Consider the following 121,896-nt stretch of genomic DNA (forward strand, 5'->3'; position numbering starts at 1 on the left):
CCCAGTCCCATTTTGCCTTCATGGCCATCAACCATGGCCTTCCCAAAATTAGTGGATAGCCATCCCCCTTAGTAGGCATTAAAAAAACATCTACCTCTACCTCAGAGTTGAAAGCTTTGATTTTCACGGCACTTACCACACCCACACACTTTATTTTTGCGTTGTTTGCCATCTTTGCCTTGCATGGAGAAGGTCTGTCAACCTCGAGCCCTAATCGAAGCATCATAGCTTCGCTCATTACACAGATTTGTGCACCTCCATCAATGTAGGTGTTTCCAACCCTCTTTCCTTTTATGTTTACGTCGACAATTGGAAGGATGTCATCCATGTTGCATCCCGAAATTGCTCCGGCTACCTTTGTTTTGGAGCGTCTTGTACTTACCATTTTAGACCATTGTCGCCTTACTTTAGGTACAAGATGTAGCAGCTGTGGCCATGTAATCTTCGGTCCTTGCTCTGCCACATCCAATGTTAGATCATAGGGCTTAGAACTTTCCCCTAGCTGGAAGTCGGTGATGCCCAATTTCGATCGTGGCCTGGATGGCCTCTTGCTAGTTTCTCCTCTCATGCTTCTCTCATCATCTGATTGTGTAGCCTTCTCCCTCCTAGCTCTTTTCACAGTCATGGCCTCAAGTGGTTCTAAAAAGGTTACCTTCTCCTTACCCTTGTCCCTCTCCTTTGCTCTGGGTGGATCCACTACTACGGCTTTTCCTTTCTCTTCTAGCCTTATGATGTTTACAGGGCGATCAGGTGGTGGGGCTAGTGGAAGAGGTGGGATGGATGCTTGTAGTGGTGTCTGGGGTGGACGTAGAATTTGTGTTGGTGGGGGTGGTGCTCGGGGTGGGGGTGTTCTTTCTCTAGGGGGTGACAATTGGTTCCTCCTACCTCCTCTATTATAGTTTTGTCGTGGTTTGGGACAGTAGTACATACTGTGACCGTCTTCTCCGTAGTTGTAGCAATGATACTCCCTGTTTTGTCGTTGTGCTCTTCCAGGGTCTTGATCTCTTTCTTGACTCCTCCCTTGCTGTATTAAGTGGACAGACAAATTCTGCAGTTGGTCAGTAATATGGGCCAACATATCTTGTTGGTCATCTCTTACCCCAAGAGCCAGTGGTGGTGGTGGAATGGTGGTTGTCGTAGTTGCTGGTCGACGTGATGTTGCTGTTTCTGTTGACTCGGTTTCTTTGGATTTCATTCGCAGCTTCTTGTCCTTAAGGTGAGCAATCTCAACGGCTAACTCGTACGTAGCCGGGAATCTACCTTTCACCTTCTCCTTGAGAAGCGGCCATAAGCCATGCGTGAACCGATCTTTTTTTAAGAAATCGGGTGCAGCTTCCTCCCTTGCCAGTGACTCAACCCACCATTCCCACAAATCCACAAATTTGGACTCATAGGTGGCATATTCTAAAAGACCCTCCTGCTTCAAGTCTCTCAACTTGTCCCACAACTTTTCTGAAGTGATACCTCCCCCAAAGCGCCTCTTAAAAGCGGTTTTTAAGGGTTCCCAGTCATCCTTGGTTGCTTGTGGAAGTGCATTGTACCATGATCTAGCTTCTAGCTTCATGAGATGCTTAAAGATTCTAACCCGGGATTCATCAGTATCTTTGTTGCTCACTACACATGCTACTTCAAAGTCATCTAGGAAGTCTGTTACCAAATCCTCCCCCTTCTTTCCTTTAAATGTTGGAAATGCTACACTTGCCATGATTACTGAGAGAGAGCTAGAAAGACACACTGCTTAACTTGCAAAAGTTTTTTTCTTCTTTACAAGGAGACGTGTATACCCTCTTATACTAGGACATAGATTAAAACTTCAAACGGTACATTGCCTTGTACCAAAGGTAGGACAAATGGTTGATCTGATGCTAGAACCTCAAAAAATCGCTCCCCACCCAGCATGGTGTCAATGACATGCTGGTAGTGAGCCTTCAAATCCAGTATTACCTTGATTAAGCGTACACGTGTTGGTATGTGTGATCTGTCTTGAGGTAGGTTGTATTGATTCATGTGAAGCTTAGAGGTGCTTAGTCACTGTCCAAGCTTGTGGGAGAGGGTGGTGTTCTTTCCTGAAACAAACTCAGTAGATCCCTAGTTTCTCTAGTGAGAGTGTGAGCCAATGATTCCGTTATCTGTGCTGCAGCATCAGGTGCGACTTGAAAACTGACTGTGATAATTACCTCGGTGACTTGAGTTACCCGATTCTCAAAGTAGAGTAGTGTTGATTCTCTATTGTGTAGAGCTCCTTCCATTTTGTTGTTGTGGGTTGGTTGTAGGTTGCGGACATGGTTTCGACCTCTCCTTCTTCTTCTTGGCACTTGGCCTATGTATATCCATTGGGTTTGGCGTGTTGGTTGACTCTCCCGCTGCAAATCGATTACCGTTACACCTGGCACTCGAGCTTCGATGGAGATGCGGAGTTCATCTAGTTGTGCTTGGAGCTCTTCTTCTTCTGTCGTCCAATTAGCAAATCTTGTTAGCCATTCATCCATTCACAATAGTTTAGGGGTTTCAGTCTTGTAAACTGAAGGGTTTCATGAAAAGATCCTCAGTGGGGGCACCAAATGACGGCAGCAAAGCGAACCCCGAACCCCGACGGCCTCTAAAACACCGGGGACCGAATGGCGCGCCTCGAGCCTGTCATGGTAAAGCAAACAGGGGGCACCACCTAGCTTCAGCGGCTAGGACGCAAACAACACACCACCATAACAAAGTTTTCATCCAAGAGAGATGGATGCTTGGGAGTAATGATGAAGAGGAAAGGGAATGAGATCAAGTGAGAGAGAGAGAGAGAGAGAGAGAGAGAGAGAGAGAGAGTGTGAGTGAGGGAGGGGGTATAGCGTCTTAGTACTTAGGCACCACAAAAGGATGGCAAATCCGCACAGCCTTCACACATACACAAGCTCACTCCAAACACAAGACTAGGTGGCGATTCCGCACACCTCACATGGGCAAAACATTGCAAGAAAACATACTCACAAAACCTCAAGATTTATTTAGAGAATAAGGCGATGAAATGGGGATCATAGGGTAGGGGAATGAGAAGGGAGAGCGTGGTAGAGCACATGGCGGATAGGTGGGAGTTGATGGCGAAGACTCGCACGAGGGTTATGTCCATCATCCTTCATTTAGTTTCCCTTCATCTTCCATAGCCCAAGGGTGTAGAGGTCATGCTCAAGATGAGCATGGTGATTGTGGTGATGGTGATGGTGATGGTGTGGGTGTGTGTGTGTGCACTAGGCACACACAGTGCATAGTGTACTCTTTGGTGATGGTGTGTGTCCTTAGTGTGATGGTGACCCCTCTTTATATAGGGGAGGAGGGGGGAGAAATTCTAGAATTTAGAAATGAAGAAATCATTATCTACATAGGCCATGTGACTGTGGGCCCCACTTGTCTGGTTGTGTGTATATGTGCCAGAACAGCAGTCTCATGAGAGAGAGACTAAGAGAGAGAGATGGGTTGATGAAAAAAAGTGAGAGGTGACATGGAGAATAAATTAATTACAAGAGGGGAGAGAGGGGAGTGTGTTCAGAGGTGAATCTGTGTGCAGATATGTGTGAACACAAGAAAAATCAGGTAACCATCGGGTGGGGATGGGTCTGTGGGCACCTTTTTCAGTGAAACTGAGTGTGTGTGAGTATGGGGGAGGTTATTTAGCTACAAGACAAGAGACATGGCGCCCTTTAGAGAGAGGGGGGGGGTATTTGGGTCATGGGATATGATAGGAGAGAGAAAGAGGGGGTGGGGTATACTATTTTGGAAGATAGGGTAAGTTGCATGTGAGTTAGGGTGCATTATTGGTGAGTTATAATGCATTATTGGTGAGAGGTGGGGTAGCTTGAGGGGAGAGAGAAAGGAGAAAGGACAAGGGGAAGAGAGAGGGGGTTGACCTTTTGAGTGGAGGAGAGGAAAAGGGACACCCGGCGGGGCAACAGTGAAGAAAAAGGAGGCAAGGTGGGGATGGGCTACCCCACAGGCATGAGGTGGCCTATTTTACCTTTCTTATATATTTACATAATCATACTTTATTTTTTTCTTACTTTTTCCAATGCCTTTTATCACTCCCTCCCTAAGAGGGGGTTTTCATGGGGTGTGGACGAGAGAAGAGGGGTATGGGAGCTTGGCTTGTGAAAAGCCCCCATCAGCGGGAATTCTCCAAATTGAGAATGGAGGAGGAAGAAATTGAAGAATCACTAAGCGCCTTTATCAAAGTGCTGCTGTCAGAATACACCTTCATCAACATCCAGGAAGTAAGTTCTCCATCTCACATCTCTCATTCTAATCCTGAATCAAGACCCACTAGAGGGAGGGCAGCAGGCTGCTCTCATTGCCGTCACCCACCGCACTCTATCAATGAGTGCCATCAATGGATGTAAAGGAGAAGTTGCAATCCTCTACATCAACATCCACCGTGAAGAAATCATCCATATTAAGGAAGGAAAGAGGTTAGTAAAGCCTCTCTTCCCCAAGAAATCTGAAAATAAAAGTATAGCCTTGGCTCGTAGGTGGCCCAAAGGGGTTGCTCGTGCCAAGGGAAAAGGAGGGCTAGGCCAATCCTAAATCACATGACCCCCAAGGAAGAAGAAACACCTGGCCACGCGAACGCTTCAAGTTCGGCTCTGGAAAACAGAATCATGCTAGGTTGCCAAAAAGAAAGTCATCCTAAGAAAAGCGGCGGAAGATCGCCTATTGATTTTTGCAGCACTCATGGGAGTGTTGCCAGTTCACTTCGACAACCCCGAAGCGGAGGTGATAAGGAGGTTCCCATGCCCTAGAGAGAAGTGGTTTGGCTATTTTTCTCGTTGTTTTGGAAGGCGGGTAGAGAGCCTTCCTCCTCTCCCCGTACAAATCATCCTATACTCATCTTGAAAAAACTGTCTATCATGGGTGAAACCCAGTGGGCCGAAGATGAGCTACAATTAAATGGTGTGGAATTCATGCAACGAACCAATTATGGTAACTACTGGCAACTACTGCTAGCTAAAAATCTAGGAGTGGTCAAACACATCGCCATCACTCCATACATGCTGAGCAATGAAGGGAAGGTGGAGCCTATAAAGGGCGATGACCTCCTGTGGATGTGCCGACTTGTCAACACCATCATGGTAAGTGTATAAGTGAGTGCTTTACACTCTGTGCATCATGGATAACAGACCAACTGCTTTTTCGTTTATATTTTTGCAGCACATGCACATACATATATATGTATACATGCACATACATATATATGTAGATAGGAATATCTTCTATCAGCAGAAGATTGTGTTTTTGTTTGGTGCTATGGTGCTAGGAGAGATCCTTAGCTCCCCAAATCCCATTATCCTCCCCGTGTTGGATTACCATCACTCGTTTAATGTTTCAATTTTCATATTGTTTTGATCTATCCACCCAACCTTGTAACAAGCCGCTATAAGCCGCTAAGCTACTTCTGTGTAAGAATAAGAAAAAAGTTTGAAAATCGTGTTTTGCGATGGCAAACGTTTCCTTCCCAACCTTCACGGTGGAAAGGGGGAAATGGGAAAACCACCAGCACATAAACTCGATGCCTCTATATAGCTCAGTGATCTCACAACACCCCTATCCCCTAACAATCACACATCCAAATACACAATCTGCAAACAACTAATGTCCAAGCCCGTACCCGACCAACCCTGACAAGGAATCCTCTCACAATCACAAGTAGAGATAAGAAAAAAATGACATGGATCCGAGACTAGAGCGAGCAAAAATATCTTGACAAATCCTTTTACAATTGTGTATAATATGAGCACGTATCTCCTAGGTCGATGCAATCTTGATGCCTTTGATGTCCCTCTCAGACAAGCCGTTTTTGACGGCCACCAATTGCAACCTGTAGTCCCCTCTTCATGCACCCGATCCCGGCTCTTGGCCTCCTTGCCCTGGCGGCCTCAACACACAACGTCTCCTCCATAAGGCAACCTGTTGCGCCCTTTTTTCCTCCTTGCCCCTGGCGGCCTCCCTCTATGCCACCTCAACTGGTGACCCCTTCAAGCCTCGTCTTCCCCTGTAGTAGCTCTCCACGCCATAGCTGGCAGCTCCCTTCAGCCTGCAAGTGATGGCCTTCAACCCCTCACACACCTTGCAGCCGACAGTACCCGCATCCTCTACTTGTTCACGCCATCACTGGCGGCCTACCTCAAGCTGCTAGGCCAATAGCGACCTCGCTATTGGTCGCTCTCCCCCCTGCAAAACTAGCCCGACCCCTTTGTATCCCTCTCGTCCTCATGCACAGCCAAGTGGTGGCTTCTCCTCATTCTGTTCATTGGCCTTCCAAAACTGGCCCGCCACGCTCCTCATGGCGCCAACACCTGGCCTTCCTTTCCCTATGCACTCCTCGTCGACTACAGCAACTGCAACACGTTTTTTAAAAATATATATTAATAGCTTTAAAAAGTTTACTTCGGGCTTAGCCCCCTTGCACACGCCATACATAACCACCTTCGAATACCTCCTTCAACCTTTCCGCCTGCACACCCTTCGAAGCTCGAACTCCACCCCTCATAAAAAATGCGACTAGCTTCCCGTCGCGTTGCCAATGACCAGAAGCAAGCCCAAGGATCACTTTTCATGCCGCCGGCCTCATGATCATAAGTTGTTACCCATTCATCTTCAAGCATCACCAAAACTCGGACCTTGTCCAAGCAGTGCTAGCATTCAACATATCACAAATCATGGTACTAGCCCGTGCAAGAGCCTTTAAGAGACCCGAGCGGCTGAGCTTGAAAACCCCCGTTGGTCTGCTAAAATCCACATTTGACATACACATCAGGATAGTGCCGGCCATATCTTGCATCAAATAGCCACTGCAACACTTTGCCATCTGCCTGCAAACTGCCATGCCTCGACTTCTTGCACTTCCATAGATCGACACAGTTTGGCTGTACCATAATTGCCCACCCCCTCGTTGAGCATTTATGCTCAACCACAGTATTATTTAGGTAAAATAAGTATGTATAGAGAGAATGATATAACATAGAGCTATAGACTGCATAAGAAAAATGATAGTGGCTATATAGATAGGATATATATAGAGAGAAAAGCATCTGCTATTGCATCACCCCGCCAGGGTCAAATGGAAAGCTCGAAGCTTCCCCAAGCATGACATAGAGTCCACCTGGATCAAATATAAAACATTGGCCGTGGCCATCCACCTGTAAAGCATGTATCTTCACTTCTTCCTTTGCACTTGTAGGCCGACAGACACGCCATGGCCCTTCCAGCTCTTCATAGCATGGAGCTTTGTCACCCTGCATCCATAAGTCTCTCTGCCAACCATAAGCATACCTTTGGTCACTTGAAGTACTTGTACCATAAACCGCAATCATGCCATCTGCTATAGAACCCTCAATAGCATAGTCTTCTTCAAAAAAGCCTCGCCACTGATGCAAAGATACTTGTAAAGCAACCTCCCATAACACATGTATCCATAGCATAGCATGAAGCAACAATACCCTGCCATTTGCTCTATCTACTGCATAGCCAAGCAAACCTGATTCCTTTGCAAACATGTATCCCAACCCTCAGTAAACGGCTCCACAACCATCACTTTATCCTGAAGGACATGACCTGCTAGAGCTTCAACCTGTTCTTCAAACACCTCATCACCTGCAAGGTTGGTGGCACTTCCTCTCTGCATGGATCCTTACGCTCATAGGCTACACCTGTATCAGTTTCCATAGAGTCATCTGTCGGAGCTAACTCTCCACGACGACACACAAACTCCGAAACTTCACAGCACACCTCGATATGCTCACCAAGGCAAGGTTGCCCCACCCCCTGCATAGACAAATCACTTCGACATACCTCCGCTTCTACTTCCAGCTCCTGCAAGTCATCCTCGAAAACCTGCTCTTCAACCAAACTGGATGCACAATCCAACCATACCTCATCCTCCAATAGGGACTCACCATCACATGACACAAGAGATGGCTGCTCAACTGGCAGATTCACACAAGGTGTAACACTGTACTGCTCTTCGATCGTTAGCTGGCTGGCAGGCAACTCGCATACATTGTTCTCCACTTCATTCACATAAAAAACATCATAGGTTTCATACCTAGAAGACCGGGATTCTGTCTCCCACATGCTATCTGTGTCCAAACTGTTGCTAGATCTTTGAGAGCTGTCAAACTCCTCTTCTGCACTTGTCAATTCTTGCACCTTGGCTGTCAGCCTCGTTTGCTGGCTCTAGAACTGGCACCTCTTCTTGAAAAACTTTTACGACCTCACTCTCTTGAGGAAGCAAACTGGGTGGCACCCTGAATATGCCTCGCTGCACCTTTTGAGCCCTGGTTGGCCCTTTGTCTACCTCTTCTGACCTGGCATCAGCTTCATGTGCTTTGATCAAATGCATATCAAGAAAATGAGTTTTTACCTTTTGATGATCCTCAATCTGTTTGGGCCTAGGTCTATTGGCTACCGTGATTGCCGACTGTAGCAAACCTGCCTCCATCTTCTTCTTCATCTTTCGACTCTTTGCTTTGGCAATTCTGATGGCTTCATCATAAGTGCTTGGATCTTCATAATCGACTCTCTCACGAACATAGGGATGCAAGCATGATAGAAACCTTTCGAGTTTCAAATATCCCGCATTGGTTGCTTGGGTAGCAGCCGCCAAATCCCCCCAATAAGCTTCAAATTTATCAACAAAAGCATCAAAATTTGCACTTACGTCCTGCTGCAAACCTTTAATCTTTGCATCTGCTTCCGAAGCAAACACCACCTTTCGATATCTTTGTAAGAATTGATCGCGAAATCCAATCCAAGTCTGCTTGTATGCATCTTCCAAGACATCGAACCAAACTTTTGCTTTACCTCGCAGCACCAAAGGTAGAGTTTCGAGCTTTGCTTCGTCACCTGGCATCCGCAGTACTGTCAGCATGAATAGATCAAAATCGGATATCCAATCGTCAGCATCTCCATCTCCTTTGAACACTGGACCAAACTCCTGGTTCATTTTGAATCACGAGCACCTTATTAGGCAGCAATCAGTGGGTCCTCAGTGGGGGCACCACAAGATGGAAAGGGGGAAAGGGGAAAACCACCAGCACATAAACTCGATGCCTCTATATAGCTCAGTGATCTCACAGCACCCCTATCCCCTAGCAATCACACATCCAGATACACAATCTGCAAGCAACTAATGTCCAAGCCCGTACCCGACCAACCCTGACAAGGAATCCTCTCACAATCACAAGTAGAGATAAGAAAAAAATGACATGGATCCGAGACTAGAGCGAGCAAAAATATCTTGACAAATCCTTTTACAATTGTGTATAATATGAGCACGTATCTCCTAGGTCGATGCAATCTTGATGCCTTTGATGTCCCTCTCAGACAAGCCGTTTTTGACGGCCACCAATTGCAACCTGTAGTCCCCTCTTCATGCACCCGATCCCGGATCTTGGCCTCCTTGCCCTGGCAGCCTCAACACACAACGCCTCCTCCATAAGGCAACCTGTTGCGCCCTTTTTTCCTCCTTGCCCCTGGCAGCCTCCCTCTATGCCACCTCAACTGGTGACCCCTTCAGGCCTCGTCTTTCCCTGTAGCAGCTCTCCACGCCATAGCTAGCAGCTCCCTTCAGCCTGCAAGTGACGGCCTTCAACCCCTCACACACCTTGCAGCCGACAGTACCCGCATCCTCTACTTGTTCATGCCATCATTGGTGGCCTACCTCAAGCTGCTAGGCCAATAGCGACCTCGCTATTGGTTGCTCTCCCCCCTGCAAAACTGGCCCGACCCCTTTGTATCCCTCTCGTCCTCATGCACAGCCAAGTGATGGCTTCTCCTCATTCTGTTCACTGGCCTTCCAAAACTGGCCCGCCACCCTCCTCATGGCGCCAACACCTGGCCTTCCTTTCCCTATGCACTCCTCGTCGACTACAGCAACTGCAACACGTTTTTAAAAAATATATATTAATAGCTTTAAAAAGTTTACTTCGGGCTTAGCCCCCTTGCACACGCCATACATAACCACCTTCGAATACCTCCTTCAACCTTTCCGCCTGCACACCCTTCGAAGCTTGAACTCCACCCCTCATAAAAAATGCGACTAGCTTCCCGTCACGTTGCCAATGACCAGAAGCAAGCCCAAGGATCACTTTTCATGCCGCCGGCCTCATGATCATAAGCTGTTACCCATTCATCTTCAAGCATCACCAAAACTCGGACCTTGTCCAAGCAGTGCAAGCATTCAACATATCACAAATCATGGTACTAGCCCGTGCAAGAGCCTTTAAGAGACCCGAGCGACTGAGCTTGAAAACCCCCGTTGGTCTACTAAAATCCACATTTGACATACACATCACGATAGTGCCGGCCATATCTTGCATCAAATAGCCACTGCAACACTTTGCCATCTGCCTGCAAACTGCCATGCCTCGACTTCTTGCACTTCCATAGATCGACAGAGTTTGGCTGTACCAACGGGTAAGGTGGGGGAAGATGCTTCGAATTTCTTGGATTATTTTGAGATAGCATGTGTCGTCTCTGGAAGGGATGATGATGCTTCACGTGTGCGTATTTTGAAAGTGGAAGCAAGATCATGGTACAACGCCTTGGTACAAGCCACCAAGGAGAGGTCGGACATGCTGAGAGTAGCATTTTGAAGGCGCTTTGGAGAAGGCACCACATCTGAACAATTGTGGCAATTGCTGATGGAGTTGAAGCAAGGAAGTATGGCTAAATATGCAGCATATAGATCAAAGTTCATGGATCTATAGGGACGATGGGTTGCATCACTGAGGGAGGGCGAAGGGGCACCCAATTTCCTAAAGAAAGACCGGTTTGGGGCTGGTTTATGGCCAATTCTTAAAGAGAAGGTGAAGGGAAAGTTTCCTGCTAAGTATGAGGTAGCAGTTGAAGTGGCCGCCTTAAAGATAAAAAATTGCATCTACAAGCCAGGACTACCAAGGAAGAGGAATCGGGTAGGGCCCAACCACACCTAGCCACACCTGTAGCAGCCATCCAGAGGAATCAGCCATAGGAACTGGCTAGAGATCAACAAGACGTGCTCAACCAAATCACCAACCAGTTAGAGAATCTTTCAATACATCTGGCGCAACAAGGGCATAGACCTGTCAGAAATCCAGAGCAAGGAAGAGGGCAGCAAAGACAGATCAGGACTACCATTCTTACAACTGTGGAGAGGACAGCCATGGCATGCACTACTGTCCTCATCCAAGAAGGCAGAACTTCAATAAAGGTGTAAGGCAGAATTAGATTTCTCCACCAAGGGCGAGGCCACCACCGCCCAAGGAACCAGAGCCTATTCCACAGGTCCAAATCCTTCAACCGCCCGTCTAACCACCACCACCACCGCAACCTCTCATTCCACCGCTACCTCCACCACCTGCTGGAAACCAAGCAATGAGTGTCATCAGTCTTGAAGCTAACAGAAAGGCAAAGGTAGAAGAGCATGTCAAAGAGAAGGACAAAGGAAAAGAAAAAGTAGAAGAAGTGGATGCCATGGGAGTGAAGCGTGCTAGGAGAGTCTAGCAAGCATGCATCTAAGCCTCGACGGAAGATCGACATCATGGATTTTTTGCTGGATGACTATGCTAACCATATGATCTAGTTCAAGATGTTTTGATGCAGGGTCCGAAAATAACCTGGCCCCAATTACTCCATCTTGAACCAAGGATGAGGAGACAATAGAAGAAGATGGTAAGTACTAGAAAGTCAAGACCAACAATAGCTAGGGCTATCTCTGGGAGGAATCTAGACAACATCCTACCTATCATGGATGCCCACATAAATGGGCAACACATCTCAAACATCTATATAGATGGTGGCGCACAAATATGCATCATGAGTGAGAAAATGATGCACCATCTAGGCCTAGAGGTAAGTAGGCCGGCACCCTGCCGAGCTAAAATGGCAAATAACGTCAAAGTGAAATGCATAGACATTGTGAATGCAGTCAAGGTGAAGGCATTCAACACAAAAGTGGAGGTACACATTTTTGTCATGCCACACAAAGGGGAGGGCTACCCTATCATTCTCAGAAGACCATGGCTCATGGCTATGGAGGCTAAGCAGGACTAGAGTACCGGAATGATCTAGATGAACGATGCTAAGGGGAAGCCCATATTCTCTGACATGAAGACTAGGAAGCAACGCAACATGATCTTGGAGGCATCGAAAGATGAATTCACCAGTGACTCTTTGACCACCTCGGGAGAAGAGACGACAACAACTGAGGAGAGCGATAGTAGCATCGAAGTGATGGGAGTCATCCTCAGAGATCCAAAGAGATTGACACAATCTGAAGCACCATCGGAGAACCAAGAGGGACCATCAGGTACGAAACCCTTGGTGGATACAAGTTACATCGGATGCTCTCCAGTGAGTTAGCTAGTGAAGAGAGAGAAGAATACATCTCTATGCTGGGTAACTTCACCATACTTTTCATTGATGGTTATGAAAAGATCACATGCATCACAATGGTGCAACACCGCATAAGACTCAAGGAAGGAAGTAGGCTTGTAGTCCAAATGCTCAAAAGGCTTGGGGTAGTTTAGCAAGAGGCATTGCTCAAAGAGGTAAGGAATTTGCTACAGGTAGGTTTCATGTACCCCATCGAAGACTCGGAGTGGGTCTCTCAAGTGGTGGTCATGCCAAAGAAGAACGGTAAGTGGAGAGTTTGTGTAGACTACAAACCTAACAATGCAGGAACAAAGAGGGATCATTTTGGCTAAGTCACTAGTGGCCATAAGGCTCTCTCCTCTGTTAAGGGAACATATTCATATGAATCATAGTGGGTTTTCCCCTCCCATTCCAAGACGAGATTCTCAACAAGGTAGCAGGTCGTGAGTGCTACACAGTATGTGATGGCTACTCTGGCTACTTCCAGATTAGCATTGCAGAAGAAGACCAGAAAAATACAGCCTTCATAACACCATGGGGATGTTTTGCTTACAGAGTGATGCAACTATAGCTCTCGCTCCCTCCACTTGAGAAAGGTCTATGATGGCCTGGCTAGGCTGCAAACCTTGGGTGGCCAGCTTAATGTAGATAAGTGTCACATTGGTGAAAGCGAGGTCACTCTTCTCGGCCATGTAATTTCAGCCAAAGGAATTGAGGTTGACCCAAGCAAGGTTCAAGCTCTAGTATCTTTGTCATCACCCACAACAGCTAAGCAATTGGTCTCTTCCCTTCAGAAGGTAAGGTACTTGAGCATGTTCATTCGCTTTCTCTCTCAAGTGGTTTTCCCTTTACAACAAATCACCCATAGAGATGTCTTCCTATGGAGTGAAGAAAATGAGCAACAATTCAACCAAGTTAAAGAGATCCTGGCTTCACTTCCCACCATTGCAACCCCTAAATGGGACGAGCCACTTTATGTTAACCCCAGTGTAGGAAGTGATACACTTGGGTCCGTACTAATGTAGAAGGACCCCCAAACCTCTTTCATGAGTCCTATCTACTTCTCTAGTCATGTCATGACCCCATCAGAAAAAGGATTCACCAGGGTAGAGCACATGGTGCTTGCATGGATGTTTGCCACTACAAAGTTCGGCTCTTATCTATTACCTAGACCCTTTGTAATTCTAACAATGGAAGAAGTCTTTCCGTATGTAAATCAACACATGGATGTCTCACCTAGAATCTCTAAGTGGCTTGTTAGATTACAAGAGTTTGATTACACTATGCAAGTGGAGAACTCCACCAGAGCTAGTCTAGCAGGTATTCTTACTCATCGCCACTATGAGAATAAGCTAAAGATCAACACAGAAGGCAAAGGAGTGACACCAATGGTGGAAGTTCCTAAGCTAGAAGGAGCTCACTCTCTTTTCTTTGATGGAGCTTACAAAAGGACATCGGACCAAGATGCAGCTGGCATCATCATCTTCAATGAGCAAAGGGAAAAGGTCTTCTCTATTGGCAGTTACTACACTCCCACTCCAACAACGAAGCAGAGTACGTGGCCCTAATTCTTGGATTAGAACAATGTGTTTTGCAAGGGGTTCAATGCCTAAATGTATTTGGTGATGCCATGCTCTTGATAAAGCAGATAAATGGCACTTGGATTTGTAAAAATCATGTTTTGCTTGGCCAATTATACCAAGTTAAGAATCTTCTGAGAAGGTTTGAAGCGGTGCGGTTATTTCATGTCCCTAGGGCAAAAAATCAAGAATCAGATGCTCTAGCCAAGGAAAGAATACAAGATGTTCCCATAGGAGCAATCAAACTGAAGCTGCCTCTCTTTCAGGCTAGCGATGCTATGCCGGATATCATCAACTTCTTAGATACAAGAGAATGTCATGAAGGGTATACCAGGGGCCAGAAACAATGGCTTGTCCGAAAGGCAACAAGATACCGCCTTATAAACAACACCTTGTACTGCAAGGGCAAAGACCAGATCCTCAGGCGAGTGCCAATCTCCAGTGAAATCACGGAGGTGATCTCAAGTTGCCATGATGGTGTTTGCGGCAACCACTTTGCTCTAGATATTGCTAGTAGGAAGATTCTATAGGCAGGATTCTCTTAGCCTAGTCTGAACAGGGATGTGCATCATTGGTGTAAACATGTAGAGCTTGTCAAGTATCTAGTGATCGAACACTAACCTATAAGCCACAAACTCCTATGATCTCATATGGCCCGTTTGAGAAGTGGGGAATAGATGCAATTGGGCCTTTACCAAGGGCCCAGTCGGGTAAACTGTACATTCTAGTTGGTGTAGACTACATGACCCAATGGGCGAAAGCAGCAGCCAACACACGCATTACAGCCCAAGAAGTGGCGAAGTTTATATTTGAGCACATCTGTTGCCGTTTTGGCACACCTCTAGAGATAATATCTGATAGAGGGCCAAGTTTCAGAGGAGACTTGGTGGGAGAACTGATGAAAAAGCTAGGCATCACACGCCGAGAGTGCTATCATTTAATGAGCGATGAAAAGCGAGTGAGAGATAAAAAGAGAGCAAAGAAATACAAATGAGAAATGATATGGAGGTTTAAAATGTTAATGAAGAAGGAAATGTACAACATCCTTAGATATAGTCTGCTTGCAAAAATGTGCAGCATCCACATAATTTTTCATGGAAAATTTTGCGTACATTACATTAGGTGTTTGTCCTCACTATTTCACAATTTAAAAGTAACCTAAAGTTGCATAATCTTTTTTTTTTTTTTTCAAAAGTAAAGAGGGGGGGAGAGAGAGAGAGAGAGAGAGGGAGAGCTTAATAATGTTCAAATGGAAAGTAAGCAAAGTGAGTCTTAAGCACAACACTCTTTGGTTTAGAGCGATTGTTCTATTTCAAACACACTACACAAAGGGGGGGGGGGAGAGAGAGAGAGAGAGAGAGAGAGAGAGAGAGTGTGTGCTTAATAATGTTCAAATGGAAAGTAAGCAAAGTGAGTCTTAAGTTGCCCTTATTGCTGGAGAGTTCAAGTTGGAACATTGAGTTGAGGGATACAATTTGGAAGGCTCCATGTATACTGAGAAAGAGTTACGTCATGTGATCTCTTGTGATCCTTCCTCTTGAAAAGGAAACTAAAAGTTTACCTCTTCTTCCTGAAGCTTTTGGATTCTTAGAAATCCACGATGACTCATCCCTCCTACTATACCATTGTCTTGACATTTAAATACTCTTATGTGCAAAGATTTCTTTCTATCATTATCTTCAAGGTTTTCACTTTCGTTAGTAAGTTTGTTCTTTCAAAACTCCATCCCGCATTGGTCCCCTTGGTTGTTTAAAGCTGCTGGTGTAATTTTGAACCCTTATTGGAGAGAGGTTGCAAGAAGGATGAACGTAAAGGACTCCAATGCTTGACCCACTTTTGGGTTGTCACTTGGAGAGAGGTTGCAAGAAGGATGAACAATAAAGGACTCCAACGCTTGACCCAATTTGGGGATGGTGACAACAAGTGCTGGAAATCCTCTGACCAGTTGCTTGCTCAGTTTCAACTCAATGGCATTGAGAAGCTTCTTATCAACAGAGTTGTTGAAGGCTTGGACAACATTCTGACACCAATTTGGGAATTCACTTTTGAGTGGAAAGCTTGGAAATGGCCTATGAGTAGCCACTTTTTGAAACCCCATACCAAGGGCATCTACCGAGCATTGGTGCACAGGATGGATTGGGTCGCCCCTTTGAACAAACAACGAAAGAAGCAATGCTTGAAAGCGTGATGGGTCGAGGTCACGAAGAACATTTGGAATCCACAGTGGCCTCATTTTATGAATGTATTTCTATGGAAGATATTCTGAGGGGATTTGCCGACAGACATCAAGATTCAGGCACGTGGTATCGGGTTCGTCAGGGTGCAGATTGACTAGCAAAGACCTTACCCACCTCTTCATGGAATGACTAGCTATTAGAGGCTTGACAAGGAAGGTGTGCAAATAAATACAAAGAATGTGGAAGATAGGGTTTTTCAAAGAGGATTTGTGCCTTGGAAGGAAACAGTTCAGAAGCCCTCTACTACTAATCTCTACTCAAATTGTCACATTTTGTTTCTTCAGTAAGATATGGAAGGCTAGGAATTGTCGGGTCTTTGATAACGACCTATGTGTGGCTAGATTTTCATAGATTGTGCAAGAAAGTAAAGAGTTAATATTGGTGGTAGGTAAAAGGCAAAACTCAAAGGATTGAATTGGGGGGCCTCTCGTCATACGATCGAGCCTTGCTAGGTAAAGGATTGTGTTTTTGGTTCTAGATATTTCTAGGGTCTTATGTAACCACTTGCCCCTCAAAGCTCAACATGAGCTTGAGACTATTTGTATATTTCTTGGTGTCATGTTAATACAATCACTCATAATTGTGGGTTTTGCAAAAATAAAAAATAAAAAAATTTAGGGTCTATGTAACCACTTGCCCCTCAAGGCTATGCACGAGCTTGAGGCTATTTGTATATTTCTTGGTCTCATGCTAATACAAACACTCACAATTGTGAGTTTTACCCAAAAAAAAAAAAAAAAAAGTTTGTTCTTATAGTAAAAAATACAAAGCTACTTCTAAGTTAGTCTTGTAGCTTCTCACCACCCTCTACGCACTTGCGTTTCCAAACGCAAATTGGAGATGCTTGGTGAAGGAAACCAAATGAGGTTACATATATATTGGGTCTATTTTGCAAAAACTCAATTAATTAGCGATGAAGATTTCGCCTGGGTTATGTAAATTTAAAAGGAAAAGGTCTTGGGAGCCGGTTCACGCATGTAAACCCTTCGAGACCATGGTGCTCAACGGCCCTTGCTTTTGCTCGTCATCCTCAGCGAAGACATGAACATTGTTTTGTTTGTAGCTATAAAAGCAGCAAAGAGAACGCTAGATTTCACAAAGCATTCCCAACTTTCCTCTCTTTGTAGCATTTTTGAGCCCGCAGGGAGTGCCACAACTCATCAAGAAGACCTCACAAGGTTAAGTGAGCATGTCACAAGGCTGAATGACGCCACATACGCAGTCTATAAGGGGGCTGTATGGAGCCACATACACAAGCTTACGAAGGGCGAGGGAGCACTCATCACAACATTAGCACGACAAGTCCTCGTGGTCTGAATGACGCCACATACGCAGTCTATAAGGGGGCTGTATGGAGCCACATACACAAGCTTACGAAGGGCGAGGGAGCACTCATCACAACATTAGCACAACAAGTCCTTGTGGTCTGTGTGTGCAACGGTTCTATCTAGCGTAAGAAGCTCCACATTAAGCTCGCGAACGGCCAGTCTTTGCCTGAAGCAGTTTCAGTGGCCATACCCGCTTAAGAATTATTTGCTGCATGGGTGCAATTTCCCATAGGATGGAACAGAATGGTAGTGAGAGTATTGCAAACAATCCATCTCTCTCTCTCTCTCTCTCTTCGCCTTCACCTGGACAACATCCTCCGCCTCTATCACACTCTTTGTCACTCTTTCCCTTGAAAGGCTGGAGCACCTCAAATTACAGAGTCGCCAAGGTACAACTGAGGGGTCAGGAGTGTTGCCTTCCTAAGTGCTTTGCGGGGAGAGAGAGAGAGAGAGAGAGAGAGAGAGAGAGAGCGAGCTTGCATACCACGCTCTTTTGCCTTCGCTCTAGATCACTCCACAACCTCTGCATAGAATTTGAAATATTTCCACGTCACACAAATACGAGAGTGTGTTTTCCTAATTAACTTTCTCAATCCACCTCAACCTCCACGTGCCCCCTTCCCCCTTTTTCCTTTTTTGACTTCGTTTCCTTTCTCAACTGATTCTCACTAAACAAATAGGTTCAAAATTGAACCGACATACATTGAGTTGGCCTTAGGAATGTATATGCGCATAGCCAATGATAATTATGTAATGCCGTTTCTTAACAGGTAATATAGGCATACAAATATAAAGTAAATGTCGTGTTTTCTTGACTTGAAGCCTCTCACCAACCACAACCACCAAACAATTGCGTTTCCAAACGCAACCTCAAAGGGGACGGTGGGGGAACTTATTCAAAAATAGTAAGCATTGGTTTTTCACTAGATGAGATTACACTTTTTTTTTTTTATGAGGTATTATATACAATCCTCATAGTATTCATTATACAATGCTTCTAAGAATGCAACCCACTAATAGCTTACCATGTTGTGTACATCTTACCAGAGCTTCCAAGCAAACTCGTGCACTTTAACCCAAATGCATGGATTGTTAGTTCAGAAGTATGATAATGATGCATGCCCGGAGGTGCATGGTAACAGAGGCACCAAAGAAACTCTATCAGTTCTAGCCACTTTGCTAGCTAAGAAATCTCCATTGCGTCTCAAGTTTGCTACGTCATTGCTTATGAACCATAGGCAACCAAGAGCTTGCTCCAACTATGTGGTCTATCATAGAGACTCATGATAAACATTGGCATATCAATAGTCAAATGAATTTAAGCAAGCTAAAACATCATCGATCGTGATCAGCACCCCGCCCGCCCCCCCCTCCCCCCCCCTCTCTCTCTCTCTCTCTCTCTCTCTCTTTGTTCTTATGATCTAAGTAGGTAGTTGATAAACATACGCTTTAAGACATTGCTAATGAAAAAAAAATTGTTACTATGATACATATGTTCGTGTGGTTTGGTATACGTAGTTTTGGCTTTATTGTTCCTGCTTAATGAGCCTCAACCTAAATCATCATTAAATTTTAGAACACCTTAATGGAAATGTGCAATAAAACTCAGGAAGAGCATGAGCAAAGATCGAGTACCAAAACTCGAGCGCGGGAAAAAATTCAAGCGAAATCACAATTTGGTTAGCCTTAACTCTCACTCTCACTCTCTCCCTCTCTCTCTCCCCCCCCCCCCCCTTTTAACAAAACAAAAAAAAAAGATTATGCAACTTTAGGTTACTTTTAGATAGTGAAGACAAACACCTAGTGTAATGCATGCAAACTTTTCCATGGAAAATTATGAGGATGCCACACATTTTTGTAAGTAGACTATGTCTAAGGATGTTGAACATTTCCTTCTTCATTAACATTTAAACCTCCATATCATTTCTCATTTGTATTTCTTTGCTCGCTTTTTATCTCTCGCTCGCTTTTCATCGCTCGTTAAATGATAGTACTCACACGCCAACACTCCACTCCATACTATCCACAATGCAATGGTATAGTGGAAAGGTAAACGGCATGATCTGTAAAATCATCACAAAGCAGGTGAATAACCACACAAGTGATTGGGATAAGCATCTCATGGCCGCTCTTTGGACCTATCGCACGACATTCCGAACATCACTAGGTTTCACCCCTTTCCATTTGGTATATGGAAAAGAGGCCATTCTAGCTATCGAGGTATAGATAGCCAGTTTGTGAGTCATGGCTAGTCAGTTACAGCGCCCAATTGCCCATCTTTGCAACCACATCTTGGACCTAGAAAGGCTTCAGTTAGACAGGAAAGATGCAATCAACTACTATGCAATGCGATCAACTACTATGCAACGAAAGTACAATGACACCGACTCACATTCAATCAAGGGCTTAAGGAAAAGGGTCTGAAGAAAGGCATGTTAGTATTGAGATACGACAACAGATTTGACTCTAAGAAAGATAAGAAGTTTTAGCCTAGATGGGAAGGGCCATTCATCATCAAAAGGCGATACGCTAATGGTAGCTACAAATTGATGGAGGCAGATGGTCGAATTCACAAGACCAGAGTCAATGGATGGAGGCTAAAAAGGTACTTCTTAATGTTTGATCCGGAGTTCATGGTAGATATTCGAGAGGAGAGAGAATCTCCTACTCCGCTGCTAGAGAATCAGAAGCAGAGCTAGAGACATGAATGCCTCTAGCCAGAAGGGGGGGGCTAATGATGGCCGGTCTTCAAAGACCTTGGACGTGGGTACTAACCCCAAGAGAAAAGGAGTTTTATAATACAAATAAATAAAAAAACGTTTCTTTTGTTGCAGCTTGCCGCCACCACCCTCCCTCCTTGACCTTGCACTCATAGAGGGGCCACCACCCTTGGCTCCCCCTCTCTCTCTCTCTCCCCCCAGCTTGGCACCACCCTCCCTCTCTCTCTCTCCTCCATTATTCGTAAAGCCAACTCTCTCTCTCTCTCATCCATTATCGTTCCTCTGTGTGTGTGTGTGTGTGTGTGTGTGTGTGTGTGTGTGTGTGTGTGTGTGTCGCCATCCAATAGGAAAGAAGCTCTCTCTCTCTCTCTCTCTCTCTCTCTCTCTCTCTCTCTCTCTCTCTCTCTCTCTCTCTCTCTCTCTCTCTCTCTCCACACACACACACACACACACACCCCGTAATGTGGGTCTTCATGCCCTCCGAAGCCCTCTATGCTAGCCCGTGCCTGGCTTTGCGAACGTAGCTATGGGAGAACCCTTTCGAATACTTCACTACAAGTCTTGATAATGGTGGTCCATAATCGGAAGTCATGCTGGTTCATGTTCTTCTCACCACTTCTTGCATCTCTCACCATTGGGTAGGAAACACACACACACACACACACACAAAATTGCCAGGCTTCACTGTGAGCTTGCACAGACAGATCTACTCAACACACACACACAAACACACATACACCAACACACACATATGGTAGAATTCTTTTAGAACACACTTACACATTGTTGAATACTAGTAAAGAGAATACAATCTATGGCGATTGCTCATATTTTGTGACGTAAACATACACTTGATTGACTTAGACAAAGCAATATATGATGTGCTCATTCCTTTTTCTTCAACCCTTGATGCAAGTAGAGAAGTCTTGTCGGCTCAGTAAACAAAGTAGGAACGCATCTGGAAGCAAATGGAAACACAAACTGAACCTGATCTATAACAAAATTTGATTTTCAAAATAGAAAATTTATCAGGTAACAGTTGGATCCTTCTCCATGTAGATGTAGTGGAAGCTCATCTCAAAGGGTGGACACACGGAGATACAACATTAAGATATCAAATTGTAATAATCAAGATCAAATTTTTGATCTAAATGGCTGTATTATCCATTAGATACAAAATGTTGTATTGGTGTATATGAAATGATAATTGAATTTTATGACATCTTGTTTTAATATTGTTATTTAATATATTATTTAATACAATTGTCTAACTATAGCTCAATTATGAGGGGATTTTCATACTTAAACACACACACTCACCCTCACGCCTCTCTCTCCATCTCTCTCTCTCTCTCTCTCTCTCTCTCTCTCTCTCTCTGTGAAAAAAATTCAGCTCTCTCTCTCTCTTTCCATACACACACAGGCACATACATGTACACACACACACACACATACACTACACGCATAAGTTCATGCACACAATCACATAGCACCAACAACGCACACACACGACACGCACAGGAAGCAAAAAAAGCAAAGAAAATGGATATCGACACGTCGACAAAACGACACCAAAAACACGTGATGGTGACAACAAATCAAAGATAACGTCGAAGGCATGCCCCGGTCGGTACCAAAATTGACGAGTGCGCTACACCAACGCACCAATAAAGCCTACGATTCGTCGGCATCTTATCCACGACGCACTTTCTCAGTAAATATCCATAGGGTAATTCATTTTCCGTTTTCCAAGACAAACTTCGTAAAAAACCCATTTGTATATTCCACCTCTCTCTAGGTGATGGTCACAAAGGCCCACCTAGGAGAATATCATTTTCTTATTTCTTCCAAAACAAAGCACCAGTCAACCATCCAGGACCCGACTGCCTGTTTTGTCTCTCCACCTTAGGACCCTAAACCTAATCAGTTTATACTAAACTAAGCAGCCTGCACCTATAAAAGAGCACTGAGAGGTCACTATCGGGGGGTTAGCACTTGAAAGAGAAGTCATGCACACACACTGACTCCAAGGGTCACTTTGCAAAGGAGTAGGATCTCCACACACATTGTGACGTGTTTTGGCGAAATGGTGCGGACCACCCCAAAGTCTTTGAGATATGTTTTTTAATGCTTTTGGGGGCCTAAGATGTAAATAAAGCATGCTTGTACAAAGTGTACAAAGGCGGTGTGTGCCAGCTGTCTCTACGCATGCGGGCCAGTTGTGCGGGGTACATAGTTTTGTTGTTTTTGTACATAGAAGTGTCGAGACTTCAAAGTGTGAGTAAATGCTTTAAAAACATGAAGAAAAACTGAGTTTTTATCAGCTTGGGGTCGTGAGTGAGGAGGGATATTCAGCTGTGAAGAAGAAACTATGTGTTGCTGCAGTCTGCGGTGAAGGGTGGGGGTTTTGGTGTAGAGGTGCCCCTCTTGCCTTGCGAGAGCCTGGTGTGGTGAGTTGAGAGTGTCTCTCCTCAATGGGCTGATGAAAGTGGGTGCTTAGCTCTGCATATTGACCTCTCTTCATCTTGGTTTGAGGTATGGCAGCCATGTTGTTTGTGGTTCCCTTTGGTGCAGCTAGTCGAGGGTAGACTATGCGCTGCAATTCCTTGCTTGTACATACGCAAAAGGGCAAGGTTTTCCATCACTTTTTTTGAGTTTTTTTGCTGAACTTTGTGGGTTTTCAAAGTGATCTTGATTTGGATGGGTTTTGGTCAAGCTATGTGTATGTATGGGAGCGCCTATGGAGTCTCTACTAGCACATGGAAGGGCGTTTGAAAAGAAGTGAAGCTCTTGGTTTTATGAGGAAAAGTGCAGAGATTTCCATTGTTTTTATTTACTTTTTTACTTTGGTTTTCTTGGTTCCCTTGCTTCCTTTGGTGCATCCAAGTATAGTGGGAGTTGTAGCGGTGTAGAGGGAAGCTAGTCGAAGCTAGTCGAGGCTGCGTGTGAGTGAGGCTGTCAAAATTCGTGAGAGAAGATCAGCCCATATTATCTTGAGAGAGCTATACTCTTCATCCTCTTTTCTTGGTGTTGGCTTGAGGTGTTGTAGAGGCCAGCCCCCCAATCCTTCACATAAACTGGTGCCCCCACGGAGGAGGGGAGAGTAGTGTTTTGCTGCTTGATTGTCAGGTTGGAGTCCACTTGGGAATCAACTCAAGGCCTTGTGTAATCTTGGTTTGGAGATGATTTTGCAGGATTTTCATCACTTGAAGAGGTACTTGGAAGCTTGTGATAATGTATTTGATACTTGTGGACAGAAGGATGACTATAAGCAGGGTTTGCTCTTCTTGTTGGCTTGCCAATATAGGTACTTTGAGTTCTTGAAGGTACTTCAAAAGTTTCTTATGTATGACATATGTGGTAGTTGGGAAAAGACAAAGGATTCTCTCTTGGAGTTTAACCAAGATCTTGCAAGTGGAGAAGCAGGTTATGTTAATGAATATGCATCTCTATGGGATAAGGAAGGCATTGTCTTCGATAGCACATGCAAAAGGGATGAGGTCATGAAAATTTTGAATGTGAACTTCCAATATGAAGAAGCTCATTTGAGTAAGCCTATGGCAGAGTATGCATTGTGGAAACTTGTGGTAGGTCTTTGTGACCAAGAAGTCAAGTGTGATAATGAAGCATCATGTGATTGTGTGGACGATGAAATTGTAGATGAGATGGATACTTGCCATGTGGATTTGGATGATACATATGCTCTCATGGAGACTTCTCATGGTGATGAAAGTACTGATTTTGATGACTTGAATGCTGATTTGGAGTCCTTTTCTATGAATGATGTTAAGGTGAATGAAGACTATGTTTCTACATATGGGTTATTTGATGAGCTCCCCATGGTTATAGATAGTGATGAAAGTACTCATGCTACAAATGATGATTTGGTGTCTCATGCCTCTTTTGATAATGCAAAAATTGAGATCTTTGATGATTATCAATATCCCATTGGTACGTATGAGATGGTGCCACATGAAGATTATGTGTCTACGTTTGGCTTGTTTGATGAGATTGCGGACATTTCTAATAATGCCAAGCATAGAGAGGAAGAGCATGCATCCCTTGTGAATTTTGATATGGTGGATGGTACTATGCCTCTTATGATTGGTTTTGAGATGCAAACAAATGAGGAAGTTTCTATGGGAGATGATACTATTGTGGATGGTGAGAGACAAGACTTTGATGATAGTTTGTCTCTAGTTATGCCAAGAAAGGATAATTTGTATCGTGTCATGAGTGAGAGATGCTTTGATGTTTATGTGAAGAGGATATTGAGCACCTTTGAGAAATATTGTGATGCATCCTTACCATGTGTTTATGATTGTCAAAACAATAGCTTGTGGGAGATGAACTGCTTTGACTGGCATCGTTATGAACATTATAGCCAACTCATTGTATGTTCTTTCTTTTATGATGAGGTATATGGTAGATATGTTGGGAGGTACCGTGTTAATATCATTAATTTTGAGAATGTTCATTTTTCAAATGATGGCATGCAATGTTTTGTGTTTGATAGAGGTAAGTGGGATATACTTGATTTCACAAGTTCATGGGCTTTTGCTTCAAGCGAGGTAGCTCTTGGTATATCATGTGTATGGTTGTTACATGAAGAATGGAGGTGATTAGTGAGAGTAGTCACCCTTTTTGGTGTTTATCATGAGAATTGGTGCCTTCTTGGGATGCAAGCTACATAAAGTGACTACTTGATGATAGAATGTGTACATGAAACACTTGAAAGTGTTCCATGCTTGTTGGGGGGGCAATATGTGACGTGTTTTGGCGAAATGGTGCGGACCACCCCAAAGTCTTTGAGATATGTTTTTCAATGCTTTTGGGGGCCTAAGATGTAAATAAAGCATGCTTGTACAAAGTGTACAAAGGCGGTGTGTGCCAGCTGTCTCTACGCATGCGGGCCAGTTGTGCGGGGTACATAGTTTTGCTGTTTTTGTACATAGAAGTCTCGAGACTTCAAAGTGTGAGTAAATGCTTTAAAAATATGAAGAAAAAATGAGTTTTTATCAGCTTGGGGTCGTGAGTGAGGAGGGATATTCAGCTGTGAAGAAGAAACTATGTGTTGCTGTAGCCTGCGGTGAAGGGTGGGGGTTTTGGTGTAGAGGTGCCCCTCTTGCCTTGCGAGAGCCTGGTGTGGTGAGTTGAGAGTGTGTCTCTCCTCAATGGGCTGATGAAAGTGGGTGCTTAGCTCTGAATATTGACCTCTCTTCATCTTGGTTTGAGGTATGGCAGCCATGTTGTTTGTGGTTCCCTTTGGTGCAGCTAGTCGAGGGTAGACTATGCGCTGCAATTCCTTGCTTGTACATACGCAAAAGGGCAAGGTTTTCCATCACTTTTTCTGAGTTTTTTTGCTGAACTTTGTGGGTTTTCAAAGTGAGCTTGATTTGGATGGGTTTTGGTCAAGCTATGTGTATGTATGGGAGCGCCTATGGAGTCTCTACTAGCACATGGAAGGGCGTTTGAAAAGAAGTGAAGCTCTTGGTTTTATGAGGAAAAGTGCAGAGATTTCCATTGTTTTTATTTACTTTTTTACTTTGGTTTTCTTGGTTCCCTTGCTTCCTTTGGTGCATCCAAGTATAGTAGGAGTTGTAGCGGTGTAGAGGGAAGCTAGTCGAAGCTAGTCGAGGCTGCGTGTGAGTGAGGCTGTCAAAATTCGTGAGAGAAGATCAGCCCATATTATCTTGAGAGAGATATACTCTTCATCCTCTTTTCTTGGTGTTGGCTTGAGGTGTTGTAGAGGCCAGCCCCCCAATCCTTCACAACGTGAAAATTCCCTAGAGAACACACTATAGTCTCTCTCTCTCTCTCTCTCTCTCTCTCTCTCTCTCTCTCTCTCTCTCTCTCTCTCTCTCTCTCTCTCTCTTCGCGGTCTTCATCTCTCCGAAATAAGGGGTTTTTTAAATACCATCTTGAATCAAGTTTTCCCTCACATTTTGAAGGATTTTCATCCCTCTCTCTCTCTCTCTCTCTCTCTCTCTCTCTCTCTCTCTCTCTCTCTCTCTCTCTCTCTCTCTCTGCGTGTGTGTGTGCGGTATGTTGTTAGTGTTATTTGAATCGCTGTTGTTTGCGTCCTAGCCACTCAAAGCTAGGTGGTGCCCCCTGTTAACTCCCCGTGATGAGTTCTGCATGCACGGGCCTAGCGTAGAGGATGTTGGGCTCCGTTTTGCACTTGCGCTTGTCAGCGGGACAGGGATCTATTATCTTGGTTGAGAAGGACTTAGTTCCAGGTGCACCGTTGGGAACTATAGTCTTAATAATGGAGCCTCTCGGGGCTTGCCTTTGGCTTTACCATTATTGAGCTACAAGCAAGCTCAACAGGAACCATAATCAGCCAAGCAATGTTAGACCCTCTCCACTAGTCTTTGCAATCAACAGCGTCTAAACCACGGGTGTGACTGCTTGAGGATTGATTTTCAAGGTAAAGAAGAGTAGCGACTTAGGTTTTTGAGGGTACCAAAGAAGAAATTATTCTATACATAAGTATAATTACAATGGCTGACGATAACCAAGAGAGTAGAATGAACATTGATAACTTTGATTTTGCACATGAAGGTCCTAATGATGATGCCCCCATGTTTATCAATTATCTTGTTACTAGGTTGTAGCAAGCTATGGGCAACCTTGCTTTGCAAGCCAAAGTTACTCAACAACTTCGCGCTTATGGGATTTCCCTTCCTCCCCAAGAGTAGAGAGAGCTTAGGACGGCTCTTGATGAGACCCCCAAAAGAAGATTCTCTCCCATATGAGAGGAGGAATCCAAAGAAAAATAAAGTAATGAATCCCTAAGTTCCTCTGAAGATGTGGCTCCACGAAGACGACGGTCTAGACGGTCGCCAACTCCTCCCACGAGGAAACAGTCAACCCACAGTCCTCCTCGTCACTCTGAAAGGGAAGAGAGGAAACAAAGGAAAAAAAGGACAAGAAAGAGGTCACTGTCTTCTCCTCCTTCTTCACCTTCCCCCTCTTCCAATGAAAGCTATGGCTATTCTCCTAGAGAATACAAGAGGGAAGGACATCGCAAATCTTACCCTGCATGGAGAAGGTCACAAAAGCTCACGAAGTTCAAGGAGGGAGGAAAGAGTATCTCTTTTCTCACATATGATGGCACCTTTGGTGCTACCGACAAAGTATTGGCCTTCATCCAGCAATTTGATGTGGCCTTTGGAGATGAGGGCTTCACTGTCCTCCAAGCTACGCCATGTAGCTATGCACTTCCAAAAAACCGCTCATCAATGGTGGGCTAGCCTTCGTGGCAACGACGAAGTCCCAAAGACATGGAAAACTCTAAGAGTCTCCATCATGAAGTAATTCCTTGCAAGTGAGGCAAAGGACAAAGTGCTTACCGAAAGGCGGAGTTTGAAGCTTCTCTCCCATGAGTCTATTCACAAATATGTGGACAAGTTTTGGGATTTACATCTCAAGGTTACTGTCTTTCAAAAGATAGACTTCTCTGAGAAAAAGCAACAATTTTGTGCAAGATAACCTGAAGAGATGGCTGAGTACATCAACTCCCAATGGCCTGGTTTTATCACCAAAGTAATCCACCACACTATGGTTGCTTCGCGCATCAATTTCCAACAAGGGGCTAGAAGGAATTTCAAGCCCATGGAAAGCAAAGAAAAAAGTGATACAAAGGGGAAAACCAATGCCCAAAATTCTTCCCAAGGCAATTCCGACAACAACAACAATCGATCCAAGGAGAAGGGAGTTTACAAAGGTAAAAACAAACTCTCTCTTGAAGAGCTTGAAGCTTTTTGCAAGCACCATAAATGTTTTAAGTGTGGGGAGCTATCATTCTTGCCCCAAGAGAAATGCCCGCAATGAGACTCCTAGAGCTTCCACCATCGAAGCTCCAAAAGAGGATGCTCATTGCAAAGGATCACCTTTCTCCTACGCTTGGGGAAAGGTAAGGGAGCATGATGTCTTCATCTTGTTTGACCCTGGCTCCAGTCACAACTTCATATCAATGGAGTTGGCCACCAAGTTGGGCATTCAAGCTTCCAAGATGGGAGATACTGTAAGGCTGACACAGCTTTCAAGGGACAGCAAGCCTTTGTTACTCCCTTAATTGGAAAATTGAGGCTTCATGTTCAAAGCTACGTCAACAAAGAAGACTTTTTCATCTCTCCTCTCCATTATGAGGATGCTATCCTAGGGTCACCGAGGTTCAACCGCATGGCTGCCAACATGAAGTTCCCTAAAAGGAGAATCTACTTCACCTACAGGAAAAAGAGCATGTATATAGATGCTAGTGAGTCTAGCCGTACTATACCACTTGTAAATCCTCTTGCTTTTGATAAATCAATGAAGAGCTCAGTTTTTGCGTACATGATTTTGTCAAAGAGTCCCTAAAAGATCCTAATGTTTCATCAAATGTAAATGGTAGGAATCAAGAAGAGTTAGACTTGTCTAATTTTCTAAAAAGGTTCCAAGATGTGTTCATCGATGATATCCCTATGGAATTACCTCCAAAACAAGGGGATGACACTACAACAAAAAAAAGGTGTCATCGACGCAGATATCGACGCACTGCATCGCTATGTGCGTCGATATCCGTGTCCCTGTGAACCTGTTACTATTTGCGATGCAGATATAGACGCACATAGCGACGCAGATAGCTACGACCATAACAGAAAAAAAAATTCTTGGGCAGAGGGCAGGTAGCCTGGCCTGTGCCCAGTTAAAAGATGGACACAGCCACAGCCAGACTTCCCTGCCCTCTGCCCAAGAAAGCGAGCAGCACCAAAATCAACCATGCTCCCGCGGGCAAAAATTTCGGCAGAGTTCTCTTTGTTTTTACATAAAATTTTCAAAAAAAACCATATCATGTATACGCCTCCTACATGCTATCCATGTAGAATCTCACATGAGATTTATGGCCAATGAAAGACAAGTACCGTACCAACTGAAAAGCATAACCATAACGAACCATAACCATAACGAACCATAACCATAAACAAAATTAACAATAACCATAAGCATAACCAAAAAGTTAAACATAACCATTAACAAAACCTGAACCATAACTATGTCTATACAAGAATAGGAGAAATAACCATGTCTATACAATGACAATGACAATAATCATAACCATAAGGGAAACAATAACTGTTTGAACAATAACTGTCTGTACAAAAAAGAGACACAGAAGCGTGTATGTGTCTCACAAAGCATATATATGAAATCCGGTCCACTAATGACTAGGCGTCGCAACCTGCACATAGGACAACTCACAAAATTAGTATGGATATTACTTCACATATACTTACTTAATTAAATCAACTCACACATATTAACGTCTCACCTCAAGCGATCAGCGAGACTGTAAGGCCTCCCAATCTACAGGCTCTCCTGAAGCTTCAAGATCATTCAGTACTTCATAGATACCTCTGCGATATCCATCTGACTCCTCCTGGCGTGACGGAGCTCGATGCATCACAAGATTCTGCGTTTATACAAAAATCAAAGTAATAAGAATACATGATTCATCGCGTTTTAAAAAACGCCATAGTTAAGATTGGATTAGAAACTCACAAACTCATAGGGAAAGGTGTCGAAGCCTCCGCTGCCAAGATGAGATGTCCCCCTGGTCATCTGTCGTACATGCGCGGACTCACGCTGCTGTCTGAACCGCGTGTCCGTTGTCCACTCATCCTCCTTGATCTGCAGCCACGTCTCGTGTGGGATGCCCGAAGGCTTCGGCGAGCCGGTCTTGAAAGCCTTTCGAGCTGCATCTCGTCGATGTTTCACATTGTCCCGTGCAACACCCTTGATCCACCTCCTCAGAACAACGGAAGAACCCGGAGCAGGCTAGTACTCTCTCAGGATGGTCTCCACTATGTAATTGACTTTGTCCCCATCCTGATCACCCCAAGACGTTGTTGGGAAACAAGCAAACTGAAACACCTCTATAGCGATGTCACCCAAGAGCGTTGAAAGAGAACTACAATACACCAAAAGCTTTGCAAAATCCCTTTGAAACACCACAAGCCCAATAGGAGTAGACCCTTGGGAATTTACTAGCCGTCGCCCATCCAAGAGACTATGTCACAAAGGAGCAAAACCCTGCCAAAGCATGGATTTACAGCACACGCCGACCAATGCATATGAAGACAAGAGCCTCTCCTTTCACAATTGAACATCACAAATCCACAACTTCAACATCAATTCCACAATTCATAGATACATGCCCTCCGAATCTGTCTACACACAATTTGCCACTAGGCTGCCATAGCCATAACCCTGCAAAGAACTAGTCGTAACCTGAAGAGCACAACTCCAATTGGGGCACTTTAAATCTTGAAAAAAATATTGAAAAATGAATGGAGAGAAAGCTGAAGATGACCAAAATTGATTCCGTATGCCTCCATGAGCAAAATTGACGCGAACAAAAGGCTGTCCCAACACGACTACACGTAGAGAAGGCTAGTCGGGGCAAAAAACTGCATCCAAAAGCACCAAGGAGGCACAACGAGATAAAACCTGAAATTTTTTTATCTTTGGCTGAACTTTTTTTTAGTTTGTACATGAGTTTTAGTTATATACAAGGCTCACACAAAAAAACTCACTCACGGGCACTTATAGTAGCCTAGCAGCTGTCACTAGACTAGCGACTTGCAGTGCATGTACATGTGCTTGCTAAAGGAAGCTAAAAAGCCCACAAAAATAAATCCCACATACACTTTTGACATCAGGCTTCATGTCCGTATGTACAAATTTACAAAAAATAGGGTGTCAAAAATGCGCCCAACATAGTTTGCCAACCCCCCAGTCTGCTAGAGCATTCATGCTCAGCAGTAGCATAAGCATATTGTCCACCCGGATCAAAGGGCCATACAACATAAGCAAAAAATGCATAAAGAAACACCAGCCATATCAATTATCTCACTCCCAATATCAAAGCATAAACCATATGTAGAATCCAAATCCTCGTTAAGCATAAAGTATTCTCAATAGATACCACATAGATACGCCCTTTCATTACTATTGCATGCAAGGAAGCCTTTAACATATCATCCAAAAAGTCTTCAACTTTTATCTCAGCCATTTTTATATCCTCATGCATATCCATTTCATTCTCCCCACTCTTCATTAAGCCTCTATCCAATTCAACCATATCATGCTTGATAGGTAAGCCATCTTCAGTATATGCCTTAGGCTCCTTAACAAGAGGATCAAACAAGGTAGCATCAACCATATTCACATGAAGCATGACAAGAGAGCCTCCATCATTTTCCATATCTTCTAAAACCTCAATATTCTCTTCATCAATTAAGGCAGGATCACCCACACCATCATGCACGCCATGAAGCTTCTCGTTGATAGGGTTCTCATCAACAACACAAGTAGTATACTTAGTTGATTCATCACCCTTTTGCATATAACCACCCAAAGCATATACTTGAAAACCCTCATCATACACATCACCATCTTTCCCATTGCTAACTTCTTTGACTTCCATCATGTGATCTTTGACTACTTCATCTACACAAAGAGAACTCGCAAGAGTTACATTTGTATCACAAACATACTCCTCTTCATTAGAATGTACATTACAAGCATCAGCCATGTGACTTGGATATTCAAAATTCTCATTCTCTTGCATTTGAGACTCATTCATGACCATGGTAGACTTCTTGCTTACATCCATCTTACTGGCATCATCATCTTTGACAGGAAGGTTGAAATCAAAGCGCTTAAACAACAAAGATGGCATACATTAAGTATTCTTCTTGATCTCATTATGCATATGACATTCTTCTTTCACATGCTCAAGAGAATGAGAAACATGGAAGCCTTCATTGCATACGTTGTCCATATTTATGTCTAAAACATAAGATACATTTGGCTTCACATCTTCTTGCAATCCAAGCTGCTTCACTCTCTCTAGCTTTCATTCCTTATGCTTTGCAACCTTTACTGCATCATCAAATGTAAGTGGCCTTTTAAGCTCAACCTTTAACTTCAAATCAGGCCTCAAACTTTGCATAAACATACACTTTTTAAGCATACGAGGAGGAGCATCACTTCCCAAAGAAACACACCATCTTCTCCACAAAGAATTGAACTCCTTGACAAAGGCATCTACATTTTGACCATCACATTGCACAAGTCCTTCAATGAAGTGCCATACATCCGTTGGGTCCTCTACCTTACTAAACCTCTCAAGGAAGACCTTCTTGACCTCATGGTAAGTCATCACTTGCAAAGGTTGAGACGATTTTAACCAAGACTCATACTCATCATACCATATCCATGCATCCTCTTTCAAGCAAAAGAACAAAATCTTGAGCATAATCAATTGGATCTTCCTTATTTGCAATCAAACAAGAAAACTCCATCTTCTCAATGAATGCATCAGCATCCTCACCTACTTGACCATAGAACTTTGGAAACTCTGTCACCATAGCCATCAATGCTGTCAATTGAAGGTCACTTGAAGAAGATCCTCGGTGGCGGGCACCAAAACACTGTTGGGAAACAAGCAAACTGAAACACCTCTATAGCAATGTCACCCAAGAGCGTTGAAAGAGAACTACAATACACCAAAAGCTTTGCAAAATCCCTTTGAAACACCACAAGCCCAATAGGAGTAGACCCTTGGGAATTTACTAGCCGTCGCCCACCCAAGAGACTATGTCACATAGGAGTAAAACCCTGCCAAAGCATGGATTTACAGCACACGCCGACCAATGCATATGAAGACAAGAGCCTCTCCTTTCACAATTGAACATCACAAACCCACAACTTCAACATCAATTCCACAATTCATAGATACATGCCCTCCGAATCTGTCTACACACAATTTGCCACTAGGCTGCCATAGCCATAACCCTGCAGAGAACTAGTCGTAACGTGAAGAGCACAACTCCAATTGGGGCACTTTAAATCTTGAAAAAAAATATTGAAAAATGACTGGCAAGAAAGCTGAAGATGACCAAAATTGATTCCATATTCCGCCATGAGCAAAATTGACGCGAACAAAAGGCTGTCCCAACACGACTACACGTAGAGAAGGCTAGTCGGGGCAAAAAACTGCATCCAAAAGCACCAAGGAGGCACAACGAGCTAAAACCTGCAAGTTTCTGATCTTTGGTTGAACTTTGTTTTAGTTTGTACATGAGTTTTAGTTATATACAAGGCTCACACAAAAAAACTCACTCACGGGCACTTATAGTAGCCCAACAGCTGTCACTAGACTAGCGACTTGCAGTGCATGTACATGTGCTTGCTAAAGGAAGCTAAAAACCCCACAAAAAGAAATCCCACACACACTTTTGACATCAGGCGTCATGTCCATATGTACAAATTTAAAAAAAACAGGGTGTCAAAAATACGCCCAACAACGTCAGAAGGCTGGTCGAAAACTGCAGCTCCGCGAGCTGGCGAATCCGCTGTCGCATCTCAGTCCCAACTCTATCCATGTCAACAGAACCATCTGCCTGTACAGTATAGAGCTTGGAGGCACTAGGATCGTGTGCCCCCCAAGGTGTCCGAGGTGTGCCAAGAGGTGTGTCGAGAGGTGTGCCTGGGTAGGACGGGGGTCGTGAGCGAGGAGGGGTCGAAGCATCTGTGGACCCTCCTCCACAGCAACCACCACCTCCACCTGACGATCACCGAGATCAGCGAGTGCACCTGTGCTGCAGAGATGAGGACATACCCGCCTCTGTCCCACCCCTAGGTGTCGAAGCGGCCGTGATGGGAGAAGCAGGCGTCGTACCCATAGGCGTCCTCCCCCCTGTAGGCGTCCCTCCCCTAGGCGTTGGACCCTCCGGTGTACTGAAGCCCGGAGGCATAGTACCCGTGCCACTGGCTACCCAGTACTGAGAAGCCTCTGCCATCTGAGCAGGCGTCATCCGTGTAACGAAGCCCATGAATGCATCTGCACTTATGGAAGCGGGATCTGGAATCTGGTCTGCCATACTAAAGTCCTGCACAAAGAAAGTAAAATAAAGCGTCAGAACACAATTGTTTAAATTAACTTTAAGCTTAATTTTAAATCAACGTCTTCACACAAACACTTACAGGCCTAGGCCTCGACGAGTGAGGCATCATCGATAATGTAAGGTCTCTACTTTCAAATTGCACACAAGTTCTATTACGCATTTTTTTTTTTTTTGAACCATCACTCCTCATTTAAGATATTCGAGTTCAAATTATGAATCGTAGGTTGAGAAAACCTAGAAATTAAAATTTATGCTACAAAATTCTGACATGTTTAGCTATATGAATCACTAACTAACTTATTGCAAGACTTATTTACTGATTGTAGAATTTTCTTTTACTACTGTAAAGTTAATATAAGACTGTAAAGTTTAACTTAAAAATGTAAAGTAAATTATCATTAAATAAATAAATAAAATAATTATAAAGACAAAAGAATACACAGGGATGACAAATGAAGGCACATGGACTCACATAGGAGGGGACAAAGTGGGACACACTGTCACATGAAAAAGGAGAGGCTACTCTTGACTAATCTTAATGAGGGGGGGCTTGTGTAGCCTTATCTTTTGATGATAATGACAAAGTGGTCAAGCTCATGGATACCACAAGGGTACCAAAAACGCGGGTATGATTTTTGGGGAGAAAAATTTTTTTAAAAAAATTTTGGAAAAAAAAAGTTGGACGTTTTCTTTTCTGCTATAAATAGAGCATCCATGCTCACACTTTAGACATAGAGATTGCCTCTATAGCGCTCACGAAGTGCTGTCACTTCTCTTAGAGAGAAGGCGTCCACAAACCACTAAGAGAGAAAAAACTCTAGTGAATTAATAAGGTGCGTATTAATTGAGCATTCAATTAGTTTTAAGAAGGATATACTCTAATCTCTCTAATAGATTAGTAAGATTCAATTAGTTATGTGTGTGTGTGCTATCTATTACTCTAATCTCTAATAGATTAGTAAGATTCAATTAGCTTTAAGAAGGTTATGTGTGTGTGTGTGCTATCTCTTACTCTAATCTCTTTAATAGATTAGTAAGATTCAATTAGTTTTAAGAAGGATATGTGTGTATGTGTGTTATCTCTTACTCTAATCTCTCTAATAGATTAGTAAGATTCAATTAGTTATGTGTGTGTGTGCTATCTATTACTCTAATCTTCTAATAGATTAGTAAGATTCAATTAGCTTTAAGAAGGATATGTGTGTGTGTGTGTGTGTGTGTGTTATCTTTTACTTTAATCTCTCTAATAGATTGGTGAGATTCAATTAGCTTTAGAAAAGTATGTGTGTGTGTTCTCTTTTACTCTAATCTTTCTAATGGATAGTAAGATTCAATTAACTTTAGAAAAGATGTGTGTGTATGTTTTCTCTTACTCTAATCTCTCTAAGTATACCTACTCTCTCTAGTTAGTACATCTTCACTATTAACTTATATATTGTTAATTGAAAGTTAATACATAAGAGAACTCATCATATCTTTATTATACATTATGAAATTCTCATTCACCAATGTTATTGTCAATTAGGTTAAATAGAATTTTGAATAATACTAAAAATTGATTTAGTTGAAGTATAGAATTGAAGTTAGAATTGGATTAGAAATGTCATGCATAAAAGTAATGCATTCCTAAACTTTCACTCGTAATTTACACACTTAATTTTTGATTAATTAAGATTAGCAAATATTTGATGTATAGAAATTAGATGTAGAACAACAACACTAAGTGTAAATCCGAGTTGGCGAGGGTTCAAATTACAGACTCTCTTTGAAAACAAGGAGACTACTAGGGAAATTGACCAATTTAAAGTTCTAAGTGTATAACATAAGTGTAGTACAAAAACAAAATGGCTCCAAAGCATGCTCGAATCCAAGGCGCTAATGATCATGAAGCTGGTACAAGTAACGGTGGAATCCCTGCGGAAAATGCTATGTCTCCACCAATCGGAGCTATGGTACAGATTAGTATTACAGTTTCAAGTTATGCATCATTGCATATGCGAGACCATAGGAATATATTATTTACCTTATGAAAAGAAAACACGGACCGAAACCACGGGGCTTAACCCCAAGACACTCGTCATATGTTTGACAAGTAGGAAAGATTGTCTGGTTAAACTGGTTGCTATAGGAAAGAATATTTGTCCAAAACCTTCGGTATGGTTTCTCTCAAGTCTCTCTACTTATTAGCGTTGGTATTATGTGGCAGTTGCCGAGGCGTGAGATGACGCCCAGGATGGCACCGCTGATGCTGTGGTGGGAGTACACCCAGATTAGCCCAGCTGGATACTGCGGTTTTGTTTTGCCGTGGCGTGAGGATGACGCCCAGATTGGCACCGTTGTTACTGTGACGGGAGTACGTCCAGATTAGCACAACGAATACTTGTCGAGCGGTATGGGATGCTCATGAGGACAAGGGTTTTTATAAATAATATATATACCGATCGGACATAATAGCGTCAGTAGGGATTCTTGAGTGAACTTAATCCAAGGGTTGTTGATTTAAAATTGGACGACTTCTTGTTTGACTATTGTTTGTAATACTGTTTGAAGGGCTATTTTAACGAACCAGTACATAAATAAAATAAAGGAACATGTATGTTTTAACAGTGTGGTAGTAATTAGATAACAAAAGAAGGGTGAGTGGGGTGTGGAAAGTGGGAGAATGATATCCCGATGGTATCATTCTATGGACGGGTGGACCCGATGAGTCGGGTAACTTTCCAACGCTAGAATTTTTTTTAGTCATAAATCTTAAAAGAGACAAACCTTGGCGGCTGTGCTTCTGAAACATGGAGAAAAAAGCGCACAGGTTGGTCACTCTAAGATTTATACTTTTAGGTATAATTGATTATAGATAGGTTTTAGATAGGGTTATGGTGGTCACGCTCCGCCATAGCGAGATAGGACCAATCCTTCACTAACGGTTCATGCCCGTGGCTACATAGTAGCTAAGGCAATGTCCGTTGGTTTTTCCTTATCAGGATTGGAGACCTATCAAAGGTACTCCGCTCCTCTCGACAAGGGGCAAGGACCTCACAGATAAGATCTTGCACCGTATCATCGTCTATCTCTAATTGCAAACATAACTTTGCCCCAACTCGTTCTGGCAGATTGTCTTCATCCATTGCATCTTCATCTACAAGTGTCAATTCTGGCTCGTCTGCGTTATTCCTCGTATATCTGTCAGCTTCCTCTGCCATACCTTCGTCCATCTCATCTAATGTCACAGTAGTATGGACGTCGTCTGATTGACTTTCCTCCACGAGATCTTGCCCTTCAAATACTTGTTTATTTCTTGGAGCAACCTGAACCACAAACCACCATTGTCGCTCTCGAGGGTCCGGTACAAAGACCACTTGCTCGCAATGTTCGGGGAGAGCAAATGTGTCGCTCGCATTTGTCCAAATCTTTGTAGAATCTATTTGCACAAGTTTGTTTCCATCTCTGCGTACCATTGCATTGCGACCAAAAGTAATCACCTTGAACCACTTCACCTTGAACGTTGACATGCATCCACCGACATTCGACGCGACCAAGCTGACCTTCACGCAAGTGATGGCCATTTGGAAGATAACGATGGTGGCCTTGATAAATTGTCTTTCGAAGAGAGGCAGAATAGCACACATCCAAAGACTGCCCGCAAATTGGACATGCATTGTATCCCGAAGTTGTTAGCCCTGCATATATTAAAGCATGAATCAGGCCAAGGCAAAGGGCTTGCGAATAGGGAGAATTTTGTAAATCAATAACCATTACCAGAAGCTTCTCCGTATCTTGGCCAATCATGCATAGTCCACATGAGAAGTCCATGGATCCTTGCATGTTGTTGTCCTACTGGTTCAACCGCATCTGCTATGTCGATCCCATGCCATAACTCCTGGAGCTCGTCAACTAGTGGAGCTAGATAAACATCCATGTTTTTTGCCTTGAACTTACCAGGTACAATCAAGCTTAATATCAAATGACCCTTCTTGATGGCAAGCCACGGCGGGAGGTTGTAATTGATAAGGCACACAGGCCAAGTGCTCCATGACGAGCTTCTCAAGCCAAATGGATTGACTCCATCCATTGCCATGCCCAAACGCAAATTGCGTGGTTCACTCTTAAAATGTGGCTAGGTATCTTCAATGTGCCTCCAAGCCTTTGAATCAGCGGGCAGCCTAAATGTTGCGTCAGTGGATGTATTCGTAGAATGCCACCGTATCAACTCTTGCAATGGAACCACAACGAAACATGCTTTTTATCCTAGGAATAATAGGGAAATGCCGCAACACTTTAGCTGGCACTGTCTTGCCAACTGCATCTTGTTTGTAGCGCATTGCTCCGCACTTAGGACACGATAGACAATCTGCGAATTCATTACAAAAAAGAATGCAATCATTTGGACATGCATGAATCTTGTTGTAGTCCAAGCCAACTGAGGTCAAAAGTTGCTTTGCGTCTGGCCTGGAGGGGGGCATTTCATTGCCAGCCGGGAGAAGTTGCTCCCGCAATAACCTGTTTAAGCCACATTAAATTAAAAAGCTCTCCGAGCACATCACCGTTGCAATCGGAAAATCTCTTTTGTAAATTACGTAACTAAACAAAGCAGTGACGCTTGCATCTGACCACCCGTACACTGACTAAAGATTCAAAAACGCTAGACAAGTACGAAGCACAGATATTTTGGCGCCTTCATAGATTGGTTGACGTGCCAACTTCCTCAACATGTCTTCAGGGCGCACGGCTTCTGGTGCTGCTTCGTTCGCATTCTCCTCGCTTGTCTGGAAGAAGGCATCCAGCATCTCCTCCATGACATCGTCTTCTATCTGTAAGCCCTTTTCTGCTTCCATTCGTGGCTCTATATTGGTCAGACCTTTACGCATAATCTTTTTTCTCTCTCTCTCAGATGTAGGTGCTATGTCACAGAAATCAATGCCCGTGAGTCGTATCGCAGATTCTATACGGTTTCTCTAGCAAACTCTCCGTACTTGTGCACCTGCTCATTACATATCCTACGCTTGCGCAGGATTTGATACTTGCAGAGCGTACACGAGCATGCAATCTTTTCCTCCATGTTAGTTGATGACGTTGCCATCTACAATGATTATGAATGTTGTTTTAATATATATATATATATATATATATACTCCTCACAATGTAAACTACCTCGCATTCTCTAGTCTTGCCCAATCTCCGTACACCTCGGTCCAGAGGTGTACGTAGATCAGGACCACTGGGTCAAAATCTCGTCTTTATTGGTCAAATGCTATATGGGTAGACATATACATGCACTCCCAGGTGTACATGGCAATGCATGTAGCAGGCAAAACCCCTTTGCCTCTTTTAGTTCCATAGTTTCTTCTCTATCTACGTACCCTATCTCTCGTTCTTTCTCCCTCGATCTCGCTCTCGCTATCTCTCTTTCTCTCTCTCTCTCTCTCGATCTCGCTCTCGCTAGCTATCTCTCTTTCTCTCTCTCTCTCGATCTCGCTCTCGCTAGCTATCTCTCTTTCTCTCTCTATTTCCCTATTTTCCTATCTCTCTCTCTGTCTCGCTCTCCACTTCCCTATCTTTCTCTCTCTCTCTATTTCCTATCTCTCTCTCTCTCTCTCTCTCTCTCTCTCTCTCTCTCTCTCTCTCTCTCTCTCTCTCTCTCTCTCTCTCTGTCTCAGTGCAGCCGTTTTTTGACCTAGTAGACAGCAGTCCACTCTTTTGATCATAACTTTTTCATCCGAACTCCGATTTGGGTGATCTATAGCCTCAATCGAAGAGCACGAAGTCCTCTACGCATTGATGTAAAGATAGAAATTTTCAAAGTTATGGAAGGCGTTTCTGTAGCAGCATTTCTGAAGTGAACAGGTTCAACAAAATTGATTCTCATCTCCTATTTTACATACAATGTCTTCCGGCACTCGCAAGGGTTCTTCTTCTTCAACAAGGTCCACAACCATTGTGGAAAATGATCCAAAATCTCCTAAGTGTGGAGATAGCAACACAACCACCCAACCAACGACATCGGAAACCATGATCATGGCGTACTTGGTATCATTGCAAGAGACCGTAAACAAACAAGGCGAAGACTTACGAGCACTTGCAATGGAGAATGGCACACTAAGGGTACTTGTGGTTGAGAATGAGAATCTCAAGAGGACACTTGAGATGCAAACAACACGTTTGATGCAACTTGAAGAGGAAGTCAAGGAATGTAAACGCTCTCTTGTGGACTTGAATGCTTTGAAGGAGCGGATGAGTAAAGTAGAGCATGACCATGTATTGAAAGAGGAGAAATTTGACACTATGAGCCGGGATGTATGCGACATGAAAAATGTATGCACAAACAAGTCTTGGGCTGATGTATGTGGTAGCAATGTGGTTTCTAATTCCTCACTCATGCAAGCTATGGTTCAAACAAAGAATGTTGAGAATGTAGATGTGGAGGAGTTGAAGGAACGGGAGCGACGCTCCAAGAACATTGTTATTCGTGGAATTCCCGAAGAGAAGTTAGAGACACCTCCTTCTCTTGCCATTGTTATTGAAGATTTCTTCAAAACCCACTTTGGCATGTCCGGAGTTATGGTCTATGGAGCACATAGAGTGGGGAAGCAAGGAGCTCCTCGCTCGGGAGAACGGCCAATTGTATGCACCATGCCGGATGAGACCAAGCGAAAGATTATCCTTGATAATAGTCGGATCTATTTGAGGAATACAAAATGTTTTGTATGTGAAGATCGCACTATTAAGCAACAAAATATGCGTCGCAAGGCATATGAGGAAAAGAATAATAAAAACAAGGAAATCTCTCATGAAGAAAATGTGCCCAAGGAGGAGGCAAGTCTCTCAAGCAAATAGGGATGCGTGACCTATGAGATTGAGTTACAATTGAAAATATGCTTTTGGAATTGTAATGGATACCCATGGAATGCGGGGGTTGGCATTGATGAACTAACAAGCAAAGCCGATGTTGTACTTCTTGTTGAAACTTGGGAGCATGATACACAAAGGATTAAAGGCTTGGAGGATTACAATGTACATTCATTGATGTGGTCAAAGAATCTCAAGCAACGAAGAGGACAAGGAGGGTTAGCATGTATGGTTAAGAAAGGATTGGAAGATTTTGTATCAATTGTGAAAGATGACAAGTACAAACGTTATGTATGGCTGAAAATTATGACACCAAAAAGAGCACCCATTTTTGTAGCCGGTTGCTACATTCCTCATCATGATTCTCCCTTTTATGCTTGCATAGATAGAGATCAACCATTTTCTAATTTGGAAGAGGAGATTGATTATTTCAAAGGTGAAGGTGATGTTATTGTATTTGGGGATATGAATGCTCGCACAAAAACATTGCAACATGATACTCAACAATTTGATATGCCATACATTTCAAGGGAGTTGGAGGAAGTTCACTTGTATGATCGTACTTCAATGGATGAGAAAGACCCGGATCACTATGGAAAGTTACTTTTACACATGTGTAATAGCACGGGTATGCTCATTGCCAATGGTGTATCTTTGTGGAGTGGAACCAATGGATTTACATGTAGAAGACATAATGGGGATAGTGTGATTGACTATATGCTACTCTCTGAAGCCATCATGTATCGCATAAAGAGTTTTATGTTTGGTCAATGGACCCCAGAATCCGACCATCGCACCTTATGTATTGACCTTTCATGTGGAGAAGCAACTAAGCATGATAATCTCAGCCAAAGGAAAGAGAAGTTATCACTATGTATGGATTTCAAACGGGCACCAATGTACATTGAAATGGTTGAGCAAAAATTATGGATGACAAAGCTTCAATGTGATGCACCATTGGAAACTAAATGGGAAGCTTTCAAGAAAGCTATTTGTTCTTGTGCGGAAGAATGCTTTGCCATAAAGCATCTCCATGGTATCAACAAAGATAGATCACGCAAAAGGTGGTTTGATAAAGAATGTCAAGATGCTCGAAAGTCCTTGATAAAGCTTGATGCAACTATGGACAAAGACAACTATCAAAGTCATTTGCATACATACAAGGGATTGATTCAAAAGAAGAGAAGAAGATGGGAAGTAAAGCAACAAGAATTTCAAGTCCAAGAAAAGCCACATGCATGTGGAAGATTTTGGAGAAACTTGAGAGGCAAGCGGGTTGAGAATTTTGGTGACTTGTGTCTAGTGGATATGTACACACATTGTAGGCAATTATATGAGCAAGAAAATACTGAAAAAATGCCATTTTATGGTTCACTCCCATGTATGCCGTCTTTTTTTACTATTGAGGATGTATGCGGTGGGCTTGAAAAGTTGGCCACTCGCAAAGCGGGAGATCTTCAAGGTATCAAGCCGGAGATGATCAAATGGACGGGAGATTTTACCCATGAGTGGATGTGTGATATGTTCAACCTTGCACTTCAACATGGTATGCCTTATGATTGGAGTACTAATTGGGTTAAGCCTTTGCATAAAGGAGGGGATGTAAAGAATGTAAGCAACTACCGGACTATAATGATTGGGTCTCTTATGGCAAAGTTATTTGGGTGCATAATGGAGATGAAATTGAGTGATTGGGCTGAAGAGAATGACAAGCGTGCAAAGGGACAAGCGGGTTTTCATCGATGCCATAGCACCATTGATCATCTTGTCACTCTTCGTGTTCTCATGGAGGAAAGTCGGTTGAAAGGCAAGCGATTGTATTGTTGTTTTGTGGACTTTAAGAAAGCCTTTGATATGATTCCACGTAACAATTTGTGGAGAAGGATGGAAGAACTCCAAGTACAAAGTGAGTTTATGCTTGCGGTTTCTCGAATCTATGAGAAGGTGATTTGTCAATTGCGCATGGGAAGAGAAATTTCACAAATTTTTGTAAGCACTATTGGGGTTAAACAAGGATGTCCATTGTCACCAACTCTCTTTGGTCTATGCATCGATCAATTGGAACAAATGGTACTTGACTTTATGCAAGAAGAAGGCATTGAAGAGGTCACTATTTGCAATGCGGTAATCATGCTTTTGTTGTATGCGGATGATGTAGTGCTTCTAGCACACACTTTAGAAGATGCACAAAAGCTTATGGTTGTCCTTGAGAACTTTTTCTTGCATAGTGGGATGATTGTAAATGAATCCAAAACAAAGGTTATGCTTGTGAAAACCAACCATAAGGAGAAGCCATGCATTGTGTACAACAACGAGACACTTGAAGTTGTTGAGAGCTTTAAGTACCTTGGCCTTGAGGTTCCATCCAATCACAAGTGGCATGAATGTGCTATGCGTCGTTTGGAAGCGGGAAAGAGAGCATATTATGCATTTGAGAACATGTGTAATGCGGGAAACATCAAGTGTTGGGTTCTCAAGAAGTATCTTTTTGATGCATTGGTGACACCGGTTCTTCTTTATGGAGTTGAAGTGTGGGGTGGGAGCATCTCAAAGTCTACTTGGAAAGAGTTTGAGAATGTCCAAAAGCGTTTTCTTACAAACTTTCTCCAAGTTAAGACACAAACACCATATATGCTCCTACTTCTTGAGTCGGGATCTCTTCCAATTGAGGTTATGGGCATGGAAAGGGTTGTGCAGTACATGATAAAGATGCGTCAAAACCCCTCACATCGACTTCCTACAATTGCATGGGAAGCAAGCAAAAAAGTTCAAAAGACGCATAAAAGCAAGATCTTGAGCACGGGATGGATGCAAGACATAAAGAAGTGGTTTGGGAGATGGGATGCATTACACTTGCTACATGATGCTTCAATTGACTCTCAAGTGAATGAAGCTTTTCTGCAACGCCAATGTATTACGGCTTGGGAGAAATCCGGTGGGTCACGCTTCATACATTACACCACCTATATTGCCCCCAACTACAAAACCATGTTCTTCGCTGAGAGAGGAAACCGTACTCACACTTACATGCTTGAGCCTATTCCCTTGTCCGCGATACGCACTATCGCAGCAATTCGGCTTAGCTCCCATTTCCTTCGATGCGAGATAGGGCGTTGGGGCAATGGAGAAGAGTCAAATCGATTGTGCACATTATGCTCACTGCAAGTTCGAGAGTCTGAGTACCACACACCACTAGAGTGCTCAGCTTTTGATCACATCCGAACTTGCTTCTCTCACATTTTCAGCCATAACTTAGACCTACACACTTTCCTCTCCCAGCCAAAGTGTGGGCTCTCCATTGCGACTCTCATCACTACAATTTTGGAGCATCGAGAGTCACTCATCAGCCGTACACATACTACATCACATGTAACTTTGGTCCCATAGGTCATATTTGACCTCCGAGGACAATAATAAAATCTATCTCTCTCTCTCTCTCTCTCTCTCTCTCTCTCTCTCTCTCTCTCTCTCTCTCTCTCTCTCTCTCTACTTCCCTATCTCTCTACTGATCGAACGAGCGACTGAGCTAGGGAGATCTAGACGCCCAGGACTGCGGAGGACTACACAACATCGACAGAGGCTGCATCAGAGGATCTAGCTAGGTCAGTTAGGCTCGACATGCACAACGCCCAGTCAGACTACTGACCATGGAGGAGATTGATGAGATCCGGATTCCATAATATTTTATTTTGTCATCTTCTTACTCTGACTTTGTATCAGATCCATTGGCTAGCATAGCCTCTTTGTAACAAGAAGGCTCACCGATATCTGTCAGCAAAACAAAATCCACTCCTGGAACAAATTGTTATGGCGGATGTGAGACTCTTTGAGATCTCCGCGGCTTATCAGAACTCGTACTAGCCCGTGTAGTAAGTGGCTTGGGAGTTGTCTGGACAGGAGGCGATACGTCAAAAAATGTCACTTTTCGGAATTCAACTTCTTTCACTAGCTGTCTATGCATCTTAGTCTCATTAAAGACAACATCACTGCTATGGATCACTGATCGAATTTCTGGATCCCATAAACGATAGCCAAATTGACCATCTACACCACATCCAATAAAGATGCATTTCTTGGACTTAGGATCTAGCTTAGCACGCAACTGCTTGGGTACATGTGCATAAGCTTCACAACCAAATATGCGGATTTTTTCATAAGACAATTTGTGTCCTGACCATAACTCCAAAGGTACACGAAAATGTAAGCATGTGGTGATCTATTGATCAAGTACACGGCTGTGTATAATGCTTCAGGCCAAAACGCTTGCGATAAATTAGCATGTGATAGCATAGACATAATCCTCTCTTGGATGGTCCTATTCATTCGTTCCACAACACCATTTTGTACAGGGGTATAAGGAGTTGTAAACTCATGCTTAATTCCCCTACTTGAAGAGAAGTCTATAAACTCTTTGGAGACATATTCTCCACCATTGTCTGAGCGCAAAGCTTTGAACTTGTGTTTAGACTGAGTTTCAACACTAGATAAGAACTTCTTGAAGCAAGAAAAGGTCTCATATTTAGACTTCATGGTGTAAACCCAAACATGTCATGTTGCATCGTCAATGAATGTAACATGATAGGACGCACCACCATGGGATTTAGAAGGCATAGACCCACATAAATCATTGTGCACAAGCTCTAAGGATTTTCTTTCTTTGTCAAAAGAATGTGTACAATGTGTCCGTGTCTCCTTTCCATATTAACAGTACTCACAAAAGGGAAAATTAAAAAAATGACAAAAACGGTAAGTAGCCCAAACGAGAGGGTGTCTCCATTCCCTTCTTTGACATATGTCCTAACTGGCTATGCCACAAAGCAATGGTTGGAAGCTCGGTTACAGAAAGAAAGTTGTTTTTACCATATACATAAAGAGGATAAAGTGAACCAACTTTATAACCATGGGCTATAATAAGATGACCCTTTGCAACATGCCATGACTGCTGATGAAGAGTGACTTTGTAACCTAAGTCATCAAGACGTCCAACCAAAATCAGATTGTGTGTCAAAGTTGGAACATGACCCACATTATGGATAATAAACTTCACCCCATTTGCCATAACCATGGCAATATCACCTACGCCAACAATGTCACAAGAGTAACTGTCACCAAGTGTAACATAGCCAAAGGTTTCCTCGTATGTAGTAAACCAATGCCTAGGAGGTGTGACATGCAGCGAAGCACCTGAATCAAGAATCCATGTATGGGATACTTCACCACTAACAAGGAGTTCAGCTGGCATAGAACTTTGCAAAGATAGAGTTTCCTGCGCATCATAAAAGACATTATTATTTTCAGTGAACATATTAATGTCTTGCACATCATTGTCATCCTGAACTATGTTCACTTATTCAATCTTAACCGAACTCTTTGGTTTCTCCTCTTTATCATCATGATCTTTGCCTTTACCTTTGCCCTTCTCTTTGTCACACTTCCAAGCATAACAATCCTTCTTTATGTGACCAAACTTATCACAATAATGGAACTGAACATTGTGGCGACCACGAGACTTTGACCTACCCTTTGATGCATCTCTATTGCCCTCTTTTTTGGACTCAAGTTGCAAAGAACGGCCCTTATGTTGCTTATCATCCCTTTGCACATAATGAGCTTCGCCATAATGCGAGCTAGTCATGGTCTTCCGATGCATCTCCTCTAACAAAAGTGCACTAGTAACATCATCGTCCTTTAGCCTACCATTAAGAGCAGAGTTACTAACAGTTGTGCAAAAGATATCCCAAGAGGGTGGCAACGAACAAAGCAAAAATATTGCTTTCATCTCATCATCAATGGTCATGCGCTGTGCACAAATCTGGGCAAAAAGAGAATCAAAATCATTGATATGGCTGGCAACACTAGCTGACTCCTTCATACGAAGGTTGAAAAGTTTTCGCATCAGGAAAACCTTATTGCTAGCCGTATCCTTTTCGTAAGTGTCGCATAATTTCTGCCATAAAGCATGAGCAGTCTCGCATTCTAACACTGAAAAGTACACCAACTCACCAAGGTGCAGTCTAATCGTAGACCTGCATAGCTCATCAAGCTCCTCCCACTTAAACTGAGTCATGTGCATATCTTTAGTTCTAGCCGCATAGGCAATAGGCAACTTTTGCTTCTTTTGGACAAGCACATCATGCATTTGGTTCTTCCAAAGCTGAAAATTAGTGCCATCAAACTTCTTTATGTCATAAATGTCACGGTCTTTACTAATAGACATGGTGAAAAAACTACCAAAAGATTCTGGGAAAATTTCGGCAGAGTCTCCTTTGTATTTGGGACTATGTCAACCAAAATACGAGACAAAATGACCAAGTATGTCACTCACAAAGCATAAAAGAGGGCAATGCCTCTCAAAAGCACACTGTATAGAGACCAATTGAGGCGCATAAACTATCAAACTGACCATAGACCGCCAACTCGGTGTCAAAAGCAGCTATACCACTCTATACATGTCCTATGGCTAGGCCTCGTAAGCGATGCTCCAGCTACCTGTACCACCGAAGGTATCTCCACATTTGAGAATACCCCAGCTCAATGAAAACCTCACACTATCGACCCTCGACAACGTAGGTTATGCAACAAAACGTATAGCCAAGTCTCAAAAATGGCTATCATTCAGACCAAGTCTCAGAAATGGCCGGGATTGCCGTACTAGCCAAAAGATGGCTCCCCAAAAGCGTACAATGGCAGTATCCACAAAGACGTACAAGTCTATCACCACGCTCAAACAGGCACCAAAAGCATGTGCATGCAAAGAGATATCCCTGCGGGGAGTCAAACCGCTCTCAAAAGAGTTCAAACACTATCAAAAGTGCCAACATATGCATGTACGCATAAAAAACTGCTCCCACTGGAACCGGAATATCGCAAGCGCCAGTGAGTCGATTCAATGCCGTAGTCAAAGCCAAGATAAAGGCCAAGAAGCACCGAGAAATCTAACCAAGCCGCTCTATGTACATGTACCTGTACCTGTATCTGTACCTATAGTCGAAGAAGACAATGTTGTCAAACTCCCACTCTATGTGTGTGTATGAGGCCACTCTGAAAGAGGCGACACACTCCCGAATGAGCCGTGGGCTCTCATACATGGAAGAGACTGCAACAATGGTACTTGTAATGGCTATGGAAGCTCTACAACACAAACTACCAAAAGAGGGCTGAAAAATTCAGCTCCTAAACCGTAGCTCGAATGAGGTTTCTGATGGCACGAATGGCTCCGAACGGGGGGTAAAACCACAGACACCTATTGGAAACGCTCTCTGAATGCTGAATTTGCCGATGCCAAAATCGGAACCCTGTTTGCACTCTTGAAAGTGCGTGCATACGGAAGCGATTTTGGGAATGAAACCGCTCGGATACCAGATGAAGGAGAGGGGTTGGGAGCACAGTGGAAGCGGAAGATGAATCGCATACACACACTCACACACACACCACCATACCCTCACACACAGGTTGGAGGGGGAGAGCCGTCACACACTGTGTGCCCCCTTTCTTTCTTCTCTATCTTATGCACTAAGGCACAATACACATTGTACTTAGAGGTTCACACAAGTGTATAGCTGTACACTTAGGGTTAGTAGTAGTTAGTGATGGGCGGTCGGCCACATGGCCATTAAACCTAACAAGAGTATTTGTAATCCAACAACTTTGAATTACCATCAATCTATATGGATAAGGACAAACTCATCAGCCTTCTTTAACTAGGGATGATGAGCTACTTGCCAATTAAACATGCTCGACAAAATTATTTTGTAAGGTATTCCTAATGGCTCCCAAAAGAAAAATCACTACCTACATACTGCAAGTACATAGTTGAAGAACACTTTAAAGAGAAGAAAACGCTACATGAAAAGTAAAAGAGAAGAAAAACACAAATGCACCAATGTGAAGTCGACCACCTCTTTATATGGACACAAGTTTTTTGACTTTCTACCTTCATAGGTCTTTCATTTCCTAAAGTCACCCTCCTCTTACGCACTTAAGATGTTTTCAAAGGCTTTTTATTTTTGGGATTGGGGAGACCTAATGTTGAGAGAGAAATATTATTGCCATATGCAGTAGCACTTTAAATGGAATACTACCACTTTCATTTTATGTAGACCTCCATGATCTTGGCCCGTATTTGGCATAACTCTTAGTTAAACAATGTGGATGTCTGCAATGAACAAGTTTGCCGACAATGTTCCTTGCAAATCTAAGGGTCTAAATAAGAGACCAATTATTAATATTCTATCTAAGCTCATGTAGCCCCTATTTATGCTACAACCACTTGTTGTGCATTTTTCTCTTCTTTTTTGGGCATGATACACTTCTTGCTTCCTTGGTTATGACCTCTATAAAAAATTTGACTGACTTTTGAGCTTGCCTTATGAAACTAGCAAAACCTCACAAGTTTTAGCACAAACACTGATGAAACTTCTTCTTTTTTTGTTTACCAAAAGGTGCACTCTCTTTTACCATGATAATCAAGGTCCACTAAAGTTACAACCGGGGTTTTCATGGTCCATCAAAAAATTTACACTAAAAATTGGGACTAGCAAGCATTGTCCGAGAGAGAATTCCCTCTCTCTCTCTCTCTCTCTCATGTTATTAATGCACCTTCTTCTTGGACTCTTTAAAGAATTTACTTGCCACTATTCGCCTTCCTTCTCTCATTAAAGAGGTTGCAAGTGAGAATAGTGACAATTAACAAAAAGAATGGAGGAGGTCGAGCAGGTTTTGAGCAATTTTGAGAGGAAGCACATGATGATGCGATGGCTATGGAAATCTCTCTCTCTCTCTCTCTCTCTCTCTCTCTCTCTCCCCGCCTTGCTTGGCCCTTGGCTTGCTTCTCCTCATGCTCTGCGCCTCTGCCCCTAGTTTCCTACTGAGAATGGAGACACCCTTTGTGTGTACTAAAGATGCCCACTCCTTGTACCTCACCTTCTTGAAGGAGGCCTTTGTGTAGGACCTTTACCCTCACCATGTGTGTTTCCACGACATATGCAGTGCATGCTAATCATATTGGTACTGTTGCAAAGAGTCCCTCTTCTCCTCTGCCCCAAATTTCCTCCATGGTGGGGCCATTACTCTTGGAACAAAGGAGAGGAAACCCACACCATTATACTGTATGTGAGGAGCCAACCTCCTCTTTTGAGAGCTACTGACACATGTTGCAAACCAACCTTGTACTTGAAGTTTAATTGTGCATGAGTAAAACGTTAATCAAAATGCTAGTTTCTTTTCTCTTTCTTTTGTCAAACTCACAATTGTGAGTGGAAGTATGTATTAAAATTTCCAAACAAAAATGTACAAAGTACCCTCAAGTTACCGAGCCTTAAGGTATCTCAAGATCTCTCCAAATGCTTCCAAGCCAACCAAAGGCTAGCCTATACGATCACTTACCCACCGTAAGAGGTCAAGATTGCACGACTTGCCCGATTTCACTCGTCCAAAATTTCAAGGAATAATATTCATGCAACTCGATCATTCTCATGAAATCTTAATCTCTAAAAGTAAGAAGAAACCATTAAAATTTGCAATAGCAAAGAAATATCACCTTTTTCTTTTGCTCACACACATAGACAAGCAATAGAGAGACATTACTTGGGTGCACGAATGTAGATTTCTACTCACAAGCTAGTAACAACGGCTTTGATACTAAATGTGAGAAGTATTTGTCTTACGAAAACAATGAAACCGCAAACTTCCCAAGCTCCAAGCGAAAGTAACAGAGACAAAGTGAAAAATGAGCATAGTGTGTATAACTTCTATCGAACTTGAGCTTATGTAGGAAAAGCACTTGCCCTTCTAAAACATTCCATGAGACCTTGCCCTTGGAGGCTTCATTAGAGCTCCCCCCATTATCCCTTGGCATTTCTGTTCCACATTTTCCATTCTTCCTTCTTGTAAGCTCCCTCCAGCGTAGGACAGATTCCTAACTTCCACAATCCATGGTTAATCTTGGCGCCTTTGTCCCTGTGTGCTATGCGTGTCAAGTGAATTGCAATCACATTCGACATGCTTAGCCATGCAACCTACTTACACACTTGCACTTGGTCTATCTTGAGGACCTTGCATGTCTAACTAGACATTTTACGTAAGCCAATTAGGTGTTTTTACTCTACCATGGTGTGTCGTGGGTTCTAGGCTATTCACACAAGTGGTGGCGTAATGCACCACTTGTGTGTGAAAATTATCTCGGGTTATAGGCGGGTATGCACACACATACCCACTTATCAATTTTTCTAGAACCTAGCTAGTTACACCCCTACAACTCTTATAGTGAATGACCAAATTTCCATAGGTTTCCTTTTTTTATAACTTGGTGATTAATTTGAATTGATGCCAAAATTGCAGGGCTTATTTGTGAAGTATGATTTTGAACTATCGCTATGCATAACCTTGGATGCCTAAAGACTCCAAAGAAATGGATATAAAGTTGAGACCGTTAATATCTTGTAATCTAAACTCAACCCTGGGCAAAAATGATGTGGTCAAGAAGGTTGTTGTAAAATAATCCTTGCCTTCTGCTGATAGATAACTCTGAACAAGAGATCGTGCAGATTGAAAAAGAGCTGGCAGATATTCTAAGCACACTAACTCTGAATAAGAGGTCATGAGAGGAATCCATGGCATCATCCAACAAAATGGAACTACCAAGGGCAATAGAGCTTTTCAAGCTCTCAGAAATACGCTCCCGCAAAGAGTAGAAGTTGAAGATTCTCTCGTTGTGGTTGTCCCTCTGGCATTGATCAAGAAGCAGCTAGCAGAAATACCCAGCTATACACTAGTTTTTGGTTTCATAAGCAAGGTGCCTGCTAAAGCCGAATTGATCAATTGTCTGTATAGCTTGAATATCTTGAATCAAAGTGGCTCCATGGTGTTCACACAATACCTTGCAAAAGGTTTCTTTTTATTCCAATTCAATGAGCAACAGTGGTGGCCAAAATCCTAGCTAAAAGGCCACTTTTCTTCAACCGCTCGCCAGTGTGCGTACTTCCCTCGGATCCCTTCTTTGAATATACTAATGCTTTCAAGGAAATGTGCCCAATATGGGTAGAATTTTTCAACCTTCCAATGTGGCTCATGAATAATCTAAAAGACTTGGTAGCCTGACTCAATACCCCATTGTTTGTGCCATCTTGCAGGGCAACAGAAACTGCAGGCAGTAAGGTCTACATCTAGTGGGACCTTAGAAAGCCCCAACCCAAGAATCTTGTTTTTGTGAATGTGGGGGATGGCTTGAAGGTTATCCCACTCAAATTTGGAACCTTCTTTGGTGAACGTGTTAAGTGCAACAAGTTTGGACACTTTGGAAGGTTCTACCTTGTCACTACGGCAAGAGGTCATTCAGATAGGAAAAGAGTTGGGTAAGCAGCACCCCAAACAGCCACAGCTAACTAGATTTCACCACTAAACAACTTGGAAAGGATGAACAACCCAAAGATAGCCCAAAAGCCTACGAGAAATTAGAGAAGCCCTCACAAGCGTAGCACAATAGTGGAAAAACCACCCCCAATTACTACTTCTCATCTGTTGCTCAACAAAAAATAGTAACCCTAGTGGTTTAAAAAATCGTGCTCTCACCTATATGTAGGAAAAAAGATGAAGGATGGCAGCATGTTTCCAATATCTCTTGCAAGCGTTTCAAATCTCAAGCAAGGGCAATGGGGCAACAGAGAGAAGGCCCACAGAATAAACCCAACATCCCCTTCCTGTACGATAATTTGTTTAATGTGTTGCAAGATACCAAATTTGAGAACCTCTGGACAACTGAGTTGGTGAGCTCCTAGATAGAGGCTAGGGAAAAACCAATGGAGGAGGACAATAGGAAAGAGCCTACGAAGGAAGATTCCCTAGAGGTGGAGGAGTTTCTACCCCTATCTCAATGATGGAGAAAATTCTATCCAATCATGGAATGTGAAGGGTTTGAAAAGCAGGAAGAAGAACACCCTATTCTAAGAGAAAGTAAAAAAAGATAAAGAAGTTAGTTGTTGGGCTATCCAAGAGCATCACCTTGATGTCTCCAGAAAAAGAAAACAAGCATCAAGGAAGAAGCTGGTTTTCTATGGAGAGGGAGTTGATGGGTACAATGACATCCTCCCTATTATGGATAGGGACCTTGAGACTAAGGTGGTCTTAAATCACCCCTCCAGGAGAGCTCTTGGAGTGAGGGTTAAGTGGGCAAAATCAACCAATCACCATTATTAACATTTCTGGTCCATGCACTGCCAAGGAAAGAACAAAGTTGTGGGTGTACCTCAAGGATGCTCCGATTGAAGGGGAATGGCTCCTTGTAGGAGACTTTAGTATGGTGGAGAAGAGTAAGGATAGGACATGCTCCTCAAGCCTGCTAACAAAAACAAAATGGTTGAGCCTCTGTGAGAAATGGGCCCTAACAGACTTTTGGGAGGCTAGGCCATGGAATAGCATGCCTGGCTTTACATACACAGTCTGCAATAAGCCCGCACGGCTTCTCAAATCGACATGCTTGTGCGAATAGAGGGGTAATTCTGGAGTTAAAATTCTAATTGGAAGCATCCCAAGAGGATGCGCCTCTCTTTCTTTCTGTATTTGGTTTGTGGTTACTCGGCTATCTTAAACTCACTCATATCATCTACCCTTGCACCTCCTTTATATCTTTGAGTGGCATATTTTCTGAAGGCTCGTGAAATTAAATGAGTGTAAAAGAGAGATTTTGATGAGCTATAATAATGTGGGCTGCTAGGGATCATTTTTGAAGGTCTCTCTTCAAGGCCACTTTTGACCTTCAAGAGAAGTGGAAATTTTTTGAGGATTTGCTTATGAGGGGCTATTTTAATTTTTTTCCCTTCTCGGACCAAAGATAATGTTGCCCTTGAAAGTCACTTTTTTTGAATTTTTTTTGCTACATATACATCTATCTATACTAATAGATAAAGGGGGAGGAGATTCCGGCTCACCCCCCGACACGCGTCAAATGGAGATCCATTCGGCAGTGTCGCCTGCAGGCCCGGGCAACACAGTGACGGAGAGAGAGAGAGAGAGAGAGAGAGAGAGAGAGAGGCGGCAAAGCCGCCGGCTACACTAGTACTGTATATAATTGAGCTTAAAATTTTCAAGGAAGGAGAGGGCATCCATGTGTCACTGTCTCCTTCATTTCACGCACCTTAAGAAACATTTGGTTTGAAATGTAAAAGTGAAGGGTAAGTAGCAAGTACTGTGATGGTAGAAAATGAAATTGACTTTTTGACTTCTTTGTTCTATCAAAAAGTCACAATACTTAGTACTATATATATATTTATAGTATGCAAACTTTCTAGCAAGCCAGCCTTCAATTTTGAAGAATCATTACTTTTGTTTTTATAAAGGGTGACTCTACTTTGCAGCTTGAAAAAATAATGAGCAGCGAGCTGTGTCACGCGTCCATAAGTTGGTCTGTCTCAAACATGCATGTGTGTGTGTGTGTGTGTGTGTGAGAGAGAGAGAGAGAGAGAGATCATGTTTCATTTCTATGGAATTGTCATGTGGGTCGCAAGTCTTAGAGAGAGAGAAAGACGTCTTCGTTATTTGCTGCAGTTGTGTGTGTGTGTGTCACAAAGAGAGAGAGAGAGAGAGAGAGAGAGAGAGAGAGAGAGAGAGAGAGAGAGAGAGAGAGGGCCAATCCCATTTAGTCATGCTGAGGAGTGTGTGTGTCTTTTTTTTTTCAAAAGAGAGAGAGGGTGCCATTGATTGGCCTTAGCGCTTGATAGAGAATGCCCTCCCCCCCCCTTCCCCAAACTCGATCATGAACACAACCCACCACTTACTTCATGTACAACTTCTCAAATGTTGCTTCAACAAGCCTCATGTAGTCTCCTTTATCAACACCCCCTGGCTGCCAACAGTTGATCCGCCACAAGCCCCACACCCTTATACAACCTCAATCCTCTGCTGGCCAAGACGCCAAGAGTTTGGATCCAATACATGTCCCACTCGCCACAAGCACTTACTGAGCCACCTACTCCTCTACCACTGCCTGTCCACCACCCTTGATCCCGACGAACTCCATTTTTGCATAGTTGCGGGCCTCCACACCACGAGAGAGAGAGAGAGAGAGAGAGAGAGAGAGAGAGAGGCCCACATCCGTCTCCACACTTTCTTCATCTTTTTTGGCGAGTCAACGGATGCTACAATGTTGAGAGCTCCAACGTGAACATCCAAGCTTTTTAGCTTTCCCAAGTTTTTACATCTCAAACTACTGACATAGGCAAGGAAAAAGGGGACTTGCAAGGGGACAGGTGGCATTGCATGTTGCTACAGTGCTCACGGCAACGGTCGTGCAAGGCGGGTCTTCAATTCGGTGTATGGGAAAAATGTGTCTCAGCTTAATATCATGTTGTTTTTAATTTCAAAAATACCGGTTGAGGACAAGGGGAAAAGGAGAAATTCTGCCCCAAAATAGAGAAAAATAGTGTTAAAACCTGTAAAATAAACCTAATTTTCAAAATTTCCTCTTGGAAAATTAAAGGAAAGCAAATTTGTATGTTTGAAAAATTATTTTTCCAAAACAATGATGTGATTGCATTGGAGGATAATCATTGCCAGTCGAGGGTATTGGCCTTGGTCTTGGAGTTAGCAATCCTTTACTCATTTGAATCCTCCTTGGTGTTGCATATAATGTGAGCCGTTTGCCTCCCCCTAGAAATGATGTGCCTCCATTGTAGGATTGTCTCCATGTCATTTTGCTTTCATTTAGATCCTGGTCACTTTGGAACGGCTAAATAGCCTTCCAGCTTTGTTTGCAAGTCAAGAAAATCGGTGGCTTCAAAGAGAAATGCTTGATTTGACAGAGTGATGAGATAGATCTTGAGCAGGTTCCTGCTAGCCGAGAGGGCCTCAAAAGTCAACCAAGTCAACCATGTGAAAGGCTATGCCCCTTTCGAGGCTCTTAACTACCACAATTAGATAGAGAGAGAGAGAGAAGATCCGGCTCCTGCCTGGGCAGAAAGCAGGCTTGCTGGTACACGCGACTAGGCTCTTAGCCTCTCACATGCTTTATTTTAATACTACAAACTAGACATGCAGCCTGAGAGAGAGAGAGAGAGAGAGAGAGAGAGAGAGAGAGAGAGAGAGAGAGAGAGAGAGAGAGAGAGAGAGGCCCACATCCGTCTCCACACTTTCTTCATCTTTTTTGGCGAGTCAGGGGATGCTACAATGTTGAGAGCTCCAACGTGAACTTCCAAGCTTTTTAGCTTTCCCAAGTTTTTACATCTCAAACTCCTGACATAGGCAAGAAAAAAGGGGTTCTGCAAGGGGACAGGTGGCATTGCCTGTTGTTACAGTGCTCACGACAACGGTCGTGCAAGGCGGGTCTTCAATTCAGTGTTTGGGAAAAATGTGTCTCAGCTTAATATCATGCCATTTTTAATTTCAAAAATACCGGTTGAGGCCAAGGGGAAAAGGAGAAATTCTGCCCCAAAATAGAGAAAAATAGTGTTAAAACCTGCAAAATAAACCTAATTTTCAAAATTTCCTCTTGGAAAATTAAAGGAAAGAAAATTTGTACGTTTGAAAATTTATTTTTTCAAAACATTGATGTGATTGCATTGGAGGATAATCATTGCCAGTTGAGGGTATTGGCCTTGGTCTTGGAGTTGGCAATCCTTTACTCATTTGAATCCTCCTTGGTGTTGCATACCTAATGTGAGCCCTTTGCCTCCCCCTAGAAATGATGACTCCGGTCTCTTATTGTAGGGCTGCCTACATGCATGTGCCTCCATTGTTGGATTGTCTCCATGTCATTTTGCTTTCATTTAGAGCCTGGTCACTTTGGAACGGCTAAATAGCCTTCCAGCTTTGTTTGCAAAGTCAAGAAAATCGGTGGCTTCAAAGAGAAATGCTTGATTTGACAGAGTGATGAGATAGATCTTGAGCAGGTTCCTGCTAGCCGAGAGGGCCTCAAAAGTCAACCAAGTCAACCATGTGAAAGGCTATGCCCCTTTCGAGGCTCTTAACTACCACAATTAGATAGATAGAGAGAGAAGATCCGGCTCCTGCCTGGGCAGAAAGCAGGCTTGCTGGTAAACGCGACTACGCTCTTAGCCTCTCACATGCTTCATTTTAATACTACAAACTAGACATGCAGCCTGAGAGAGAGAGAGAGAGAGAGAGAGAGAGAGAGAGAGAGAGAGAGAGAGAGAGAGAGAGAGATTTTTATTCATAGTGACGTGGTTTGAGACCCATTAATCTTGAGACTGCCTAATCCCGACTCTTAGCTATTAAGTTTAGGCAAACCTTATCCAATCCAAACATTGTCGGCAACAAGTAATCATGCTGCATAGCAAGTTAGAAGAGAGAGAGAGAGAGAGAGAGAGAGAGAGAGAGAGAGAGAGAGAGAGAGAGAGAGAGAGAAGAGAAGAAGAAGAAGAAGAAGAAGAAGAAGAAGATCACAAGAGACCTAAAAATTTTAGCCGATGAACGTTGATTCTTGAATTCAAGGGCTTGCATGCTCACATACTTATACAAGGAGAGGGGGACATAACTTTTAATATCATAGAAACAATCACAGTGACCTGAAAGGTTAACGAGAGAACGAGAGAGAGAGAGAGAGAGAGAGAGAGAGAGAGAGAGAGAGAGAGAGAGAGAGAGATAGATTATCCTTAAAGGTTAGATTGACCTATGGGACCAAGTACCATGTAAATTGCTTGAAGACTATGGATATAAGGGTGGCCACTAACAAGTTGAATCCATGAGGTGGCTAGGAGAGAAAGGTATGTAGTCCATGGTATGGGCTAAAATGTGGGTAAAGCAAGTTTAATGTGATCAAAAGATGAGCACTCATGTAGGGTATGATGATCTCACACTCAAATAGTTAAGGGATATAATTCGCGTACAAAAAGGGACTCTCCTCCATGTATGCTCTATCTCACATTTAAGGGAGTGGGAGCTAAGTCAAATGACTGCTATGGTATAAAATATGGGTAAGGGCAAGCATGTGAATGGTTGAATACAGTCTTCTCTTTCAAAGAAGAACGTGCATGTGTGCTCCATGTGTGTATATGTATGTGTGTATTTTGCAGCACGCTCTTTCTTTTAGCATGATGCCCAAAACACTTGCAAAGAGAAACGATTGAGTGAACTTTTTTTGTTTTCATTGCCCTCACATTTTAAGGTGCCAATGGTGCCCAGATGTACACAAACAAACAATATGCGTCTTACATGCTAGCTAGATTGAGTGCAATTCAACCTGTGATTTTGAAATTTATCCACATATAGAGACAAAGTTGCTATAGCCATGCAATCAACCCAAGGTCACACACCCATCATGAATATTTCCTTTGAGAAGCAAACGACACATTGCTCACCAAATCAGTTGTGCATACCAATGAAAAAGTTTCTTCTACTACTATGTGGTGTAATGTTGGCATGTTGGTTCATGGCTGGTACATGCATCCTAAGTGCCAACAAATAGCAATTGATGATTTAGTTGAATGTGATGCCCCAAATGCAAGACCAAAACTACACGAAAGAAGCATGGGAGAGTTGCTATTATGACCAATGCCTTGATTGGTAAGGATGGTGAGAGGGGATGCTAATGCATCTAAAGAATTCATTGTTCAATGCAAACACTATAATCATAGAAGGATACCAGCTCTCTATTAGTCTATTTAGAGGGCCACTACCACTCAGCAGGGTCCCATATCAATAGGGTCCCATATCAATTGTGTGAGGGGGACGTCTCTAGCCTAATCGCAAATTCGCTGCCTCCTTAGAGAGAAACATAGGATGTTAAAACAAGACATCATGCGAAGGGATCCCATTACTTAATTCATTCCCAATAGACCTCAAATTGACTTGATGATTCTTGAACACACACACACATAGATAGAGACAAGGGGGGGGCGGAGGGGGGGAGGGACAAACTCGCCATGACTAGGAGAATGTTGTTGGAGCTTGGCATGATCAACTAGAAGGAGATCTGTCCTTGGTCATTCCATAAGAATGTGGAGAGTAACTACACTTCATTAGTTGTTTGATCTTACACTCGCAAAGGTAGACATATTGTTGATCCAAAAAATAGATTTGTGCTTGGTTGATGTGAATGTGGAGGGCACTTAGACCTTGTGTGTTGTCATACATTGTCATCTAGAAGGTAGTTATAGTGGTGGTTGATGCACAAGTGTATTAAAGAGCTATAAAAGCTCACATGAGAATCATAGGCATTTGCCCACATTTGCCCTCCATGTGAAGGGAAGGAGAACAATGGTTGCTTCAATTGACGCACATGTAGCCGCGGCAACGCGCGGGTCACATACTAGTGTATATTATCTAACATTAAGTGTAATACGATGATTTTCTTCTCACAACTGGAGGTTGGAGACAAATTCTCCAGGTTGCACTTTCATCTATGTGACTTGATACATTTTTTGTACTGAATTTGGCTTTGAAAATTATGTGTAGATTTGGTGCTTTCATATTTCTAAGGGCACGAAAAAATGTATATATCATTTGAGGGGCAATTTTTAAATAGTGCCCTTTGAGGAAAGGCCCGTTCTATGCTAGATGTTCCATGTTTTGTGTAAAGTAGAGGGCCACCTTGTAAGTAACAAGTGAAAGGGTCACAGTGGCTTTCTAAAAAAATAAGAAAGTATTAAAGTCATCAAGGTTGAGTTTAACTTAAATCAGTGTTTGGAAAAGGATTGCCACAGCTGAGCTTTGAGTCGATTGAAAATCGAGACCAGTCGATTACAAACCATGGTAAAGGAAAGAAAAACGATGAGATATGTAAAAAAATAGTTCAAAAGTCTTGCAAATTTATGATAGTATTTTCGGTTCGCTTCTTTGTGATGAGAAGGAAATTCGACCGAGATTGCTCAATAAAAAGACTTTCACGAATATTGATTAAAATTAATTTTTAGAATGCAAAAAATTAAGTCATGTGAGTATGTGAAATGAAATGTGAAATAAAAAGAACTCATCAATGTGTGTGTGTGTATCTGTAGAATTTACTAAAATTATGCAAGGTGAAACTTTAATTTAACATTCTAAACAATTCAAGACACGCCAAGGTCAGGATCTGATCTAAAATGAAGGGTGAAATAAAAAGATCTATGTACTATTTTAAAGATGAAATCTACTAACATAATATGGCAGAAGGGGGAGCCCTTTACACGTGTCACAATCTGCGACCTGAAGGCTAAAGTCCAAAACTAAAAAAAACCCCTTTGAGAGGGAGAGAGAGAGAGGCCGCCGAAACCGAAGGTGGCCGGCTATACTAGTAACATTTAAGGTATGTCTCAATCACAATGAAAACATTGAAAGTATGCCTAACCCAACACTCCTATGAGGCTTCTTTTAAAAAGCAAAAAATGAAGGCTGGTGGCTACTCTCTTAGTCTTATCTCTCTTTGGAGCCATTCTAGCACCTTTTGTCAAGTGCTATGTGGATCTTAGAATTGTTATGCAATGTGTACAAAAGGCTATAGGACACCCACATTCAGGTTTTTTGTTATTTCTTGAGAATCTTAAAATATTCTTTTACCTTTCAATTGTTAAATGACTTGGGATAAGAGCCCCGTCCCACCTAGGGGCTACAAGACCTACAATATGTGGACACTCTATAATTGAGATGCCACACTTAACACCTCGCAGCGCTACACAGAGTTTTAGGGGATCGCAATTTGCGTTGTAGCCCTTGCAATATTTTGAAAGTGGTCAATATTTGTAGCGCATCACCCGGTGCTGTCGATTGTGGCTAGCGGTAGGAGGCAAAAACCCTTGATTTGGAATCACAGAAGTGCCAACAAGTTACTCCGTGTCAATCATAGCATAGAAAAACATGTAGTCAATGCGCGCTCACATAGCATCAAGTGTTTGTTTTGTAACCCTCGCAAATGCTTGGTGAGACGCGGCTCTAAGTTGCTGTTTTTTAATTTATTTTTACCTCGGAATCTCCTTAGAGCCGTCTTTTTCTATCACTCCCTCGCGGTGCGACTCAGCCCTTAATAGCGGCAAATTTAAATAATAAAATATATAGTGTTTGATTAATTAATCCCGCGGCCTCGCTGCTTTTACTGCTCAGTTCATCTTTCATCACCAGCGTAGAGCAAGCATGGCAACTCCTCTCCTTGGGCAAGTGCCCCCTAGCCATCGATTCGATGCGCAGGCTCTCCTCTCCTACCTCCAGTCTGTCGTTCCCGGCTTCCCTCCTCCGCCTGCCACCATCCAAGTCTCTCAGGTTTTCTCCCTCCCTTTTTCTCCGTTAAGTTTATGCTAAGTTTCTAGTTTTTTCTTTGCCGCCTTGAATTTATGATCACGAACGTGGGTCTTTACAAGCTTCTTTCTCAATATTTAGTGCGTCCCATGTCTATACAAGCTCTATTGACTATGAGAACCACCTTTGTGACGTTGTATTGATGTCTGGTACTACTCGCCTTGCATTGAATTTGAGATTGTAAAAGGAAGTTTTTAGAAAGCTGTTTGCTGTCTTGCCACTCCCCAAAAAATTAAACGGAGTAAAAAACATACTTTAAGGCAAGGCTGTTGCTTAGACACAGATGCCTTACCTTATGCATACTAGTCAGTCAACTCTATCACGTTGGATGGGCTGATTGAAACCAGGAAACCCATGACCACAAACATTCCTTTAAGCATAATAAGTATACACTCCCGAAGGCTTCAATCCACGAGGACATAACTAGAGGCTATGCCTGAATGTGGAAAGGCCTACTTGATTATCCATAAGAAAATGTGTTGTCACATTGAGCCAGAGACATTTGCACTGATTCTAATAGAAAACCTTGTGTTGTTTATTGCCTTTTTGTGTTCAGATAGTAGATATTAAATATCGTTCTCGAGAGATTGAAAAAAGGCTTTGTGGAACATGTTAATGATTTGCAAGGTGTCCATACTATGCTAGGCATACAATAATGTAGGAAGATTGGAAAAGATGAGTTGAGGCTTACATATTATTTACCTCATAGATTGCTTGTTGTTTGTTGCAAAGATGAATGTAACTTACAATACACAATGTGGAATACCTATAATAAACACAGCTCCACTCATTATATAACACATGTGCACACACACACACACACACGTGCGAACGTGGGGGCGCACACATTCTCAACTCAAGGTCAGAAATGGGAGGGAAGGTGGGAAGATTCACTATCAGTAGAAGGTGCCTCTAGTAGTTTAGGTGTTTGATTTGCACAACCGATGTGAGTGGTGGTTGAATGTTGGCTCCAAAAATACAGATCTGGCTGCAAGTTGTGTCAGGTGTAGCGGAATTGAAATGGTGAAGATCTAGTTTTACACTTCCACAATCCTTTACTTCTTTCCTTGCGTTAGTGATTCCTTTTAACTTGAATGATGGTTCCTTTTACCTTTCCCTAATGGAAAGTGCGATAGAGATGGGTAGAGGGAAAGGGAAAGAGAGAGAAGAGGAGAACGACACCCAATGGGATCCCAACCAACCCTCTCAAGGGCCCCCCACATCGTTCCCGATGTGGTATTTAGATTGCGTAAATGGAATGTACACAAGATGGTGGTGTCTTCTCTGGGAATGTCGTGATCCCATATGCCATGTGCATGGCCATATCTCGTGTGAACTCCTCTGATGAATGCATAGGTGTGTCCATAGCAAACCACAAGTCACCACCCCCTCTGGAGTGCGCAACCGCCAAATGATGTCTAGAATGAATGGATCTCCCAAGGATCGTACGCCCGTAGATGATCAAGTCGATGTCGAAGATACCGTGTACTGCAACAGTCACTGATAGACCGCATGGACTGTCACAAAGTGATGACGTGGCGGACAGCAGAAACCCTAATTTCTGCCAGAAACCCTAAAATTCCTGCAAACCCTAATTTTTGCCAGAAACCCTAAATTCCGGAAATCGCGGAGGTGGATTATTAATTATTATTATTATTATTTTTTATTTTTTTGGAAAATGATGAGCTACGCGAATTTTGCTTTTGCTTTTTTTTATAAAAAAACGAGAAAAGACTCTCTAAGAGAGAGAGAGAACTGATGCTTTTGATTTTAAAAGCTTTTGGGGCTCTGCTTTTGGGCATCCCTTGTAACCTTTAAATTAGTGGTGAGGGCCTCACTTCTCAGAGCATCTGGACGCAGAGTCTGAGAGTGAAACCCTAACCGCTCTCTTGTACTTTGATGATTGATTAATACAAAAAGAAATACCGAAAGGGGCGCCAGTCTTTGGGGCCAATATCTCTAGGCACGGAACTCCGCCGGGCCAGTGCAAATCTATTGTGATCTGTGAATTGTTTTGAAGTGGTTATTTGGTGCTGTCGCGGTTGATTCTTGACTTCGAGTGTCCAAGTTTGTTACAGTGGTATCAGAGCCCGGCCGATTTCTCTTCTACGGGAAATCCGATCCCCGAATTTTTTTTCTGTGGCACCTATGGCTTCAGGCAATGTCAGTCGACTCCCTCTGCATCTGGAGATGCGGGCTGGGATCACAACGAAGATTCAGACAGAGAGTATGGCCCGCCTCGGCCTACTCAGGTGGAGCAAAGAGAGATGGAGCGTCGTCAATTGATTGGCGATGCAACAAAGATGATGCTCAATTTTGCCAAGGACCCGAAGATGGCAAAATATATGAACCAGACCTCTTTGGAAGAGGTACAGAGGGAGTGGCAGAGAACCACAACACCACTCCCGAAACTCGCTCTCAAGAAACCTTCTGCCTCCAAGAAATATACGGAGAAGGAACTGGAGAACGTGGTTGATGCACGGATTGCTTAGCTTTTCGACGTGCAAAAGAAAGGCAAAAAGCACGGCAAAAAGCAGAACAAAGGTACTGACTTCCCAGGATATTTGGGTCGTCAGTCGACATTCGACAAAGCAAAGAAACTGAAGAAGCGCATCAAGTTTGAAGGCCTACCCAGTTCTTCTTCTTCTTCTGACAGTTCTTCTAGCTCTTCAGACTCGAGCGAAGAAGACGGGAAAAGCAAAAAGCGAAGCAAGAAACAACGCTTCGGAAAGGGCAAGAAAAAGGCAAGGAAATCTAGGTCTCGCCCAGTTAGTGACACTTCTACAGAGGACTCGTCTACGGACAGTTCAGAATCTGACAACGGAAACTTTTATGCAAATAAGAGGAATTTTTACAAAGCCAACCAGTATGACTTTCTCGAAGATAAAAGCAAGAAAGTCCGAGAGTTTAAGGAAGGTGGCCAAGCACTACGTTTGATACTTTTTCGGGATACTCCGATGCTTCAAAGGCTTTGTCCTTTATACAGCAGTTTGACATCGCTTTCGCGGGAGGACGCTATTCAGAGCACTCCAAGATTCGGAGAGCTGCCTCTTATTTTAAGGGAAATGCTCGCACTTGGTGGTCCACGCTTCTATTAAGCAAGACTGTGCCAATTACATGGCTGAAATTCAAGAGGCTTTTTATTTCTTCTTGGTTGACTCAAGAGTTTGAGCGAGATATACGAGCTGCTTGGAACCATCTCCGGATGACCAAGAGCGATACAGTGAATTCTTACTGTGAAAGATTTTGGAACTCTTTTCTACCTGCCTCTTCACTCAAGAAGATCTCGTTCAGAGAACAGATTGAGCGGTTTACATTGGGTCTACCTACAGAGATCCGAGACCACTGCTTGGAACAGAAGTCAGCTTCTATTCAGGAGTTGATGAGTCATGCGAAGCGGGGCTTTGCAATTCACTCTGGCAGTCTGACCTACCCCACAGATGAGGTCACGACACAACGAACCGGACAGACTTCTGGGAATGAAAGTAGAAAAAGAAAGAGCAACCCAGAGAAAAAGGATGCACGACCCAGACTTACTCCTCAGGAGCGGACTCGCTACATCAGGGAGGGGAAGTGCTTTGGATGCGGGGAAACTGGACATATCTCCGCGAAGTGCCCTAAAAAGGCACAGAAAGAACAGAATGACAAGGACGACGAAAGGCCTGAGAGTTCGAGAGCAGCTGAGGACCGTGTACGAAAAGGCAAGATGAAAACAGGACTGGTTTCAGATTGTGTGGGTACTGATCCCGACACCATGGATGAGAGTACAGAACTTTGCCGAGCTTGGGGCAAAGTGAAAGATCAAGAGGCCCTGATTTTCTTTGATGGAGGAGCCAAGGCCAACTTCATTTCACTGGAATTGGCGGCGCGGCTCGAGATTACTCCCGATCGGATGGGACCACTTGCAGAGGCAGTTCTAGCGGCACCCGGCAGGGACGTAGCCATTACACTTGTCATTGGCAAACTTCGGTTGCATTGTCAGGGGTATTTGGGGCACGAGGACTTCTTCATAATGCCTTTGGAGGGTTGTGATGTTCTCTTAGGGATTCCCTGGTACCACAAGAACAACGCCGTGGTCGATTATCGGGCGAGAAAAGCGACTTTGACTACAGAAAAGGGCAGAACAATTGTACTTGATATTAAACTGAAGGGCGAGTCTGTCCCTATTATATCGGCTTCGGCCATTTCAAAATTAATGAAATCCAGTCTGTTTGTTTACTCGATCTTTATGAAAGAGTTGAGTGATGATGATAGGATAAATATGTCTAAACTTGATAAAGAACGCCAAGATTTTCTACACTCTCACGCCGATTGCTTCTCAGAAGGCCTGCCAGGAGAGTTACCACCTGCTCGTCCTGAAGATCATACCATTGATCTGATACCTGGTAGTACACCACCGAACCGGCCACCCTAACGTGTGAGCCGAGCACAGAATGAAGAGATTATGAACCAAGTGAAAGACCTCTTGGAAAAGGGTCTTGTCCAGCCTAGTACTTCACCGTATTGCTCTCCAGTATTGTTGGTTTTGAAGAAAGACGGATCTTGGAGAATGTGCATCGATTATAGAGCTCTCAACAAAATCACCATCAAGAACAGATTTCCGATTCCTAGGATCGATGATATACTCGACAGGTTACAGGGATCCTCATGCTTTAGCAGGATTGACTTGAAGAGTGGATATCATCAGATCAGAATAGCACCGGGAGACGTCTACAAGACAGCTTTTCGGACGACTTTTGGGTTATTTGAGTTTTTGGTGATGCCTTTTGGCTTAACCAATGCTCCTGCGACATTTAACCGGATGATGGATAGGATTTTTCGAGAGTACAGGCTATTTGTTGGCACTTTCTTTGACGACATCATTGTTTTCTCCAAGAATGAGGCAGAACACAGAGATCATCTGCTTCAGGTCTTTCAGGCATTACGAGATCACAAGTTAGTGATTAATGCAAAGAAAAGTGAATTTTTCCTACCAGAGATACACTTTTTGGGACACATTGTGTCAGCCGCAGGAGTGCAAATGGATCCGGCCAAGATAGAGACTATCCGTAATTGGCCCGACTTGAAGAATGTCCATGAAGTTAAAAGCTTCTTGGGACTGTGTTCGTACTACAGGCGGTTCATACGAAAGTTTGCAGAGGTTGCTTCCCCTTTGCATATCTTGACACAGAAAGGAGTACCTTTTTCGTGGGGACCCCCAGAGGTGACTGCCTTTCAAACGTTGAAAGAGAAATTGACTACGGGACCTATTTTGACTTTGCCGGACTTGCAGAAGTCATTTGAAGTATTTTGTGATGCTTGTGGTCGTAGTCTGGGTGCGATCTTGATGCAAGAAGGCCATGTCATAGCTTACGAGAGCCGTTTGTTCTCTAGGTCGGAGATGACAGCACAGATCTATGAGAAAGAGCTTTTGGCGGTTATCCATGCTCTTACTCAGTGGCGGCATTACCTACTCGGAGCGGATTTTACTGTCTTTACAGACCATCAGAGTTTGCGCTACTTCTTGTCACAGAAGCAGCTTTCGGAAAAACAGATGCGGTGGGCGAACATCTTGTCACAGTTCCACTTCCAGATTGTCCATGTGCAGGGACAGAAGAATGTGGTGGCAGATGCTTTGTCTCGGAAACCGTTGGTTCTGGCTATTTCCGCGATACATCATAGGAGCTTCGAGGATATGGTCGATCAGTATGCCGCAGATACAGATTTTGCAGATATTTTCACACGGATACGGGATGGGGAGATAGTAGCTGGATACTCCCTTCGGGAAGGCTACTTGATGAAAAAGACTATGTTGTGCGTTACACAGCCGTTGAGGGAAAAGGTTATGACTGAATGCCATTGTCCACCTTTTACGGGTCACCGCGGCATTGCTACCACCATGAAAGGGGTAGAGAGATATTTCTTTTGGCCGAGACTCAAGAAAGATGTGGAAGAGTTTGTGCGCAGTTGCTTGGTATGCCAGAAGGTCAAGTTTAACAGGCATAAAGCACAGGGATTGTTACAGCCTTTACCCATACCCACCCGCCCCTGGGAAAGTATAGCGATGGATTTCATTTTTGATCTCCCGAGAACACAGAGTGGTCACGATGGTATCTGGACTGTTATTGACAGATTTAGCAAACAGGCTCATTTCATTCCAGTGAAGAAAACAGTCAAGCCGGATCACTTAGCGAGACTATTTGTGGCCCAGATTTTCAGATTACATGGCATGCCTGAGACAATTGTCTCCGACAGAGACCCCAGATTTAGGAGTTTGTTTTGGAAGGCAATTTGGGAGAACATTGGCACGCGGTTGCAGTTCTCGTCATCGTTCCACCCGCAGACTGATGGGCAATTCGAGATTGCCAATTCAGTGGTTCTAGATTTATTGAAGTCTTATATCTCAGATCAGAAGACTCAATGGGAAAGATATTTACCTTTGGTGGAATTTGCCTACAATAACACGATACACTCGTCGACAGGGAAGGCGCCATTTGAGATTGTTGAAGGTGCTGCAAAGGTTCCACCCTTCCTGAGCACGAAAGATAAGATCTTTGAAGCGGACGAATATACGCGAGATCTGGATACGGCTTTTGCCAAGGTTCGCGAGACTTTGCAGAAGTCTCAAGAACGACAGAAAAAGGCAGCGGATCGCCATCGTCGCGACATGAAATTGAAGGAGGATGATTGGGTGCTCTTACGTTTTGAGAAGGCACGCCTACGAAAGAACAAGGGAAAGGAGAGGCTTTTTCCAAAGCTTAGTATGCGATACTACGGCCCTTTCCAGATTATTGAAAAGATAAATGAAGTCTCCTTCCGACTGAAACTGCCAGATACTTGGAGGATTCACAATGCATTTCATGTGAATCTCTTGAAACCTTTTAAAGGTGATGTGCCTGATGATAGGGAGCCTGATGAGCAACCCGAAGTGGAAGAAAACGAGGAGATCCTTGTTCCTGAACAGATTTTGGCACATAAGGATACGAAGAATAAGGGTAAAGTCCGAAGGCGGTTCTTGGTTAAGTTCAAGAATTATCCTGCACTTGATGCGAAGTGGATGGAGGAGGAGGACCTAGCAGATACTCCACAGATTGTGAAACTTTACCTCGATGCTTTTGGTTTAGCATAGTCTACTCCAAATGGAACCCAGAATTCAGCTTGGCCGAAGATCTGGTGCAGTGGGATGCACAAGAGGGGAGTTACTCCACTCCTTTGTCAACAGATGCCTCGATTTTGATACTAAAGTCACTGATGTCTCTTTGAGCTTCAGGGATACTGAGAGCTGACAGTATTCTGCTGGATGACTTTATGAAATGGAATTCCTGATTATGATACTGATTTGTTCTTGACTTCTTGTGAGTGCAGGAACTGATAGACGAAATGACTGCAGCATTTTGGTCTACTTGATCTCGAATAGACATGGTTGCAATAGGGTTTAGTCAATCGGACATCGATGAGGTCCCGATTGGACCTAGATGTGATTGCTAGCTACATTGCCGATAAATCATGGTCTAAGATCCGAATGAATGTTGAATTTCATGTGATGTCCTGTGATGTCTGGTGATGTCCTGTGATGTCGTGTGATGTGACTGTCGATTTTGTACATGTGCTAGATGTGCGTTCCTAGTACGTAGGTACTAACAGTCAGTGTCTGCTAAGACGGTTTATGGCTTTTGTCGGTTTTGCAGGCGTAATCGCGGTCGATTACAATGCTTTCAAGAGGGGGGTATGTCACAAAGTGATGACGTGGCGGACAACAGAAACCCTAATTTTTGCCAGAAACCCTAAAATTCCTGCAAACCCTAATTTTTGCCAGAAACCCTAAATTCCGGAAATCGCGGAGGTGGATTATTATTATTATTATTTTTTTTATTTTTTTTTGGAAAATGATGAGCGACGCGAATTTTGCTTTTGCTTTTTTTTATAAAAAAAAGAGAAAAGACTCTCTAAGAGAGAGAGAGAACTGATGCTTTTGATTTTAAAAGCTTTTGGGGCTCTGCTTTTGGGCATCCCTTGTAACCTTTAAATTAGTGGTGAGGGCCTCACTTCTCAGAGCATCTGGACGCAGAGTCTGAGAGTGAAACCCTAACCGCTCTCTTGTACTTTGATGATTGATTAATACAAAAAGAAATACCGAAAGGGGCGCCAGTCTTTGGGGCCAATATCTCTAGGCACGGAACTCCGCCGGGCCAGTGCAAATCTATTGTGATCTGTGAATTGTTTTGAAGTGGTTATTTGGTGCTGTCGCGGTTGATTCTTGACTTGGAGTGTCCAAGTTTATTACATGGACCACCACTGGATGGTGTCCTGGCAGGAGGTAACTTCATCCTCTGTGAAAAACACAATCCAAGAGGCTGCTGTCCACCCAAAAACGCAACTGCGAGGTGGTGAAAACGCTGCTGTCCAGCGATTTTCAGCATGCTCGTACGCTCCTGGCATGGTCCGGAGCAGTGCAGGGGGTTTGGGGAGGGTAGGGAATAAAAATTACAACCTCTGATAGGCTGACGACAGAGAAAACAGCAGTGGATGCTGGCTGAAAACTGTGGTATATGTAGAGGAATCAAGATGGCAATGCACCGGATGCAAGGCTGGGTGGGGTAGGCAAGATCCGGGGTTGGCTATAGGCCTAGCGCTCCCCCTCTGTGCAGCAAACGCTGGTGTATGCTCCAGAAAACGCAAGCAGCCTGCTGCCCAGAAAACGCAGATATGGTCTGAAAACGCTGATGGAGAGAGAGGGCTTTGTCGCGATGAAACGGGCTGTAACAGCCAGCGCTAGGGAGGAGAAGGGTGATCGCCATCAGGGAATGCAAAAAACGCAGGTGGAGAGGGGTTTCTCCGCGACAGAAACTCACCAATAGCTAATTGATGCTAATCGCTGATGGATCTTCCATCTTGGGTGGGAGGACCTCATGCGGGAAGCACCCAGACCATGGAGAGCTGGGCTCTGATACCATGTGAGTGTGCGTGTGTGCGGGAGAAAAATGAAATGAAATGAAATGTTATATTAACGTCTTCAAAAGGCTAGAATGACCTGTGAGACCAAACTGATACAAAAGTGTTGAATCTGTTACAATGTCTGGGTACCTTAGTACTAAAGTACTAAGTGTGAAAAGTGTGAAAGTGTGAAAATAAATGTGAAAACCTAAATACAAAGTATTAAATAAACTTCTTGGGAGTCTGGCTAGAATGCTTCTAATCCTTTGTTGTAGTCTCCTCCGGTGAAGTGTGCTTCTGCATCTTGGTCGTGGTCGTCTCGATTTCCTAAGCTCAATCGCTCTGTCAATTAGGGTGCCTTTGGTATGAATGTGGGTACTCCTTTGTGCTGGCTGTTGGCCTCTTGCTTCTCCTTCCACTCCTGCTGCTCTCGATCCGAAGAAATCTGTGATCTACCTCTGAGGCTGTAGTGCTCTTTGTCTTCTCATTAGATTATCCCTGTGCCGATGTAGTTCCAGTAGGTACCCGCCTAAGCATCTTTGATCTTGGTATTGCATGATTCTATCTAGAGGTCCAAAGCCTTCTATAAAAAGGCAATGAAAACGCCCACGTATCTCATAGTATACTGTGTAGTGGCATATATAGTGTAATTCTGTCTCCGGCTCCATTCTGCATAACTTGCAAATTCTGCTCTCAAGTGGGATTCCCCTAAATTTGCCAAATTTAATTTCCAACAGGTGTGAGGATGTACGAATCTGACCAATAGCACATCTCAAACCATGAGACAGGTGGGTATCCATGTAACTCGGGCGAATCACAAATCCATCTTCAGATAGTTGTAGGAAGTTTTCTTTGTAGTCGGCCATCTTCGTGCCCAGTTCTTGTGTAGGGTCTACCCATGTCCTCTTAGTATCCAACTGTATAAGATCCTGTCGGATGATTTTATTAATCTCCGTTCGTGTAATTGCTAGTGATGGAGCCTCAAGAGAGTATTGGAAGGGGGGTAATCTTTCCATACTGAACCCGTGTCTCTGAAACCACGAGGACAGTTGCGCATACCAGCATGATGTATCCCCTTTCATTGCCAATTGTCGAGAGGATTTGAGGGCCAGTCTAGTATATCAGCAATTATTTGTATCCCACAAACCATGTATAAAGGACACTGATCTGGTAAGAGCTTCAATTTCTATCGGAGGGGCCGCTAGTTCCGCTCGGGTAATCGCGTGTGGTAAGGAGGCCTTGGCTCTAATCATTCGGGAAATCATAGATACCAAAGGTCTCTCCATTGACTTCCAATTATCCTGATCCACAGATGGTCCCCAAATCTGGACCCCATAAAGCATAGCCGAAGCCACCACAATATCAAAGAGCCAAAGTTTTGTTCGTGGTTCCTGAAACTGCACTTGTGAACACATCCTCTCCAACCCTCCCAAGGCCGTAGAGGCTCTGGATAATCTAGCATCCGTTGCTTTCTTAAGAGTAAACTTCGGTCCTGCAAATACCACCCCAAGGTATGTGTATGCATTTGTGTACTCTACTGTATCCTGGCCATATGCAAATGTAGGTGCCGATCTCCTAACCCACTGCGGTGTGGTGTTAAACACCATAACTTTGGTTTTACCCAAGTTTACCGACAATCCACTGTCCTCCGCGAATTTATGTAATGCATCTAGCTGCCTCTGCATTCCATCTGCTGATTCTGCTATCAATACAATATCATCTGCATACAACAACAAAGGGATCCATGACCCTGCAAGTTGAGCACCTCTGTCACCTTCTCTATCAATGTAACTTGATACCTCATCTATGTACAAACCAAATAAAGTAGGGGACAGTGGGCATCCTTGCTTTACTCCAACGATGGAATGAACAATGTCGGAATCCCCTTCTGGAGTACGTACATAACCAGTTATTGACCCGTATAAGGCCATGATCCCCCAAATAATCTCTTTGGGGACCCCTAACTCTTGCATCCTGCGCATCAATCTGGCCCTTGGTACTGTATCAAAAGCTTTCCGAAAATCTACAAAGCAACAATACATCCTTCTCCCGTTTGCTCTTCCTTCCTCAATAATGGCTCTGAGCGTAAGAATATGATCTAAAGTGGAATAGCCCCTTCTGAATCCAGCTTGTCCTGTTACCCTTATGCCCTCATTCTTTGCCCATCTACTCAATTTTTGTTCAAGAATGGATGCGTACAGTCGGGTCAAAGTGTGACCTACCATAATGGTACGGTAGTTCCCGGGTATCATAGGAGAGAGAGAGAGAGAGAGAGAGAGAGAGAGAGAGAGAGAGAGAGAGAGAGAACACACAAACGCTGCTGTAGGGGAAGAGGGGACGATCAGCCCCCCATGACTACTAGAATAGGAGACCTGGGTCTCGTACAATGCCAGATGATATCTATGAAATGGGTACCTCCCTGGCCCCATATATAGGTGCCAAAGGGGAGGTCGAGTAGTGCAAGAGGAATGCCCCATGACCCAACAAAATATGTGAGTAGGGCGCCTCGACAAAAGAAGGCGGCCGCCGCCCAGAAGTGGGCAGTCGGACAATGCAGCCTATATGCATATGCTATGGGTGGCCAGCCCGGAGGCACATTAGCCATACATGCATGCCCTAGAGCTGTGAAGCAGCAGAGTGGTGTAAATCTAACAGGGACCAGGGAACCTAAAGATATTAAAATAAAGCAGGAAGACCATACACACTCACACTCTTGCATACCTTGTTGATGACGTGGCAATTGTACGGACGCTTGCAATTCGTGCTGGATTGCTGACGTGGCAGACAATACGGAATTCCGCGATTTACGTTGGCTGTGCTGACGTGGCACCTGTATATATTTCCATGATTTACGCTGGGCAGCTTTTAGCACCAGTTTTTGAGGCGAGATGCTTTTGAGTTGGAAGCTTTTCATGTAAATTGCTTTTCATAGGCCAAGGGCCTTTAAATATGAGCCAATGGATCATTCTCTGGCACTCTTCCGGGTGAAGGTGCAGAGCGTGAGTACCAGCATTGTACCGAGTTCAAGCAATATAAAGAAATACCGAAAGGGGCGCCAAGGTTTGGGGCCAGTGCTCTCTTGAGGTGAAACTCCACCACTCCCCGTCTCGTGTGTCGTCATCTCTTTCAGTTCAGTTGTTTGAAGTGCTTAAAGTTGTTTAGTCTGTTCTTTTTTGTTGGCACGTGGTACTCGTCCCCGTGACAGGGCATCAGAGGAGGCAACATGTAATTCAGAAATTGTTGGAAACTTTGCACCTTTGGGAGATTCTGCTGAGGATGCCGCGAAAGTATGTTGCAAAGCTTGTCAAGAAGAAACTACAAATACTTTGTAGAACCTAGAAACACCCTCCTTATGTTACCATATACATGTGGTAGTGATGTGTGTGAACACATTAGGACCGCTGGGGCATTTTTTCCCTCTTTAGGAGGTTTTTTCCCCCGTGCATTGTATATACGCCCATCACTCTAGGGCTATCAATCTTTCCATTGCACACTAAGTAACACACTCTCTATTGTTTGCCTTGAGCTTCCTTCGTCTTCTCCAAGCTGTATGTGTCTCTTTGCAACCCTAATTCCAACAATTGGTATCAGAGCAGGTCACGTCCTCTCGGGTTTAGTCGCCAGTTGCTCCAGCACACGCGTGCTCACTTTCTCCGATTTCAGTGAGCTTTGGTAAGCGTTCGCAGGTCGACAAATATTCTGGGCCCAAATCAAATGAGCTCAGAATTTTGATTTGGGCTCATTTCGGCCTCCGTTTCCACTACAGGCAGTACTGCACAGGCTATTTCGTCATTTTGTGCAGAATTTCTGTCAGTGCCGTTTTCTGCATAACAGGTGCCTTATAGTCTTCTATGGTTTGTGCTATATAGCACAGGTTGTTCCCAGTCCGTTTTTCCTATTTTCGGGCAGTTTTCGCATCAGGTGCAGCATTTACCATGTCTGACAACAACAACACAGATGTGTTCAAGATGTTTGCTGCTGAGGACAGGTTGGATGGGGACAACTACTCTATGTGGGCTTATATGATGCAACATGTTCTTGTGTCAAAGGGTGTATGGAACATTGTGCAGGGCATTGATGTACGCCCTGGTTTTGAGGATGTAGGCGATGTTGAGGATGTTGCAGGTCTTGCTGCAAGGATTGCAGCTGTTAGAGTTGTTTTGCCTACGGCAGAACAAGCTCGTTAGGATGTTAAGGATGCGTAGGCTCATGCATTGATTGCGTTGTCTGTGAAGCGCACCATTGTTCCTCACATCCGTTTAGCAAAATCTGTAAAACAGGCTTGGGATATTCTAGCAGGTCTTTATGCAAGCCGCAATGAGGCTAAAATTGCTTTGCTGCGTAAAGAGCTGGAGTTGAAGATTATGCATGAGGAAGATGATATGGACACTTTCCTTGCTAGTGTCAAGGATATCAATGAGCAACTTATTTCTGCAGGTGAAGTTATTTCAGACAATTCCCTTGTGCAGACTGTTCTTGATGCCTTACCAGATTCTTACCAGACTTTTGCTAGTACTTGGAGACTTATGACCCAAGGAAATCAAGAAGTTGTCAAGTTTTACGCATTATGCACATTGCTGTTGCAAGAGTCACTTTCCAGAAAAAACAGGACTAGACAGCGTGCAGTTGAACAGGCTTTTATTGCTTCTCAAAGAAAGGGTGGTAACAGCAATGCAGCCACTTCTTACGGTTCTGCTGCGAGTGGAAAAAATTGTGTTCCTAATGCTTCTGTTGGCAGCAATTCGTCTGGAAATTCTGGTGATAAGGGCAAAAAGAAGATGCGTTGCCATTATTGTAAAGCCAATGATCACTTGATTAAGTCGTGTCCTAAGTTGAAGGCCAAAGAGGCTAAGAAGAAAGAGGGTGGTTCCACTGCAAATGCTGGTTCCACTACAAATGCAGCCATTGTTGAGTCTTCTGTGAAAGGAGACTGTAATGCTGATGTTGATGCAGAATGGGCTTTTAGCGCAGAGTGCACTTACAATCTTGCTGTCCATGATGCATGCTTGTCAGTTGCTGCAGATTCACATGTGTGGTATTTCGACAGTGGTGCTACAAAGCACATTACCTCACATCGTGAATTGTTTACCAGTCTCGAGTCTGTCCCTCATGGGAATTCAGTCACTTGTGCCAACAATGCCTCTTATCCAGTTCAGGGAGTTGGAAAGATTGTGCTCACTGCTGCTAATGGCGGTTCCTTCACACTTGTTGATGCACTTTATGTACCTGGGATCAAGAAGAATCTCTTGTTTGTATCTGCACTTGCTAGACTTGGACTTGTAGTCAAATTTGTGGATGACAGATGTACAGTTCATGATCTCAGTTTTGGTGATGAAATTGTTGCATCTGGGCTTTTGTGCCGTTGGCTGTATAAGCTCACTTTGTATGACAAGTGTGGACAAAATTTTGCAAATGCTGTTGCAGATTCAAGGGCTATTTCAGATGCAAAACTTTGGCATGCACGTTTTGGTCATCTGAATTTTGCCAGTTTGCTGCGTTTGCAGAAATCTGACACGGTTGCTTCTTTGCCGCCTCTTGAAGCACCTGTCAAACACGTTTGTGAAGGCTGTATTTTGGGTAAGATGCAGCGTTCTAAATTTCCAAAGGATGGTTCAGTTCGGGCCACATGCAGGTTGCAGCTTGTGCATACTGATGTTTGTGGGCCCATGCAAACTCCGTCCTTGGGCAATTACCTGTACTTCGTGACTTTCATTGATGATTACTCTAGGCATGCATGGGTATTTCCGCTTAAAGCGAAGTCCGAAGTTTTTATGTGCTTCAAACAATTTCTGGCTATGGCTGAAAATGTCTCGAAATGTACTATGGGCACCCTCCGTTCCGATCGAGGGGGTGAGTATATGTCTCATGAATTTAATGCATTTCTGGCTAGTCGTGGGATAAAACACCAATGTACAGTGCCTTATACACCTCAACAAAATGGTGTTGCTGAGAGGAAAAACAGGTCACTGATGGAAATGGCACGATGTATGGTCAAAAGTCAAGCTTTGCCACATTCTTTTTGGCTTGAGGCCATCATGTGTGCCACTTATGTACTTAACAGGTGTCCTACGAAAGCTTTGCAGTCTATTACTCCATATGAAGCATGGCATGATAGAAAGCCTTCTATTGAGCACATGCGTGTTTTTGGCTGTTTGGCATATGCTTTGGTGCCACAAGTGTAGCGCAAAAAATTGGATGGTAAGGCTGTCAAATGTATTTTTGTTGGTTATAGTGCTGAAAGCAAAGGTTACAGGTTGTATCATCCGCAAACAAAACGTATTCTGGTTTCTCGGGATGTAGTGTTTGTGGAAGATTCTGTTCAGCCCTTGCTGTCATGTACTAGAGACAATAATGTAAGCTCACAGGACATTTATGATTTATGACACTTTGTTGCCTCTTTTCAGTGGTGGAAATACGAATGTAAGTTCCAATGAGGCAAATGTACAGCCTATGGGGGTTTCTGAAAATGTTTTAGATCAGCCTATTACTGATGCAGATGTACATGATGTACTTGATGAGGAGAGGGCTGAAAATGAGCAGGTTAGAGGTATGCCAAAATGGCTGGTGCACACTTTGCGTGACAGTAAATTGGATGCACCTTTGTCTAGTCGTACTCGTTCAGGCTCTCACCATGCATCCTATGCATCAGATTGTTATGCTTTGGCTGTGTCTAGCTTACATGATGTTGAGGAGCCTCTGTCTTTTGATGAAGCACAGAATTCAGAAAATTGGATGGCTGCCATGCAATCAGAATATGATGCACTTATAGAAAATGACACATGGACTTTATGCTGGCAAAAAGGCCATTGGTACGAAGTGGGTTTACAAGTTGAAACGTAAGCCGGATGGTGAGATCAATCGCCATAAGGCTCGACTTGTTGCAAAGGGTTATGCACAACAAAAAGGCATTGATTATGAAGAGACTTTTGCTCCCACTTGTCGTATGACTACTGTGCGCTTTCTATGTGCATTGGCAGCTCATTTTGGTTGGGATGTACATCAATCAGACATTGTTATTGCTTTCTTGAATGGTGACATATTTGAGGAAGTTTATGTAACGCAACCTCGCGGTTTTGTCATAAAAGGACAAGAGGACAAAGTGTGCAAATGTAACAAGGCTTTGTATGGGTTGAAGCAATCTCCTCGTGCTTGGTATGAGAAAGCTGACACTCATTTGGTCAAACAAGGCTTTCGTAACAGTCCAACAGAAAGCACATTGTATGTAAAGCGTGAGGGTGATGTACTTCTCATTGTGGTTCTTTATGTCGATGATTTGCTGATCATTGGACCAAATGAGAGACATATTGCTGAATTTAAGGCTGATTTGAATGCTACTTTCAAGATGAAAGATTTGGGGCTGTTGCATCATTACTTGGGTATACAGTTTAAGCAGTGTGATGGTGGTATTGCCTTGTGTCAGAAAAGTTACATAGAGACATTGCTATGTAAGTTTGGACTTGAGGATTGCAAACCTATTGCCGCTCCCATGGAAACAGGTTTGAAGTTTAGTCTACATGATGCTGGCGATCCTGCTGATGTCACTCTTTACCATACTGTTGTTGGCTGCCTTATTTATGTATGCAACACGAGACCGGATATTCAGTTTGCAGTCTCACAGGTCAGCAGATTTATGCATAGCCCAGGGTCTAAGCATTGGCAGGCTGTCAAGAGGATTTTCCGCTACCTTAGTGGCACTTTACATCTTGGCTTGTTTTATCCCAAGGGGGGATCATTGCCGCCAGACTTACATGCTTTTTCGGACTCAGATTGGGCTGGTTGTTTTGACACGCGAGTGTCCACAAGTGGTTTTTGTTTCATGCTTGGCAGTTCATGTATATCATGGTTGAGCAAGAAGCAACCTACTGTAGCCACTTCGAGTGGTGAGGCTGAGTACAGGGCAGTCTTCACAGCTACGGTTGAGTGTGTATGGCTCAGACGCCTTATGGCTGATTTGGGTGTTGGACAGGACACTGCCAACACTATCTACACTGACAGTCAGAGCGCATTGGCAGTTGCAAGCTCACAAGTCCTTCAGAATGGGTATACAGAGCTGGAAGGATGTTTACAAAGATTGTCAATGGATGTCTACTGTAATCACGATGCATGAATATGGTATATCCAGAGCTGCTGGTGAAGTTATATCAGCAAGAATAAGCAGTATCCAGAGAATAATGGTAATCAGTACTAAAGCTTGCCCAGAAGCCACGACACTCAAGAAAATTGCTAAAGTCGTCTACCAGGCTTACAATCCCAAAGAGTAAACTTGATGACTGTCTCGAGAAGAAGCTTAACAGAAAATGGGGACTCAATTGGAGCATTAAAGAATGGCAGTACAGATTCTGTTGCATTTGGGCTTTCCCACAAGCCGTCAAACTCAGCTTTCTGATGTGGCTCATTCTTCACAAGGCTCTTTGGGTTGGTGCCACAGCTAAGAGATTCCTTCAACTACCTAGCTTATGCCCCAGATGTAATCAACAAGAGGAAACAATTGAACACTTATTCTTCTATTGCCCTTGTAATGTGAAAAGTCTAAGACTCATTCAGCAAAAAATCCAGCCCCTACACCCAGCTCCCATCACTGCCAAAGATTTGCTCATTGGTCACATAAAATATCTTGATATAGCTTTATGGAATCTATGGAGATCCTCCCTACTTTCTTCACTAATTTAATACACCTTTTCTCAAACAAACAAGAAAAAAAAAACAAGCATCTCCTCGCAGTACCCATCCAACATCTTAGCATCTCACCATCTAGGATCATTGTAATAGCATTTGTGAAAGTAATAATGCAAGTACTTGCTCTGGCAACACAGCAAGGGGGCCCTTGAGGGTGGTTGGGACCCGGTATGCCGTGTTGTCTCTCTTTTGAAGACGTTTAATATAACACTTCAGTTCATTTTATTTCTTCTCTCTCTCTCTCTCTCTCTCTCTCTACCTCTCTCCTTCATTGTCTTCACTTCAGGTTCTCTTTTCAAGAGAAGTAAAGTAAACTTGTGTTAGTGCGGAGTACTAGATTCGAGCAAAATCCTTAAACACTTCCGCTACACCTGACAGCCTTTTTGGCGATTCACAGTTGAGAAGGCAACTGGCTGCAGTGATCCTGCATATTTGGAGGAGCCCTATCACTACTACACCACTATAAAGGCCTTGAGAATTGCAAACCAAGATGCTGGCAAAATATTTGGAGCTAGCAAGGCTGACCTAAACAGCTATGAAATAAGGGAAAGTAAGAGCAGCAAGATGGAGACGAGCTCGCTCTCTTACGACCACTAAGGATTTCGGCAAGGCAAGAAGGACAATAAGGGAAATAAGTAAGGCAGGAAAGTCAGCAAAAAGAGGGAAAAAGATGGCAGATTTTGGGAATTTCTCTCTCGTCCACGGCAAAGAGTAAGGGAAGGCGATAATGCCTAAAGTTGCAGATTTCAAGGGGCAAAGAACAGAGCGGGACAAGGAAGTTTAAGCCCTCCCCCGCGCTCCCCTTGTTAGCAACTCTATTATCACTCTTTAGCTCGCGAGCAATTCGAGAGTATTTGTGATAGCTCAATGCCGTTAACGACAAGTTTTGTCATGTCAATTGCAACGGAATTGAAATGGTGAAGATCTAGTTTCACACTTCCACAAATCCTTCAACTTCTTTCCTTGCGTTAGTGATTCCTTTTAACTTCAATGATGGTTCCTTTTACTTTCCCCTGAAGGGAGGGATTGAGAGAATGCAATAGAGATGTGTAGAGGGAGAGAGAAAGAGAGAGAAGAGAAGAGCGACACCCGATAAGGTCCCAACCAACAAGGGCCTCCCACACCGTTGCCGATGTGGTATTTGCTTTTGATTGCGTAAATGGAATGTACACACAATGCAATACCTCAATGCAGACTTTATTGACTCGATGATGACAATCACCGCAGTAACTCCTCAAGAAGAAGCACCTCCGGGGCTGATTTGATGCACCTTAGATCCTTCTCGATGTGGGGTTGCGGATGGCCACCAAGGGGCTGGTTTGCACTCCCGATGTGAGAGGAATGAAGGGCTGAAAACGCAGATCTCGACGATGCCGGCAAGGGAATGGCCGGGGGGAGGCTTGATGGGCTGCCGAAGTACCGGACCGCAACGGGAAGGCTGTGAACTACAGATCCTCGTCGATTTCCACGATGGAAAGGGGCTGAAATCTGAAAATGCTGGCTTGGTCTGTTGCTAGGGCTGATCCAGTAAGAATCTGCAAAAACGCCAAGGCTGAAGAAAACGTTGGGCTGGGCTGCTCCCTTGCTGCCGCTATCTGCTCCTTCTGCAACTTGGTTTCAAGTGAGGCTCTTCTACTCCCTTTATAGGTGAGGATTATGCCTGAGGTAGGGCAACTGTCCACCAGGTTACCCAACAAATAAATCATAAAAATGATTTAATAAAAAATGAGCAAGGGAGTGTCCGTTTGGGTGAAACTGTCGCACATCACCCGTTATGTGTAATAACATCTGTCAAAACGCGTATACAAACCATTTATGCAAGAGGGTTCCAAAACTAGTAAACCTAATTGAATGGACTTGTCCGAACATGCAGGTCCTGCAAACAGGCTCACAAAATTGCAAGTACTAATCCTCCTAGGATTCTAGACATCCCTATCTAGGAAGAAGGGGAAAAATGGCTCTGGAAGTCGATGAAGCGTGTCCACGTGGCACACAAAGCCATGTGCATGTGACAATCATCCATTTCCAATTGGTTAAACATTATGAATTTCAAGCATTCACGGTGTTAATTGTGCAGGTCTCTTGTGTTGTGCATCTTCTCTCTCTTTCCCACCAGCGAGCAACCGAGTGCTAACCCCGCTCACCTCGCAAACACATACCCCCTAACATCTTTGGTGAACCCTGATGTGAAGCGAGCCGGGTGGGAAAATTGTGCTTGAGAAGATGTCTATGCCGAGACGATGCAGCAGATCACACAGCAATTTGCTGCTTTCATGAAACACCAGCAGGTTGTTCACCAAAAACATGCAAATCAATTGCAGTTAACAAATCAAAACTTTGATGCAGGTTTCTTGATGCAGGTTTGAGAACCAAGAATTCAGAAGCGCATCAATCTGCAATAGATGAATTAGGCGGATTTTAAGAGCAAGATACTACACACTTTTTTAAAGTCTCAAAGTCAGCAATGGAACAATGCTTCTCTTGGAGTGCAAAGATTGTGGAATAAGTCCAACATGGCAGTGGCAAGAAAGCTCTGAGTTGTTTTTACTTAATCACCGGCTATCGGAGAAAGAAGTTGTGCTTAGCAATGCTTTGGCTGATATGTAAACCCGGTGTGGTGCAAAGGCTTAGGTAAAAAGGGGGGGCGGGGGGGGGGGGGCAAGCAATGGCCACCCATAATAAGGTGACAGCCCATAGGGTAAATGAGGAGGGACCAGCGAGCTGGGAAAGTGCAGGGAGTTGTGGAGCTCACGACAAACCGAGCAAAGCTTGGATGAGGTTGGGCATGAAGGGAAAAAGGACACTCCTTTTCGGATGTAGTCCCGCCAAATTTGCTGCAACCCAAGCTAAAAAAGGGAGGAGCTATTTGAAGGAGGGAATTTCTTGGAATAAATGAACAAGGGGGGAGGACTCAGGGAAGGTGAGGAGGAGAAAGAAGGGGGGATGAGCTCTCTTGCTCTACCTCCCACACTCTCTCGGCATCAAGAAGGTCATTAGAGAGAGAAGAAGAGGCGTTACAGAGGAAGGTAACAAGGCAGGAAAGGAAGAGAGCGTGGAAGCCAAGGGCTGAGAAGAAGGCGCCGCAAGGGAGGTGCTGAGAAGAACAAAAGGAAAGGAGTAAGTGGACTGGCCTATAAGGCTCTCCTAGTCGAAGCTGCGGGCACACTAATTGTCCCCTCGGAGCCTACTGTCAAGGTCTATCATGATGTGAGAATTAAATATGGTGTGCAACAGTCAAAGTCTAAGATCTTGAAGCCGTATCGGTGGGCATACACATAGCCCTCGTCTCATTCACGTCTGCAATATGAAAAAGATGCAAGGCCCTTTTGGCGGTTCATAATTGAGAAGGCCACTAGCTACAGTAATCCTCCATATTTGGAGGAGCTCTATCACTACTACACCACTGCAGAGGCACTGGAGAAGTGCAGACCTAGATGCTGGCAAAATATTTGAAGCTAGCAAGACGGACCTAGACAACTATAAGATGAGGGAAAGTAAGACCGGCAAGGAGGAGACAAGCTTGCTCTCTTCTGACCTCTAAGGATTTCGGCAAGGCAAGAAGGACATTAAGGAAAATAAGTCCCCTCTTGGGATGAGACTTCTGGAGAGAGTGAGTTGACCTGCCGGTTTCTCTCCTACTGCCATGTGTCCGGTTTGCCCTTGTGGTTTCTTGTGAGGCCAAGTTGAAGCTTCTTTGGCAGCTGTCTCCACAGGGAGTCTTGCAAAAAGAAATGAAAATTGAAAGCCAAATGAGGGGGAAGGCCAGCTTCCTCCTTTATCTCAAACCAGGAGATCCACATCCTTTTGATCAGTTCTGGACCTGCAGGTTTAAAAGGAAAAGGACAAGTGATAATGTCTCTGAGAGAGAAGCCTTTCCAACCGGGGTAGGATACTACTGAGAGAGTGTAAATCTCTCTTTATGAGGCATGCCCAGTAGTCTTCTGAATCCTCTGCTTGTTACTGCGAGAAGATGCTTGGTACTGCTGAGATGCTAATGCGCAATATCAAGTATCTACAGCAAGTACCCATCAGCAGTACCAAGTATCTCGGCTGAATGCAAAACGCTAAGGGAATCTGCTTGGATCTGCAACCTTGGGGCTGATTGAAAGAGAGAGTGCTGAAATCTGAAAACACTAATGATGAAGGTTGAAATTTGCTACTTGCTGGAGATGGCTAATGCAGAAACGTTGGCTCTGATGTCGTTTCTGAAAACGCTGGTATTGATGGGAAAACGCTGGTACTGATGGGCTGAAAATGCTGGTACTGATGGCTGAAAATGCCGAGGGCTGTAGCGCTGTAACTCTAGGTACTGCTGGTACTGGTACTACAGGTACTATTGGCACTGGTACTTGCCTTCGGAGGTAACCCCCCATGCCACTTATAAACCCCCATCATGGTGGGTCGAGCAGCCTTTCCGTCAGCCCCCACGATTTTACCAAATAATGCTAAAAAAGGTCACTTAATAATAACTTAAGAGAACGTTCACATGCTAGAGTTAGGTGATTGTTTATATGCCTATAAGCTGAACTCACTAAACTGTGCAAGAGAGGGTATGCAATTATGACCCGCTTGATCATGCACGTCCTGCTAGAGGCTCACAAAGTGCTAGGCTAGATCCTCGTCTAAACTAAGACTGTAGCAGTAGCTTGTCAACGTGGCTCAAGTGAAATGCGCACATGACAAGAGCCTTGCATTTTTTTCATATCGCAGGCGTGAATGAGACCAGGGCTATGCATATGCCCAACGATACTGCTTTAGGATCTTAGACTCTGACCATTGCACACGATATTTGATTCCCACATCATGATAGACCTTGATAGCAAGCTCCGAGGGGACAATTTAGCGTGGCCGCAGCTTCGACTAGGAGAGCCTTACAGGCCAGTCCACGTACTCCTTACCTTTCGTTTTTCTCAGCACCTCTCTAGCTGCGCCTTCTTCTCAGCCCTTGGCTTCCACTCTAGCGCACACACTTTGGCTCTCCTTCGTCTATCGCTCCTTTCCTCCCTTGTTACCTTCCTCTCTAATGCCTCTTCTTCTCTCTTGAATGACCTTCTGGATGTTGAGAGAGAGTGAGCGGGAGGTAGAGTGAGAGAGAGCCCGTCCCCCCTTCTTCCTCCTCCTCCTCACCTTCCCTGAGTGCTCCCCTCCTGATCGTTTATGCCAAGAAATCCCCTCCTTCAAATAGCTCCTGTCACCAGCCAGTGGCAATTCCATTTTTGTTTATTTTCTCTTTCTTTGGGGAATTTCGTTTGTTTTACCTTTTGGAAACACCCCTCTGGAAATCTAACTGCCCTGCATTGCATAGTCAGTGTGGAACTGTTCAGAGAGAGTCCAGGCCTGAGGGCTAAAGAGCACTAAGGTTGGACAAGGACTATGGTTAGCCAAAGTGGGGTCATTGGCCAGCCAAAGCGGAATCCTTTGCTACATAGGCTACATTTCAGTTCTGGGTGTGGCTGCAGTGTACATAGAGGGTCGGATGACCTAGAAGAATGTAATGGCAGAAACTCCTAAATTTTAGGGACTGCTATTTTTGGACGACAAAATGTCTTCGCGTCATTACGTGCAGTTTGACACGGGGATCATTTTGTTACTCTGTGGCCAAGTCAACAGAGGCTGCAGGTGAGATATTTTTAGACCTGAGGGTCTAAAGCGGGAAAATGCACAAATGAGTGACACTTGTCCCTCTGAGGCCAGTTTACTACTTAAAGAGAAGGAAAAAACGTGATTTTCAGGTGTGAGCTCGTTTTTGAGTGCTGTCACAGGTGGGAGAGCTTCAATGGAGTGCTGGCTTACCCTCTATGTACAGTGAGGTGCAGGATGTCATGACCTACACACCTCTCACTGCTCTCTCTCTCCCCTATTCTTTATGGTTATGCCCCTCTAGTGGGCTCATCAGATTGACCATGTACAGTCTTGTGGTTTGATGCTCTATTGCTGAGGCAAGAGCCTCCTTGAACAGGAACAGGAGTAGCTAACTGCTACTCCAAAGCAGGGAAACGAGAGGGTGATAACCTCTGAAGTAAACACACAAAAATCAGCACTGTTTTATTGCTAATTTTGGGCTGTTTTGGGACTGTTTTGTGCTCGGAATCATGCCAGAATCAAGGGGCACGTAGTCCAAGGCATTGGAAACAGTGCAGGGACAGTTGACAGCTGAAATTAGGTGAAAAACAAATCCTAACCAGAAAATACAGCGGTCTGAAATTTACTGTTTTGCAGCCGTATGGATGCCAGATGCATTGGGAACAGTGCCCAATTGTCAAAGAACACTTCTGAGAAGTGTTGGGGCTCAAAACAAGTGAAAAACCAAAAATTCCAGCGAGCTGTAATTGCTCTTTTTAAGTTGGAATCAGAGGGTTTTTGCAGTTGAATCAAGTTCCAGTATTGGGAATTGTTTGGGGTCAATTTTGGAGCTGTTGTGTTGTCAAAATTTAGCCAAAACAGGTGTTGTATTGCTGGATACAGATTAGGATTCCCGAAACTCTGATTTTTGCAGGTTTGGGGCTGTTTCGATGCCCTAAATCCTTCCAGATTCAAGAGGCAACTAGCCCAAGGTGCAGGGAACAGTGCAAGGGCTACAGGGAGCTGAAAACAGAGAAAAACCAGTCAATAACCAGAAATTACAGAGGCAAGTTATGCTCTGTTTTGGTAAATTAAAGGTGTAATCGGGACAAGGACAGTAGTCTCCTTAGGATTCCCTACTTGCAGACTGATTTGGGCAGGGTTCTGCATCGTTATGTTGCCCAAATTCTTCCAAACAGGATAGAAACTGCGGGACACAGGTTAAGAACTGCGGGATACAGGTTTAGTGCTATAAGCACTCTTTGTACTTCCTCTTAACTGTAAGAGAATAAAGAAATACCGAAAGGGATGCCTATTTAGGGGCCAATCCAGTGTCTGACTCGCATACAGATGCATTCTAGCATCTGTATCCCATTCCCCTCTCTTGTGTCATTATAGCACAAGTAGAATAGACGACTAATAATGGGTGAAAGCTAAATCAAGGTTTGAAGTAAAGTCTACTGTCCTTTTTGAAGTTAACAGGCCAGTTACATGGTTCCATTGCCGGGATTAAATCACTTTTTCCTCAAAAAGTGACCCTTGGTCAGTTTGGGTTAAAGACAAAGAGAGAGTTTGGGATGACCTTGAAAACACAGAGAATTTGAAAGTAGATCGAGTGGATTTATAGGTGAGAAAGGTTACGAGAGTCTTTCTTTGGATACAGGTGAGAAAGGCTACGAGCCTTTCTTTGGATTTACAGGTGAGAAAGGCTACGAGAGTCTTTCTTTGGATACATGTGAGAAAGGCTACGAGTCTTTCTTTGGATATAGGATGGATGGCAACAAGGAAGAGGGTTCCTCTTTAGAGGATAGACAGCCTATTCCAATTGCACATGAAATTGGAGAGAGTTCAGGCCAAGCAGAGAAAGCTTTGCAGGTTGTTACTGCTTTGACCATGTTCAAGCAATTGATGGAGAATCCAAGATTTATGGAGTTCATACAATCTTCATCAATAGCACATCAAGTTCAAGGTAGTTTTGGCATGCCAGGAAGAGTGTTTAGGGGTATGCAAGGCATGGTGCCCAACCCCATGTATGCAAACATTGGTTTGCACCCAGGATTTCAGGGCACACAAGGTCAGTTTGGGGTGTCACAAGGCAACTTGGGTATGGCTGGTTTTTCAATCCCATCAGTGAATATGACACCTGCACATCAACATGTTACTGGCCAGGGAGTACAGATGGCTCCCACAGGTGTACCCATTATGCAAACTGTCTCTTTTGACAATTTGGAGTCAATGGATAAGCTAAAGCCATACAAAGAAGATGATTAGTGAGTCCATTGACACATTCAATGGCTTTGATAAGAGGACAAAGGTTTTCTCTTTCCTCGAACAGTTTGACAAAGCATTTGTTGGAAGGAGCATTTAAAGTCAGGAAAGCTGCCACTTTTCTGAAAAAAAAAAAATGCAAGTCAGTGGTGGAATACCATGTTGTTTTACAAGGACAGATTCCTTCCACTTGGAATGATTTCATACAGGTACCGAATTAGCTAAAGGCTTATTCAAAACAGGTACAGGATGATTTAACAAGATTTCTTGCGAGAAATCTCGTGTAAATCAAAGGGCAAGTAGTCCTACTGATGCAGAAGATCAAAGACTACGAATGACATGCAAAACAGAGCCCGAAAGAAGAAAATACAGCTTGCTGTATTTTTCTGCAGATTTAGAGTTTTGACCCTATTTGATGTCTTTTTGTCCCAAGAGCTTCGGGGAAGCTAGAGGACAGTAATACAAGTGATCTGGAGCATTTTAGGAGCTAAAAACAGAGAATTCGGCGTGCTGAATTTCCAGGATAGGTTTGCAAAAGTGCTCTATTATGCATGGATAATCACTTGGTATATGTGGATTTTTTGTTGTGAAGGTTTCTACTACAGTTATGTTGCCAAAATTGGGTCAAAAAGAGAATTCTCAGCCCAATAAAAGTGACAGCATAAGGGTAGATCATAGCTTAATCTCCAAAGATCAAGATGAAGAGCAGAGAAAGATTGTTTTCGATGCTCAGTATGCAAATCAGTGATATTGCATAAAGGCTGAAATTGCCTGAGAGTTGGAAGATTCACAATGCGTTTCACGTTAGTCTTCTTAGACCCTATGTGGGTGATGTGCCAGAAGATATGCCAACTGAAGATTAGCCGGAAGTCGAGGAACTTGACGAGATCTTGGTCCCGGAACAGATTTTGGCATATAAAGAAAGAAAAGAAAAGGCAAGGTTGCAAGGTGCTGTTTGGTAAAGTTCAAAAGCTAGTCACCTCTGGATGTCAAGTGGATGGAAAAAAGTGAACTTGGAGAGTCACCAAAAGTATGGGAACTTAAAACCTTGGTTTGCAACCTACCTTGACCCCTTGAGATTCAGAGCTACATGGATTGTCAGTGTGACAATGGCTTCTGAAAGAAATGATGTACATGTTACTTACAGTGAGCTCAAATGAAGTGCATGTTACATGAATGTTAGAGCTGTACAGCTTGTCAGTTTGGCAATTGCTCTTATGGAATGTCCAAAAGCTTGTTTAGTGCTATAGAAGTGAGTATTTCTTGTCAGTTTGTCAAGGGTACATCAATTATTTCTATTGAAGAGTACATGTGTAAGTGCATTCTTAAACTGTCGGTTTGGGTATGCTCGAAAGGTTACTGGATCCAACGTGTACTAAAAGACAGTGGAAAAATGTGACGCTTCCATTTTGTCATTGGAAAGTTATGGACTCAAAGCAATGGCAGAGTGTGACGCTTCCACTATGTCATTGGGACAGGGTTCACACGCAGGCAATACATGTGTCAACGAGGTGTTGACTCTGAGCATGTATGTGTCGTACATATGTCGACACGGTGTCCGGACACCCGAGTGCTTACTGTAAGCATGTACGACATAGGTGCAAACGAGGATATTTGAGATTTCAAGAGGGGGGTATGTCACCAGCCAGTGGCAATTCCATTTTTGTTTATTTTCTCTTTCTTTGGGGAATTTCGTTTGTTTTACCTTTTGGAAACACCCCTCTGGAAATCTAACTACCCTGCATTGCATAGCCAGTGTGGAACTGTTCAAAGAGAGTCCAGGCTTGAGGGCTAAAGAGCACTAAGGTTGGACAAGGACTATGGTTAGCCAAAGTGGGGTCATTGCCAGCCAAAGCGGAATCCTTTGCTACATAGGCTACATTTCAGTTCTGGGTGTGGCTGCAGTGTACAAAGAGGGTCAGATGACCTAGAAGAATGTAATGGCAGAAACTCCTAAATTTTAGGGACTTCGCGTCATTACGTGCAGTTTGACATGGGGATCATTTTGTTACTCTGTGGCCAAGTCAACAGAGGCTGCAGGTGAGATATTTTTAGACCCGAGGGTCTAAAGCGGGAAAATGCACAAATGAGTGACACTTGGCACTCTGAGGCCAGTTTGCTACTTAAAGAGAAGGCAAAAACGTGATTTTCAGCTGTGAGCTCGTTTTTTAGTGCTGTCACAGGTAGGAGAGCTTCAATGGAGTGCTGGCTTATCCTCTATGTACAGTGAGGTGCAGGATGTCATGACCTACACACCTCTCACTGCTCTCTCTCTCCCCTATTCTTTATGGTTATGCCCCTCTAGTGGGCTCATCAGATTGACCATGTACAGTCTTGTGGTTTGATGCTCTATTGCTGAGGCAAGAGCCTCCCTGAATAGGAACAAGAGTAGCTAACTGCTACTCCAAAGCAGGGAAACGAGAGGGTGATAACTTCTGAAGTAAACACACAAAAATCAGCACTGTTTTATTGCTGATTTTGGGCTGTTTTGGGACTGTTTTGTGCTCGGAATCATGCCAGAATCAAGGGGCACGTAGTCCAAGGCATTGGGAACAGTGCAGGGACAGTTGACAGCTGAAATTAGGTGAAAAACAGGTCCTAACCAGAAAATACAGTGGTCTGAAATTTACTGTTTTGCAGCCGTATGGATGCCAGATGCATTGGGAACAGTGCCCAATTGTCAAAGAACACTTCTGGGTAGTGTTGGGACTCAAAACAAGTGAAAAACCAGAATTCCAGCGAGCTGTAATTGCTCTTTTTGAGTTGGAATCAGAGGGTTTTTGTCAGTTGAATCAAGTTCCAGTGTTGGGAATTGTTTGGGGTCAATTTTGGAGTTGTTGTGCTGTCAAAATTTAGCCAAAACAGGTGTTGTATTGCTGGATACAGATTAGGATTCCCGAAACTCTGATTTTTGCAGGTTTGGGGTTGTTTCGATGCCCTAAATCCTTCCAGATTCAAGGGGGAACTAGCCCAAGGTGCAGGGAACAGTGCAGGGGCTACAGGGAGCTGAAAACAGAGAAAAACCAGTCAATAACCAGAAATTACAGAGGCTGGTTATGCTCTGTTTTGGTCAATTAAAGGTGGAATCGAGACAAGGACAGTGGTCTCCTTAGGATTCCCTACTTGCAGACTGTTTTGGGCAGGGTTCTGCGTCGTTATGCTGCCCAAATTTCTCCAAACAGGATAGAAACTGCGGGACACAAGTTAAGAACTGCGGGATACAAGTTTAGTGCTATAAGCACTCTTTGTACTTCCTCTTAACTGTAAAAGAATAAAGAAATACCGAAAGGGGCGTCTATTTAGGGGCCAATCTAGTGTCTGACTCGCATACAGATGCATTCTAGCATCTGTATCTGATTCCCCTCTCTTGTGTCATTATAGCACAGGTAGAATAGGCGACTAATAATGGGTGAAAGCTAAATCAAGGTTTGAAGTAAAGTCTACCGCCCTTTTTGAAGTTAACAGGCCGGTTACAGCTCCTCCCTCTTTTAGCAGCGACGGCGCCGTCGTCACTATGTGGGAGTCCTTACGATGACATGGCAGGCGGCTGATCAGGTTGCAACAAATTTGGCGTTCCTTTAATGCCAGAGCTCATCCAACCTTTGCTCGGCCTGTCATGAGCTCCACAACTCCCTACGCTTTCCCAGCTCTCTGCCTGCTCTGCTCTTCTTGTTTGCTCTCCCTTTATTTTCACCCTTCCCTCCTCATTTACCCTATGGGCTGCCGTCTTATTATGGGTGGCCACTGCTTGGCAAACCCCCGCGCCCCCCCCCCCCCCCCCCCCCCCCCCCCCTTTGCCCAAGTCTTTGCACAATACTCGGTTTACATATCAACCAAAGCATTGCTAAGCACAACTTCTTTCTCCGATGGCCGGTGATTAAGTAAAAACAACTCAGAGCTTTCTTGCCACTGCCATGTTGGACTTATCCGCAATCTTGCACTCCAAGAGAACACATTTCGAACAAGAAGCTCCTCAATCACCTCTCGGGCTTTTTGTAGTACACCACATTTGGTTTACATCTCAACCAAAGCATTGTTAAGCACCCTCACCAGTGCCATGTTGGGCAGATCCCGCATTCAATGTACTCCAAAAGACCACATTTCCAACAATAGGCTCTTCATGCACTTTAGAAAGTGGAGTAGACCACATTTCCAACAATAGGCTCTTCAAGCACTTTTAATACTTTCTAACGTGCACCACATTTGGTATACATAACCTGGAATGCATTGCCAAACTCATCATTTTTACTTTCCTTGCCCGTAAGTCATCAATTATTTCATCATAAGTCATGCATCTTGGACCTCTAAAAGGCCATAAAGCTTCACAGACAAACCAAAATTGACCATGTCTTCCCCGAATTAAATCTACTGAGCTTGGTTAAGCCCAGCTAGTACCCGGTATGACATTTTTTGACTTAATTCCCATTGCACCCAATCCTATTGTTTGCATAAAATAGCTCCAATTCACATGTGTAGCCATATCTGTTTATTACACTCAAGCATCATACTGTCCCAATTCAGTAAAACAGAGCAAATGCTTCCTGATTCCCGGTTTCCCTATTGTACCTGCAAAACGGCACGACACCAAGACGAGCCCGCTCGTAAACTGAGTGAATAATGTTCTACCTAGGCACATATTTATAGGCCCTCGGCCTCTTGCTTTTGATGGTCCTAAAAAGCACTAAAGGCAACTGCTAAAAATCTTGGTGCTCCAAAAAGTCAATGCTTTTAATACATGAGCTGCCCATGATCTCTGCTACAAATACATTGTCGGCGTGTTTGGACCTAGATTTGGGTCGGCTCTTTTGGTCGGGTGTAACAAACTTGGACACTCCAAGTCAAGAATCAACCGCGACAGCACCAAATAACCACTTCAAAACAATTCATAGATCACAATAGATTTGCACTGGCCCGGCGGAGTTCCGTGCCTAGAGATATTGGCCCCAAAGACTGGCGCCCCTTTCGGTATTTCTTTTTGTATTAATCAATCATCAAAGTACAAGAGAGCGGTTAGGGTTTCACTCTCAGACTCTGCGTCCATATGCTCTGAGAAGTGAGGCCCTCACCACTAATTTAAAGGTTACAAGGGATGCCCAAAAGCAGAGCCCCAAAAGCTTTTAAAATCAAAAGCATCAGTTCTCTCTCTCTCTTAGAGAGTCTTTTCTTTTTTTTTTTTTTTTTAAAAAGCAAAAGCAAAATTCGCGTCGCTCATCATTTTCCAAATTTTTTTTATTTTTATTTTTTTATTAATCCGTCTCCGCGATTTCCGGAATTTAGGGTTTTTGGCAAAAATTAGGGTTTGCAGGAATTTTAGGGTTTTTGGCAGAAATTAGGGTTTCTGCTGTCCGCCACGTCATCACTTTGTGACATACCCCCCTCTTGAAAGCATTGTAATCGACCGCGATTACGCCTGCAAAACCGACAAAAGCCATAAACCGTCTTAGCAGACACTGACTGTTAGTACCTACGTACTAGGAACGCACATCTAGCACATGTACAAAATCGACAGTCACATCACACGACATCACAGGACATCACCAGACATTACAGGACATCACATGACATTCAACATTCATTCGGATCTTAGACCATGATTTATCGGCAATGTAGCTAGCAATCACATCTAGGTCCAATCGGGACCTTATCGATGTCCGATTGACTAACCCCTATTGCAACCATGTCTATTCGAGATCAATCAGACCAAAATGCCGCAGTCATTTCGGCTATCAGTTCCTGCACTCACAAGAAGTCAAGAACAAATCAGTATCATAATCAGGAATTCCATTTCATAAAGTCATCCAGCAGAATACTGTCAGCTCTCAGTATCCCTGAAGCTCAAAGAGACATCAGTGACTTTAGTATCAAAATCGAGGCATCTGTTGACAAGGGAGCGGAGTGACTCCCCTCTTGTGCATCCCACTGCACCAGATCTCCGGCCAAGCTGAATTCTGGGTTCCGTTTGGAGTAGACTATGCTAAACCAAAACATCGAGGTAAAGTTTCACAATCCGAGGAGTATCTGCTAGGTCCTCCTCCTCCATCCACTTCGCATCAAATGCAGGAAAGTTCTTGAACTTAACCAAGAACCGCCTTCGGACTTTACCTTTCTTCGTATCATTATGTGCCAAAATCTGTTCAGGAACAAGGATCTCCTCGTTTTCTTCCACTTTGGGTTGCTCATCAGGCTCCCCATCATCAGGCACATCACCCTTAACAGGTTTCAAGAGACTCACATGCAATGCATTGTGAATCCTCCAAGTATCTGGCAGTTTCAATCGGAAGGAGACATCATTTATCTTGTCAGTAATCTGGAAAGGTCCGTAGTATCACATACTAAGCTTTGGAAAAAGCCTCTCCTTTCCCTGTTTCTTTCTTAGGCGTGCCTTCTCAAAAGTAAGAGCACCCAATCATCCTCCTTCAGTTTCCAGTCGCGACGATGGCGATCCGCTGCCTTTTTCTGTCGTTCTTGAGACTCCTGCAAAGTCTCGCGAACCTTGGCAAAAGCCGTATCCAAATCTCGCGAATATTCATCCGCTTCAAATTTCTAATCTTTCGTGCTCAGGAAGGATGGAACCTTCGCAGCAGTTTCAACAATCTCTCATGGCGTCTTCCCCGTCGAAGAGTGTATCGTGTTATTGTAGGCAAATTCCACCAAAGGTAAGTTCTTTTCCCATTGAGTCTTCTGATCCGAGATATAAGACTTCAATAAATCTAAAATCACTGAATTGGCAATCTCAAATTGCCCGTCAGTCTGCAAGTGGAACGATGACGAGAACTGCAACCGCGTGCCAATGTTCTCCCAAATTGCCTTCCAAAACAAACTCATAAATCTGGGGCTCTGTCGAAGACAATCGTCTCAGACGTGCCATGTAATCGGAAAATCATCGTGATCATTCTGTGTTCTCGGAAGATCAAAAATGAAATCCATTGCAATACTTTCCCAGGGGTGGGTGGGTATGGGTAAAGGCTGTAACAATCCCTTTGCCTTATGCCTGTCAAACTTGACCTTCTGGCATACCAAGCAACTGCGCACAAACTCTTCCACATCCTTCTTCAATCTCCGCCAAAAGAAATCTCTCTCTACTCCTTTCATGGTGGTAGCAATGCCGCGGTGACCTGTAAAAGGTGGACAGTGGCAATCAGTCATAACCTTTTCCCTCAACGGCTGTGTAACGCACAACATAGTCTTTTTCATCAAGTAGCCTTCCCGAAGGGTGTATCCAGCTACTGTCTCCCCATCCTGTATTCGTGTGAAAATATCTGCAAAACCTGTATCTGTGACATACTGATCGACCATATCCTCGAAGCTCCTATGATGTATCGCGGAAATAGCCAGAACCAACGGTTTCCGAGACAAAGCATCTGCCACCACATTCTTTTGTCCCTGCACATGGACAATCTGGAAGTGGAACTGTGACAAGATGTTCACCCACCGCATCTGCTTTTCCGAAAGCTGCTTCTGTGACAAGAAGTAGCGCAAACTCTGATGGTCTGTAAAGACAGTAAAATCCGCTCCGAGTAGGTAATGCCGCCACTGAGTAAGAGCATGGATAACCGCCAAAAGCTCTTTCCCATAGATCTGTGCTGTCATCTCCGGCCTAGAGAACAAATGGCTCTCGTAAGCTATGACATGGCCTTCTTGCAGCAAGACCGCACCCAAACTACGACCACAAGTATCACAATATACTTCAAATGACTTCTGCAATTCCAGCAAAGTCAAAATAGGTCTCGTAGTCAATTTCTCTTTCAATGTCCAAAAGGCAGTCACCTCTGTGGGTCCCCACGAAAAAGGTACTCCTTTCTGTGTCAAGGTATGCAAAGGGGAAGCAACCTCTGCAAACTTTCGTATGAACCGCCTGTAGTACGAACACAGTCCCAAGAAGCTTCTAGCTTCATGGACATTCCTCAAATCGGGCCAATCATGGATAGTCTCTATCTTGGCCGAGTCCATTTGCACTCCTGTTGCTGACACAATGTGTCCCAAAAAGTGTATCTCTGGTAGGAAAAATTCACTTTTCTTTGCATTAATCACTAACGTGTGATCTCGTAATGCCTGAAAGACTTGAAGCAGATGATCTCTGTGTTCTGCCTCATTCTTGGAGAAAACAATGATGTCGTCAAAGAAAGTGCCAACAAATAGCCTGTACTCTCGAAAAATCTTGTCCATCATCCGGTTAAATGTCGCAGGAGCATTGGTTAAGCCAAAAGGCATCACCAAAAACTCAAATAACCCAAAAGTCGTGCGAAAAGCTATCTTGTAGACATCTCCTGGCGCTATCCTGATCTGATGATATCCACTCTTCAAGTCAATCCTGCTAAAGCAGGAGGATCCCTGTAACCTGTCGAGTATATCATTGATCCTAGGAATCGGAAATCTGTTCTTGATGGTGATTTCGTTGAGAGTGCTATAATCGATGCACATTCTCCAAGATCTGTCTTTCTTCAAAACCAACAACATTGGAGAGCAATACGGTGAAGTACTAAGCTGGACAAGACCCTTTTCCAAGAGGTCTTTCACTGAGTTCATAATCTTTTCATTCTGTACTCGGCTCACACGATAAGGTGGCCGATTCGGTGGCGTGCTTCCAGATATCTGATCAATGGTATGATCTTCAGGCCCTTTCAAAAGCAATCGGCATGAGCGTGGTGAAAAAAAAATCTTGGCGTTCTTTTCTTCAGGTCAAAACATATTCAACCTTTATCCATCGTTCAGTTCTCCCAAAAGAATGAGTAAGAAAACTGAAGTTCATCAAGTACAATCTCTAAGCCCTTCATTTATCAAAGTCGCTTTCTCGGCCCGGTAGTCAACCACTGTGTAGTTCTTGTGGTACCAAGGGATCCCGAGTAGAACGTCACTCGCGTGCCCTGAACACCCCTGTCATTGCAAACAAAGTTTGCCAATGCTCGGTGTAATGGCAACATCCCATCCGGGTGCCAGTCGAACTACCTCCGCCTGTGGCGTCAGTCTGTCGGGCGTAGTTCCAAATCGAGCCACCAATTCCAAGTGAAAAGAAGTTGGCCTTGGCTCCTTCAAAAGAGCTTCATGATCCTTCACTTTGCCCCGAAAGCGGCAAAGTTTGTACTTTCATTCATTAGATTCGGTGCAGGTCCCACGCCATGTGGTACCAGTTCTGCTTTTCTATCTGCCTTTTCTGCCACATTCCTCAGCTGCTCTCGAACTCTCAGACCTGTCGTTGTCTTTATCATTCTGTTCTTTCTGTGCCTTATCAGGGCACTTCGCGGAGATATGTCCATGTTCCCCGCATCCAAAGCACTTCCCCTCTCTGATGAAGCGAGCTCTCTCCTTAGGAGTAAGCCTGGGTTGTGCATCCTTTTTCTCTGGCTTGCTCTTTTTCTTTCTATTTTCATTCCCAGAAGTCTGTTCGGCGCGTTGTGTCATGGCCTCATCTGTGGGGTAGGTCAGACTGCCAGAGTGAATGGCAAAGCCCCGCTTCGCATGACTCATCAACTCCTGAATAGAAGCTGACTTCTGTTCCAAGCAGTGATTTCGGATCTCTGTAGGTAGACCCAAGGTAAACCGCTCAATCTGTTCTCTGAACGAGATCTTCTTGAATGAAGAGGCGGGTAGAAAAGAGCTCCAGAATCTTTCACAATAAGAATTCACTGTATCGCTCTTGGTCATCCGGAGATGGTTCCAAGCAGCTCGTATATCTCGCTCAAACTCTTGAGTCAACCAAGAAGAAATAAAAAGCCTCTTGAATTTCAGCCATGTAACTGGCACAGTCTTGCTTAATAGAAGCGTGGACCACCAAGTACGAGCATTCTCCTTAAAGTAAGAGGTAGCTCTCCGAATCTTGGAGTGCTCTGAATAGCGTCCTCCCGCGAAAGCGATGTCAAATTGCTGAATAAAAAACAAAACCTTCGAAGCATCTGAGTATCCTGAAAAGTATCAAACTTGATCGAGTGGCCACCTTCCTTAAACTCTCGGACTTTCTTGCTTTTGTCTTCGAGAAAGTCATACTGGTTGGCTTTGTAAAAATTCTTCTTGTTCGCATAAAACTTTCCGTCATCGGAACCTGAGCTGTCTGTAGACGAGTCCTCAGTAGAACTGTCAGTCTCTGGGCGAGATTTAGCCTTCTTTGCCTTGCCCTTTCCAAAGCGTTGCTTCTTGCTTCGCTTTTTACCTTTTCTGTCTTCTTCGCTCGAATCCGAGGAGCTAGAAGAACTGTCAGAAGAAGAAGAAGAAGAACTGGGTACTCCTTCAAATCGAACACGCTTCTTCCGTTTCTTTGCCTTGTCAAATGTCATACGACGACCCAAATATCCCGGGAAGTCAGTGCCTTTCTTCTGCTTTTTGCCGTGCTTTTTGGCTTTCTTTTGCGTGTCAAAAAGCTGAGCAATCCGTGCATCAACCACGTTCTCCAGTTCCTTCTCCGTATATTTCTTGGAGGCAGAAGGTTTCTTGAGAGCGGGTTTCGAGAGTGGTGTTGTGGTTCTCTGCCACTCCATCTGTACCTCTTTCAAAGAGGTCTGGTTCATATATTTTGCCATCTTCGGGTCCTTGGCAAAATTGAGCATCATCTTTGTTGCATCGCCAATCAATTGACGACGCTCCATCTCTGTTTGCTCCGCCTGAGTAGGCCGAGGCGGGCCATACTCTCTGTCTGAATCTTCGTTGTGATCCCAGCCCGCATCTCCAGATGCAGAGGGAGTCGACTGATCATTGCCTGAAGCCATAGGTGCCGTGGAAAAAAAATTCGGGGATCGGATTTCCCGTAGAAGAGAAATCGGCCGTGCTCTGATACCACTGTAACAAACTTGGACACTCCAAGTCAAGAATCAACCGCGACAGCACCAAATAACCACTTCAAAACAATTCATAGATCACAATAGATTTACACTGGCCCGGCGGAGTTCCGTGCCTAGAGATATTGGCCCCAAAGACTGGCGCCCCTTTCGGTATTTCTTTTTGTATTAATCAATCATCAAAGTACAAGAGAGCGGTTAGGGTTTCACTCTCAGACTCTGCGTCCAGATGCTCTGAGAAGTGAGGCCCTCACCACTAATTTAAAGGTTACAAGGGATGCCCAAAAGCAGAGCCCCAAAAGCTTTTAAAATCAAAAGCATCAGTTCTCTCTCTCTCATAGAGAGTCTTTTCTTTTTTTTTTATAAAAAAAAAAGCAAAAGCAAAATTCGCGTCGCTCATCATTTTCCAAAATTTTTTTTATTTTTATTTTTTTATTAATCCGCCTCCGCGATTTCCGGAATTTAGGGTTTTTGGCAAAAATTAGGGTTTGCAGGAATTTTAGGGTTTTTGGCAGAAATTAGGGTTTCTGCTGTCCGCCACGTCATCACTTTGTGACATCGGGGTTGGCTCATCCTCTTCTTGTTTGGTTGGGTCATACCATGTCATCCATTTGCGACATATACCTTTACACATATAGTTTGCATTTTTGAGCCCCTAGCCATGGAGCTTGATCCCCCCTACGTCACCCACCATCATTACTCTCCGAGCTACTTATACTCTAGTTGGTCGCTATCATTATTCTAACGAGATACAACAGTTGCACATTGATAGACTTAGTTCGGTTTCTAGAAGACGTTAATAAATCTCTCCAGTACGCATCATTGAAGGCCGAAATGCAGACGATTGTGAGGGCAGAAATGAATGTAATGGATTGTATGACGCAGAAAAGATTAGAGGATGCACTCGCTATGTTTGAATCCTGGAAATGAAAAATGGAAGAGCGCATGAATGAAAAGGATGCATTGATCGAAGCACTTAAGGGAGACCTTGCAGCTTGCAAAAATACCCCTGCAAAGGGGGCAGAAAATCAACCCTCAATGATCAAGGAGCTCGAAAGCATTAAGGAGCAGGTGAAAACTCTACGAGAAGAGGAAGAGCAAAAGGCATGAACAACCTCTTCGTGGGCAGAGCACCTATTCAAAACACAAGAGAAGGTTGATAAAGCTGAAAAGTGGATCGAGGACACAAAGAAAGGAAAAGATAAGATGCTTGAAGCCACACAGACATCGACTATCATCAATGTGACAATTGAAGAGGAGCAAAAGAGAAAGACTAGAGCCCTTCATGTGCATGTTACAGGTCTCAAAGACACTGGAAAAGTAGAAGAGGAAGTGCAAGAGCTCTTGAAGCGCATGGGTATTTTTGAATCCACACACACAGGTGCTTGGAGAGTTGGCAAGAAGGGATGTGATGAGAAAGGAAGGCCCAAGGAAAGAGCAGTCATTATACGTTTCCCTACACTGGAAGCTAGGAAGGAATTTCCGAAGAAGAGACCAACACTCGAGCAAACTTGGATATTTTTGGGTGATGACCTCACTCTAACACAGGTAGCACACGTGCAAGAACTGATGCCAAAGATCAAGGCGGCGAGGGAGAAAGGGAAGATAGCTTTTTACAGGGGAGGGAGAGTAGTGGTGTTGGAAAAACGCACCGCATGATGGTGCGAGACCTATGGGACCAACCTTAAAATGGCAGCATGCAATTGTAACGGATTAATGAAGCTAGATGTAGGCACATTTGAGGATAGCTTTAAGGGAAGAGACATTATTACTCTGAAACGCATCAAACTCCTGGCGGCACATTACCTAGAGTGACGGGATACCATTGGGAGACTACTTGTAGACAAGAAGTGAGATCAACGCACAGAGGACAGTGGTCAGGAGGTGTGGTAGTGCTATTCAGGGAGGAGCTGCAACCCCTCATTCGTATTGTTCGGAGAGATGAGCAGGCTAGATATATGTGGGTCAAAGTGAGAGCAGAGACAGGGAGGCCACTCTACATGCAATATGCTATTTTTCCCCCAGCACATCTCATTATGCATCGCCCAAGGGGTTGTCACCCTACATGATATTGGATGAGGACATATAGGAGTTCTCTAGGGATGGAGATGTCATTCTTTTGGGAGAGTTCAATGCGAGGATGGGCGACTCTCAGACAGCTTTCTACGATACCTCAGAGGAAATGTTGAGAGAATTGGATGTCAGTGATATGGGTTTGGCCAGGTGTTCGTAGGATGTGGAGCACACTAGATATGGGGGATATCTGATAGATTTGGGGACTGCACATGGACTGACCATCTTGAATGGCCTCCACAGATTTCCAGCGTCGAGTGGGTTCACTTGCTTTCCTCATAGACATGGGGCCAGCATAGTGGATCATGTTTTGGTTCAGCCCAGTTTCATGCTCTCTATTCAAGACTTTATAGTCGACCCGGGCCTATTGGGGTAGCAGTAGATCATGCTCTCCTCACGTTTACCGTCTCATTCTAGTTCAACACAACTCAATTGGCACAGACACCCATGCATACCCGATACACTTTTATGTCAGAGACTGATTTTGTCTACATAGATGGTGTCTAGACGTTTATGCACAGAGGATCCGGGGAGACCTTTAGGGGAGCTCACTTATATATTGACAGAGATACTACAAGATGCAGCAACAGAGGCATACCTCCATACTGAGCCTGGGTAGCGCCGACGTTCTGGGAGCACATCCCAAAATAGCTGGTATGATGAGGAGTGCAGAGAGACGAGAGCTCGACTTCAGAAGGAGGTACTGCTGGGTGTCATTACTCACAAGCAGTCACAGATTGCTTCTCGGTGTTTGGTACGATGAAAGAAGAGGGCGTTTCTAGAGCGGATTTATATCAGTTGTTTTTGAGCCAGGATTCAGGCGAGGCATGCGACTCTTCCATGAGCACTCCCTCCTACCGGTCATCACTTCTACAGAGGTATGGGGTCAGTATGCATCATCTCTCTACACCATCTTGGGGCAGCCACCTCTTCCAGATCCGCCAGAGCCATGCCCACACACATGTGCTTTCTTTAGTATTTACCACGGAGATGGTAAAGAGAGCCATTGACAGGATGAAGACTAGGAGAGCATATGATCACGATGGCTTTGGTAGCAGAGCATTTTATACATGCCAAAGATTTGCTTGCAGAGCTTCTAGCAGTGATGTTCAATTGTGCCATGTGTGAGGGCCTACTTGATACTTGGAGTCTGTCCACGATTGTATCTATCTTCAAGTCGGGGGACCCTATGGAGCCTGGGAACTACAGCACTATCATGATTGGACACACATTGGCACGGTTGTACGCATCCATGCTTGAGTAGTAGTTGAGTAGATGGGCAGAGAGGGAGGGTGTACGGGCAGCAGGTGAGATAGGTTTCAGGAGAGGTTTCTCTACTCTTGATCATATTCTGACACTCAGAGCCATTATTGAGGAGGGGAGATCACGTGGGAGATGGTTCTATTGTTGCTTTGTGGACTTCCGCAAAGCCTTCGATACAGTGCCCAGAGCTAGATTGATGCGTAGACTGCAAGAGATGGTGGTTCCATCATGGCTCTATACAAGTCAGTAGTGGGGCATATACACACTCTAGAGGGGATTTCTGATTTGGTTCACTCCACTATTGGGGTGAAACAGGGCTGCCCGCTATCTCCTACACTATTTGGCATGTATGTGGATGAGGTTGCTGACTACATTGAGAGGGATGGTGTGTTATATGGTGATGATATTGTGCTGATTTCCAACTCCCCAGAGGGGATGCAGCGTCATTTAGATGCTTTCTACACATTTGCCAACGATAGTGGATTGTCTGTTAACCTGGGGAAAACCAAGGTTATGGTGTTTAACACCACACCACATTGGGTCAGGAGGTCAGCACCTACTTTCACATATGGCCAAGAGACGGTGGAGTATACAAATGCATTCACCTATCTTGGGGTAGTCTTTAGTGGACCGGCACTTTCATAGAGGAGCAGCAGAGACTAGATTGACGAGAGCTTATGCAGCCTTGGGAGGTTTGGAGAAGATGTGTTTGCAGGTTTAGTTCAGGAACCTCGAACAAAGCTGTGGCTTTTTGACACTCTAGTGGCTTCAGCTATGCTCTATGGGGTTTAGATTTGGGGGCCCTCAGTGGACCACCAGGGAAGATCTAGTAGCACTGATGGATGGAGATGTATGGAGAGGCCTCTAGTATCTATGATCTCTCGGATGATTCAGGCTAAGGCCTGTAGTGCCACATGAGATTATTCGGGCTGAGCTAGCTGCCCCTCCGTAGTTGAGGCCCTTACTAAATTAGTTTCCTTCATGCATAATTTATGGGACCTTCCCGGAGACGGATATGCTCGGCTAGCACTTGTCATCCCGATAGCTAGCCCTACAAGGGGACACATCATGTTGGTATGGGCAGATGACATCATGGTTTCAGTCACACGGCTTCAACATGGATAGACTGCCTCCAGTCCAGTACTCCTTGGATGCACCCTACCTTTCTCTCACACGGATGGAGACCACTAGACTTATACGTCAGGATTTGATTCAACTAGATACCAAAAGCACATGGATACAGCCGGTACAAGAGTTGGGAACGAAGATGGCTTTCTATAGAGAGCATCTCCTCCAACTAACAAAGGATGGATATGTGATCAGACCGGCCTATATGGACACTCATTTATCTATGGGATACAATGTGCTATTGGTCAGATGCGCACATCATCGCATCAGCTAGAGATTGAGACCGTCCTATATGGACACTCATTTATCCTATGGGATACGATGTGCTATGGGTCAGATGCGCACATCATCGCGTCAGCTAGAGATTGAGACTGGCAGATTTAGGAGAGTACGAGCAGAAGCCAGGATATGCCACTTATGTCATATAGAGCCAGAGACACAGTTACATCACTTTTGTCATTGTTTGGTATACTATGAGATATGAGGCCGCTTTCACTGTCTATTCAGAGAGGGCTTTGGACCGTTGGCTAGAGTCATGAGATATCAGGATCAAAGATGCCTCAGGTTGTTTTTGCTAGATCTGCGCAAACACAGGGAAAGTCTCTTGAGGAGATCAGGTAGTGGGAGACATTCACAGAGGGAGATCACTGACTTCTTTAGAGTAGGGATTCAACAACCGGATGAGCGTGCTTCGCAACAGACTTCAGAGCCCACTTCTACCGGAGGTATATTAGTGGACAGAGCCACTGAGCTCGGGAGAGCTAGACACCCACGTCTACGGGGGCGACCATGACATCGACGGAGGCTCCACCAGAGAATCATGACTATTCTAGCATGACATGGGAGACGCCTAGTATGATTATTTATAGAGACGGACATTGATGAAGTTCTTCAACGACCGATGCAATACTTTCTCGCCGATGCAACACTTTCTTGGACAACGCCCGATGCCGGGCATCCTCGGGCATGGATGATGATGGTGATGATTTTCAGGTTGACATTTTGAGTCTTTTAGTTTTAGTCTTTCACTTTACTTCATTTTATTTTGTACCGAGACATTGGATTAGATCCACAAGGATTGTATCACTTTGGTCTCATAGGTCATTTTGGTCTTTTGAAGACGTTTAATATAACATTTCATTTCTCTCGAACAACAAGAAAGAAGAACTGCACTCGCACGAATCGGCACTTGCAAGCTGCAATGTCACAAGGATCTATGGGCGTGTGTTGTTTTTTGGGGTCGGGGGATTGGATTTCAAGGCAATTGTCACAAGTGATGACGTGGCAGGACTCTCGAGAGGAGCAGGTCCAATAAAAGGGCCGGACAAAAGCACCCAATCCCAAAAACTGACACAAGGCTGACCCCTCCGTAATTTGTGCTGCGAATCCTGTTGATGTCGTGACAACTGTAGAGCTTGTTTAGCTCCAGCTTTTGGCAACGCTCTTGGGAGGCTTTGTTTTTAGCAGCTTACAGCTTTTGGGGGCACCGCACCCAGTTTAGTGGACATATATAAGTGTGCCTTGGGAGCTCTCTCAAGCATATCAGCTTGGCAGCGAATGTGGAGGAGCACCCCCGGCCGTTGTACCCTCGTGATCATCAATAAGAAAGAAATACCAAAGGGGCACCGGTCTTTGGGGCTAATGCATTTGGAAGCGAAACTCGTTACTTGGCAGCTTCTCTCTATCCATCAGCTAACCCATTAAATCAGCCCTCACCCCATCACCCCTCCCCGCCTATTTCGTTTCAGCTTCAGTTTTTTCAGCTCTTTGTATTTTCTATACCCTGACATTGTGTCAGATTCACCAATTGTGACTTTTTGTTCTCATAGGTCACTTTGGCCTCTTGAAGACGTTAATATAACATTTCATTTCATCTCTCTCTCTCTCTCTCTCTCTCTCTCTCTCTCTCTCTCTCTCTCTCTCTCTCTCTCGACCAACTCTTCTTCCTCGGGGATGACCTTACCCTATCACAGATAGCTCATATGCAGGAGGTAATGCGAGAGATTAGAGCGGCAAGGGAAAAAGGTAAGATTGCTTTTTACCGAGATGGAAGAGTGGTGATATTGGAGCCACGTTCCACATGACGGTGTGAGACCTATGGGACCACACTCAAAGTTGCTACCTGGAATTGTAATGGATCTATGCGTCTAGGTGTGGGTGCGTGCTTTTGAGGAAAGTTTTAATGGGAGAGATATCATCCTCTACTCTGAGACACATCAGGCCCCTGGGCAGTCTATGCCTCATATTAGTGGATACAGATGGGAGACCGCATGTAGATAGGAGACACGATCGGAGCACAGAGGGCAGGGCTCAGGTGGAGTGGCAGTGTTATTCAGGGAGGAATTGCAGCCATTGATACACATAGCTCGCAGGGATGAGCAAGCTAGGTACATGTGGGTGAGATTGAGAGCAGAGACAGGCAGATATCTTTACATTGCTATTTGCTACTTTCCCTCGAGTACGTCAGTGTATGCACCACCCAGAGGACAATCCCCCTTTTCTATTTGGATGATGACATTTGGGAGTTCTCTAGAGATGGTGACATCATCATTCTAGGGGATTTCAATGCTAGGACTGCTCATCATCAGACAGTTTTTTATGATACTTCAGAAGAGATGCTGAGAGAGCTGGATGTGGCAGAGACGGGCCTATCCAGACTATCACAAGATGGACGACACTTGATAGACATGGGGATTGCACATGGATTGGTCATCTTGAATGGCCTACAGAGATTTCCCGCTGTGGGGGGTTTTACATGCTTTCCACACAAACATGGAGCTAGCACAATGGATTATGTCATGGAACAGCCGAGTCTCATCTCTAGTATCCAGGACCTCACAGTTGGACCCAGATCTATTGGTGTGGCAGTGGACCATGCTCTTGTGTCGCTGACCATCTCTTTCGAGTTTAGTGTAGCACACAGGCCACAGGCAGCAACTCCTACTCGCTACACCTTCACGCGGGAGATGGACTCTGTATACATAGATGGGATCTACAGACGCTTGTGTACAGAAGAGCCAGGGCGACCTTTGGAGGAGCTTACTACTATACTGACGCAGATGTTACATGATGCAGCAGCAGAGGCATATCCACACACACAGCCTGAGCAGAGACATCGTTCTGGGAGCATGCCCTAGAACAGCTGGTATGACGAGGAATGCCGAAAGACCAGAGCTAGACTTCAGAGAGAGGTGCTTTTGGGGGACATCACTTGCCAACAGTCACAGATTGACTTCCGATGCCTAGTGCGGCGGAAGAAGATTGGCTCGCCTAGAGCAGGATCTATACCATCTATTCTTGAGTCAGGACTCACGTGAGGCATGGCGGCTCTTTCATGAGCACTCCCCTCCCCTTGCCATTACCTCCACAGAGGCTTGGGGCCAGTACGTGTCATCTCTGTACACAGTTCCTGGACAGCAGCCCCTTCCCGACCCCCCCGATCCATGCCTCCATACATGTGCTTTTTTCACTGCTGAGATGGTGAGGAAGGCCATTGACAGGATGAGGACTGGGAGAGCATATGATCATGATGGCTTAGTGGCTGAGCACTTCATGCATGCCAGAGATCTACTAGCAAAGCTCCTAGCAGTTATGTTTAACCGTGCCATGTGTGAGGGCTTGCCTGATACTTGGAGCCTATCTACTATTGTACCTATCTTCAAGTCAGGAGACCCTATGGAGCCTAGGAATTATCGCACTATCATGATCGAACACACATTGGCACGGTTGTACGCATCCATTCTTGAGCAGCAGCTGAGTAGATGGGCAGAGAAGGAAGGGATACGCGTAGCCGTGCAGGCAGGATTCAGGAGAGGTTTTTCTACTCTTGACCATATCTTGACACTCAGAGCCATCATTGAGGAGGGCAGATCACATGGGAGATGGATCTATTGCAGCTTTGTGGACTTCCGCAAAGCATTTGACACCGTACCTAGAGCTAGATTGATGCGCAGATTACAGGATTTGGGAGTACCCACAGAGCTCATTTGGGGGGTCATGGCACTGTACAGGTCAGTAGTGGGGCATGTACGCACCTCAGAGGGCCTATCCACAGCGTTTCATTCCACTATTGGGGTGAAGCAGGGTTGCCCGCTCTCTCCTAGTCTGTTTGGTATGTATGTGGATGAGGTTTCCGACTACACTGAGAGAGATGGTTATAGAGGTGCACAACTGGCAGGAACATGGATCCCACTATTGTTATATGCTGATGATATTGTGTTGATCTCCGACTCTCCAGAGGGGATGCAACGTCACTTGGATGCTTTGCATAGCTTTGCCCATGAAAGTGGCTTGTCTGTCAACCTTGGTAAAACCAAGGTCATGGTATTTAATACGACCCCACAGTGGATCAGGAGGTCAGCGCCCGCATTCACATACGGCCAGGAGATAGTGGAGTATACAGATGCTTACACCTACCTTGGAGTGGTTTTTAATGGACCAGCATTTTCATTGAGAAGAGCAGCAGAGACTAGATTGACCAGAGCCCATGCAGCATTGGGTAGATTGGAGAGGATGTGTTCACATGTTCAGTTTCAGGAGCCTCGGACGAAGCTCTGGCTCTTTAACACCCTAGTGGCTTCTGCATTGCTCTATGGAGCTGAGATTTGGGGACCTTCATTGGACCATCATGGGAGGACAGGTCGCACTGATGGATGGGGGGACATGGAGAAGCCACTAGTCTCTATGATCTCTCGGCTCATTAGAGCCAAGGCTTCAGTACCACATGCCATTATACGAGCAGAGCTAGCTGCCCCCCCGCTAGTGGTTGAGGCACTCACCAGATCTGTCTCCTTCATACACCGCATTTGGGAACTTCCTAGAAACAGATATGCCCGCCTTGCACTTGAGTCCTCGGGACATGGAGAAGCCACTAGTCTCTATGATCTCACGGCTCATTAGAGCCAAGGCTTCAGTACCACGTGCCATTATACGAGCAGAGCTAGCTGCCCCCCCGCTAGTGGTTGAGGCGCTCACCAGATCTGTCTCCTTCATACACCGCATTTGGGAACTTCCCAGAAACAGATATGCCCGCCTTGCACTTGAGTCCTCTCGACATTTAGCCATGCAGGGAGATACAACATGCTGGTATGGGGAGATGACATCATGGTTTCAGGCGCATGGGTTCAGCACAGACACACTGCCCCCCTTCCAATACTCACTGGATGCACCCTCTCTGACTCTCACACAGTCCGACATCACCAGGCTCATCCGCCAGGATCTGACTCAGCTAGACATCAGGAGGACATGGATACAGCCAGCACAGGAGCTGGGCACGAAGATGGCTTTCTACAGAGAGCATCTTCTCCAGCTTACGGAGGACGGTTTTGTGACGAGACCTAGATACATGGACACCCACTTGTCTCATGGGATACGGTGTGCTATTGGCCAGATACGCACATCTTCACACTAGCTGCGGATCGAGATTGGGAGATACAATAGAGTACCAGTAGAGGCCAGGACATGCCTCCTATGTGACCTGGAGCCTGAGACAAAGTTGCACTACACATGCCACTGCCCCGTCTACTACGAGATACGCGGCCGCTTCCACTGCTTGTTCAGAGAGGGCTTCGGACCACTCTCTAGAGTCATGCGGTACGAGGATTAGAGATGCTTGGGTCTGTTTTTGTTGGAGCTGCACAGACACAGAGAGAGCCTGATGAGAGGAGAGGCCAGCCAGCCTCAGAGACGGATCACAGACTTCTTTAGAGCAGACACTGGACACCCGGAGGAGCTACTACCATAGGAGAGCTCGCCGCCTCACACCGGAGGCACACTGATCGACCGAGCGACCGAGCTAGGGAGATCCAGACGCCCACGACTGCAGAGGACTACACAGCATCGACGGAGGTTGCATCACAGGATTCGGATCACTTTGGCCCAACATGCACGACGCCCGGTCAGGCTATTGACCATGGAGGAGATTGATGAGATCCGCCAGCGACCGATGCTGGATCTTTTGTGATTTGTGATTTAGCTATCCCACCTAGCTGGATCTTTTGTGATCTATGATTTAGCTATCCCACCTATCTGCTTAGATCACACCTAGCTGTTTCAGATTCCATAGCATTTTATTCCGTCATTTTATTTTGTCATTGTCATTTTTGTTACTCTGACTTTGTATCAGATCCACCACATTGTAACTTTCTGGTCTCGTAGGTCATTCTGGCCTTCTGAAGACGTTAATATAACATTTCATTTCATTTCATTTCTCTCTCTTGCTCTCTCTCTCTCTCTCTCTCTCTCTCTCTCTCTCTCTCTCTCTCTCTCTCTCTCTCTCTCTCTCTCTCTCAGGCGGGCTGAGGTCGAAGGTGAGGGCGAGCTGAAGTCGAAGTCGAGGTCTCTTGGATGGGCGAAGGACGAGCTACTGAACCTGGGCGAGAGGCGAGCTGCTGGACCTGGGTGAGAGGCGAGCTGCTGATCCTGGGTGAGGGACGAGCTTGGACCTGGGCGAGGGGCGAGCTAGCCTGGGCAAGCTGCTGGTCCTGTGTCAAGAGGGCGAGCTCTTGGGTCGAGGGCGAGCTGCCTGCCAAGGGCAAGGGTGAGGGCCCTGACCTCTGAAGGACGAGGGCGAGCTGTCTGCCAAGGGCGAGAGCGAGCTGCCTACCAAGGGCGAGGGCGAGAAGAGCCAAGGGCGACGAGACGAGACCCGCCTACCAGGGCTAGGGCGAGGTCGAGAGCAGTCAGCTAGGACGAGGGCGAGGACTTGGTGACGAGGGCGAGGCCAACCAGGGCGGAGGCTAGACCTCTGCTGGTGAGGGCCTTGACTCAGTGCTCGCTTTGTTCTTCTCTCTCGGATGGACCAACCAGCCGAGGATGGTGATGCAAGTGGCTTCACCACCCCACAAAAAATGAAAGCGACATTCAAGCGGAGGAACAGAGATAGTATACTCTCGCCAAGTTGACTGCGGGCAGGGAAAACCGTCAGAGTCCAAGATGATTTAATGATGGAGAGGGTTCAAGTGATTAAATCTGAGCTCAGATTTATGAGAGATGACATCAAGAAAGAGATGTACGCAAACGCAGAGAGTTATAAGAATTCTATGTATGCAGATATGAGGAAAGAATTGGATAAAGCGATGCTTGGTAAGCATGATGAGATGTATCTATCTGTGAAAGGGGAGATGTAGGCTCTAATGCGGGCAGAAGTGAATGTAATGGAATGTATTATGCAGAAAAAGTTGGATGAGGTGATTGCAAGCTTTGAATCTTGGAAACCAATATGGAAAAGTGCATGAAGGAAAAAGATGCAATGATTGAAGAGCTTAAAGGGGAACTTGCAGCTTGCAAAATTATGCCCAAAACGGAGGGGGGAAATCAGCCCTCGATGTTAAAGGAGCTCGAAGAAATTAAGGAGCAGGTGAAAACTCTGCGCGAAGGGCTTCCTCATGGACGGAGCGCCTTTTTAAAACACAGGAGAAAGTTGACGAAGCAGAAAAATGGATTGAAGGTGCAAAGAAAGGGAAGGCCCGGATGCTAGAAGCCGCACAGACTTCTACCATCATCAATATGACCATTGAGGAGGAACAGAAGAGGAGGACTAGAGCCCTCCATGTGCGTATTACTGGTATCAAAGACACCGAAAATGTAGAAGACGAAGTGAAGGAACTCTTTCAGCGCATGGGCATTCCGGAACCTATGCACACAGGTGCTTGGAGAGTAGGAAAGAAGGGAGTGGATGAGAAGGGAAACGTCAAAGAGAGAGCACTTATTTTGCGTTTCCCGACTTTGGAAACAAGGAAGGAATTCCTGAAGAAGAGACCAACACTTAAGAAAACTGGAATATTTATGGGGGATGACCTTACTTTAGCACAAATAGCACATATGCAAGAGTTGATGCCAGAGATCAAGGCAGCAAGGGAGAAGGGAAAGTAGTGGTTTTGGAAAAACGCACAGCATGACGGTGCGAGACATATGGGACCACACTCCGGATGGCGGCATGGAATTCTAATGGATCATATAGGCTGGATGTGGGTGCCTTTGAGGATAGCTTCAGAGATAGAGACATTGTCTTTTACTCAGAGACACATCAGAAATCTGGACAGTTGATGCCAAGTGTGACTGGTTATTTATGGGAGATAGCTTGTCGGCCAGACACTAGATCCCAGCATGGGAGTCGAGGTTCAGGAGGGATAGCAGTCTTATTCAAGGAGGGGTTGCAGCCGCTATTATAGATTGTCCGGAGAGATGACCAGGCGAGATACATGTGGGTGAGACTGAGAGCTGAGACAGGCAGATTCTTATACATTGCTATATGTTACTTTCCCCCTAGCACATCAGTCTATACCTCACCTAGAGGGCAATCCCCTTTCTCTATACTTGATGATGACATATGGGAGTTCTCTAGAGATGGAGATATCATTCTCTTGGGAGACTTTAATGCCATGACAACCAACTCCCAAACGGTATTTTATGATACCTCGGAGGAGATGCTTAGAGAGATGGATATATCGGAGATGGGGCTTGACAGACACTCACAGGATAGAGAGCACACAGAGTATGGGATGGAGATGACGACTACGCATGGTCTGGCCATACTTAATGGTCTAGAGATTTTTCCTTCGTCTGGGGGATTGACATGCTTTCCACACAGACATGGGGCCAGTATAGTGGACTATGTCATGACTTCATCGAGCTTCATCTCTAATATTCAGGATCTCAGTGTGGGTCCTAGGCCTGTTGGAGTAGCAGTGGACCATGCTCTCCTGACTTTTTCATTCTCTTTCCAGTATAGTGCCTCTCAGACACCACATTCAGTTTATGTGGAAGAGATTTACAGACGGATGTGGGCAGCCGAGCCTGTATATACAGTGGAGGAGATCACCACTTTATTGACGGAGATCTTGCACGGGGCAGCAGCAGAGGCATACCCACACACTCAACCAGATCAGAGAAGACGTTCTGGGAACATGCCTCAAAATAGTTGGTATGATGAGGAGTGCAGAAAGATGAGAGTTCAGATTCAGAGCGAGCTTATACTTGGAGTCATTACATATAGACAGTCTCGGATTGCCCTTCGGCGTTTAGTGCGAGGGAAGAAGCGGGCCTTTTTAGCCCAGATGGAACGTGATTTGTATCAACTCTTTTTGAGTCGAGATTCAAGTGAGGCCTGGCATCTCTTCCATGAGCACTCACCTTCTCCAGTGATTACCTCTCCTGAGATTTGGGGTCAGTATGCAGCATCATTATATACAGTACCTGGGCAACCACCATTACCAGACCCTCTAGAGCCATGTCCAGCCACTAGTACCTTCTTTACCACTGAGATGGTGAAGAACGCCATTGACAGGATGAGGACTAGGAGAGCATATGATCATGATGGTTTGGTCGCAGAGCACTTGATACATGCTAGAGATTTACTGTCAGAGGTTCTTGCGCGGTTGTTTAACCGTGTCATGTGTGAGGGACTACCTGAGTCCTGGAGATTATCTACTATTGTACCTCTCTTCAAGGCAAGGGACCCCACGGTACCAGGGAACTACCGTACTATTATGATAGGGCACACATTGGCACGGTTGTATGCATCCATTCTTGAACAGCAACTGAGTAAATGGGCAGAAAATGAGGGCATAAGAGCAGCAGGACAGGCTGGATTTAGGAGGGGTTTCTCCACTTTCGACCATATTCTTACACTCAGAGCTATTATTGAGGAGGGTCGGGCACATGGGAGACGGATGTATTGTTGCTTTGTGGACTTCCGCAAAGCATTTGACACAGTGCCGAGGGCCAGATTGATGCACAGGCTACTGAAGTTGGGAGTACCCACAGAGATCATATGGGGGATCATGGCTTTATACGGCTCAGTGACTGGCCAGGTACGCACTCTTGAGGGGATTTCTGACATTGTTCATTCCACTATTGGAGTGAAATAGGGGTGTCCTTTGTCCCCTACACTTTTTGGTATGTATGTAGATGAGGTCTCTGACTACATTGACAGAGAGGGTGACAGAGGCGCTCAGGTAGCAGGGACATGGATCCCTTTATTATTATATGCTGATGATATTGTGTTGATATCAGAGTCGCCAGAGGGCATGCAGAGACAGTTGGATGCATTGCACAACTTTGCAGAGGATAGTGAACTGTCTGTGAACCTTGGTAAAACCAAGGTTATGGTGTTTAACACCACACCACAGTGGGTCAAGAGATCGGCACCTACACTCGTATATGGTCAGGACACTGTGGAGTACACAGATGAATATACATATCTTGGGGTGGTATTCACGGGACCGAGGTTTACTCTGAGGAGAGCAGCAGAGACTAGACTGTCCAGAGCCTATGCGGCATTGGGAGGGCTAGAGAGGATGTGTTCGCAGGTTTAGTTTCAAGAACCACGAACAAAGCTATGGCTCTTTGATACTTTGGTTGCTTCAACTATGCTTTAGGGGGTCCAGGTTTGGGGACCATCTGTGAATCATGACAGCTGGAGGAACATGGAGAGACCCTTGGTATTTATGATATCCCGGATGATTAGAGCCAAGGCCTCCATACCACATGCGATTATTCGAGCGGAGGTAGCCGCCCCTCCTATAGAGATTGAGGCTCTTACCAGATTAGTGTCCTTTATGCACAGTCTATGGGATACACATAGAGGCAGATATACTAGATTGGCTCTTGAGTCCTCCAGACAGTTAGCGATGCATGGAGACGCATCATGTTGGTATGCGTAGATGACCTCATGGTTTCCGAGGCATGGTCTCAGCATGGATAGATTGCCTCCTTTTCAGTATTCCTTGGATGCATTCTCCCTGCCAGTCACACGGACGGAGATCACTAGACTCATTCGTCAGGATCTTATACAGTTGGACACCAGGAGGACATGGGTAGAGCCGATGCAGGAGTTGGGCACGAAGATGGCTTTCTACAAAGAGCACCTTCTCCAACTTTCGGGAGATGGGTTTGTTACTCGTCCAAGCAACATGGACACTCATTTGTCTCATGGTCTAGGATGTGCTATTGGTCAGATTCGCACATCCTCACACCAGTTGGAGATTGAGACGGGTAGATTCAGAGGGATACCACCGGAGTCTAGGATATGTCAACTATGCGGTAGAGAGCCAGAGACAGAGCTACACTACATATGCCACTGCACTGTGTATTATGAGATACGAGGGTGCTTCCATTGCTTATTCAGGGAGGGTTTTGGACCCCTAGATAGAGTCATGAGGTATCAGGATCAGAGATGCCTTGGCTTATATCTACTTGAGCTACACCGACATAGAGATAGTCTGTTGAGGAGACATGGAGTACGACAGTCACAGAGACAGATCACAGACTTCTTTGGATCGAGGGAGCCAAGAGACCAACCACCAGCACAGGGTTGTACCCGCATTCATACCAGAGGCACCCTCATTGACAAGGTGACTGAGCTCGGGAGATCGAGACGACCACGACCGAGACACAGGAGCACACTCCATCGACGGAGACTCGAGCAGAGGATCAGAGGCATTCTAGCACGACACCCAGATTGTCATTGAGGGCCTACTCTACATTTTCACATTTCACATTTCACATTTCACACTTCATTTTCAGTTTTCATTTTTACTTTCAATACATTTTGTACTTGGTACTTCAGACATTGTATTAGATTCACCACTTTGTATCTGATGGTCTCATAGGTCATTTTGGCCTTTTGAAGACGTTAATATATCATTTCATTTCATCTCTCTCTCTCTCTCTCTCTCTCTCTCTCTCTCTCTCTCTCTCTCTCTCTCTCTATATATATATATATATATATATATATATATATATATATATATATAAATGAAGTTCAGTTGTTGCAATGTTTGTTCGTGTGTTGCTATTGATTTCTCGCTTGGGTGTCCAAGCCTCTTTTAGTGGTCTCGTTACAATGGTCGTGATTTGTATTTGAGATCTTGGGGATAATGATGTGAATGTGATGTGATTGTGCAGTGATTGTCGTCTTTGTGCAAGTACCAGATGTGTGTGGTGTGGTGCATGGGTGCATAGAGCTAGTTTTTGTCCTTCATTTGTTTTGCATGCGTAATCTACTCTTCTTATAAGAGGGAAATAGGTCACAAGTGTGATAACGTGGCATGACTCTCAAGAGGAGCAGGTCCAATAAAAGTGAGACAAAAGCACCCAATTCCAAAAACTGGCACAAGGCTGACCCCTGCATAATTTGCGCCGCGAATTGTGTTGATGACACGGTAGCCGTACAACTTGTTTAGCGCCAGCTTTTGGCAACGCTCTTGGGAGACTGTGTTTTTGTAGCCCAGAGCTTTTAGGGGTGCCCAATTTAGGGCCCCCCCATGTAACACATATAAGTGTGCCTTGGGGGCTCTCTCTAAAATATCAGCTTGGCAATTGCAGAGGAGCACTCCTGGCTGTTGTACCTCTGTTATCATCAATAAGAAAGAAATACCGAAAGGGGCGCCAGTCTTTGGGGCTTGTCATGTTGACTCCTCTCTCTCTATTCAAGTTCAGTAGTTGCAGTTTCTGTTTGTGTGTTGCTAGTAATTTCTCGCTTGGGTGTCCAAGTTTGTTACAGCAATCGCTTCAGCATAGCTCACACATAGGGCAGCACAAAAACATGCGCAAATGTTGCTAAAGGCAAAGATGGTTTATATGGTGAGGAAACTGGAGAAATGCGTGTAAGGTAAGGGACAGTGAATTCCTGACAATAGAAACACTTTTAAGAATTGGATGCCAGCGGGGGCGTCACCTTGAGCAAGCTGCAAAGTAGGGCTGAGCGAAGAGGGCCGGGCAGCGTGCAGCACCAAGCCACAACCTCCACAGTACACTTCCAAAATCTGCATTGAATCTCAACACACGAGAAGAAATTGTCAAAGAAGACCAACCAAAGCCACATGAAATATGTAAATTACCTGCATGTAAAGCGAAAAGCTTCCTTAAACACTCAGATTACTCGAACACATAGAACTTTGAGCACTTTAAATGTCAAGTTGTGTCATGGCCTATGTGTCCTCTTACCAAAGAAGTAATGACTTTGTCTACAGTCTCAACTTTGCTGCCAGTAATAAGTTCCATTTGTGTAGTTTGGACATGGCCAATCAAATCCAACGTTTCTTTTGGAGATTGGACATGATGGGAAGAGAAGCTATTATGTTCTTCGCAAGAAGCCACCTGGGAAGCTTCTGCAGTCTGCTCATGCCATTGAAAGAGAGTACCAGGTACTTTTATGATGATGATTGTTCAACTGTTTACTCTCAGACTTATCTAGTAATGACATCAATTTTCGTAGGTTCTTGCAGCATTGGATGCAAAGACGGATGTTCCAGTACCCAAAGTTTACTGCATGTGCAATGACGAAAGCATCATCGGCACTCCATTTTATGTAATGGAGTACATGCAAGGACGCATATTTACAGATCCTGGTTTAAGCGTATGCTCCTCTATCTCAACTGGGATAAGTCCTGTGTATATGTGGCCTGTTTCTAAGCCTAATACTGTTTGGGAAAATTCAGGACTTAAGTCCCGAAGATCGCTCAGCTGTGTACCGTGCTACAGCAAAAACATTAGCTTCCATCCATACAGCAGATGTTGATGCCATTGGCCTTAGCAAATATGGTCGCAGAGAAAATTATTGCCAAAGACAGGTAGGGAGTGCAAGGCCAGGAGTGAGACATCATCATGTATATGCCAGAAATGATTGAAAAAGCTCCTTCTTTGCCAGGTTGATAGGTGGGCCAAACAATATCTAGCATCAACAGGGGAAGGGAAACCAGACCCTGATCCGGCAATGTTACGGCTCATATCTTGGCTGAAGAATCATATTCCTGAGGAAGATTCAAAGCCGGGATCAAGAACTGGGCTTGTTCATGGGGACTTTCGAATTGATAATCTTGTTTTTCATCCAACTGAGGTCCATTATTTGTAATTTTCTTCTTTATTTTCATGGTCAACTTTGGTATCTATATTGTCTATTTAGCTACTTCATGTCAATTTCCAGATCCGTGTCATTGCCGTATTGGATTGGGAGCTTTCCACACTGGGTAATCAAATGTCAGATGTTGCTTACAGCTGCATGGTATCAATTTTCAGCCTTGAGTAGACTAGTTGTGTATCACACTTTAGTAGACTAGTTGTCTTTGTGTGGATTGCTGATTTGGTGTGAGTAAACTATGCCAGCCATACTACATAAACAATCGTGAAAGCCCAGGACCTGCATTCTATGGGTTTGATGGTGGTGCCCCGGCAGGTGTACCACCTCAGGAGGCTTACCTCACAGACTACTGTGTTGCAGCAGTAAGTATGTTATATGAAGGGCTTGCTAATTCTGATATCGTCTTAAGTTTCTCAAGGTGGCTCATTTTTTTCAGAAAGTTCCTTGGCCAGCGGAAACCTGGAACTTCTATGTTGGACTTTCACTGTTTCGACTAGCAGCCATCTCGGCTGGGGTGTACCTTCGCTATTTGCAAGTTAGTCGTCATAACCTCTCAGTGATTTGTATGAATGCCTGATTTTAGTTTGTGATTTACTTTTATTGAGGTTATCTAAGTTACCATCTCAGTGCTCCAACGTTTTGTATGAGTTGTGCAACAAGGGATCCCTGCCAATTGTGTGCTCATTTTGATAACCAGCATTCTTTTGGATAGACACAACCTGCATGTTTTTCAGAACCATGGTGGCGCATTAACGTCCCGTCAATTTTTTTATTTTAGGGCAATGCTTCTGGGGGCAAAGGTAGCGATCTTGCTGGGGAATTCGCCCTTTACCTTACTAAAACTGCGTTGAAGGTTGCAGAAGAAAAGTCGGCCCTTCCTCCAGCACCTTTGCATTTATCAGGTAATTCCTACACTTGGTGATGGCAGAAAACACCTTAACAATATTATTTATCATGCATGATCCAATCTTAAAGCTCATATAGCATTGCCAGTTTTGATCTGTTATTTCTTGATTATATGGAAAATCAGATGCTTCTGGCATGGACCTGCGGGGCTTTGCACCTTCCCCAACGGTGGAAAGGCTTATGAAGAAATTAGTCAGATTTATGGAGGTTTACATATACCCGAATGAAGCCAAGTTCAATTCTCATGCCTTTTCTGACCAACGTTGGACGGTGCACCCACTGGAGGCAGAGCTACAGAACAAGGCAAAAGCAGAAGGCCTGTGGAATTTGTGGATACCAGTGAGTGGTTCTTTTTGTTGGGCTTGTTATGTGGAGGAGCATTGTTGAATAGGAACAGACCTTGCAGGGTAACTGGGATTCTAGTAGCTATATTGTTGTTTCTTTTAAAAAGTTGGAACGTCCCTAGGAAAAATAGACAACTTCTATTACTGTCTGGGTGTACCATTACTAGACGTGCTTCATCTACGTACTTATTTTGTGATTTCACCATTATTTTCCTTGCTTATCACATGCAGCAACATTGCAACTGCTTTAAGTAAGAAACAACCTCCAATGGTCCCAGCATGTTCAGTAAAATGAATTTTTGTACACCTTAGGTTCACCTGGAGACAGTAACTCTGATTGTGAATATTTTCATTGGGACTTTAAATTATTTGATAGGAAAAGTAGTGTAGGACTATAAAGGGTTAAGTTTTTGAGGTAATCTGAAGCATAGATAGCATTATCACTTAGGAGTAAATAATTTGGTGTTTCCTTTTTGGCAGGCTGACAGTGCAGCTTTGGCATCTAAAGTTTTGGCTGTTGAGGAAATAAAGTCACAGTCTGCAAACAACAAGGACTGGCTTCTTGGTGCGAGTTTGTCAAACCTCGAATATGCACATCTTTGTGAAATTATGGGACGTTCAATGTTTGCGCCTCAAGTTTTCAATTGCAGTGCTCCTGATACTGGCAACATGGAGGTGATTTGAAGTCAATGTTGTCATAAAGGAAAGAAGCATACTGTGAGTATGCTTATATGTATTTACTTTTTGTAGGTTTTGTTAAGATATGGCAGCCCACAGCAACAAAGAAAGTGGCTCAAGCCTCTATTGGAAGGTACTATCCGATCTGGTTTTGCAATGACTGAACCAGATGTTGCGTCGTCTGATGCAACTAATATTTCGTCCTCAATCATAAGGTTAGCATATAGTTTCACAAAATTATCCTGTGGGTAAGATAGTGATGTGAGCAAGTAACAAAGTGCAAAGTTGTTTCTGAACAGGGAAGGAAGTACTTATGTTGTTAATGGTCGTAAATGGTGGACTAGTGGGGCAATGGATCCAAGATGCAAAGTGCTGATTGTCATGGTAAGAATTGGTGTTCCCTGCGCCGTCCTCATTGAAGCTTCTTGTTACTGTGGTCTTGATTATATTTTTCTTATGTCCGGGCATAGGGGAAATCTGATCTGAATGCTGCTCTGCACAAGCAACAATCTATGATTCTGGTAGAAATGGATGCTCCAGGGGTTCGCATTGTACGGCCATTAACTGTGTTTGGATATGATGATGCTCCCCATGGGCATGCAGAAATTGTCTTTGAAAATGTGCGTGTACCAGCAGACAATCTTCTTTTGGGTGAAGGCTGTGGATTTGAGATTGCTCAGGTATGAGATGACCTAATCCTTGGCTGATGAATGAGTGCGTATTTGTAGTGATTCAGGGTGCTGGGTTTCTTAACAGGGTAGATTAGGCCCAGGAAGGCTCCATCATTGCATGCGCCTGGTGGGTGCTGCAGAGCGTGGGATTGATTTGATGAGAAATCGAGCACTAGAAAGGGTTGCCTTTAAAAAACCCTTGGCATATCATGGAGCTTTTACATCGCTTCTAGCTGAGGTATTATGCCAAGAGTTTAAAGTGATCAACCTGTGTGTGCTGGGAAAAGCTGCATGACTTTATTGTGGTCCAATCTGCGTATTAATCTTTGAGAGCAAGGTTGCATGTATGTGGGATGACCTTCGTTTTTCTTGCAATGTCTAGTGCCGCTTGAAGATCGAGCAAGCAAAGCTGCTAGTACTGAATGCAGCCAACCAGCTGGACCTCCATGGAAATGTAACAGCACGAGGGGCAATTGCTATGGCGAAGGTAATTACTTACAGCTCATGTAATAAAATTTAAATTGCGAGTTCTGGTTGGAGTAATGATGTGTCATAATGTCTCGTGTCGCAGGTAGCAGCACCGCGCATGGCATTGAAAGTGTTAGATGCTGCCATACAGACGCATGGTGCTGCAGGAGTAAGTTCAGATTTTGCGTTGGCGCATCTCTGGGCATCCGCACGAACGCTTCGGATTGCAGATGGTCCAGATGAAGTGCATCTCCAAACTTTGGCAAAGCTTGAGCTGAAAAGAGCAAGGCTGTAGTCATGGTTCATTCATTGAACCTTAAAAGAGCAAGACGAAGTTATGGGTCATGCATTGATTCCAAAAGAGCAATGTTACTCCATGCTTTTAAGGCAGGAGAAAGCAGGGAGGAGCTGTATATTTGGTAATTCTAAGTGATGGGAGAGCTGCAAGATAGTGGCATTCTTTCACCACCACCATGAATTTTCACTTATTTAAAAATGGGGAGAGCCATCATTATGCTCCCACCCCTCTTTTAAGTTTGGTAATTGTAAAGTCGCTGAGCCAGCATATCATTTGCTTCAAATTTCTTTATTTTCTTACTCTCCTTTGTCTTGCAGTGGAAAGAATATGTATAAGGTAATGGGCTGCCCAGGATTAATTTTGCTGGCTGTTCGCAGGATACGTGTCTTGCACATGTTCCGGAAAAAGGCACAATGGAATGATCAAAATTAAGAGGTGGGGAATCTCCCTCACCCCCACTGTTCCGGGCCGGAATAGGCAAGGCGGAGGCCGAGCCTGTTCCGTGTTCCGGAACAGTGGGGGTGAGGGAGATTCCCATCCGTCATGCCCAATCTTGCATTTGATTGGTTAGAACTCTGTGTGAGTGATATGACTGGCTGGAATTTTCTCTACGTGAATTTTATTGGTGGAATCTTGTTGATTGCACTGTTTTCGTTCTGTTCATTGTAAGAATGTTAATGTAATGGATGGCTCAGATTGCTTGATGTGCTGGAATACAGAGGCTTAAGGCACGACGGTAAATTCTTGTGAAAGATTTCTATAATTTTCTTTCTTGAGAAAATTCAACTCCCAAGAGATTTCAAGTAAAAAGTCTCCTCACACAGCTAGCTTATCCCAATGAATGGACTTTATCAACTCACATACAGTTAATGAAGACGGTTTAATTTGTGTTTAGCACACCTCTAGCTTATACAGGCATCATCACATTTGGTTATAAGAAGGGCCCATGTGCCATGAACCATGAATATGACATGACTGTAGGTTAGCAATTTGGATGCAAGATGGAGTATTTATCTTTATCCCTCAACTGGATTGTAAAATTGGATTGCACCAAAATTTATAAGCAACTCCAACCAATAACAATTGAAGGTTGGATTTAGAATAGCATTTAAATAAGTGCAAGGACAAATGCTGAATTAGCTTAGGGTATTATTTGGGTTCTATTAGAATTGGGATGATGGATTAGCTTTGTCATATGTGATGAATAATTGAAAGCATACTTAGCTTATCCCGGCTTGCTTGTCCTGGTGGTATATATTCACATTTGAATTGCCTTCACCTTCCACATTCGTAAATTGAATTTTGAAAAGTTTTCTTTATGGCGATTTTTTGTTCCAAGCTAGTGTTCCTTTCGTGCTTTGTATGCACAATTGAATGATCCAAAGTATAGTTTTTCTAGATATAGCACCTTGTAATCCCACCTAATGATTGCTCAAATCAATATTTTGGGTTGGAAAACATTGTTGCTTGGTAAGGCTCTTATGATTATTCTAAGCATGACGAGCAATCAAAATTATTCTAAGTGTGGCGAGCGAGCATGGAGACGAAATTGTGAAGGTGAAAGGAAACTTTTTCTTGAATTTGAAGTTCATTCCAAATGTGTGGAGCCTTTGTGTTTTTTTTTGCAAAACATTTTAGCGCTTGCAGGTATGTGTAGTTACATTTGATCTTTTATGCTTTGAAAGTCCTTTGCTAGAGAAGTACATAATGAAAACTTTGGACCTTGCATGAGCCTTGTTTTCTAATTTAAGGATTTAGAGGCTAATTTGTTATCTCTGTTTTTTTAAATAAAAAACTTTGTTAATGTTTTTTCTAGCCCAAAAGTAGGACACACACACACACACACACAAAGAAATAAAATGTTGTATTAAATGTCTTCAAAAGGCCAAAATGACCTATGAGACCAAACTAATACAAGCTTGGTGGATCTAATACAATGTTTGGGTACAAAAATAAAAATACAATGTCTAGGTACAAGAATAGAAACGAAGTAACGTGAAAAACTAAAATCATCATTATCATCATCATCAATGTCTGAGGATGCTTGGTATCATGCGTTGTCTACGAAAGTATTGCATCGGTCATTGAAGAGCTTCATCAATGTCCGCCTCTGTAAATAGTCGTACTAGGTGTCTCCCATGTCATGCTAGTCTCAATATAGTCACCAATCTCACCAATATAAAATCCAAACAAAGTCGGAGAAAGTAGGCATTCTTGCTTCACCTCAATAGTAGAGTTAAGAGACCCTTTGTGGTCTGTACTCTCACTATAACAATCTCACAAGAAGCTATGAGAGTACTGAAATGATATATTAACGTCTTCAAAGGGCCAAAATGACCTATGAGACCAATCTGTTACAAATTGGTGAATTTGATCATGTCCGAGTACAAAAAAAAGAGATACTAAATTGAATCTAGAAGTGTTACTAGTTGAAATTGTGTTGCGTATGTGTAATCACTGATACAATGGGTGCCCAATACAAGAGAGAGATAAAACAGGTGATGAATCTATCCTCATCTATACTCTTGATGTAGGGATAGTATGGCTTGAATCCTCTGTTGTAGTCTCCATCGATGCTTTGAAGCTCCTCTCCTCAGTCGTGGGTATCTCAATCTCCCTAGCTCCAATGCTCGATTAATGAGAGTACCACGAGTGTGAGTATGAAATGAGCTTTGCAGTGGTGGATGCTCTTCTATCTGTCCAATGTCTGGCGTGAAGAAATAGTAATTTGTCTTTGGGATTGTCCTCAATAAA

The 121,896-nt window shown here is 44.1% G+C and overlaps 1 protein-coding gene and 1 pseudogene across 2 annotated transcripts; one reads left to right on the forward strand and one right to left on the reverse strand.

Annotated features, from left to right (window-relative positions):
- Window positions 1-7,067: 7,067 nt before the first annotated feature.
- LOC147446256 (uncharacterized) lies at window positions 7,068-8,977 on the reverse strand (annotated as a pseudogene).
- Window positions 8,978-61,033: 52,056 nt separating this feature from the next.
- On the forward strand, window positions 61,034-119,521 carry IBR3 (acyl-CoA dehydrogenase-like protein). 2 transcript variants are annotated; one of them, XM_086525520.1, is made up of 17 exons: window positions 61,036-61,231; window positions 114,930-115,064; window positions 115,136-115,276; window positions 115,359-115,490; window positions 115,568-115,756; window positions 115,844-115,921; window positions 116,023-116,139; window positions 116,214-116,312; window positions 116,556-116,679; window positions 116,808-117,022; window positions 117,508-117,702; window positions 117,778-117,920; window positions 118,005-118,089; window positions 118,176-118,385; window positions 118,462-118,614; window positions 118,759-118,863; window positions 118,948-119,521. In XM_086525520.1, exons 1-17 carry the CDS (start codon window positions 61,106-61,108, stop codon window positions 119,137-119,139), a joined length of 2,439 nt encoding a protein of 812 aa, XP_086381646.1. In that variant the 5' UTR covers window positions 61,036-61,105; the 3' UTR covers window positions 119,140-119,521. The 2 variants fall into 2 exon arrangements, with proteins under 2 accessions (XP_086381647.1, XP_086381646.1); XM_086525521.1 differs by lacking the exon at window positions 118,462-118,614 and having other exon boundaries at window positions 61,034-61,231.
- Window positions 119,522-121,896: the final 2,375 nt, after the last annotated feature.

This window comes from Adiantum capillus-veneris, chromosome 12, assembly GCF_014529385.1.
Source record: "Adiantum capillus-veneris isolate H3 chromosome 12, ASM1452938v2, whole genome shotgun sequence".
Classification (NCBI taxonomy): Eukaryota; Viridiplantae; Streptophyta; class Polypodiopsida; order Polypodiales; family Pteridaceae; genus Adiantum; species Adiantum capillus-veneris.

Bases quoted from the DNA above. Each gene is read 5' to 3' on its own strand.
- IBR3 (XM_086525520.1), top strand. From the start codon at position 61,106: ATGGCAACTCCTCTCCTTGGGCAAGTGCCCCCTAGCCATCGATTCGAT. The intron at 115,922-116,022 runs GTATCAATTTTC...AAACTATGCCAG, and splicing joins ATGTTGCTTACAGCTGCATG to CCATACTACATAAACAATCG. The intron at 118,090-118,175 runs GTAAGAATTGGT...GTCCGGGCATAG, and splicing joins GCAAAGTGCTGATTGTCATG to GGGAAATCTGATCTGAATGC.